Source organism: Echiichthys vipera, assembly GCF_963691815.1.
Source record: "Echiichthys vipera genome assembly, chromosome: 17".
Lineage (NCBI taxonomy): Eukaryota > Metazoa > Chordata > Actinopteri > Perciformes > Trachinidae > Echiichthys > Echiichthys vipera.
Genome location: NC_139842.1, coordinates 13513607 through 13642322, shown reverse-complemented (window position 1 = coordinate 13642322; position 128716 = coordinate 13513607). Strand labels below are relative to the sequence as shown.

At 40.5% G+C, this 128716-nt stretch overlaps 8 protein-coding genes across 14 annotated transcripts; 7 read left to right on the top strand and 1 right to left on the bottom strand.

The window, feature by feature from the left end:
- Nucleotides 1-25873: 25873 nt before the first annotated feature.
- On the top strand, nt 25874-32484 carry notum1a (notum, palmitoleoyl-protein carboxylesterase a). Its single transcript, XM_083932036.1, has 11 exons — nt 25874-26425; nt 29252-29304; nt 29426-29521; nt 29857-29917; nt 30010-30068; nt 30162-30264; nt 30358-30549; nt 30677-30774; nt 31335-31482; nt 31571-31618; nt 31945-32484. Exons 1-11 carry the CDS (start codon nt 26097-26099, stop codon nt 32246-32248), a joined length of 1491 nt encoding a protein of 496 aa, XP_083788162.1. The 5' UTR covers nt 25874-26096; the 3' UTR covers nt 32249-32484.
- A 4241-nt stretch (nt 32485-36725) lies between these two features.
- myadml2 (myeloid associated differentiation marker like 2) lies at nt 36726-39207 on the top strand. The gene has a single exon (XM_083930649.1). It carries the CDS (start codon nt 37528-37530, stop codon nt 38437-38439), a length of 912 nt encoding a protein of 303 aa, XP_083786775.1. The 5' UTR covers nt 36726-37527; the 3' UTR covers nt 38440-39207.
- Nucleotides 39208-40144: 937 nt separating this feature from the next.
- pycr1a (pyrroline-5-carboxylate reductase 1a) lies at nt 40145-43674 on the top strand. The gene is made up of 8 exons (XM_083931057.1): nt 40145-40260; nt 40487-40558; nt 40720-40790; nt 40965-41144; nt 41847-42068; nt 42187-42279; nt 42628-42791; nt 43096-43674. Exons 2-8 carry the CDS (start codon nt 40492-40494, stop codon nt 43262-43264), a joined length of 966 nt encoding a protein of 321 aa, XP_083787183.1. The 5' UTR covers nt 40145-40260; nt 40487-40491; the 3' UTR covers nt 43265-43674.
- Nucleotides 43675-43907: 233 nt separating this feature from the next.
- On the top strand, nt 43908-58344 carry LOC310959613 (transcription factor MafG). 2 transcript variants are annotated; one of them, XM_083931040.1, is made up of 3 exons: nt 43908-44056; nt 54378-54450; nt 54559-58344. In XM_083931040.1, exons 2-3 carry the CDS (start codon nt 54415-54417, stop codon nt 55009-55011), a joined length of 489 nt encoding a protein of 162 aa, XP_083787166.1. In that variant the 5' UTR covers nt 43908-44056; nt 54378-54414; the 3' UTR covers nt 55012-58344. The 2 variants fall into 2 exon arrangements, with proteins under 2 accessions (XP_083787166.1, XP_083787167.1); XM_083931041.1 differs by lacking the exon at nt 43908-44056 and adding an exon at nt 44410-44812.
- Nucleotides 58345-61510: 3166 nt separating this feature from the next.
- On the top strand, nt 61511-72666 carry LOC310960233 (ethanolamine-phosphate cytidylyltransferase-like; the record flags this gene model as incomplete). 2 transcript variants are annotated; one of them, XM_083931862.1, is made up of 13 exons in its annotated part: nt 61511-61641; nt 67643-67731; nt 67996-68157; nt 69457-69523; nt 69732-69816; nt 69893-69934; nt 70502-70634; nt 71329-71411; nt 71498-71575; nt 71700-71765; nt 71863-71928; nt 72026-72114; nt 72539-72666. In XM_083931862.1, 13 exons carry the CDS (start codon nt 61511-61513, stop codon nt 72651-72653), a joined length of 1206 nt encoding a protein of 401 aa, XP_083787988.1. In that variant the 3' UTR covers nt 72654-72666. The 2 variants fall into 2 exon arrangements, with proteins under 2 accessions (XP_083787988.1, XP_083787989.1); XM_083931863.1 differs by having other exon boundaries at nt 70487-70634.
- A 3008-nt stretch (nt 72667-75674) lies between these two features.
- Nucleotides 75675-85005, top strand: LOC310960367 (guanine nucleotide-binding protein G(o) subunit alpha-like; the record flags this gene model as incomplete). The annotated part of the gene is made up of 10 exons (XM_083932055.1): nt 75675-75713; nt 76301-76430; nt 76530-76621; nt 76722-76814; nt 77491-77651; nt 79706-79834; nt 82426-82555; nt 82664-82735; nt 84039-84126; nt 84815-85005. The coding sequence occupies 10 exons, from the start codon at nt 75675-75677 to the stop codon at nt 85003-85005; spliced, it is 1125 nt and encodes a 374-aa protein (XP_083788181.1).
- An 870-nt stretch (nt 85006-85875) lies between these two features.
- On the bottom strand, nt 85876-87591 carry LOC310959793 (neuropeptide B-like; the record flags this gene model as incomplete). The annotated part of the gene is given in 3 exon segments (XM_083931252.1): nt 85876-85908; nt 85911-86033; nt 87334-87591. Coding segments are annotated over 3 exon segments (414 nt in total).
- A 6659-nt stretch (nt 87592-94250) lies between these two features.
- LOC310959371 (E3 ubiquitin-protein ligase rnf213-alpha-like) lies at nt 94251-126637 on the top strand. Of its 5 annotated transcripts, none has more exons than XM_083930688.1 (67): nt 94251-94379; nt 96009-96127; nt 96881-97029; nt 97380-98057; nt 98204-98358; nt 98463-98630; nt 99790-99995; nt 100112-100401; nt 100486-100745; nt 101136-101351; nt 101460-101652; nt 101739-101794; nt 101935-102106; nt 102202-102363; nt 102462-102560; nt 102648-102770; nt 102947-103130; nt 103366-103539; nt 103714-103866; nt 103946-104565; nt 104722-104881; nt 104972-105189; nt 105394-105531; nt 105623-105784; nt 106211-107489; nt 107584-107765; nt 107881-108036; nt 108140-111751; nt 111846-111970; nt 112086-112202; nt 112283-112407; nt 112494-112616; nt 112707-112768; nt 112993-113146; nt 113230-113371; nt 113465-113656; nt 113774-113904; nt 113997-114154; nt 114257-114463; nt 114647-114834; nt 115316-115436; nt 115542-115642; nt 115725-115907; nt 116103-116269; nt 116384-116486; nt 116591-116705; nt 117025-117232; nt 117367-117563; nt 117664-117786; nt 117888-117998; nt 118198-118440; nt 118528-118603; nt 118696-118730; nt 118841-118941; nt 119046-119202; nt 119389-119563; nt 120362-120456; nt 120579-120830; nt 122882-123014; nt 123349-123432; nt 123520-123700; nt 123921-124122; nt 124227-124304; nt 124427-124624; nt 124862-124951; nt 125087-125265; nt 125827-126637. In XM_083930688.1, the coding sequence occupies exons 2-67, from the start codon at nt 96028-96030 to the stop codon at nt 125981-125983; spliced, it is 15654 nt and encodes a 5217-aa protein (XP_083786814.1). In that variant the 5' UTR covers nt 94251-94379; nt 96009-96027; the 3' UTR covers nt 125984-126637. The 5 variants fall into 5 exon arrangements, 4 of the variants coding, with proteins under 4 accessions (XP_083786814.1, XP_083786813.1, XP_083786815.1 ...); XM_083930687.1 differs by having other exon boundaries at nt 117364-117563; XR_014593567.1 differs by lacking the exons at nt 120579-120830; nt 122882-123014; nt 123349-123432; ... (5 more) ...; nt 125087-125265; nt 125827-126637 and having other exon boundaries at nt 117364-117563; nt 118841-118862.
- Nucleotides 126638-128716: the final 2079 nt, after the last annotated feature.

The window sequence follows — 128716 nt, the reverse complement described above, 5'->3', positions numbered from 1 at the left end:
ATTTTGGGACAGATCCACTGAAGAAGTGAAACTAAAACTGGTAAATTAACAAAACAAATGCTGAACTCTTCTTGACTTCAGGGCAGGACAGACAGAAGATGCCTGCTTTTGCTCATGTAATCAGGTTCATTCAAATCCACACAGGAGAGAAAAAGGAAATTCCATTGGCTCTCTCCCTCTCTGCCCCCCCCCCCCTCTCTCTCTCGCTCCCTCTCTCTCAAGAGGGCCATATTGAATTGTAATCAAAAGATTATCCCAAAATAATCAAACGGCCCCCCATGGGACCACCCACAGAGAGTAGAGAGAAACATGAGACTGGCCACATGCTCTGTTTTTCACCAAGACCTCAATGGCACGGCTAATACAGGAAGGAACAAGGAGAAGGACAGAAGGAACTCTTCTAAAAGTTGTGGCCCTTTCTTGTGAATGGCATCATTTTATATTGGCTGAATGATGGAAGCATCTCAAGAACAAATGTCAACACTTTTTAGTCTCATCAGCCTGAAATCATCATTTTAAAGCCCACTGAAGATATTTAATTCTATGTTATTCTTATGTCATGCTCCCTCAACATAACTAACCCTAACCCTATGTCATTGTTTGGGTTGTTGGCTTATCACATAATGGGAACAGCTTTACTCTCAAATGATCCTGATAATGACAGACCCGGTCTATATTTAGCTCTTGTCTGACTCCTTGATAGTTGTAACTGGAAGGAAGAGCCTCATAAACAAAGCTGGCGGAGCTTAGACAAGCATGTGATGACTACACTGTGTCGCCTGAGGTATGAACCATGGGGTCCAGAGACAGAGACGGGTGGAGGGATACGTGAATGCCTGCACCACTTGAAGTTTGCAGACACTACCACCACAGACTCCGGTTGAGGCTTGTGGTTCATCTCAGGGCTTCGACTGACAGAAAAGTCCTGCAAAGGATGAGGGAAGGCTCCGTCAGTAGCCTGAGGGATGCCGGTTACGATTGTTGCCAACTAACATTGCTTTCTGAATGAGAGGATGTTTTCCAAGAGGGACAAATCACTGTCACAGGATGACTTCAGCTTGTGCTTTGGGGTCAGATAAGAAGAAAATGTTTGTGAATCAAGAATAACTTTTCTTCTTAGACTAGGGTGTTGGGTGGAGGTGCCTGTGGTAGGTGGTGGGTATATGGTAGACAGACCCCACCCAATTTCTTCAATCCTGGCTAATTAAAGGACCACAAGTCGTCCATAGAGATTTGATGGGTTCAAAGAGACCTGGGTGTTCTCTGCTGTAATTTCAAATTACTGATTTCTGTTATTAATTATACATCTTAAGTGCCTTTGAAGAATACTATCCTTCATCAGGAAGACATAATGTCTGGCGCACAAAAAAAAGACTTCAGAAAGCAAAAAGGCTTCAATTTGTTGACTCCGATGAATCAGAGCTTCCAGGAAAATCAGCAGCATCTTTTGTATCATTATTATTATTCTTTCTGGTTTTTTGTTTTTTTTAGCAAAACACCCACGTCTGACGTCATTGGATCATTGTCATTGCGAGAGTTAGTCTTGGAAGTGGAGCAGGGGTTGTGATTGAACTCTGAGAGCTGCCCCGGAGCTGTACTTTGAGGAAGAAACCACGGAACCACAGATAATGCTTTACAGTCCACTAGTCTCAACTACCGTCATCAGATTTTCACTTTGTAAGACTCTTGAAAAAGATTGTCATTCCAGTTTACTCCAAAGCAAAGGGCATTGCACTGATGTCAAATTTGAGATGATCAATGAGCCATGGTGGAGAGGTGTGTAAAAAAGTCGCTGATGATTACTTTAGAGAATAAATCACAGAAACTGAAATGCATCAGGAAGGCCTTTGGAAGGTCCGTAAGTGTCCGACAAAATAAATCTCCCATCAAAGGGAGAGACTTGTGACACTGCCCTTACTTTTGGGATCATCTACAGTCATCTGGGCAGAGTTTATGGACAGAAAACAAAAACATCATAGTGTCAGGCACACAATAAAAACGAAACCACCTCTGTTGACTGGTTGAAGACGATGAAGGCATGAGACACAAGTTCAAACACTGGCAGAGTCTCTTCCTCGTCTACTTTCCACTGGTGTAAAGACTTTTCAGGAGACAGGGGAAGGAATCTCCCTTTCATCCTTCACCACAGACAAACATAGACATATAAAAACATCCATGTTGAAAAGTGGCAATAGTCCTTTTAATTCCAGACAAACCCAATGTGAAGAACTTAATTACAGAACGGGGGCAACCCAGCCCATTTGAAAATTACACTTACAGTAAGACCTTTGAAGCAAATACTTCCTTTATCCTATTTTTTTTCTTTTGTTCAATGTTTTGTCTCTTGTAAAGCATGCCATTGACTACTGCGGTTTCTAGTGGGTCTGTCTTTTCTCGTCTGTCTCCATCTCTGTCAGGCATTCACTCATCAAAGGCCTATCTTTTGGACACGCATTGGAGGGCAAAAATATCTAAAACGCCAGTTAGTGTGTTGATTTAAGGCACATTTTTACATAATCAATTACCAATCCCAGATTCAGATTCAAGAATATTACACAGAATAACCAAACAAACCCACAGCTGTTGCTTTTGTAGCATATTAAGTGTTAAAGCAACCCCCTATCAACAAATACTCTAATCCTAAATAGTAAAATCCAGCGACCTTTACATTGACTCAGCCATTGATGGTTATGTGTCAGACTTTGCTCAGAGGGGAAGTATTAGGAAACAGCATGTGTGAATGAAGATTTTATTACCTTTTGCTGACTTATATTACCAAGTTGTTACAATGCTATGCTGCACTCAAGCAGCTAAATTTGGCGCAGAGAATTAGCCAGGTGCTTTGTTACAAACCGCTCCAAGTTTCTAACTGCCAACACAAAAAAAACAAAACACTCCCAACTAATCAACACAAACATGTGGTTAATAATCCCACCGCACTCAGGTGAAGCAACTTCAAAAGTGGAGTGTAATCCCATGACATAATGCCCAGAAATGAAAAACAGACGTTTACAGTTTGTTTGACACAAATTCTGTTAATTCCATTCTGTTGAGTATGGCTGTCTGATACAAGTTAAAGATGTACTCTGCATTAGCTCATTAGTTCGATCCAGTAAAGGTAAAGCTTTGTGGTTAGACAGGACCTCTCACTCTCATCTTTCTTTCAGGCGGGCGTAGGTGATGCTCTGCCAGATCTCAGCTACGGTGTTGGGTTCTGCAGTAAATCAGCTTGCTCTGGGATGATCAAACGCTTGTCGTTATTTCCCGCGCTTTCATGTAATCTCATAAAAGGCCGACCGCTCTGATGGACTGAGCCTGCCTGCCAAGTCAGCCAGGCCTCCCATGATTGCATCTTAGTGTATGTGGCTCTACTGGTTTGTTCCTAAAAATCCGAGCTTGGAGGAAGATAAAATGAGGCGGAACAACAGATTGAAAAGCATCGCTATGAGGATGCATTGAAAGTGCCACATTGGGTGGATGTATGCAGATTCTTTTAAGGTAATGCTATTGATCCCTTAAATGAAATATTTCACAAAACATACATGAGCTGTGGACAAAGAAAAAAAGATACTTTACCCTTTCATCTGAGAGTTTTGCATTGAGCAAAATGTATAGGAAGTCACTGCCATTTTTGTTCCAGTAAAACCTAAAATTAGCGTGTGAAAAATAGGTGGCAGAAAGAAGAGATGAAGCGTCTTGGTGAGAGACTAATAAAATGTCTGAAACCACCGCGACTCAGAACGAAAGAGACAAACATCAAAGTCAATAGACTGGCTGTTTGATCTCCCCAAGTTTTTCCTCTCTTTTTAACATCACTCTGGCCCGTTTACACTCTGGTCTTCATTATCCTCCTCTGCCCTTAAAATCATTTGAAATCTATCAGGGTCTGACATGAGAGGGAATGTTTCAGCTATAGAATACGAGCGAGCTATGCAGGGACCACTCCGATACACAACATTTCCTGCCAATATCACTTCATCTACTACCAAAATACACATCTTATGTGGGATATCGCGTCACTTTAAACGAAACGGTTTGTAGTTGTAATGAATGTTCTGTTCTCAACTTCTAGGGAGGTTTATGGCTCACTTTCTGACAAATGAGCAAGAGGGAGATAAAACGCTAACACACACAGACACCCACTCCCCCTTAAATCAAATAAATCAATAACTATAAAAAGGCAACTATTAAAAGCGTTGCATAGCTACACATTAGGAATAAAACAAGAATCTGGCTGATGTGTAAAGGCTTTCAAAGACGGCGCAGGCTGCACACATCACTGATAAATTGGGTGCCGGTGTGGTTGGGATGTATCAAACATGTGCCAGAAAGCCAATAATGACCAAAACATTCTGGCAGCTGCAGGACAACTCATTCACAGCTTTCTGAAATTTAGCCAGCTTGGGCAGGATAGAGGGAACATCGATGTCTCCATTGAAACATTTTCCATGGCATTAAGAATTCATATATAATTATCAGCATATCTGTCTGTGGTTGTAACTGAATGTGCTTTATGTTTGTGTTTCAGTGTCATTTTGAGATTGTATGTTGTAGTTAGTATGTCGGCGTATGTGCGTGTGTACGAAGCCTCAAAGAGACAAGGCCACTTGTGCCCATGGCGTCTGGTAAAGCTCGTGACTGTGCCTGTTTAACTCCACTAACAGAGCACCGTTCCACAAAGACCATCACGCAACCCACAGATGTCCCACAGGACAGACAGGACTGCGCCACAACCAACAAGAAGCAGTAATAACCCCCAAGCCCACACACACTTGTGCGCACACACACACACACACACACTTGTGCACACACACACACACACACACACACACACACATAGGCAAACAAAACAAACACATATACTGACACACAAGATCGAGTAGACTCCACTGAATCTTCTTCAGAACATTAAATGTGGCTCCAAACTCCAAACTGAAGCTCCGTGCAGATATTATGGGTTTGTTAGCACAGGTTTCCAGATGACCGTACATTACATTAAAATATCCAACACATTTTTCTGTAGAGTCCCCATTAGATTACTATTTCATAGCCTTGAAAGGGATCCTTTTTTTGGTCGAAAGTTGTTCCTAACTTAAATTAAATATTAGGCTTAAATTAAGACTCTGTTGTGAAAGATGGAGAATTTCATTTATTGTCTTTTAACTAATGTTAAAAGATAGCCATTCAGTCTAGACTTCAGGCATAAAAAGACAGGCCAATACTTTTAACGAAAGTCTGCAAATAACAGCGCGATTATTCAATAATTATATTGTTACACAAAAACTATGGGGTACAATAATACGGTTACGTCCAACATAAGATGAAGCCTCAAAACAACAAGGTAAAAATGTATAAAAGACTTATAAATTAATCATGTTTTGACAACGGTGTACTTTTTTTTTTTTTTTTTAATTACAGGGTATTGTAATTGTAATTAATTATGGGGTACAGAAACATGACTGAGCTACAAAGCAAAGATTACACAAAAAATGTGGTTAGTAGCTTGATGGATTGGCTAATTTATACATTCAATGGTCTACCACCTCATGTTCTTTGGAATGAACACAAACCTTGTTCCTTGTACCGTAAGGGTAATAACATCAAAAAGGCATTCTTAACTCTAATCATAGCGATTGAAAGTCTCATTGTGAACAATTCTCTTTTTTCCTTGATATGGAAAATGTGTACATCGATGAACTCAAGTACCCCTTCATCAATCCCCAATGTATGTTCCAAATGTATAACACTATTCATTATATAAAAGTGGATATTGTTGATTTTTTGTCGATGTAATTAGACATAATTAGATCGATATCCTAATTGCAGTTGTTCATCCTAAATGACTAGAACATCCTAATCACTTATCACTAATTACAATTGTCAATTACATCGTCTTATTACATCGTCTAATTAACAGAAGTGAAGTGTCGATATTTAGGTTGGTTTGGTCAGCCATTACGCTACTACTACTATTACTATTCCTACCATTTAATCATTACTTTGAGGTACCTGTTTAACTTCTGTGCTTGATAACTAGTTTTCCCACACTCTTATGTAAGCACTACATATGGTGTTCAGGTGTTACAGTTGATATATTACTTTAATCAAATCGTAATTTATATCTTTTCAAATTAGTTGAACTGCTCCGTAATCTCTCCAAGCACCCCTGGCAACATCATAAGTACCCTCTTGGGGGACAATATCCCTGGTTGGGAGTCACTGATCTACATCATCATCAATGTGAAAAGTGCCTCTATGAAAACATTTTGCTGTTGATTTAGCCGTAAGGGCATTTGGAACAGTGGTGCTGACATTTGAATGACAATTGACAAATTCCTGGCTAGACTTTGATCACAAAAATGTAGGAAATTGTTTTAGCGAAATCTTCGAGGTCCTAAAAGGCAGGGGTGAAATCAAGCTTTGTGTGTGTGTGTGTGTGTGTGTCTTTACATTCACAGTTACTACTTTTCAGACTTGCCTGGGGCTGACATGCAACGTGGGCTCTAACTTCAAAGCCTCCAAAGAAAATATATAAATACAAAACCATTAGCCAGCTTGTTTTCTTTAGTTAACATTTCAAACACACTGCGGAGTGAATCGTGTTTTCAGTCCCCTCTCTGTTACGCAAATGTTGATGTTGTTTTTCTGATGGTCCTGAGGCAAACTGCAGTGCCACAGCTGGAAAGTCCTCAGCACCCCTTAAAAACACACCAGAGTCAAGCAGAACACAACCTCCTTTAGCCTGCGTGGACTTCCCTGCTAGCTGCACACTAGGATACAATTTGCATTTGGCCCTCAGCGCAGCAGAGCCACAAGCATAGGTTTCAATGTCAGCAATGGGTTGAACATATACAAATCCAGAGGTGGCGGCATCACAGGGGACAAAGAGCAGTCAACGCCGCTGGAGTACATCATTATATTGGACATACCATTCTCAAGCATTCGGGGGGAGGGTGGGGAGTAACTGCCATTTTTATTAGAGACACTAAGAAGTTTATAAACAGAGCCACTTGACACAGTGAACTTAAGATTCAAGGGTGATCCTCTGTGTAGACAGATTACCACTTCATTAAACAAACCAAGACCTCAAAGAGTAACAAGCCCTTGGACACGCATACCACAGAGAGAGAGAGAGAGAGAGAGAGCAACCAGGATCCTCTAGCCACATGAGACAGTAACAGACTGTCTGTCCCAGAGGTTATTACAATTCCAAACATTTATTGGAAGGAAATCAAAAAATGTGTGTCTTTTTTGTCTTTCCTTCTTACTTCTGCCCACAAAATTACATTCGAGCAATAAAAATGTTTATATGTTAGGTATATAAATGCTTTGGAATAGCACTTTGAGACTATTTCTAAACCCGCTCAGAGCTGAAATAACATCATAAAAAGACACATGAATCAGTAAAAATAATGCTCAGAATGAAAATAAAAACCGTCCTCTGTTTCAAGTAGCTATTATAAAGGGAACACACAGCTGTCAGGAGAACAATTCGATGTGTGTGACCGCAGCGCGAGTCTGTCCGGAATAGGCCGTAAAAGCATAATGAAGCACTGGCTTCAGCAGCATGAAGGCATGCATGACAAAATCTGTAAAAAGTGAGGAAAGATGCTACGATTATGGTCTGGTCAGCTAGCTTTGAAGAGGGGGCATTTTTGTCAGTAAACTAGGCATCAATCTTCTTAATTCTAATAATTTACTAAAGCCAGATTAAAGAAATAATTCAACATTTTGGGAAATACCCTTACATTGTATTTGCTTTCTTTCTGAGAGTTAGAAGAGAAGATTGATAACAATAATGTATTATTAATAAATATCTTGCCGCTGGTTAGCTTAGCTTAGCATAAAAACACCATTCGCTGATTCATAGGGGATCATGAATAAAACTACAACTATGTATTCGTTCAGAGCTGTTGTGCCGTATAGGACTAGTCACTAGATTTGTTCAGACACCTTCTCGACGTTATTTGTTGCTCTGTTAGAACCAGTTTCAGTTCAGTCTGAAACACTGGATATTGAAACAGGATTTGATCTGATCCAATCAGAGACAAGAAACAGATGAGCAGTGACATAGTGACACCACTGCAGAGGAAAAACAGACCTGTTCTCAGTTCAAAGAGTCAGGGGGATGCTTTCAAAAAAATCACACCGGCAATAAACTACAACGGAAGTTCATCACTATTCCACAACATGAAAGGGATTTTTGAAGTGACGTCTCCTCAAGTGGTTCCTTCTCTCACTCTACCCCTAAACAAAGTTCATATCAGTGGAGTGCTGGTGCGTGGCGCTGAGGCTGTTTACATGGGAGGTGTTGCCATGGGAGCAGTTAAATTATTTACATTTCAAAGAGAGAGGACAACATGCTGCTGTTTAATGTAAGGGAGCAAGAAAGAGAAGACCTTAAGTTTCACAACAAGTCTCAAGACTCACAATTCACTGTATAAAGATGATTTATATGAATGAAGGGCTCATTTTTTTTATGTCTTTTATCCTGTTACCCATAGGTTAAAATGACATGAATTTATAAGTTATACATATACCAAGGACACTTGTAACCAGTAGACTTTACCTTGGCATGAGAGCAAATAACAACTGACAGACTAACAGCTGAAACCCACCACCCTCGCATGACTAATTGAAGTAATCACAGAAGGGACAGGAAAGAGGTTTCCTGTCCTGTCACCTTAACAAGTGCATTACAAGAACTCTTCACTAAGTCCAAAGAGATAAATACAACTAATTCAATACCCACACATGTTTAGAATTACACACAATGTGAACAGAGCAAAGAAAGACAAAATTTGTTTGTGGAGGAAGTTATCTAGTAGGTAGGTCAAGTCTGACTCTCTTGTCATGAGAGGACACAGCGGACAGTTGACAGGAAGGGGTACTGACAGGACAAAAGTCTTCTGTTGTCATTTACTCTGACTCTGAAAGCTGTTGTTTGCATTACATTTCAGGAGTGCTCAAAGGGAATTAGGTAGTATGGACAAACAGGAGCGGGCTGAGAAGGTGACAGGTGACAGAGCCTGCAGTCGTAGCACAATCCTGAGCAGTTGCAGCTCCCTCCTGAGGTAGCTGTTTGAAACAGCATAAGCTGCTTGACACATCCCATATTTTCTATTTCATTTGAGATTCAGGATCAGGAAATTGCCAAGGAAACATCTCAGGTCATACCAGATTTGCATTTACCTGAAAACCAAGTATATGTTAATAATCATCAGCACACTTCTTTATGCACATTCGTGTTGTAGAAATATGCCACGCAGCACTGATGGCATGCAGACACATTTTTATAATGATATACATAATAATATATCTTTTAAATATCCCATATTATGCACCTTTTTTAGGTTTACACTTGTAATTTGGTTTTATGCTAGAACATGTTTACATGCCTTAATGTTCAAAACACACATTCATTTTTTCATACTATCTGTCTGAATGAATACCTGTATCCAGGTCCAGCTTTATTGCCTGTGTCTTAAAGCTCTGCTCCCGACAAAGCTCAGTCTGCTCTGATTGGTCAGTGTTTCCCGGTCTTCAGAATCTGCACTCTTACAGGGCGTTAACATGCACAGCAGTAATCCAAAAATGGTATTACCCCAGTTAAGGTAAAATTGGATTATTGCAGTTCTCTCGTATACATGAAATTAATGGGAAAATGACGTAGGTAACTCTACCTCCGGTAGGTGGCGCTCCACCAACATACAGCTGGTCGGAATGTGTCTTTTTCTTCCGCTTCACCTTTGGACACTTGGACAGCGGGGGAATGGAACGACAGAAATACGACAGAATTGGGTCTTATTGTTAGTGATGTTACTTGCCATGATGAGGTCCTCCCTCGGTTTAAAGGTAACGCTCATGTTGTTGCTCATGGCATTTGAGAAAGGGAGGGAACGGGTGGTGTATGTTTCTCTGTAATAAAAAAACCAAACATATAAATCTAACTTTTTACAGTATTGGACCTTTAAACCAGAGGCAAGGGAACCACCTGCTGTAGGGAACCACTGTGCTACATGGCACTTGGCGGCATTTCGAGACTCTACCCACCAGGTAGTAAATAGACCACATTCACTCTGTGTCCCAGATGTGGATCAGTGATAGACAATATGTTTTCATGGTTGTATTTTCAATGCCACAATGCAAACTTACTTTTTAACAATTTTGTGTTTTACATCTTCTATATCTTGTACATCATGGGTCAAATATATTATAAAAAGATGTGAACTTAAAAATCATTTGGGTGTTAAGTGAAGAGCAATGACACATATAGTAAGACCAGCAGTCCAAGCAACTGTCATTCATTCTTGTGTTCATTTTTACCCTGACGCATTCCACAGCTTCCTTTGATTCCCGCTCTTCATATGTGGCAGTCACTCTGTGCTGAAAGAGAAATTAGAGGTAAAGATGACAAAAGCCTTCTGCAAATTACAAGGCTTTGTGTTTACTATTCTGAGCTCAAACATGACATTCAGTCTAGCAGCATGCTAGTCTTTTGGCTTTTTCTTTGCTTCAGAAAAAAAACAAAACAAGAAAATACCACAGCCGACTAGAAGTATAGAGTGAAAAAAGAAAGGCCATAATTATAGCTAGAGGATGAAGAGAGAGAGAGTGAGTCCCCATCAGGAACTCTCATCTGCTCATCTTCATTTGTCCCTCACATGAGAGCGCGGTTGACTCTGGTTTTGTTTAGCGGAACATGTCAAAAGTCATTCCAGTAATGACTATATATGCAGATGTCAGAGTGTTTTTGTTCTCTGAAGACTTAAATCCACTCGCTCAGGCTGATGTAGACAGAACATGATCATAATAGCTTTGTAACACCATTCTCAAAGAGCTATGACAGTGGGTTTGGCTCATGAGCCAAATGCAGCTTTATTTTTTACATTTGTTTACATTTTTATGCATGTGCGAATGGATATTATCCGTGCGTGTTTGTGGATGAAATTTTTAAGTTTGCCATCTGGACACAAATGAAAATGGACTGTCACGTTGACAAAATACTTATTTTAAAGATAAAAGAACATCAGCTGGAAAAGATGGCATCTGCAGGAACAAAGAAATCCACTGGATAACAAAGCACACTCCCTGTGCTCTCCTATCACTGATGATTGTGTTGAATGATAAGTGTTAAAGGTCCCATAAGTTAAAAAATGAGATGTCTTTTTTTATTATAAAGCAGGTCTAGGTGCTATATAAATACTGTAGTATCAAAACACTCAATCCACAGGGGATGCACACAGCCTGTAGTCAGACACTGTGCCTTTAAAAAAGCCGTCAGGACATTCGTACGGTTGTGATGTCATAACTATTATGTTTAGGTAGAAAATTCCACTACAAAATAATGTTTTTTTTTAACATTAAAACATGGAACCTAAAAATTAGGTATATTCTTATTTGATTCATCCACGTTTTTTAACAGACCTCAATAAGTGGCTTTTAGTGAGAAGTAGTAATTTCAACAGATTCTTTGCCTCCATTTTTGTCTGAACTGTTTTATAGCCTTCACTCGGGAAAAACCTTTGGGTGAATGAAAGCAGATAACACTAATTTATCCAGATGCAAACAGAAACTGTTGATGTAAGGATTTGAAGGATACATTGTTAGACAGGGACATCTCAAATCTATACATATTACATATGTTATATGTATATCATATAGTTAAAAATATGTAAATATGAAGCTACAGCCAGCAGCCGTTTACCTTAGCTTAGCACAAAGGCTGAAAAAGGGGGGACAACTAGCCTGGAAATTCACCTATACAGCTGACTAATTAACACATTGTCTCCTGTTTGTGTAATCTGTAAAAAAAACGACATCTAAAAATGACAATTTGCTGTTATGTGCCAGACTATTTCTTGAGTCTGAGCAGTTGCTAGGTAACCAGCAGAGGCTCCAAGAAGTAACTGTCCCAGCCAACAAATAGTCTGTCAGTGTATAGTCATAACTCATGACACATATAGGCACTTTGTCATGACCCCTTGGCGTCACTTGTCAACTCACTGGACCCATTCTGGAGCACTTTCTATTGGCGTCCAATATTGCTGTGGAGTGGTTTACAGTTGCAGGTGTGTTTCATACAGACACCAAAGGCTGATTTGTACATGGGAATCAAACACTGAGGGCTATGACAAAACTACAGGCTATCTCAAGTCACCACAAATGCTGGACACCAGGAGGAGGATTTAAAATTAATTATTTGGCCGCCCTCCACAAATCTTCTCTGATTTGGGTTCTGTGAGGTTCAAATACAGTATCACTGTGCTACAGCTTTGATCAGGAAGTCATACCCATGTTTCCTTGACCTCTGCCATATGGTGCCTTGTCTGTCTATCTGCGTGTGAGCGTGTGCACACACATGCTAAGATGCCTGACCATCATTGTATTTCCCTTCAGGCTCAACCTCCCGCTCTCACACGGATATCAAAGGCCTGCATTTACAGTTATCTCTGCTTGGCTGCGCCACGGAAGTAATCACTGCAGGTTAAGGGTCAGCGCTCTGGCCCAAGACAGAAACACAACTGACTGACATCGACTTCAAAGGAAAGTGATCCTCTGACAGACTGTTGTTTTAGCCGGGAACTGTGGATATCATAATCAGAAGGGTGGAAAGGGACAGTAAGAAGAGAGAGCGGTGGACTATGTTGTATAGATGGGTGGCGGGGACTTGTGTTTCAGAAGAGGAGTAGAAAAGAGAAAGACTACCTTGAATAATTAGAGCCAAAGAGATCAAAGAAAAGGCTCAAGTTTGGTCTGCTTAACCTCTGTAACACAGAAACAGCGCAACAACAAAAAAAAGCATCATTTTATTCTGTCCTGTTGTTATTCCTCTGGTTGGTGAAACCCAAAACCATGTCCAACATAATGGAAAATATTTGAGGTCTTCTTTTATTAACCAAGAACAGCTTTGAAGTTTGACGTCTTTATTTGTTTTAGAAGAAGAAAGGGAAGGGGCAATATGGCATGCGAGCGATCTTCTTTTGGAGAGAACACACAAAAAAGGGGTAGGAATGAATGATATGAGAGCAAACCACGCTTGTTCATTCTACATAATCAATTAAACATCATTATCGGCCCTTTCAAGAGTGCCAAGATCAAAGACCAGTAGGAAATGATCAAAGTGACAACATTTTGTTTGAGCACTAACCCCTTCCTATTACTGTGTTCCACTCCCCAGTAAGTTCACTGCTTTACTAGAGAGCCGATGAAATTACAAAAGTCCAACAAGCTGCCTTGCTGCAGTGTGTATCTCAGTGTTTGTGCTGATGCTGCAAAGAAGCTAAACCAATACACTGATTCAAACTTCCTTTCATATTTGCATGTAATCTGTGTTTTGTTATTTCTTGGCATTGTAAAAACTGAAAAGCCTCGGGAATGTAGGGCATTGCAGATTGCAGAAATCTGGCAAACTGAGTGAAACGACTGTCTTCAATGTTAGCGGCTCTCAGGGGGAACATAAAACAGCTCTCTTATTGGAGAGTAGGACTTATCCACACCAGTTGTAACAAACTACTGATACACTGTGGAGCAGAGTAGGTGGCTGCTACTTTCATCACCTCAATCTGAGTCGCAATTAAGCAAAACTGTGTGAATTACAGCAGGTTAAGTGGAAACAAATTGGACAGATGCACAGCCATATAAAGCCACTCTTGTTCTACGTGTCTGTTGAGCTGGAAAATAAATTGGTTTAGGGTTTGGTACATTTTGACCCATAGCTGAGTAAGAAAGTCCAAAACAGCATTCCAGCTATCAAAGGCTCAAACCACAGACCATCTTGAGTGTATGTGTTCAGCAACTGGACACTTCAAATGCATAGCGACGGCATGAAAAGGAGCCTCTTCGGCTTGCTGGGTGTGAAAACAGGTGGAGGGGGGCGAGAGGGAGTCTTTCATGGACATCCTGTCAAGAGGGAAGGGTGCACGGGTGGAGCAGCATCACAGCGGGCGTAAGAAAAGTCAGCGTTTCAGGGTGGTCAGCTGGAGGGTGCAGGAGGTCAGAGAAACAGTGTGTGAACTATTTCACACCAGACTGCACCATCCAGGTCTTATCACTGCATCCTTGTTGGCCCTGAGTTTCCTTGTTGATGGGGGGCAAAATCGACGAGCTAAACTACTGGTGCTTAGCCTATCGTTAGTCTTAGCTCTTCTTCTTCAGAAAAAAGCTCTAATCCCAATATATATTTTTTCTTTAACTACAGACACTTTTGATTGAATGCATTCTCTGCTGGAAGATGTCAAGAGGAAAATTCATGGTATAACCATAGACATGTATAAACAATGGACAGAAGTCTCAATGACATCACCCATAGAAACAAAATTAAGCTCAGTGGGTGTCTCCCCAAGGCTCCGGCTGTCCCCATCTCAGCAGTGCCTGTTGCCACTTGCTCCAGCTAAATCCTAAAATAGGTAAAGAGGTGAGGTGGGCCAACTAATGCCTACAGTGACGGCACCCACCTGTCAGTAAAAGCGGAACAGTCTTAATTATGCATAACTTTAAGCCTTGATATAATTAAAATGGGTCAGTCCCCTGTACATTTTTCAAGAACAGGAAAATCATAGCCTGGAAACCAGATGAATCTGCCATACTCATGTTTCTTTTGCTCTGGCAGGTACAGTACGTCCTGTCCCTCTCCTATTCAGACATGACTGACAAAGGAGCATCATAGTTACTAACATAACTTGCATTCTCAGTCAAGCGCAGCTTACCAGGCTCACAAAACTCTGATCAAACTGTCAAATTAGTTTTGATCATATATGAAAAAAGATTCTGTTACTGTTTTGGAGTCACGTTTTATTGTATTGTTTAGCTGTAATTTGAGGAAGTTTGTGCGCCATTTATTTCTTGCTTCAAATGAACCAAGCACTGCTTCAACTTGCATGTCGCTCAGTGCTACTGTTTCATTGCTGTGATTGGTTGTAAGTCTATCCAATGACGAACAGAGCCTTTCTGTTCTGCATCGTTTATAATGCCCTTTCGAAAAATGAACTGAGAGGTTCCAGACTAAGACATGTTTGCAACTTAGCCTGACAATGCCAGGCTAGCAAAATTAGTAATAAAGAACAAAACCATTTTTGTAGCAGGCTATAACGTGTATTTCTGCTGTAAAGTTGATCATGGGGGTGTTTGAGAATTAAACTGCTTTTGGAGCCAGCTTCAAGTGGCCATTTGAAAACCCCCATTTTTTTTGCCACTTTCACATTTGTGACATTTTTCATACCCAGAAATTGCTGCTTGGGTATAACATATTTTTAAAGAGCTCTTAGTAAAAAATTGCAATGTGAGCCATTTGTAGCTCGACCATGCCCTATTTGCATTTACAGATGCTGAAGCCTTTGTTAACTAAAAATATGGCATTGCAAATAGCAAATTTGAAAATATGACCTTCAAATTAGAATCTTGGGAGCATTACACACAATGAATACCAGGACTTCTTTATGGGAGCTAATTCTATGACAAGAAAAAAGATCGTATGTATTTTGGTATGTTGAACATGAGCAGGAAGTCAGGTCAGATTATCTTCTGTGTAAACCTCTCAAAATAACATTGGTTGTACAAGATTCTAATGTTTCCTTAGTGTATAAGCTTTTACGCAGTGCATTATAGGAGCACAAGAGGGAAGACATTTGATCTAAAGCCCAAGTGGTGGTCTGTTTTGTCTGTAGCAATTCACACACATACACATTCATTCACACACATTGGGATACTGCTGAATCATGCCAAAAAGGCTATTTGATCAGCGTCAGACCTGGAAGAGGTGACGTCACATCCAACAGGATTCACACGCTCCAAACTCTCCAGCACAAAAGGGCAGAACAACAATATTATGGTGTCCACCGAGTGCCTACCCCCCAGTAAAAACATTTCTGTGAGAGTGGGCTTGACCTACCTCTTCTCTCGTATAAAAACACAAGCCGAGTGTATTCCGACAGCTGCTGCCCGGGTGCCCTGTGGAGAACAGAAGGAGAGCTTTGAAGATCTTGACCTTCTGGAACAATAAAACGCAATCATCAAACACTCTCCTGAGACAGACTGATGACCCACAGATCCAAGTGTCTGCTTGAGATAATTCATATTAAACTGTAGGGATCACTGTGCATATGAATGTATGCCTCTGCATGTGTGTTTGATGCTTGCAGGGCCACAGATCATGTAGAGCTGGAGCTTTCTGAAGCCCATGGATGACAACGCATGGAGTACAGTTTACTACTCTTATCTGAATCGGAGTCATACCACTTTACATACTCTCTACTACAATATGATTTCAGCGTCAAAGCATCCATTTGTCCAGGAAATGTGTCTTTCCTTAGTTTAGCATTACTCAGCCCTCATAAAAAAATGTTTCAGTTCTTTGTCACCCAGAATCAAAATCTCACAATGACCGATCATTGCACCAGCACCAATCATGATGTATTGTAAGGATAACATTCAACAACAAAAAGAGCCCATCATTTGTGCTTTATAACTTGGACTTTGTATGTTTGACAAAGGATACACTCATTTCAAAGAACAGTTTGGGAAATATCCTTTTAAAATTCTTGCTGAGAGTTGGATGAGGTGAATCATACCACTCTTTTGACTGTACGATAAATATGAAAATAAGTTCATTAACATAACTAGCTTAGCTTAGCCCAAAGACCGGAAATGCGGAAAGGTAACAAAATCTGCCAATCAGAACCTCTAAAGCTCAGTCATTAACATTGCATCTTGTTTCTTTAATAAGCCGAATTGTAAAAATTAAAACTTTTGTTTTTCAGGGAGCTTATGTAAACTATGTTTCGACCAGGATAAGTTGCTAGGCAACCAGTGGTGGCATCAGGAATTTACTGGTACTGGCCAAGAAACAGTCTGGAACATAACCGTCGGTAAAATGGTGTTTTTGTACTGATTATCCGCACAAGATAACATTTAGCTAAATGGCAGTAGATTCAGACTTCATACACAGATATATCAGCGGCATTCATTTTCTCATCTAACTCTGTGTATTTCCCAAAATGCCAAACTTTTCCTTAAAAGTTCTCCTAATAAAACTGAACTGATCACAGATGAAAATTACGGTGGTACAAGACTGATGACTCTAAACGACTTTCTACACATGATGCTGCACAGGCTCCCTGTAGTATCTGTACTGGGAGAGAGATCTGAGGGGTTGCGGGCTAAAGTGGCTCCAAGGTCAAGGCAAGACCTCCTTCCCTTTGATGGCAAAATAAGGAAGTGCTGCTATTTACCACCTCGAGAAATACACCAGGTGGCAGTTTTAGCACAAAGTGAAACAGGGGCACAAAACATTAAAGCAGAGCAACAAACCTACTGATGGTGTCGAACATTAAGAAACATCTTTCTGATGCCCAACTCCTGCGTTCTTACAGTATCCACAAACTATTATTGCAGTTTCATCAATACCTCAGTAAAAATATAAGGTAGATTAAAAAAAACATGCCTTTGATCTTATATAACCTATTAGCATAACTGACTTAAGGTGTTGCAGGGCAGGGATACCAGCTGGGTGCTCCTGCTCATCGTGCAGGGGTCCAAAAGCCCCCTCTCTGTCCACATGTTAATCTTTACAGGGCACTCAAGGAAGTGGCGTTGACAGCCTCGATTTGAGGTCAGGAGGGGGCCAGGGGTCAAGCACTTCCTGCTGACATGAAAGCACATCCAAGCACACCTTGCTCATGGTATCTGTCGTCCACCCCCCTGACCATCTGTACCTACATAATCTGGGGCTCATCGGGCCCAAACAAAAGCCATGTGTTAATTACCTTTGAAGGTGTAATGACTTCAGGGCCGCAGCCGATCTTCATCTGGTTTCAAAGCCAGGGCCGGAGAACAGGTTACACTTTAGACACGTTATAGCTATCCTCTCTTCTACCTGCCCGCAGTGCTTATATTTTTTGGAAAGATAACCATGCCTTTAAGGTTCCCTAAGACTGGAATCCTGCCCCGTATCAAATCCAGAGGTACACAAACCGTTTCACTCTTGCTATTGTGGACTCTTAAATAAGAAAATTAAGGAGAAAGTTCTGACACGTGAATTAGGCCCACACCTGTCCTCCAGATGTGAGGGCATTCACTTTGATGGAATTGAATTTTATTCTCCTGGCTTAATTGCTTTTGTAGTCCTCACTAATTAATGGCAGTAGTACCTAGTATTTAGTTCTTACATCCATCATTTACTCAGTTTAATGACCTACAGTGAAGAGAAAAATGTAAAATTACTCATATATTGACTCATAATCTATATCATGTTTATTGCCTTCCCCACTCTTTTTCAGCGAGTGTCCAAAAAGGAGCCCCCTTCCCCTGATTCTAGTGATGTGAATTATTAACAAATCAAAACCAGATAGACGTAGCGGAAGGTGCTGGGAGCAATCTGCTCATTACTCATCACAAAAACAAGATGATGCGTCCTTGTGACGGTTATTCTTGCACCCTTTGTGAGTAAAGGCTGAGTAACACTTTCTTCTTCCCACAAATGACCACCTTTTTCCTGCCGCAGGAGAAAGGGAAGTGAGTGCTGTATATTCCCAAACAGATACGTTACCTTGTTTTGAATAAATGTTTCCGCTGGACAACCACAGGTGACCTCATGAGCAAAGAGATCTTTGCGGGAAGACACCCATATTTCAACGGCTAAGGTGGTACTTAAGTAGTACTCTACCTCGGTTAAATTGACTTCAATGTGTCTCAGTCAGTGTTTCTAATTAGATCACACGATGATAATTATACCTAATGGTGTTTGTAAGAGGATATGTGCTGCATGCATCTGAATACATCAAAGAGCACCACAGCCACATGAATTATGTACCGTCATTCTCTACATCCTTTCTGCAAGAATAAACAAACACTCTAATCCTTTGAAATTGTTTTTCTTTTCTTTTGAAAATCCTAAACTCCAGCTTCCAGTTAGAGGACGGTCAGGGGCCCGCAGACATCTCTTGATCCTCAGGGCATCTACAGTACAGGAGAGTCTGTATGATGTGGGGAGGAGAGGCTGTCTGCTCCTGACCTACAGGTAAAGACAGAAAGCGGTCCTGTGAAGCTGACGCTGGGCAGAGAGGCAATGCTGCCAGCCAGAGAAGTTGGATATAAATATCCACCTCACATGCCAGTTTCCTCCAAAAGCAAACACTTCAGATTCTACCTTGTAATTTATCACTTCTCTCCCCCGTGGAGGGAAAGTCGAGGGAGGGGAAATGTTGAGTTGAAAGATTGCAGTGTGTACAGTTGTTTTTATTTTCCACATTTCATTTCGTCTCTTGATGTTGCCTATTAATATTTATTGAGATCCATCAGGTTCAACAAAGTACACTGTAATTAAACAAAAAAAACAAGAAAACGTGTCTTTGGAAATGCCTTTTGCAGAAAAAGGCCTGACAAAATCTTAGGGCAAATACTCCACATTACTAACAGTAAGTGTACTGTTAGTTTTGAATATAAATCCTAAACGATGCCACACAAACTTTTGTGTGTCTCAGATGTGTGTTTCTTTTATTTTGAGACTAAGGGTGTAAAGGCGTAGGATGATGATTTCAGATTCCTGGGAGAAAGTTCCCAGGCCTGGAAGAGCCTGTGGAAAGTAATCAAGTAGCTGAGTGATGTCATTCTGATGAAAGGCAGCCTGTCAGACAGTTGGCGACTATGGGTGCTCTTTGGCATGGGCCACAGCCCCGCAATACACCAAAATATGACATCAAAGCAGGTACCAGGCCAGGCCAAGAGGCTGGCACTGATCATTGTCTTCTTTGATTACAGTAGCCTCATCTTCTTGCTGAGAGGATAAAAGAAAACGACTGCTTGGTGTTAAGAGAGTGTCAAAAATAATGAGGCACATACCATGCGCTAAGGGTGTCCCAGTGGCTTGGTGGATGGAACCGCATACCTTGTGCTCACAACATTATGGGCGGAGTTCCCAGACAGAGATTAAATCTAGTCCAAGACTACAGTTCTTTTCAGTCAATATTTCCAGCAAATTTCGCCATCAGTCTAAAGCAGGGGTGGGGGTCAAAACCGAGTGGCTTGTCATTACATTGTGCGTGGCTGGTCCTACGGCCCACATTAACTTAACCACTAATAAAGGTATGTTTTAGAAAAACTATAAAACTGTAATGTAGTGGTGCTGAGCAAACTTCTGAGGATTGGCATGTCACTAAATTGCCTCAAAGGAATTTGCTTCTTAAACATATCATAATTTAAAAAATCATGATGCTTTAGCCTTGCGGGAGTCAATTAAGTGTCTTCAGGCTTATAATATATTGAAGGATTAGATTACACCACAGTCACATAGCCAGTTTGTCATTTGGTAATAACCAACTGACGATTTTCTCCTCTGCCCTGACCAACAGAAGTTTGAGAATCTTAATGTCTCTCCACATTTTTGTTGCCGCCTTTGTGTCACCCTTCTTCTTCTTTACCCTTGTATGAGTGTTTTCTTACGGTTTTGCAAGAGCCACATGATAGGAACACCAATCAACCACCCCCTTGCTCTCTGTGAATTCTCACACATGAGTTCAATCGGCCATTACGAGGATGTTGTACCAGGGAGCTGGCAGGGTAATGTTAATTCGATGTCCAATCCAACTGATTCTGACATTTGCGTTCTCACATACAGGCTAATGTCCAGATCGTTTCAGGTTTGCAGTGCTGGTGTGAAAGGGGTTTAAATAGTCTTAATCCCTGTCTGAAAAGCAGACACAAAGAGTTTTGACTGGACATCACAACGTTTTCTTCTTCCTATTTGTATTCTTCATAAAACAGAAATCTGTTTTAAAATAATGGTGCATCTCAACTCTTCCTACGTAAATTCTTACGGTCTACAGTGTCAAAACAGTTTCAAATACAGCTCTCACATAATTGACTAATGCCCATGTTTTACAGCAGGGTGTGGACTTCAAAAGAATTTCCCCATAGAGACTACCAGGTTAAAGGACAGAAAATGAATCATGTTGTGGTTCTACTGTCATGACCTGTAATAAGAGCTTTTCCATGTCCTTTGGCAAATCTGTGGCATAAATAAACATTTCCGAGACAAAAGGGCTTGATTCTCCTTCTGTCTCGGTGGAGATGAGAATAAGCGCAGAGGAAAGAGGGCTGCCGCCTCTCTGATGATAATAATAGCAGGCTTTGAATGGTAATTGGTCCCTGCTCTCTTCTCCATCGCTACCTGGCAAAGGGAATTGCAAAGGGTGATTCAGGCTCGAGGCATGAATGGAAAACTCCCCTGGAGGAAGGCCGCACACTCACGCGCCGATGCCTCCAAGAACACAGGGTCCACCTTCTTCATCCTCCTGTAGCGACAGCATATTCCTACACGCATGCAAGCATACAGGCATGTATCCCCGCCCTGACACAAACAAACATCCATCTTGTTTAGTATGAATGACGTGAAAGAACTGTTTACAGGCAACAGCAGCTATTTTGTGACCATCATTCAGATGAAAGATCAACAACAAACAGCTGACCTGTCAGCAGAACTATTTGATTACCCATTATTGCCAGAAAGACCCCTAATGCAAGCTGTCCTATCTTGAAAGAGTTCATTTTTATCAAACAGGGCATCATCTGTAACCAATAGACGGCCTCCTCTTACGAAATGAGAGCCTGCTCGACAGATGTCTCCTGCCTCTCTTACTCTCTCTTACTCCCTATTTACATCCACATCTTAGATGGCACCTCTTGACTTAAGTCAGGATCAAGGTTGTTTACCAATTCTCTGGGTAATATCAAGAACATGTGGTGGGGGCACATGAAAGGAACTCTACATTGGGGTAACACCCAAAACCTCTGTACATGTTTGTTTTTGGTTTTAAACAATAGTTTCAACATGAAATTAAGGGGACCTGCTTCCGGAGGTTTGCCTCAAGGTGACACAGAACAGAAGCTGAAATGTTTTCACAGGGGTGGCTAGCCTTAAACGTCAAAGCTCTCTAACATTACAGTCAGATCAACTTGTTGATAAGCTGTCATTAAAATAATTCAGGCATAATATCTACAATTTTGTTTGCAGTATAGTGATTCCACTCCTATGACAAGAAATACACAAAACGTCTAAATCTGATGTGTGTTTGTGTTTTTTTTTTTTTAAAAGCAGCATAGTAATGTTAGCCACAGGAGAAATTTCTACAAAATACACAAAACCTCGGAAGGTTTCAACAACTTTTCAACAAATGCTTAACACCTGTGTCGTATTCCATACATTTCCAGTCACAGCTTTTAGCAGATTTCCACACTTAAACACTTTTTGCCATAATACCACTAAGTCTCAGGCTTTGCCGTTGTGACCTTCATGGGATTTAGTGCTGCGTTTGAGTCCCGCAATCGCTAACCTCATATCATATGTTTTATGCTGGTGCTGACTAGTGCCTGTGCTTTCTATAGGAGAGGGTGGCAATATAAGGGTATTTAAAGAAAGTCTTCTATGAAATATAAAAGTTTTATAGATGGTGATCTCTCCTTTGTTCTTCCAATGAGGACCTCCACCTGTTTCTGATGATGTGAGCCAGAGCCTGTCCCTTTCAAGAGGCTGATCCCTCCTGATCTCTTTGATGTAACCTGACCTAACAGTTCCAACTAGCAGGATTTGATGATCACGGATGAACCCTCGACAACAGCATGTGCAAATCAAAACTAACAGGCATGAGGAGACAGGCGATGGGGATGTGTGAGCAGAACTGGCAGGCTGTACAGACAGAGAGAGCGGTCGCAGAGCTATGATGTGTCTAAACGCCAGGCAAGCAGGCAGGCAGGCAGGCAACGGTCACATGATCAATGCTGCCAGCCCAGACTTAAGCAGTAAAACCTGTGGATCTGTGAGGGCACATGCAACTGATCGGAGATGAAAGACAGGCTTTGACTTTCACAGGAGGCCTGGAGTCGGGGTGGGGGCTACGGGGGCACTTCTGAGGGACTGCCATCCGAACAGCTGGGTCATTTTCAAATGACCTAATTCTAGGATTAATCCATTTGGACTTGCATGGTTAAATTTGTGTCTACGCTAACACACAGACGATGGGAGGCAAAGAAGAAGGGAGAGAATTACCAGTGAAAGCCAAAAAGGCTTAGCACTTTGAGTTCAAACAAGGTGCACAGTAAAGAACACACCACTGTGCACCAACAGTAGCAAAGCTAACCAGTGTTTCTGTCTCCAGCCTCATACTGTCCGGTAAATTTAACACTGAAGCTACATGTTAAGATCGCTCGAAGTGCGAGCAGCTTGCACGGCTCACACTGCTCACTCAGTTGGGTCAGAGGACATTTCAACACTGCCGGGGCATCTCTTCATGGTAGCATGTGTGTCAGAGGCCAGCGTCCATCTGCGAGTGATTTAAGGGTTACATTTTTGGGGATGACGTGTGATAAAACAGGGAGGTATGGGTCAAAGTGACTAGGCTCAATCTGTGGCAGAACCTCTCCTCCTGGGCCCTTCCACATGTTTTAATCTATACAAGCATCTGTTTGAAGTTCCCAACGAATACCATCAGTCCTGCTGGTGACTTCATATCTATCCTACCTGGCTCAGAACAGACACCCTTTAGGCACACCAATTAACCACGGGGCAAGAGGTTCTGTTTTTTAGAGGATAGAAAGAGGTTTTTACAGTTATCATGTTATTGTGCTCAAGATGGACAATGTCAATTTTACAAATTTGTCCTTTCTGGCTCAGTTTCTATCAATATTTTTGAAACCTTTTACAGACACAACTTTGTTGAAGTCACAGTCACCGAAGAGTAACGTGTCAAACTGAAGTTGGACTACAATGAAGGTGTCATTCACAATTAACTACACATTAACTACAAGCACATGCTAATACTGCATCACTGATTAAGTTTACATGCACACTAATATTCCACTATTTTCTGAATATGACAATATTCCAAATTTGATAGGTCATGACAACAGCATATTCCGTTAGGCCTCATTTGGAATATAGCATTTTTCTATTAAGATGTGGGTTACGCCGAGATCCTTCAAGTTTTAGGAGCATTCTTTGGAAATGTATAGTGGGAGTTTTTGACACGACCTCTTGCCTGTTTACGGTCAGCTCTGCATGTTCTACACAAACCAATTAGCCAACAGTTTGCAAGGCTGGGGTAGATATGCATGCTCTTAATAAAAGCTCACATTTCTTGTTGTAAGAAGCAACACATAGTTTTAAACATTATAAAAGATTTGGATATTAACAGTATTATAGTGTTGGATATGCTCAAATATCACAACATCAATCTTTTCAAGAAAGTGGTGGAAAGATGAAAGAGGGAGCCTCCCTGTACAGTATAGTTGAACAAGTCTGCCAGCTTTGGAAAACTTTGAAAAAAATATATATTTTGAGGTAGTTTTTCCGTTTTATGTTTATCTGTGTATGCGCAGCTGCATGTAAAAGGGAATAATTAGGGTAATTAGGTACAAAGTAGGTAACAACATCTTAGGAAATAACTCTAAATCAAAATTCAGTCGGAATTAGTTTTCAATTTCAAATTAGCAGATGTAAGAGCTGGATCATCGATTCCCCCATTTTAAACCAATTATTTTATTGAGGTTTAGTGCCCCCCCCCCCCCCCTCCGAATAAAAATATGGGCGTTATATCAATTGATATGTAGCTTTTCTTTTTAAAACAGAGATCTGAAAAAGAATATGACCAATGATCTCGATAATGGCATAGCCGTTAGTGCTGTTGAGAAAAAGTTTTGGAGAACCTTGACACCCCTGGTAGGCATATTGTCTTTTTTAAAGGTACATTTATTTATTTATTTTTTATAATTTTTCCATCCAAGTTAGTATGTGTTTTGCAGCAATGTTACCGTACCTCATGCACTGCTAATGACCCGCCTTTAAATGATCTAGAGTCAGAAGCTTAGTATGTACAGGTAGATTACCAATGCCCGTTCCCTAAAAACTAAACTGAATTATGCTCATGCAAAAAATTCACCATCAAGTGTCACCTTGATGAATAATCACTGCTATTCTTGTGTAATCACTGCGGGCTACACTTTAACTTAAATGTGTCCTTAAAATGAGAGGTTGTTCGAGGGAAGACTACCTCAGCCGTAACGAGGCATTCCTGTGTTAAAAAGCTGGCTTCACATCAGGATGCTCTGCTCGACTTAAAATATACAGTAGACCAGGAAAGTTTGGTAGAGACTGAAGTGGGAGGGAGGAGGCGAGGCCAGGGGAGAAAGAGTGATGGTTGCTTTGATCTTTGGAGGCCCTGTCTGGATTTAAAAAAAAAAAAAACAAGTGTCCAAGTCCCTTTTTCTAAATCTTAAGAAAACAAGGGCAACTCAACTAGTCAGAACTGGAAGTTCTTAAAAGGAGGCATGTGTGTTTTTTTCTTTTGTGGGGTGGAGATTATCATACTTTTATTTGCCTTAAAAAGAAGTGAACTAATAATAATAATAACAATAATAGGTTTCCTCTATTTAACCAGGTGGAGACTTGATATCAAAGTGCATTTTCCTGGCCAAATATTGAGTTTTGATCACGTTTTGTTTTTTCCCCACTTGATTTTGAGGCAAGTGTGTAACAAGATGCGTATTCTCACTTCATAAATTTGCGGTGGAATGGGAAATGGCCATTTCAAGGCCAATAAAAGCCACCACATCAAATAAAACATCGCGGATCAAAAGAACCAACGCATGGACATTTTTCCCCCTCTATAAATTAAAAAGGGGGGTAGTCTGCCACGCTTGATCATGCCCCGGGTCCTGCCCCGCTCCTGTGATTGGCTGGACGGACACACAAGGGGGGAAAGTTTGAATAAAATACAAGAGCATGGCACGAGTGTTGTCGTTCAAGCTTGTGCGCTTGGTCCAACAATGCTTCAGTTGAACTAGATAGATGGGCAAACAGTTGTAGGCGCACTCTTTGAGAGTTTTCAAATATATCCAGATATTTCAGTGGATGACTGTGTCTGATCTAAAAGGACCTTTAATTTAGTTTAACATTAAACTTAAGAGTTTCTGGGAGCGGGTGACAAGAGCTGTGGCGTCTTTTAAACCGTGCGTAATTGTCGATTCTTTCGCAGCTTCATCGGGAAAAGTTTGTGTTTCCCTGACGAGACGTTGCATTTGGAGGAAGGAGATCTAACACCGGGATAAAGATGACAGCGATCAGAATGTTTTCATCACTGCTGGTGCTGGTGCTGATGCAGTCCGGAGCTCTTTGCGCACGGAGGTTCCGGGGTGGCCGCAACCCACAACCACGACGCTCACCACCTCCTCCCACATACCGGTCGGATCGGGGCGACACCACGGAGAGCTTCCCTCTGGATTTCACCGCCGTGGAAGAGAACATGGATAACTTCATGACACAAGTGAAGAACCTTGCGCAGTCCCTCTACCCGTGTTCGGCGCAGAAGCTCGACTACGACATGAAGCTGAACTTTTTGGAGAATACATCAGTCACCTGCAACGATGGGAGTTCTGCGGGGTATGTACCAACTTAGAATACACATGTACAGTGTGACTAAATCATGTGATTCATGATTCCCATGTGATTGGAATCACCGGCAGGTCAGAACAGGGACAGATGTGCAGTGCGCCCTAGAGCTATAAGAATTGCTATTTTGCTCCAGCAGGGCTAAGCCCGTCCTGCTGGTCTTCCTGCTATCCGCAGTAACCCACATGAATCTGGCCTGAGGACAACAATGCTCGTCTCAGTGGCGAGTGCGAGCATAAGACAAGTTCTCATTATTCGGACTGGTTTATTGGAAATGTTCAAAATTGGTTTTCGATTCATAAAACACGTAAATGCAGAACATGAAATACAAAATATGCAATTTCAAATATAAGTGGGGGGATTTTCAAAAGAGAGCAATGTCCTAGAACAGAATAGCGGGATGAGATAAACAGCTGCTTTGCGTCAGCGAAGCGTGAAATTTGCGGATAGCCACATGGCCTATGCTTCATTTCCTTTGCTTCAAATGAGAATGCAGAATTTGCTCTGCAGAAAGTTTAGATTGAAGTATGCAGACCCCCATCTCCATCTGCCTGTTCCTCTCTGATGATTGCACCCAGTGCGCACGCTTCTAAATTATGATTTGTCGAATATGTCTTTTCTACAGTTATGGCTCCAAGCAGGTTTTTGGTAACGTTTCTTTTTTTCGTCTATATTCCATGACGCAAAAAATACATCACTACATTTGTTTGCCATGATATCAACTGTTGGTATTGTTGTTAAGCAGAAATCCATTTGGCAGTAAGAAAGCCTGCATGATTTTTCTACTAAAGCAGGATAAGCCATGGCACTTAATGCATATTAATATCATACCCATCCACTGCCTCTTATATTGTATAATACACAAACAATGCTCAGCATCTAGACTCTCTTTTATGTTACATTTGCAGGGAGTCATATTGGTAAAACTAATTCTTGCACAAAGAATATTTCAAATTTTTCATATTCTACGTCTTTACACAATAATTGTCTTACAAAGCCACGGCCCAAGAACGGTGGGTTTCACTTGTGTCTCACACTGTCAATATTATTCTGAATCACAAGAATTAAGTTTTCAAACATACAAACCACGTGTACTACATGAAAGAACAGTATTTAAATTGCATGTCCTTAACTTACTTGTAAGTGATACAGCAAAAAATATTGAAAAGCACAGTTGAAGCATTATCATGTTGTGTAGCCATTTGCCAGTATTACATAAATGCTTTACTGTTAATGTTGTCTGTTCCACATCAGGAGGCTTTGATGACGGTCCATGCATAATAACTTATCTGGGACCAGTTCAGTGATGGGCAGACTTGACTGAAATGGGTTTTTCTATACATGTCTCTTCATGGATTTACTAACCCATCTAATTCCTGTAAAACCCCAAAGTGCCTGGTGAAGAGAGCAGTCTGTCGGCGCGGTAAAGCTCTTTAGAGATGCAGTGGACAGTTACTGGCAGATGGCCGTTTCATTCACTACTGTGGCTGTTGTCAGTTGAGATGCTAATCCATCAGCTATATTTTAAGAGCTACAGTTCCAGTTACAAATACACAAGGGTGCAAATAGTAAAACCATTAATTTGATTGGAAGGAGGATCTGTGTGATTCATCTTCTGGAGTTGCACTTGTTAGAGCGAGTGGGTTGATGCAGCGCCTTTTTCGGCTTGCCAAACCCGCCTTCACTTTGTTGTTTGGAAGTAGAGTGCACTGTCCTCCGCCTACATCATTGACTGTGGCTCGCAAAAATAGTACAAGACATTAACTGTTGCCAAAAGTGTGATTCAGAGTCTAAGCAAACAGCTCAGAGATTCAGCCAAGTCTGTTTTCTTTAGAGTCACTGAAGTGTTTTTGGCAATCCCTTGAGTTAAGTCATTGGTAAAGTCGGGTGGATACTGATTAAATAAAATAAAAAAACATCTGTCAGCATCACAGAAGTACATGTGGAGCATCTTGATTCTGTGGCTAAAGCTACTTTACACACCAGAAAGTTTTGATATTGGTATTAAATAGAAATCTTGTTAAAAAATAAAAATAAAGGTCAATGATGTGTCTGACATGAAAACATCCAGCTCCAGCAGCATGGGAGAATCATGATGGCATTGCCCTCTTCTGGGCTGATAACATACAGCACATGGCTTATATATATTGTGCATTTATTTCTTTTTAAACTCTTAGCCTAGCACAAAAAAATCACTTCATCCTACCCAGGAAGTATTTAATAGGTGTTATCTTATATGGGTACTATAAAAAAGCCAGACTGTGTACTGTATTTGGCCTTGATTTTTTTTCCATGTCGTGAGTTGGTGGATGATGAGCTCAGACTGATGAGTCTATGATGGTACATTACCTCTTGCTGCATTAAACATGAGGAACAACATGTACTGGTATCTGCAGTACAAACAGGATAGGGGACAGCTTGATTGCTATCTCCCTTTTGATCACTATATCAGTTTCCTGAGTCCAAACTGCACACACAAGCTCATTGTTCTCACCTGTGTTTTCGCTGAATTAATGTCGGTGGAATTTCATTTTCGCTGTTGCCTGTCACCTTTCAGAGATAGGAATCAACAAAGTGTCGGGACATCCTTGTTTGGATTAAAGTGATGATGTCGTATGTGTTTATGTTTTACGCTTGGATACCTTCACTGATGGTAGAAACGGTGTGCGTATTACTTTTTTAGAGTTTATCTTATGTTTCTGCAAAAAGAGTGTCACAATTGTGGAATGTAGTTGTATCCATCTGTTGTTTATTGTTATTAAGGCGGTGTAAAATAATTATTGACGTGTTTATTTGATATTCTCTGTTTTTTTGTAGGTACTACCTAAAAGAATCTCGAGGCAGCAGACGGTGGTTGATATTCTTAGAGGGTAAGTATTAATTCAGCCTTATTCATTAAGTTTCTCCTTTTCATGCCCAAATTTACAGGGATAACTAATTGTAGACAACGTGTGTGATAAATTATCCATGTTTTATTTTTTCAATGTCCAGGCGGCTGGTACTGCTTCAACAAAGAGAACTGTGACAGCCGATACGAGACCATGAGGAGATTGATGAGCTCATCAAAGTGGCCCCAAACTAAAACAGGTCAGCCTCAGCTAGTCTGTTTAGTTTACTACGCCCCTATAAGTACCTCTGCTTCTCCACCTGTGGCCTGTAGCAAATCCTGACCCCCTAGCGTGGTGAAAAAAGTAGCCGGTACTTGCACTGTAATGTCTCAGTAATTTAAAGGATCGGATGTATCTGTCACCCCGTCATAATGTAGCGGTGGTGTAGTGCTACCTGGCGCCCGCTGCTATAGGAACAAAGATGCCTTCCTCTTTCATTGCAGAGTAATAACTGTAATCCATGTGGTAATGATGATGAGGAAGAAGAGGAAGTGTCTGGGATGGCTAATGATACATGTTGATCTGTCTCTGCAGGAACGGGGATCCTGTCTCCGCTGCCTGAGGAAAACCCTCACTGGTGGAACGCCAACATGGTGTAAGTTTGACTCATGTTTGTTGTGTGTTTATGGAAGCTCAATTTTTAATCACAGTATAGCCGGCAACTTTAACTTTATGTTGGTTGTGCAGGTTCATCCCGTACTGCTCCAGCGATGTGTGGAGTGGCGCTACAGCCAAAACAGAGCAGAGTAAGACATTACGCAATCATCAAAATCAAGATAAAGTGTAACCTTCTTTAAGAAAAGTGTTTAACAGTGCTACTCTCTTTGTGCTGCGTGTAGGTGGATATGCCTTTATGGGCTCACTGATTATTCAGGAGGTTGTGAAGGACCTGCTGAACAAAGGTCTGGACAATGCCAAAGTTCTCCTATTAGCAGGAAGCAGGTATGTTCAATCTTTATGATTTCAAATTAAACATCTTCTACATTACATTCAGATTCCTGTATGAATAAGAATATGTCATATTTCTGTGTGCAGTGCGGGTGGTACTGGGGTTCTTCTGAATGTTGACCGTGTGGCGGAGCTGCTGGAGGGACTGGGGCACACTGGGATACAAGTGCGGGGCCTCTCTGATTCTGGCTGGTTCCTGGACAACAAGCAGTACCACTGCACGGATTGTGTAGATGCTGTCAACTGCGCCCCCACTGAGACCATCAAGAGAGGCATCAAGTAAGGGAGCCAGTGGATATTATCATAAAGAGACTTGATTTTGCAAGACTTGTTTTAGTACGATGACAAGATCATCAGGTTGGTAAAGATATCATTTCTTATCTGTCCTCTTCACATGCTCCATTAGATACTGGGGAGGAGTGGTACCAGAGAGGTGCAGGCAAACCCATGAAGGAGAGGAGTGGAACTGTTTCTTTGGGTATAGAGTCTTCCCATCAATAAAAAGTGAGTTTGGGGTTTCATTCAGTGCTATATTTAAAATACACCTACTCTACATGCAAGTCCCAAAAACCTGTGTGGCATATGTCTGATATTAGGGCTGTTGCAAGAGTTGTTCTGATACTGATATATGTACCCAAAATGCTTCAGATACTGCCTAAAATGCTCCGTATCAGTATCTGTGAGTATGTAAGTTTGTGCACTGATCCGATACCACTTAATTTAGCCCGTGCTTCGTGCTGCCTGTAACCATACCATACAAAATGTATTAAGATACAGAGGCTATGATACTATACTTATCAGAAAACATGTTGATTTTGAAAAATAACCATGTCCTTCACAGAATTTACTACAACTGCTGTTCTTCATTATTCTCTATGATAGTAATCGCACAATGTAGACACACGCTGTTACCTGTTGGCTATATTGTGCACTGCACCATAGGCGATGTTGTTTTTGTAAACTGCTGTCACAAGATTTGCCACTGTAGTGATACAGTAGCATCTCCACTGATGTATGACATGTATGCACTCTTGTGTTAATCTTCTTTCTTTCTCCTTGTGCAGGCCCGGTGTTTGTGGTCCAGTGGCTGTTTGATGAGGCCCAGTTGACAGTGGACAACATCCAGTTAACAGGCCAGCCTGTGCAGGAAGGCCAATGGCGCTACATCCAAAACCTGGGCATTGAGCTGAGGAACACGCTCAAAGATGTCCCGTAAGGCCATGTCTCTGAATTTAATGAAGATAATTTAAGTACACATGAATTCAGATTGGCTTATGTGTTTTTTTAATTCCATTTTCAGGGCTATGTTTGCTCCAGCGTGCCTCTCCCATGAAGTTATCACCAGGAAGTGAGTAATATTTAATTTTCAAAGCCCCCTTTCCAGTGTATCATTATCTGGAGACATTAACTCTTGCTGTACTGCAGCCCAAAGTATACAGTTGCATGTGATATGCATACTATTGGGACATGATACTTCTTCATAACATTGCACCTTGAACTTTGACCCTCTGGCTCATAGATGCTGTGCAATGGACATCCTTTTTTAGCATACTGAGTTAATTGGGGCATACTATCTAATACTAATAGTGTGGTAGTATGGGTATTGGAACATAGGGATTGTGTTTGAGACATTCTACCTGTAAGCTGAAAGCGCCCTCTTGTGTTGTGTTCCAGTTACTGGATTGACGTGCAGGTTAAAGGCACCTCTTTGCCACGAGCTCTGCACTGCTGGGATCGCAGTCTCAATGACAACAGGAACAACAAGGCTCCACCCAAAGGCTGCCCTGTACATCTGATTGACAGCTGCCCGTGGCCACACTGCAATCCCACATGCCCCACCATTCGAGACCAGTTCACAGGACAAGAGATGAACGTCATTCAGTTCCTCATGCACATGGGCTTTGATGTGCAGAAGATGGCCCAACAGCAGGGCATGGACCCCAGCAAGCTGCTGGGCATGCTCAGCAGCGGCAGTTAAAGGGACACATGTACACACAGTATCAACAAGCTAAGCCCAAGCAGGGCCGGCAGGTCTCTCTGGCCAGTCTCCCATGCCTGATACCTCCAACTCCACCTTCACAACCCATTCTACCTATAGTCAACTCCCTGTTTACTTTAGTCCGAACCTCAGTTAAACACAGGGGCTTAGATTTGTCTCACAACCCCTCACCTCACAACCTGTGACATACACAGGCACAACACGCCACCATGACAAGGCACAACTCTCTGCTACTCTCCATTTAAATTATCTTTTGCTTTGTAAAAGAAAAAAAATATCACAAATGTAATCCAGTTTTAAGGATGCTCATTGATGTTTTGTTCTTTTTCATATTATTTTCATCCTTTTATAGAGATAATATTTGGTCATTGTTAAAAAAAAAAGAAGAAAGAAAACACCACAATGACACAAGGATGTTTTCTTTGTGAAGTAGTCACCATAGAGTACAGTACAGTACAGTAAGGGTATAATTTTGTTCAAAATGTTTTATAGTTTCCCATCACACAAAAACCTATATCAAGACAGAAACAGGGATGTATAATAAGTTGAGAAAGGCACTGGATCAGAAAGGAAATTTCGTATTTATCTTTTAAAAAAAATGCTAAGAACGATATAAAGTCAACTGACACCAATACTCTGCTGATCCGCTTGTGGTATTAGACTAGGTTGGATTAACTATATAGGCGTTTTCTCGTAAGGACTTCAGACAATATCTGACAAAGTTGCCGTTTCACACATGTAAGACATATTTCCAAGGAGTCAGATGCGTTTTCACTTCCTGGAAATATTCCATTTGGTTAAGGCGAGGGGTGGCGCTGGGTAGAGCACGCAGGATGCAGCAGGCAGAAGGCAGATTACACCGCGGACACGTATCCGCTTTGTAATTTGGTCATAAACAACCAAGTCTCTGGCCGTTCCTTGAATTAGTCTGATGATTTCAGCATATGTCCAAATCTTATTGTCTCTCTACATTTTTCTTGGCTACTTAGTGTAAATCACCCTCCTTCTTCACCCTTGGATGTTTATTTTCTTTTGGTTTCATGCCAGCTGCATGATAGAAACATCATCAACACACCCTCATGCTCCCTGGGAAACCTCCGGACAATGACTATACTACTATTATAATACGCTATTCACATATGCGCTCAATCGGACATTAAGCAGACTTTGTACTTAAGCACTGGCAGAGTCAAGTCTGTTTAAAGCCTGATCTAACTGATTTGGACATTTGCCTTCTCACATACAGCTCCTCCAGGTAATTTCTTAAGAATTTGAGGTTATTCTTTGCTAAGGAAAGTGACCAAAAAGAAATAGTCTAAAAGAACAAAAAGACAGACAATGCTCCAGACTTTATATTATTCCTGTGATTATCATGGGTTAACATAAAAGATTATGGGAACTCAAACCTGACAGTGTTGAAATCTAAGTGGCATTATTTCAGTTTGGACAACTGTGAAGATGCCTCCGGGATGCCCTGTTTAGTCATTTGCTTAAGCTGATTGTGGTGCTAAAGTGGACCTAGAAACACTTTAACTGTCTATCAGTAGCTACACCACAGTGCCATTACATCTAGTCTATACCTCTTTCTAACAGTTCACATCTTCACAAGAGGACTGTTCAAAGGTTAGGTCAGTAGTTCAGCAATCCTCAGATCAATGCAATGAACATTTTAAGGGAGACAAATATCGTGTATTGTATATTTTTTTTGAGTATTTGTATAGGTTCTATCAAGTGTTCACTATTGTAACTCCCTTCTTATATTTCATAAAAGAGATCACTTTTTAATATAATGACAATGTTGTATGTAATGATGTCTTTATAAAGGATGTTTTTAAAGGACCTCTATTTCACATCCCACCAGAGAAGGAAAGGTATTACTAATTGTAATTTTATTCTGTAACATATTTTTAACAGAAAAAAAACTCAAGCTACATTGGTAATTTACATATTTATTTTGTTATGTAAATCATATTTATAAGTGCTATTTTCACAGAGAAGTGATTCTTTGTAAATTGTAAATACATTGCTGTTTTTCTCTTTGTGGTGATTGCATGTCTTTGTATCAGACCGAAAAGAAAAGACATATTACATAATCTACAAGGTAAATGCCGCTGTGTATTATTATTATTATTATTATTATTATTATTATTATTATTAATGGTAGTAGAATAGGTATCAGTAGTATTTGCACAATTCTCATTCCCATTTTACACTAACCACAAACACCTTTAGCAGGAGGTAAGGTCAACAACACCCTCAGGCTGCCAACACAGTTTGTCACCATTTTGACATATCTGATAATAGATATGAGGCTAAGTGGTGGTTTAGTGTACACAAACTTTCCCTCAACAAGGATTGTCAACACCCTATATTTTAGCAGCTTTTGTTAAATCTCAAGAAATGTGGTAATTCTCCAAATACAGGAAAAATATTTCAGAATAGGTACAGTGAAAGTGAGAAATATTTTTGTTTTTATTTTATTGAAAATGACCCATAACTAATAGGAAATTACTTGAATGAACTCACATTCTTAATCTTAAATAACCAGTGTATAATACATCTTCTAATACCTAAGGTGTTATATTCACTGGCATGTCCCTGTTTTGACACCCCTCACCTTATGCTGTTTTTATGATAAATGGACTGCAGTTATTTACACAATGGACTTTACAATTTGCCTATTAATAATCTATTAACACATACACTTACACCTCGATGCATAGCACTGGCCTTACCATTGCCGTAATTGGGATTCATTTTCTTGCTCAAGGACGGACATGTGGTCAGGAGGAGGAGCTAGGGATCGAGAAGTTAACCCTGCAATTAGTGCACGAGCCGCTCTACCGGCTGTGCCCCAGCCATCTCTACACACAGATCAACCTCTGATTCTGGTGCAGATCTAAGTATGTCACAGGCTTAGTTTAGGTGACTATAATGTGCAAAACACTTATACACAATTTCCAAGAGTAAAGAGTAAAAAGGCACCTAAAAAGGTTCTCAGACCTTTCAAGGACTTTCCAGACCCAATTCCCTGAAATTTAAGGACCTCACAAGGCATAGTTTAAGATACAGATGGAGGTTAATAACTGAGGATTTTTTTTAATGAGAATTAGTGAAACATAGCCTATTTACTAATGTTAACTAAAAAACATATCAAAATAACTACATTTTCTATTCATGCACAAATTATATAAATTCAAGCACTTTCGCAATGACCCATCTACTAATGTCTATTTTCAAATTATATTTCAAGGCCTTGATTCTTTTCCCCTCAAATTCATAAACTTTCAAAGATTTCAAGGACTTGTGGGAACCATGGGCAGCCTCTTACAGTACAAACAGATTAACGTTTCAGCCTACTGTGTTTTCATTAGAGTCAAAATGGACAAAGATATGTTTACAACACATCGTCAAGCCCTACTACTGGACTGGAACTAACAGTACCGCAGCTTCTGTCCAGTCTCAAGTATTGACCAATAGGAATATTGCGAATGAGTTGTTTTGGGTGATATTCTCAGCTTTTAGACATGTTCTTCTGCTTAATGGTTTGTGATAGATTTTTGTGTCAATAATACTGTTGTTTCCCTTTTAAAGTGTTAAGTCTAGGAAGCAAACAAGTGAAAGTGAAAGAGGGATAGTTAGTTAGTTAGATAGTTACATAAAATCAGTCAACTCTCCTACCTCTCCATATGACCATGATATCGTAAATGTATCTTTTCTGAAAAGCAATCTTGGAAAAGAAAATGTTTTGAAGTGAGGTATGGATGCATGTCTTTTCCCATAGACACACAGCAAGACAAGCACAGGATTAGGCAAATGCAGGGAGCTAATTAATGGAGTTTGTAGTTTGGGCAGGCCATACAAAAACAGGACATTGAGGACATTGGACACATAGGCTGTATTTATCTTTTTCTGTTATCCAGTCCCTTTAAAAGGCAGTCAATATATCCATTTTTTTCTCCCTCATCTAAACTGAATCCCAACATTCTCACATACAGCAAATAGGTAGAAAAGGATTTAGCCGAATTATGCAAAACTCAAAAAAATCACAGCATACCAATATCACAGGTTGTATATTTTAGGTAACTACTCATTTATATCCCCTTCCCTCTAACATGCATCACTCAAATGTGCCATCACTTGTGCATAATCATCCCTCTGGACCTCTATGTAATTTCTGCCTGCAATGGGAGTCTTAGCCTCCCTCCCTGTCATTACACTGCGTATAAATGCCAGTTTCTTACTAAGGGTGCTCCAACTCAGCCTCTCTGGGTGCTCCCTAGAAATACGACTCTCATACTGCCTGCCACATGTAGCCTCCCACCCCAATGTGGAATATAGACCCCCTATTTATAGTGCTGGCGAGGCCTGTAACCCTGGGCTCGGCACAAACTTTCCTTTAAACAACCACCCCTTGCAATCCACTGAGTGCACACGGGAGGGAGAGGGTGTGTATTTGTGTGAGTAAGAAAGAGTGGGAGACCAAGAAGTCCAAGAGGCAAAAGGAGACGGAAACTGCAAGAGAAAGAGCAAGAGACAGACTCAACCGTTGAGTGATTTTGATGGGCAGTGAGGAAATTACGAAGACCAAGCCAGTGAGTAATGATCTTGACTGACAGGGCAACAAACAAGTCCACCTGTTCGGCACCGGGGGCTTTTGTTTTTGGAAGAATGATCTGTGGATATGACTTTTAGAGGACCTTACTTCGCTTTTCACTTTTGATACACTGGACAACTTGGTGATTGAAGAGAACAAGCAAGGGCAAAAACAATATTTCTGAGGCCATACGCTACAGCTGCGAGTAAGACCAGGATCAAGTTCTCAATCTCTGAAACATTTTGAAAACACTATAAATGGACTACTTATGTTATATGATTTACAGAAAATATACTCTGTATGCTTAGTTTATATTCTTGTGCATTACTTTATGAACAAAAATATATCTTATTTCAAGGTCTGATAAATTATTCTTTACTATAACAAGCTACTGTAAAAACTTCTACACAACAAGTGTATAAATGTAACTTGATCTCAAGCACACCACTGTAATTACAAAGCAAGTTCAGGGGAGAATTACAGACATTTGTAATTAAGGACCATCTATAAAAAGGCAACCAAGGAAAGGGCCTCACCCTTTCCTTGGTGAGGTCTGTGAGGAAGAAAGAAAAAAAAAGACTAGGCCACAAGGACACCAGGACAGAGAAAAGGACTTCAAGAATCAAAGAAGAGCAGCTGCTTCTGGGAGACAACACACACCATGGATTCTCATGGAGGACACTACCTCAACAAAGAAGCTGTGTTATCACCTTTAGGTGCAGCCCGAATATGCCAGCTGCTACTTGGTTGCACCGTAATGGCCCTTGTGTCCCACAGCGCAGGCTACAGCGCCACCTACGGAACCTTCTGCATGTTTGTGTGGTGCTTCTGCTTTGCCGTCACACTGGTTGTGTTCACCTTGGACATCACGCGGCTCCACACATGCATGCCCATTTCCTGGGATAACTTCACTGTGGCCTTTGCCATGTTGGCAACGCTCATGTACATCACTGCCTCCGTGGTCTACCCTGTTTATTTCCTCCAAACAGAGTGCCCTGATGACGGCTGTGAAGTCCAGATCTACCGCATTATTGTTACCGTCTGCTCCAGTGTCTGCTCCTTCCCCTATGGTGCTGAAGTGTTCCTAACTCGAGCCAAGACGGGGGCTGTGGTGGGTTACATGGCCACTGTATCTGGTCTACTTAAGGTGGTGCAGGCTTTTGTGGCCTGCATTATTTTCGGGGCCCTGGCCAATGACAGTGAGTACACCATCCACATTGCCACCCAATACTGTGTGGTGGTGTACAGCCTGTGTTTCTCTGTCACCGTCATAGTCGTCATACTGACAGTTTCTGGTCGGACCTCTGCCCTGCGGTTCCCCTTTGACCGTTTTGTGGTTGTCTACACCTTCTTTGCTGTGATCCTGTACCTCAGTACTGCACTGATCTGGCCCATCTTCAGCTTTGACAAAAAGTATGGCACCACCACTCGTCCTGAGGACTGCCCACGTGGAGATTGTCCCTGGGACAGTAAACTAGTGGTGGCAGTGTTCACAAACGTCAACATGATCCTATATTTTGTAGACCTCATTTATTCCCAGAGGATTCGCTTTGTCTCCAGCTCTGCTGTCTAAAAAATGATGATTGTTTATACTCAAAAGACAAAGACATAAACTTTGCACATCACAGTCAGGTCTCTGTGAAGGACTCATTCCCTTGGATCCATAGATTCATGGTGTCTTATCTATGTGTGACATTTTTTTATTATCAGTATTCATTTAGCATTGAGCCTGTAGGCAGCAAAACTGACAGTATTACCCCATTGTACAAGGCCTTTCCCCAGTTCTGCAGTGACCTACCAGGGAAAGACTGCCAGGTGCACCGATGAGCTGATCTCAGCAACTTTGTCCAAAGGAAGAAAGTCAATCTCAACACTAAGTCCATCCCGCTCCTCCATATTCCTTTGGTGGTCACACACAGGACAGACCTATGCGAGTGTGGGATACAATTTAGAATATCAGTGTTATGTAAGTCAGAGTACATGGGGATAACAATTTATTTATGTATTAATATATGTATTCAAACGTATGTAAACATTCAAATGGACAGTCTCATAGAGATGGATAGCATGTGTTAAGTCTACAGTTTGCACTGAACATAGCTTTTGGTTTTGGCTTTCTCACATTTTTCCTCATATGCCAAACGTTGAAGTTCATAGGATTATTTTTTTCATCCACTGAATGTTAAATGTATCTGATACATGATTTTTTTGAAGGCAAAACTTTGACAACGGTATTAGGTTTTATTGCATTTGGGATAAGCACAATGATGTAGTGTAATATCTATTATTTTGCTATATTTCAGATATTTCTGATTCCATGTTTAATAAAATATAAATCAGTGTGTTGTGTTGGTCTTTTTCATTTCTGTACCCTTTATTTTATATCAAGTAGGCTAGGTCTTAATTGATATGTGAACCTTTACTCTCAACTTCCAGAGGACAGAAGACTCCTCTATTTATTGCACAGTGACACCGTAAATCTCAACTGAATATTGGCAAATGTTCAAAACAAAATGGAAATTGGTAGTTATGTTGATTGTTAAATTTGATTCATAGCCTTATCAAATCAACTTAACATACCCTATTTCAATATTTGATAGTGCACTAGATCACTTAGGCGATAAATCTGTTCAAATATGTGTTATCTATAGGTGTTTCATGAAAAGCATTTTTTCTTCAACAGCAAATAAAACTAAAACATTCTATGTCAAGTATGTTCCTTCTGCTCTATACCTTAAATGTTCTCTGTGTATGTGTTTTATGATGCTCCTGTTGAGGGCCACAAGCCGAAATGTGTCGGTCTTAAAATAAATGAGTGTGGCGGCCTGTCAACCAAGGTGCTGCAGGAGTTTCGCCTCTTCCGACATTTTGTCCCTTCTCTGTGCACCCTGAAAGTGGACTGAGTAAAATTGCGCAGTGAAATATGTTCTACAAGTGTACAAGTGTATAATGAAACCCCAGAATATAACTTACTCCAAGCGGTTGACTGGGCCACAGGTTAGCTTTCTGGGTCACGCTAACTCTGGCTCCAGAAATATATTCCCTGTCATGCCTTTCAAGCTTTCCACCACCAGATGTAGCCAATTGCTGGCATCTTCACAAACTGTTCTGCCCTGACTCCAATACTAACTACTCCCTTCGGCACAACCTGATGCAACAACGAGTTTTTCGGCTTGACAGAACCCGCCCTAGAGTTTTGCTAACGCCGCTGTGATTGGTCAAACGTGTTCTCGTGTGGCCTTAATATGCAATCTTATTGGCTTCCTCTCCGTTCGGTCAAATGTATCTCAACAGGTACAGTAAGTGCGAGACAGCTGGGCCACGTTAACAGTGTTGTAATTTTCAGGGGTTTCTGCTGCTGGATCGATCGGTCAGTCGGTCAGGAACTTTATTCGTAAGTATTTCCTCTGTTAATGTATTTACTGTTGGCTACAGCAATACGGCAGTCGTTCGCTTCGCTTCATAAGGAAGTACAAGTTTGTTTACTACTAAGACACAGCGTACCCAGAGCTGTAATGCGTACCAGTTGTTAGACGCCGTCATCCGTCTTCTTTGTTGAGCTAACATGGAATAATGCTGCTAAAGTTTCCAACTCTTCGCACACACTCTCACACACACAGGTAGAATGAGTGTGGGTTTCATAGGAGCAGGCCAGGTGGCCCACGCTCTGGCGAGAGGCTTCACAGCTGCAGGTGAGTTCTGTTGAAACCGCATAGACTGTATAATGAGTTCCTAAGACATGAACATTAGCATGTTTTTTTTTTCATTATTCAGATTTGACTTGTATTGTTGATATATGTTGATTGCAATCAGACACTGAAATGATTTCTGGGGCATTTGTGTCCCCTTCAAGGCGTGATTGCCACCCACAGAATCACAGCAAGTTCCCCAGGCACGGATCGACCCACAGTGCAGGGACTGCGGGTAGGTAGACAATTAGGGATCGGGTGATCAATTCTGTAGGGCCTACTCCATCAGTGCTTCCGTTTAAATCTGAATATGTTTGGGGGTTTTTCTAGGTGTGAAACACCCCCTTCCTTTCATGTCATGGATTCCTTCATCTGTCCTGCAAAGTACTAAAATATGTAATTTTTACAGAAATTAGGTGTCAATTTCACCACCAGCAACAAGGAGACGGTGAGCAAAAGTGATGTGCTCTTCCTGACTGTGAAGCCCCACATTATTCCTTTTGTACTGGATGAAATTGGACCAGACATCGAAGACCGTCACCTTATTGTGTCCTGTGCTGCAGGTGTCACCATCAGCTCTATAGAGAAGGCAAGTCATAGCCATCTTCCTTCCTGTGTTACTAACCGAACACAGATTGTTAATAGCAGAATTGGACCATGTCGGCAACATTTTTTTGCTCAAAACTCAATCCTTACATGATTTGTTGGATAATTAGCGTTAGTGTGTACAGTATTTAATCTAGATGCATATGAAGGTGATACAGACAAAAATCTCCAAAGCACTGTTTACTTAACTTTAACGCTGTTTTTAAGGCCGGGAAAATTCATTATTAAAACTATAATTTTATGAAAATGAAAATCCCAATTTATTTTTAAATGTTATGACATGGTTTTAATCATCAATCATCTTTTATGTACTTCTCAGCCCTACATGAGGTTTCTGAGAGTATGGCTTTATTGTGTATTACAACATGAGGCTCTCACTGCATTTTTGCACTCACACACTGCAGACCCTCAGGCAGAACGGTCACATGCTGTAACATGACATTGGTTAGCTGCTTGAACTTGAAACACCCATGCATTTCCATTTCATAAAGACTTAAGATGTTTTGTCTTTTTTTAAAAAGTACATAGCAGACTAAATCAGATAAAATATCACTATTGTATTAAGTAATGGATAAACTTTGATCCGTGTTCATTTAGTTAAAAGAAATAGTTAAAAACTATAAATGATCCTCTCAGCCCAACTTTTTTCCCAATTCCTTCAGTACATTGTTACATTTCCTTACAGAAGCTGAAGCAGTATTGCACTGATCCAAAGGTAATGCGGTGCATGACAAACACTCCAGTGGTGGTGCGCGAAGGGGCCACTGTGTATGCCACAGGCACCCATGCAGAAGTGGAGGATGGAAAGCTTCTGGAGCAGCTGATGGCCAGTGTAGGATACTGCACTGAGGTAGAAGAGGACCTGATTGATGCCGTCACCGGCCTCAGTGGCAGTGGTCCTGCTTACGTGAGTTATTTATATAATGTCAAGTGTGTTTTTATAATTGTGCCTTACCTGTAGTGAAAAAAATGTGGATTGTTTTCCCTCAATCAGTCACCCTAACACTTATGATTGTGGCCTGCAGGCGTTTACAGCTGTAGAGGCTCTTGCTGATGGTGGAGTGAAAATGGGCCTGCCCAGGAGACTGGCTATACGCCTCGGAGCCCAAGCCTTGCTGGTATTACCTTTTAATTTTGAAAAGCAATTTGTTACATGTATGTGCTTTCTTTGATGTTTTGTGGTTCCTGTTTTATTATGGGACTGCAGGTTTGGGTTGTTTTAATTAAGTTTTTCAAGCTTTGCTGTGATGTATGCACCCTCTCACTCACTCTGGTGCATTTGAATTCTGATGTAAACAATGTGCACTGTCCCTGTAAAATGTATAAATCCAGTTACAATTTTTCCAGGTGTCAGATGCAGTCCGTCTTGCTTGGTTCTAGAAAGAGTCTGTATACAGTATCATTCAATATACCACAATGTGTACCGTGTTAGTCTAATGTGGCTCTCCCTTTGTGTTTCTTTAAAGGGGGCTGCTAAAATGCTTTTAGACTCAGAGCAGCACCCCGGGCAGCTCAAGGACAATGTGTGTTCACCAGGGGGCGCCACCATCCACGCCCTGCATGTCATGGAGAGTGGTGGCTTCCGCAGCCTCCTCATCAATGCTGTAGAGGCCTCCTGTGTTAGGACTAGGTAAGTTGATAAGAAAAGTGTGAGACAAACAAACTAACAAATCATATTTCCTGTCATAGGGATACACAAGAAATGCTTTTAAGGTAATTGTCATATTCAAATGACCAAAGGGTGATATATTTCTTTTGAAGTTTATAACTCAGACAGTAGATGGAGCTATATGCAAATAATGTTACAATGAGAGTTTTGTCCTTCTCAGGTTACTAGTAGTTGCCTAGTGATAGGAATAGATTATTCTTAATATGTATGTTTCATACTACAGTATGTTGTAAATGTCTTGTGCTTGTGCATTTTTCTGAAAAAGGGAACTTCAGTTTTTGGCCGACCAAGATTCAATCTCTGCAGCTGCCATTAAGAAGACAACTCTGAACAAAGTGTTGCAGCAGCCAGGAGTGACTGCAGAGGCTGTTGGAGTCAGATCTCATGGGATCAGTATGTTCAACAGCAGTAAATCCAGGACCAAGAAGAAGTGATCATTTTAATGTCTGTCACATCAGTGGAGGTGCAGTATATAAATAAACCACTACTGGCAGATTATTAATGGAACATAAGCCAACATAGATTACTCTCAAGATATTCTTTTTTTGTAGTGAAATGCATTCTCAGGCTGGACTATAATACAAATTTAAATATATGTGGTTGATGCGGTTTTCGAAATCTTAGAGAGTACACTGTCGGTCAGTCCCTTCTGTAAACTTTACTAAATAGCAATGCAATTAAGTAGCATTGAAGCAAGCTCTGAGCCATGGTGGTACACTTAAACTTGTATTCATGCAATTTCACAATTACCTTGATACAATTTTCAGTTTGCAAAATTGTATATTTTATGATGCAATGAAACTGTGAGAATGTTTGCAGAGCATTTTATTATTAAATATGAATATATTTATATTTTTTGTTGAGATTTATTTGTGTGAATGTGCATTGGCAAGTGTTGGATTCAGTAAATGCCAGTAGAGTAGTTACACGACAGTCATTAGCAGCTACAATGTAAAAATAGCTGGTATATTTTTGGTTAAACATCATTTTCTTGTGAGGAAAGAAGATCCTTCATGAATGGAGGCACGTGACCAAACACGATGACGTCTGGCTTCGATACAAGAGAAAGGAATCAACAAGGAGAGCACGAGCTGGCAATTGGGAGCGCTGCCGCTTCTGTCAGTGAAACCGAAATTTTACTCTCTAATGTTTGCTCACCGTCGTGACGGTGTAAGGAGAAGACCCTGACGGCAGAAAAAAACTTCCGAGCGTCATTTTTCAGTCAGGTGGGTCTGTAAACCAAACAGAGTCGGTGTTGTTATGCTGAGTGTGCATGCCTTCGCCTCGCCGCTGACAAGCTGGCCGCGGCTATAGCTTCATGGGTTAGCATACCTAGCTTCTTACATGTATCCTCGTCAAGGTAGCGTGATTTACAACCACACTTGGTTTTCAAACTTAAGTGCTTCAAGTTACTCAAGCGGTTAATACTCGTGTTCGCATGGGTGTTGGGTTTATTTTGAAAGCTACTACCGGAAATGCTTATATAGGCATCGCGAACTGGCAATGGTCGGGCTCCTACTATACGGAGATGGCAGCTATGCTTTTGTACACACTCATCAGCAGCGAGTATAACATGCCATTCAGATTTTTGGGTTTCATTTAGGGCTAAGCCGTACCATGCCCTACACGGTGATTTTTTTTCTTCTCCCGGTTAAAGGAATCGCTCGTGGTGCTGATGTGCCCCAGTTATAGTAGGGAGGCTGGAGCACGGGGATTTCCTCGCCTGCTTGTTTTGTAGGCGGGGAGTTGTTTGCCACTTTCACAAGCAGGCGTTGCGAGGTTGGAGACAAGAGTCGTGGAATGTCCAAACTGAAACTAAGGTTGCTTTTGTGATAAATAGTTTGCCAAGTGTCCACTGTGTCACAGCGCTTCTTCGGGGGTTTGTCAACTCATGCGCTTCTCGCTGTTCAAACCTGCTGCTTCATCACCTCGTTGTGAAAAAGAGGCAAGAGCAAGCCGAGGCAGCGGTGTAGCGACATCAGGTTGGTTTCTCAATATTTCCCTCATGACATTTTTATCAAACATTAATGTCATTCTTAGATCTGAGCAATGTGTTGTGCTTTTGTGCAGCTTATACATTTCATGCATGGATTTCATATGTTCGGAACCATCGTTTCGGACTGCATTGGTTCACCTGAAGTGACAATTCATTTAACCATTGGTTAAATTGTAACAATGGCAGTGTCAACCCCGCCGTCCTTGGCTTTAATAGCACAGCCAGGCTGTTAACCACACTATTATTTTATTATCAGAGCCAGTAAACAAGCGGCGGTATTTTTTTTATCATGCTGAATCATCATAATGATCTATTTAGACGTTCTCAGAATCCACCCCGAAATATGGCACCACCGGACAAAGGTCTGCTCCGTGGATAAGGGTCGATGTTTATCACCAAGCCGCTGTTATTTCGGAGATGAATCGAAATGGTGCTGAACTGTCGTGCAAGTCAGTCATCAAGCCATGAGCATCAAGTGATGACCATCATGCATTTATCAATAGCCTCATCTACATTCAGCTGAGAATGTGCGTTTTATTGCAGTGCTGTCATGATGTACATCAACAAACCATGGTGTGAGTAGCCTACATTCAGACTAAGTGCTTAGATGTCAACTGCGATGTCAAATCCATTTAAAAAAATGCATGATAAGCAATATATTATGCCTGTGTTGTTATAATGGAGTCCTGCAATAAGTGACTGTTTAAATTTGGTCATGTGTAATTATGGGATGTATAGGAAGTTGAAAACAACCTCTTATGTAGTCATTACAGTATTTGAAATAAAATGCTGTTGTAGAAAATAAGTATATTGGTGTGTATGGTGGGCTTTAAATGCATTTTATTTGTGTTATTGATATAGCATGTGAAATACCATGGGACCATGCCAGCATTTTGTGATATTATTGTATGCGGTATAACACTTCAGTTATTTTATTTTGGGTTGGCAGAGGCTCTTGTTTCCCTGTGTGTGGCATGATGAAATCCGCTGCCCATTAGAGTGCAGGCTTATGGAGGGCAGGTAATGAATTATCCATGGAGAATCTCTGTGCAATTTAAAAAGTCACCTTGGAAACTGTTGAGCATATATAGGCAGGGTTAAACAGATAGAAGTTGCCCATTCTTGCTCAGATATCCAACTTGTTTCATCATCTCTGTTCATGCGAGCAGGGCATTGAAGTGTGTTTAGCAGACAGGCCAGCCCTACATCAGAAGCTCGGCTTTGCAATAAAGCGTAATGCCCATCTCTGCCTTTCTCCACAGGTAACAAGAACAGATGAGGGCCCATATAAGAGCCCGATGGGGCTGGCAATGGTGTGTGGATGGAGGCAGGGAGTGGTGGAGATCAGCCCTGAGATTTATCGCCTCTTGCATTGAGATGGCGAAGATAAAATAAGGCTGGATACCATAGAGGTGAACCGAGTGCACAACTCATAGCCAGTGGCGTTGCTCAGACTGGCCAGGCAGTGGAGGGTGGAAGAGGATATTTGAAGTTGATGAAACACGAAGCAATACTTTACAAAGTAAAGACAGTCTGGCCACCAACACCTCTGTATGGCCAACACAGCTGTGTCTTGGGAGTAGTTACGCCTATTCAGGACAATTAATAGCCTCCAGAAAGGAACACAAATGTGGGATTTGTCCACAAAAGTGCTGCTTAAGCTGCACGGGGAAATGGGAATGCCTGGAAGGAAAGGAGAAAAAGATCAATATAGTTTTTTTTCACCCTTTTTTGCAATAGGGAGGGAATGTTGGTGATGAAACCTCTTGCAAGTGTAGTGCGGATTATGATTGCTTAGCATTGCGATATGCTCGCTCCACTCAAAGTAATACTTTCATCCAGACAGAGTAGCAAGTGTGTTTGATGAATTTCTGTTTGGAACTTGAGTTAGACTTGGCATGTTCATTACTGCTCTATGTGTGTTCATAATTTAGATTAGCCAATATCGGACAGAACATGGAGAGCACAAGCATAGAGCCATGCACTGGCTGCTGTTTTTCATGTAACCTACTTTTTTCTGGGCTGCTTAATGTTAGAGACACATCAGTGGTGAACTGACTCAAAAAACAAGTGATTTAACCATATCCATATTTGTGTAAGAGGCTAAGTCAAAATAGACCAGGGAAGAAATTGTAAGTTTTCAGTATTGGGAGACTATGTTCTGATATGGTGTTGGCTGGATTTGTATAAACATTTCCAAGGAGGTTAAAGATAGCAAGACCTTGTTCTAAGATAAGCAGTGTATAACCCACATTGCAAAGGATCTCAGGCAGATCATTATACTACCATTAGTACTGTCTGTAAAATAATACATTCTTACTTATTACATAACTATGACTTTCCTGAATAAATGCCTAATGTGTGTACTCTACCTGATTAAATTATGCTATGCATGCAACAGGATCCAGCATTCATAGTTCTGATTACGTGTCTGATCTAGTCAATTTCTTTTTATCGGCACCAGTAGACAAATTGACAATTCTAATCTAAATGTATAAAAGTTGAGGTATTTATTGACAAAATGGGGGGGGGGCTACATGAAAGAAAACTGTGCTTGGGCATCTCCATTGCTGAATGCAACACTGAGCTATTATTTGACATTTATGATTATGATGATATCATTCAATTATATATTATTTAGCTAAAGCTCCTTTGAGGTTCAGTTTCTTGCTCAAGAAATGTAATATTTCAGCTCATGTGTGGACGGACAAACTGTGGGCTTTGGGGATATTGTGGATCTTTTTTTACCCATTCTACTTTCTGTGATATAAGTCATTCTTAAGCTTATGTTCAGACTAACATATGTGAGGAACTGAGAGGAAGTTGAAAGTATTGGTACTGAGTGCATTATTATTATTAATTCAGATCGCATTCTGGAGTGACGTAATTTTTTTATTTATTTATTTTTGGACATTGAGTGTGAGGCTCCATCAAATATCCTGTCGGCAGACATCATCAATCACTTGCCATAATTTGAACTGAGCGGTGGCAATGTTATTAATAGAAATTAGCATCCTTGTTACTTACAGCCCAGGTAATAACTCTGGCTAACTGACTATATTTGAATCAAAGCACTCCACAGGAAAAATGAGACGATTCATTTCTTTATTTTATTTAATTTTTTTATTCAGTGATGCTGCTGAGCTCTGTTTGTTTGATGGCCTTATCACAGACTTGTGTTTTAATTGAAGATAATCCACCTAAAATCATAGCTCTGCAGTGGTTACAGTCAAAGGTGGGAATTACTCCAGCATTATTTTACTTTAAAAAGCTTAAAATGTGTTGAACTGCTCTCGTTTAGCCTTCCGTGCTGTAAAGGCTACGTTGTTGCTGTTAGGTCAATGCAATATGCATTTGATATGTATGCAACCAGTGTGGTAAAGCTCCTGGATGTATTGCCAGTGTGTGGGTTGCCTGCAACCCTTACTTCCTCTGCCAGCGCAAGGCCGAAGTATCAAGAGCTATTCTCTTCCTGTTTAATCAAGTCCTCCAGGCAGATACAGTGGAAGGCCAATGAAGTCTCTTCTCTTGTCATACTGCTTGTACTAACAGAGCAGCTCCGAGAGTAAACAGCAGCAACTGAGCTTGGAAATAGATTCTGCATGTATCGAAACATTGGTTAATGCAAACCAGTCTAACCCTCTAAAGAGTCCCTCTAAATAAGCTTCACATTATCAGTGATACAAAATCCCTTGAGGGCGCTGTGATTCATGTTTTCACTTTAAAAACCACATGAACTGGATGCAAATTCCAGACATAAATGTACCACATGCATTGTATAGTATACAAACTTCCAAATGGGATTTATTTTTAGAGCCAGCATTTATCATAGCAGGCCTACATCACGTTATGGTATCCATTTTTACAGTGCGAAAAATAATCTACTGTGATCTAAAACTGTAGAGAGAAAAAAAAAAGATCTATTTGTTAGAATGTGCAATATTAAGCACCAGGAAACAAAATATAATTACAGAATATTGTTTTTCTCTTTCTTTGTGATTGATATCAAAGAGAGCAATATTGACAAACATCTGGAGGTTAACCAAAATTCTGACAAGCATAACAACATAATTACTATGTTTGACCAGATAATTAAGCCTAAAACCATTCTAATATTAGTTTAGAAAGAATTTAACTATTTTGCATCTTGGTAGCCTGGCATCCCCAGACTAATCCGTAAATGTATATTACCTCTCAGTCCATTTTCAATTTCCAAGGGGCGTTTTAAAATGGTGCAACTGGATGCAACAACCAATCCAAGCAAGAAACATGCCCTAGCAATTAAATGTGAAATACAACCAATCACAGCAAAGCGCTGAGCGACACATGCAAGTTGGGGCATTGCTTGGTCCATTTTGAAGCGGGAAAAAAATAGAAAATTAAACATTTTAGGTGAGAAATTGGAAACGCAATAACAGAAGCTTTTGATTTGTTTTTAGTGAGCCTGGTAAGTTGAGAACGGCAGTTACATTTAGTAACTATGACACTTCTCTGTTGTCTTAAACCCGCCCCACATGAGCTAAAAGGTTGTGATTGGCCCGTCAGATCTCAAGTTGCTGGACATCTGTCTGAATTGGAGGGACGAAAATGAAACATGACCTCAGCAGATTCATAAGGGTACCAGGCTAGTATTTTATGTTTATTATCTCTTTACATTGACTTCTCTTAATGAAGGTATCAAAATAATTATATTATAATACAAATATGCAAAAAAGTCCAGGGTGATGGTTGTTCAACCCTTCAATTATATTCACTGTAATTGTTCTAAGGGTCAGTCCTTCCAAAAGGCAGGCAAAGGATTTTGGTTAAACGCTATATTAGAGTTTCCCGAACCTCTACTGGTCTGAAGTATTTTCTTAGTATTTCCCCTCTACTACAAGCGTATCACATTTCCCTGTGAAAGCTGCTGAATGATTTCCCCTCTCCCTCTTTTTGTCACTCTTATTTCACGCTCTGAATACTTAGTAGTTAATAGCTTCCCTCCCCTCTTCCCATCCTACCTTTCTCTCACACAGACACACTCGCCCACTGTTTTCTCCGCACACAAGTTTACACCAGTCTTCCAGTAACTCTTCCAGAGCTATCAGAGGAGTCTGATTTTTAATTTGCGGTTAAATGGCGCCCAACATATGCAGCTTGCTTGATAATTGACTTCACTCAGCTGAAGGGAGGAATGATTAGATCTGAATATCAAGACAATCTCTTCGACTCTGAATTAGAAGGGAGTAAAAGTAGTGGCTCTGATCAGGCATGAAGTGTTGAGAATGGCTATTTATGGCATACAGGGTGTAAATGTTTGCTGTCTGCATTGCATCTCACTCCCAAAAGAGCAAGTGGACAAGAGGACAAATAAGCACACGGTGTATATTAATGAGCCGAAGCATAATGAGAACATGCTGACATGTCTTTTATTTTTCACACACTTATCTCCTCATTTGCTTCTCAGTATCTTTGTGGTTATCACCATTCTGTTTCCTGTGGAAAGTCTGTGATAATGGAGTGAGAGGCTACAAGTCTCATACATTATTGATCAGAGAAGCTGAATAGGTGATCATACCAATTTCACATCCAGCTCTCTCCTATTGTCTTGTGTTAATCGTCTGCGATGTGCAGGTTTAGCTCAGACACTGAGTGTAAAAAGGTGCTAAGTCACTCTCTCTTCTGTCTCTTTATTTACAATCACTCTCTTTACTCTCTTTTGGGCCATAGCTCATATGTCTCTTATTGTGGCTGTACAAACCTTCACAAATCTGGGCTGGTCATAACGAAGAAAATAAATATTATAAATTAGGCATATTAGCAACATGAGCCACATTCTGCGTCTGCTCTTTTGGAGTGAAATGCATTGTTTGGTGTGAGATGATATTCAGCTGTTAGTTTCACAGAACTGAGTTGCCATTGTTGGAGGCTGCCTGTGCCTTTCTGAAAAGTCTTTCATCAGCATGCACCTCCACTGTCTAGTTTTATTCACTTCATTAGCAAGCTGCCAGTGCCAAGAGCTTGGGCGCTTCTCTTCAAGAATTGATCATGACAAGTTAAATGTATATGTGCTTGTGTGGTTTATCGGTTATGGTAATGTGTCTGTGTGCTGTGGATACTTGTGCATGTGATTAGTCACGTGATATGCAATTCACTGTCATGTCTCAGTTAAGCCTGCACCCCGTTAGTTCTCCCCAGCCATGTTTAGTATTCAGAGAGCATGCACTGTCGTAATCTGGATTCTGAGGCAGGTTGCGGGGGTTTTTGTTTGCTCTTATGGCCCTGATAATCTTGTTACACCGCTGTCAAGTGGAGCTGGCTATCCCTGCAGCCCTGAACCACCATGCATGCCACCTCCAGTACCAGAAATCCACCCCTCCCCCCATGTCACCCCCCCACCAACCTACCGCCATTTTGAGACAGCCGTTGATGGAAGAGCCTTGGATATATCCTTGAAGAATCACCTCTTGAGCATCTTTATTCTGCCTCCCACCCCCGCCACTGTCTCCCACCCCCACCTTAGGCGGCGAACGACAGTGATAAATATTCATCAGGGGACACAGTGCGTTGATGCTGTAGCCTCGGTTCCCCCTCAACAAAGGTTCCCCTAGCTAATGGTGTCCATCCTTGGCAGCCCCCCTGGAGAGATTCTGTGGAAGGGATGAGATCATTAAAGCATGACACGGGCTCAAGGCCCGACCTATCATGTCACATCAGCATTTATCCCACCAGAGGTTTTTTTCCCCTCCTCTTGAGTCTAAACCTAAGCCAACCCCACCTTCGCAAACTGCCCTCTGTAGATTAAGATGAACACAGACAGCCTTTGAAGGTTGGCTGGGTTGCTCTCGTCGTGTTAGTTCAACTTCACAACTTCCTAATTGGCACCTTGGTTTTGGTCCTTGCTGAGATCAGTATTTTTTTTTCTTAACCTGTTCTTCTCAAGCTCCTCCAAATGTGCAACGCATGCATTTTTTTTTCACAAGGCTGTTAGCTCTCCCTCTTTTCTTCTCACCCTCTTTTTTCCCCTATCTTTATTTCTATGTCCGTCTCTCTCACCATCCCCTCCTTCGCTTTTTCTGGGTGACCACACTCAGCGATTTCTATTTCCTGTGGGTGTGATGTCTCTCCTCCACAAGCAATCAGCTCTGATTTGTCAGCGTTCTTCCAGGCGATTCATAAAAATTCAGCAAGCACCTACAAAAGACGTCTGTGTCCCTGTACTCGCTCCTACCTCTACTGCCCCTGTGCGCCAAACTGCAGCTTTCACCTCCTGCTCCTTTTGCTAGACACAAGACCTGAAGTCATTAATAGCAAGTATTTGTACAAGGAAGACATTGATGTCTATTGTCCTCGTTTGCTACTGTTAAGAGGGGGAACTTGTCAAATGCAAGGGCACTCTGTTCCTATCAAATCAGAAAATTTCCCTCCTTTTGTCTTTTTTTTTTTTGGCGGGGGGTGGGGGGGGGATAACAGGTCCTGTCTTTTAATCTCTGTGTGTTTGTGTGAGCATGCCTCTTTGTCTCTGTGAGGTATGACGTGTCTGGTAGTGGAAGGGAGCAGCTGTGCATTGGACCTTGTCTGTGTTGTGCTGCCATGCCCTGTCATTGGTAGCCGTCTGTTGGCAGCAGCCTGTGCTAGAGGGTTGGAGCCTGGGCTCAATCATTCAACAGTGTCATATGGTGCGCTTTCAGCCATGCCAAGCCATGCCATGCCTGCTGTGTTACCCTACACAGCTGTATGATAGAATACACCTCTACAACCTGGACAATGTGCCATTTCTGCATTTTCAAGATTCCAACTGGTTGTGTTGATTCTGGGCATCTGAGGGGGAAATGACAGGCTTATATGAAATTTGGAAAAAGCAGCCTTTTTTCTACTTTCATCCCAGTAGCTAGCTATTAGTGGAGTACTTTCCTGTCTATTTGTCCATTATCTGTGCATCATCAGGCAGACCATTATCCCATTATGTTTTGCATCTGTGGTCCAAATGCTTACTGGAAATGAGTCACCACAAAGGCCGGTGAAAGGTAGGTGTTACTATCAGTCAGCTATTCATAGCCAGCCCAACAGGGATGAAAGTATCACATTTAAAAAGTCCTCCACAGAATGTGAAAGGCTTTTTTTTCATTGGAATCTGCTGCATAGGAAAACATTGCTGTTTTATGAGGAGCCAGAGGACTATTTTTTGAAGTGAAAGCATCAAGAATGCGAGTCACAATCTGACCTCATGTTATGTCCCCAACCTGTGTGATAGTGTCGTATTCAGGTCATTTTTAACAAGCGTCTGTCTTTGCCTGTTTGGCTCAGGCGACTGGTCCACCTGTAGCACAGTTTTGTTGCCATGGAAATATCCTGGCCATCTTAGTGCACTTCAGAGCTACGCCCCCCCCCCCCCCCCCCCTCCTACAAACTGAGCATACATATACAGTACATGATGTCTATCGTAGCGGGGCATGTAGGCTATAAACACATGTACACACTTACAGTAATACTTTTTAGGATTCCTTTTTTTTTTGAGGGGGATTCTTTTGTTTCCAGTTTTGATGCTAAAAAAGTTGTAAATTCCCACATGCATTTGTTTATGTGCTTAGTACAAACACACACTGCTGGGCTGTGTAAATCAGCTTACAGAGGCAATGTGCTGGCTGGGTTCACTGTGGTGGGTGCCTGTGTCGCTGACACAGCATTTACTGTGTGTAGTGTAAAGCACCCAGGGCCACAATTGAGCTTGTTTATGTGTGTGTGTGTGTGTGTGTGTGTGTGTGCGCGTGCGTGCATGTGCATACTTATCCTGTGGCAGAGCTCACACAGTGGAAGGCACCCAGCGTTCTGCCTGTCTTAACAGCAGTAGGTTAGATTTCTCGTCTGCACGGCTTCTTTTGGTGTTCCCTCTGTACTGACATGACAGAATAAACTGCAGTGCAGTCCTGTTGTTCTGGATGGTAGCTGAGGCTCTGCAGTAGTTACAGCATATCCCTTTTTCATTGATTTATAGGATTATAGTCACACACCAGCCAAATCTAGACGAGTTTGACTGGATAGCTTGTACAGTAGATGAAAGCCTGTTCTGTGTCCCTCTGTGATATATTTTAGCTGAGGTTTAATGTACAGTAGAAAGGCGGAAGGTTTATTTTAGTCTATCTGCATCCTCTGCCGTTTCTGAGAGACTGCACTTAACAGAAGTGACTTGAGTTTTGTTTTCCAAGAAATTGTACTGAATTGCTGCCAGCCAGCTAAATGTCATCCTGCGTGTGACTCGCCACGGTGCTGTTTGAATGCAGTGCAGGATTCAAGTGCGAGACCAGCCGTGGAGGGGGAAATGCAAACCACCAACATATTTGTTCATAGTGACAGGTGCAGTGATAGCCCAAGTACCACTCACTGAACAGACTTGGCATGACTTTCAAGCAAGTCATAAGTCCTTGACCCACTTTGTGCCTTGTATTTGAAGGACTTTGTCATGCTGTAGCATCTTTGCAAGAAAATACTTTCTTGTGTATTTTAAAGAAATGTTCTTCCTCCAAACATAATCTGGGGTTCTATATACTGATGGTGACTTTTCTTACCCACAGACCAACCAGCAGTGCAGGTGGATACGGCTCTCGTGGCATGACTACCACAAACAAGGGAAACAAGGCCTTGAAGGTAATTAGCATGTATGGCACAGAATTTAATTTGTCAAATAATTAACAATTGTTAATCAATTGTTAAATGCACATATAGAGACCACCTTTAACTTCTCCCCATCTCCAGGTGAAGCGGGAGCCAGGTGAAAATGGCACCAGCCTGACAGACGACGAGCTGGTGACCATGTCAGTGCGGGAGCTGAACCAGCATCTACGGGGCCTGACAAAGGAGGAAATCCTTCAGCTGAAGCAGCGGCGGCGTACCCTGAAGAACCGAGGCTACGCTGCCAGCTGCCGGGTGAAGCGAGTCACCCAGAAAGAGGAGCTGGAGAAGCAAAAGGCTCAGCTGCAGCAGGAAGTGGACAAGCTAGCCACAGAGAATGCCAGCATGAAGATGGAGCTGGACGCACTGCGTTCAAAGTACGAGGCCCTCCAGAGCTTTGCTAGGACTGTGGCCCGCAACCCCGTCACCTCAGCCAGGGGACCCATGGCATCTGTCATAGGACCCCTCATCCCTGGTAAAGTAGCTGCCACCAGCGTCATCACTATCGTCAAATCTAAAACGGAGGCTAGGTCGTAGTAGCAGAAAGGTCGGTATGAAGAATTTCCGAAAACTAGGTCAATTACGAAACTAGTCAGTGCATTATAACACGCTGCAGGATTACCTGTGTAAGTTCATGGTTTTAACCCTTGACACTAACAATATGCTTCCCAAATTCACTCAGCAGTCTGTACCTGTCAACGGACATATTGTGCTTTAGGGTGATGCAATCAAATCATATGATTTAGGACATCACAGTTGGTTGCGATTGCGCCATATTGGAAATACTGCAACATTTCATTTGAAAAGCGGATTGTGGATACAAATAATCAAGACAATATTGGGTGGAAAGAGTACAAAGTGGAATCAAAATCAGAATGCCAATATCTTGTTGATTTTTCATAAGGTACTGTGTGTTTGGTGTTTCCGTTTCCTTAAGACTGAGCTCTTAAGATTTTTCCGTCCTAAGAATTGGCATTTGTAGAGTCTCACAACCTGTGAAAAATTCATTTTTAAACATTACTCACCCTGAACCCATTTGCTTGTTATTATGCACTGACTTTTGGATTAATAACAGTCACAAACTCTTCGTATGGATGCTACAGATGTCTTCAAAACAGCCTGACTAACCCAAAACTAGTAAATTAGTCCAACTTGTGATTTCGTTGGTCGTCTGTCAAGAATACAAGCATGAAATAATGCTCCCAAATCTAGCATTCATTTCTGTTTATCTGTGACAGGCTTTAATGAACTTGTCATTATCAATATGACTGGTAGATGCAATAATATATGTATGCACTGAAAATACAAAGAGGTCTTGCATATTTATGGTTACGTGGAAACGTGAAAAATGATCAGCAGTTCTTAATGATATTGTTCCAGAGCTGAGTGCCATTCCAATATGACAAGATTCTTCTACAATATTTGAATGTTATAACAGTAATATCCTCGTGTTTTGTGGGGACAGTGGGATCCACAAACATTTTGAAACATAATTTTTGCTCATAGAGAAAATATGTTCAAGTTGTTTTCTTTAAAAGATATATATATAGCATTTTTTTGTAATTACTTGTTGACAGGGCCGTCGTATATTTCCAAAAGAAAATCTTTACACAAGCTTTACTGTTTCAATTGTTAAGGTGTAGAAAACTTTGTCTAATGTTGAGTTCTTGGTTTTTATTACTACAGTAGGTAGAATACCTTCCATTGTTTATAGAAATACAGATAAAGAAAACATAAAAAAAAAATATCATGTGACATCTTTTTTGCAATTGTACCGAAAGTGGCTTACTATTGAAGTCTGATAGCTTTTTTCTAGTGACTAGGCGCGTACTGTGGGGTAGCGCGTGATGTGATAAGTGATGTGTAAGTGACAAGTTGGCAGTGTCGTTCACTGTATAGATGTCAATGCTGTGCTATTTAAAACAAATCTGTAGAGCTAAACTAGGTGGTGTAAACAAGGTCAATTGTCTTTGTGCGTATTGGCATCTGTGATATCCTCCGCTTCCTTGGTGTAAGTTACGAAATCATATTTGTCATTAAGAGTTCACCCCATTGAGCCATGTAAGACGGAATTGGGTGCCACTTAATTGGTTTGAATTAGATCCGTCAAATTTCACTTTTTGACAGACTAAAGGAAATGTGAAGTTAAAGGTTTTTTCCTCGTTTGTTGTTGAGACACCATAGCGATAACATTGCATCAATGAACTTAAAGGGAAACCGCCAAATGGTGCAGTATCACTTGTGTAAATTTACCCACTGGTCTTCAGATTGTCGGATTAAAAGCGGTCGTGTTTGGCTGAGGGTTTGTCTGCACTAAACCCCTGCTTGTTTTGCTCAGGACAAAACAGGTCACTCTAAAAAAATGAAAAAAACATTGTAGAGGGAAAGGCAGGGATGGCAGCTCTGTTCACGTTTTTTCTCCTTTTTATTATTATAATAAGCATGTCATAAAGGGCTTCAATCCACACTCAGAAAGAGACACAGCAAGACCACGTTAGAATTACAATCAACAACTGCAGCCAGCAGCGCTCCTTCTGTGCCAAGTGTCGCGTCACTGTCCTGCTCCTCTAAAAAGGAATTTAACAGTGGGGCAGTTTTACACCTCAAGGTGAAAGTAGTTGTGTAATGACATTAACAGAATGCACTTCATCCAGATTCACTCTCCTGCTGGTCAGAATGTCTTATAGTGTCAGTGAGATGTTAATCAACTGCTACTCTCAAAACTACGCCTCAGAGACCTGGGTGCTGGTTATACTGTCTGTGCGCACGTATCCTGTCCTCAACATGCTTAGCTATCTACATTGACTGGTTAACTGTGGGAAAAATATATATCTGACTCTTGACATAGCCCAGTATCGATGTTGGCGTCCTTATTGCTGTGGCAGTCTTGTGGAGTGAATCTTTTTCGTGTCAAGTGTCTTTTAAGGTGTTTGAGCGGCACCGTCGACCAATCTTTCAATCTCCGCTAGAGATGATGACTCTCTTTCTCACACATACAGGTGTACAGTATGTAGCTACAGTAGGTATTAATGACCATTGTGAAAAAGTGACCCTTAATATGCAACTCAGTGGAAAGGTGTGAAGGAGTAGATGTAAGAGTAATCAATATTGTCAAAGTGACTATGGTCTGTTATTTAATAATTCTTGCTGTTTTGTAGGTTTTTTGCAAAATGTGTTTTCTTTCATAATTTTTTGCCCTCAGATTTTCAATCCCTAAATGGAAGCGCAATTGGCCCTTGTTTATGGTAGCTAACATGTTTAAATTGTAATAGTGTTCAGTGTTTTAAAAGGAATCCTGGGACAGTTGCACTCAAGCCTTACTCGCTGATTACTCTGGTCTTAAATTAGCTGAATAACCGGATCCATGAATTGGACTTGGATATCTGACTGAAAGATATTACTTTTATATACATGTTTGTGCACTGAGTGAAATGGATGCTACAATAGATTCTGTCACAAGGGCCATTTGCAATATTGTGTGTGTGTGCGTGTGTGTGCGTGTGTGCGCGCGTGCGTGCGTGCGTTGTACGTTTGAGGTTCCTCTGCTGCTACACCAGTCATTAATGCTCGTTGTTTGCTGTAGCACCATCCACAGCATTTCTCTTCTCATTATATGTTGAGTGTGTATTTGAAATTGATCTTAACACTGTAATTTATTCTGCAGATTAAATTTTTAATTGGTTATGGCTTTTTTTTTTCTTGTTTTTTGTTTTGTTTTTACAAGCAACATGCTAGAGAGGATAAATAACAGCACTTGTGTGGAATTGAATAGCTCTCAAGCTTTGGATTTCAAAACGGGTGACTGTGCAGGTTTCCTGCTCTTTCTCCATGGAGAGGGTCTGTGTTTCAAAGGTATAACAATCTGACTAAAGCGAGTAAAACAAAGTTGATAACCTGTTTTTGTTATTTTTCTGTATGGGTTGTAATAAAATATTGCAGTACTTTGTATGAAAACAGACAATAGTTAATTATAACTATTTATAAATTAAATTATTGTACTTTTTGCAATCTGTAGATAAGTACTATGTATTCATATATACAGTAACAACTGTGGATTTAAACGTGATTCTCTGAGGTGTCTAAGTTATTGATGTATATATTGTATGTTTGTTGATACAGCTTACTTTATTTTCTATAAGACCAATAAAATGTTTTGAAAAAGGATTTTAAGCACAACTGCTTTGTCTTGGGAGACTTTAAACACTGTTGAAATGGAGTTTTGTCATATTCTGTGGCGTCATTGACCCAGTTTAATACTTGTAAAAATAAACTGGCGGGGAAGGCTTTTTGCCATCCAGGGTGGGTTTTAGAAGACAGCGATCATTTAGATGGCACGATTTCTTTTTCTGTGATCCAAAAAAAGCCGTTGGGCGACCCACTTTGGCTAACCTCAGTGGACATATTTTTGGCCCGACACGAGTAAAACATTAGAGTCATGAAGGATGTCTAGGTGTGCTTGTCCTAGATTAGGAAGAGTAGTGAGTTAGTCATCTGTGTTCCCTATGGGCCTCCTAAGCCCCCCGCCCCCCCCCAAACTGTCTCAGCGCACCTCATCAAACATCACCCTCCTCAGCAGCGTTTCAACCCCAGCACATTCTAAACACATCTCATGAGAGAACATGCGGAGACAAAGAGACAGATGGCTGAAGACGAACCACATCTTACCACTCCATCCTGCAGGGCAAGTCTAAACCCCAGAGCCTCTGCACCATTACAGCGTGGTATTGTTCTTCCCTTCTCTTAAATTGAAGAGGCTCCTACAGGTCTGTGTGACCTGTGCCTTAAAAACTGGCGCCTCTCCCTTCTCTGGATGCCTGCCCCAGACGACTGGATGGCCTCTGAAGAGTTGATTAATTTGGTGGGTTGGGTTAAGGTGAGCTGGTGGGCAATCTAGGACAACATTCTTCATCTTCACCCACTTCTGCAGCAGGTGCCTGCCCCAGTTCTCAGACCATAGCCCCGCTGTACAATTAATGTTGCCATCCCCATCAGCAAGGCTGTTTATTTAGCAGGTCTACCATGCCAACGCGTGGCATGGGGGCTCCACTCTGTAAATGTCACCATGGTAGAGGGCATGTCTGTTTATAAGAGATACTACGCTGGGCAAGAGGTGTGTTTCTCCTTGTTCACATCAGCAATAATTTGAATCACAGCTGTTGTGATGGTGCACATGAGAGATTCATTATCCTTGTATCAAACACCATGATTTTTTTTTCCAGAGAGTCAGTGCCATGTCAACAATAAGACAAAAGACCAATCTGGAGAGACACTATAACACCAGGATGTTAAATATTACTGCTTGTGAGGAGTAAACCGTGCCAGGTATATATGCAATATATGGGTGTGGGTTTCCCTCTGCTGGCACTTTTTTGTAAAGACGTGTGGTTTTCTACAAAATGATCCCACACACTCTTCAGCAGAAGGATTCCCCTACAGTGCACATCTTTACAGCATCCAACAGAAAAGTAATTCATCCCACTTGTTGAAGTCTAAACCTATAGAAATATTCCTCAAAATGACACATTAGTTCTATCATAGTCCAGAGTGGGTTATTGATAGTTTCTTTTACCTCATACGTGCTATAAGATTAGGAACACCTGTGCAATCGAATGCATTGGTGATGTTATATGGACACTGTTCACTTATACAACACTCCAAAAAATTATCTTTATGGCAACAAAAACTGAGCAGTAATCTTTACTAAGATTTTTTTATTATAAAAAGGGACTGTAGGGGTGTTGAATTGCATAATTAGTAACACTGAATTTGTTTGAAACCATGGTGAAATCTTTTAAATGCAGGCTGTTGGTGTGTAAATGTTTTGTGTGATCATTTTAATGTTTTCTTTGTGCTTTTATGTTGAAACTCAGTGTTCCTGCGGTTCTTGGCCATATCTCCTTTGTAAAAGAGATATTTGATGTCAATGGCACACAAAAAAACTGGTTATATAAAGGCTAAATAAAATAAAATAATTATTATTAGGCTACCTGAAAATAACTCAATGTAAATCAATTTTCTTCTTGGTTGTGATCCTGATTGTGGAATGATACATAGTTCATTCCACATTGCTTTTGTTATGCTTAAATTCACCTTAAATTGAATAGCATCTATAATCATATTATTGCATTCAATGAAAGTACTACTACTTTTGGTGCATTAAAAAACAATTTAAAAGAGGCACAAGAATACCAAAATACAAGAATATATAAATAAGCTATGGAAGGGAAGGGAACAAAGAGAGGTGGTTACATTTGTATGCATATGAAACAGTTATAAATAGTATTGCAACTGAGAACAATATTGCACCTTGCATAATGTAACATGTCATTATTATTGGCAGAGCTACTTTCCCCAGAAGCACAAAGGAAGAATATCTCTAACACTAATTATGTTGACTGTTCAGCTAAGCTTGTGTAAATGGATAAAAGGAACTATCTTAGATGTCGTATGGTTGTTGTTTCCCAGGGATAACTTGGAGCAAATTGAAGTGAACGTACAGACCACAGCCTGGCACGTCATCAAAGACAGCTTTGGCAGATAGCTTGCAAATTCTGTGGGAATCCAGTAATTGTCACATGACAGTGGAAAGCTGGAAAACGCCGCTATTATGTAACAACACGTCGGCTGCGTGCACCAGGCTTGCACCGGCATTTCATCGTACGATTCAACCAGTGTCAAAGTTGCTATAATGAACACACGTCTTCGTGTTCGGTCTTTTCAAAATAAAATCAGCGACTATCGGGGTGTGTTCAAAGGAGTTTTATAAAGAGTGCTTCCGTTCCTTCGTGGCCTATCTGTTTTCTGTGGCCGACTTGACGTAGCGCGTCGTGCGTCGTTGCGTCGCCGGTAAAGGAGGCGTTGGCGCAACGCTCTACTGCTGCTGATGGTGCCGCTGCTGCTGCTGCTGCTGACACAGAAACCGGCTGTCCTGCTCTGGAACAAGGCACACAACTGACACCGCTCACCATCTCAACCGGAGGGAGTCGTTCTGTAGCTACAATTGCACTTTAAAGTGATTACTCACCAGCTTCGAACAATGATCAAGAACGGACATCACCACCGTCAAGTGAACACAGCAGCCGGGAAAGACGCAGGGACAACCCCCGGCACTGCAGCCTGCAGTCCCGAGAAGAGGAGGCGAAGAATCCGCGTGTGGTGCGATGGCTGGTGAGTAACTTACCGGATGATTGACGTGGTGTGGTGAAGATGCCACAACGCTGTTCTTATCGTTTGGATCGCGCACGTTTGAATGAATGTGGGTGTCAGCCTGTCTGTCACCTCACCGACCACCGGGACAGGCCTGCTGCAGGTTACACAGCTCTCACAGGACTGCTGCTTCATTCTCCAGCGATATCAGTATACACAGACTTTTAATTGAATAGTCTCTTGTATATATTCTATCATGCGAGTTTCAATGTCCAGACACATAACCACTACAATTATTTTACTCTCCATGGGCATCCTAGTCTCATTTTTTCTCCTACACATGTTACATAATAACATCAGGACAGATATTTATTGATCTTTACTGCTGCATTTTATCATAACTCGCTGTCATGTAGAGGGAGCCTCCTATATGGCCAGCCCCAATTATAGTCTGTAATGTAAGACGTATACATTTTTGTATTATTGTACATACTAACACACCTATTAGAATTAAGATATCATTATCATGTGTAAAGTTGGCACAGATTCTGCCAGACATTTTTGGATGTGACCACTAAACAGGCCTGGATCCACCATGATGTAAATATGTGGGCCCCCTAAGTGCAAAAGGGCCCACAGGGAAAGAAATTAAAAGTTTATTTTATTTTATATAAGGCTCCACGGAAATATGACTCAAAGATTGACCCATGCACTAGTGGTGTGTGTGTGTGTGTGTGTGCGTGTGTGTGTGTGTGTGTGTGTGTGTGTGTGTGTGTGTGTGTGTGTGTGTGTGTGTGTGTAGGACGCATGGTCCTTGGAGTTTCAGTGTCCAGAGGCCACTAAATGTTGCACTAAATCATCCTCTAAACGTTGTCATTGACATGCGGTTTAGTGTTGTAATCTAATGAATGAAAATCATAATATACTGGTATGAAACTATAGCTTTTTGATGCTGCGTTATACTCCATAACAGTACACCTTGAGATGCAACCAAGAAGGTTATACTCTGATTTGATGATGACCATGGCACATCACATTATGTTGAGTTTTGGTGAGTGTGCGGATTGTTGAATAGACCAATCGTATACCAGAATTACAAAGTCCCATTAAGATTATTTTCAACAAAACAGAATAATCATTTACACACAGATTAAATACTTCTTTGTTTGATTTTGGTTCAGGTTCACACCCAGAACATTGCAATTAGATGCACATGCACCTCAGATCACCTGGTTTCCAGGCCACTCTGAACATACTTAGTTTGACTTTTCATGGGACTACTTTCATGATGCCACAATGGCACATAAACAAACAAGGTGTCTTCTCTCAGCACTGTGTAATGATATCAAGAACAATCATAATAGAGTTGAGCAAGGCGCTCATGTAACACCAGGCACGGTCTTTAATGCAATACAGATGATTAATGTGAACACACAGCTGTGGGAAGGGCAAGGCTAACCACGGACAATTAGCTTATGTGTTCACATCAGTTGGCAAAAAACAACAAACGTGCAACAAAGGCCAACAACAAAGATGAGCTTTGTTCACTCTGCTCCTCCAGCTAAATGTCTGTATCATACTTTTTGTGATTTATAAACCCAATAAATTTATATCGTCATGGTTTTACTTGGTTATTCAGGAAAATAATGTGTAATAACACTACTCCTGATACCCAGCAGCAGCAGCAGCAGCAGCAGTGTTCTTGTTAATAATATAAAAGCTAAACCTATTTGTTGGCCATTTTTCATGTGACGGACAGGCCTAATGATGCTAAACATGTTTCATGGACTGGACTAGATACAGTTATAGGTTTTAGTGTCATATCAGATATGGTGCTCAGTCAGTGCACTAATATGTCAGTCACTGACCTCACCTTGGCACTTTCAAGAGGACTCCCCTGTAGAGTATCCGACTGTCTGCTGAACAGAACAACATGGAAGACCAACGAAGTGGCCAATGTTTAAATCTCAGTTTGACATGATAAAATGTAATCTTACAATCACATAGTGATATTTAAAGGGTCATTTCCCCTAAACTAGAAAATGCATACAGTATTATTCCATCTAGACATACTGGACATATTGGTATATCTAACTCTGCTTTTTAGACTTTTGTCATCATCACCCAAAACAGTGGATGGGAGTAGAATTTTGTTTGTAAACTCAGCAACAACCTGTCATTCCAACACTGTTCATAGTGTGAACAGTTTTCATAAGGAAGTATTTCCCGCTGAAGGAAATAATAATGAACTATTATACAAATAATAACTGCTGACAGTGAGGTCTTTGGCCTATTAAAAGGAAATGGCACAAATATTTTCACCCCTATTGTATTGAGTGAGAGAATCTTCAGCTGTGTATATCTGAAAAAGTTGGGCAAACTATTTCATCGATTAATAGATTGACAGGAAATGTATTCCTAAGTATTTTGATAATTGATTTATGGTTTGAGACATTATTCACTGGTTCCAACTTCTAAAATGTGGGGTAATTTGGTGCTATTCGTTGCCATATGTCATTGCAAACTGACTTTCCAAACTGGTTGGGACTGATGTTTGAATAAAGCAAGCTATTTGAATAAGTCACCAGTAGCTGTTTGAAATTTCAACAAATATTTTTTTACAAATTCTTTTCATTTATAAAGAAAATAATTTATCGATAATGAAAACGATGCTTAGCTGCAGCCCTGGAACGCCTCTTTAAGATGTCTCCCTCTGAGAGAAACACCGAGCCTTGGTGACAGTGTCTGGTTCCATGGTGCAGTGGAAAAAATAAAAGGATTATGGTGGCTTTTTCTCATGGAATTTCTGCCATTTAGGTGTGGCTGCCTGTCCATGGTTTGATGGAATGTTGGAGAATATTTGGGATGCCAGAATATTAACCGGTGGGATGAGCACGCAAAGAGAGCCAATGTCAACACAGCTCATGTCATTAACCCCCTATAACCCCTCCAGCCCACACCTGCTACAGCCACTGTAGGTTGTGCAGCCGTGCCCGTCACTGAGCACATTGTCTCCTGAAGCCCTGCTGGACACCATTAAAACTCTTACTGACATCCAGCGTTGTCAGCGATATGAGGGGAAAATTCCAAGGAAAGGGTACAGTCACTTCATCTGTTCAGACATATTTGACCCTGCCCCTATTTCTCAGTACAAAGAGGCGCATTTGTCAGCCTGAAAAGAGGTGATGGCTGTTAAAGATCAGTTGTCAGTGAAGCGTCATCAAGGAGTGTAAAGTCCACTTCCACTGTGTTTCTGGCAAGGCAGTTAATCCATAAACGTATTTTTTTCTTATTTATTCCAGCCTACCTGAGAATATTGGTATCTCAAGACACAAAAAACACATCATAAGCACTCCTTTTATTTAATTTAACTATTTAACCCATCATTAACCAGGTAAGACCCATTTAGATCAATTATATTTTTAAGGGTGACCTGACCAAGGTAGTAGCACATAAAAAAGTTACATTCAACAATAATCACAAGAAAATAAGACATACATTAACTCATCGAAGAAAAATATCTACGCACAGTGACAATAACCAACCGATTCATTCACCATCGTACTTATAAGAGCTTTAAATCATTTAAGTTTACTTAGTTTTAGGGGGGAGCAGAGCACATAAAAGCTTTCTTTCTTTTTATGAAGTCTGTGGACTTGGAACGGACAAAAAGACCACTTGTGTAATCTTGTGATCCTAGACTGTAACCATAGTCAGAAAGAAATGAACAAGTACCAATGACTGAGCCTATGAAAGGTCAACGGGTGTACAATCATGAGTGAGAGCTATACAATTTACTATATATCCAGGTATTTTTCAATTGAAACCTCACCATTATGTCAAGATTATAACTTCTGTACTCCATTAACTGGAATTTCCTACATGTATCCCATTGTATTCAATCACTGTGTCCACAGATGCCCATCTGGTTTTGTTCCTGAGAAGCGTAGGTGCTGTTTGGGTGTCAGCTAACAGGCTAGGCTAATTAATATTTCATCACCCCAAGGTCATGATCCATCCCTGCTAAAAAATACAACAGGAATACGATAACACTTGTTGGGCATCTAGCTAGTATAGCACCCCCAAAAGCAGCCTCCGGATCTTATGTAACTCTTTCTGTGGGTCTTTTTTTTTTCTCTATTCATTCACCTCAAAAATGCTCCCCCACATTCTTCTGACCCTGCACATCGCCTCAGAGCCTGCACACGTGGATCCCGTTTCATTAGACTGACAGCTCAAGACACAAGCAGAAAAATAAACTTGCTTCCTCGTCAACAAGCCTCTTTATGTTGTACTCCCATTTTGTTGAAGGTAGTGGGTACATCTGAATCACACAGATGAGCCCTGCAGTCTGGTAATAGTTTATTACAATCCACTCAAGTGCAGTCCAGGCTGTTTTCAGTCAAGCTGTATATCGTGACTCTGCAGCAAGGCACAGATGCTGCCTTTCATTAGCATAGCCTGTGGCTGAAAACAACATGGGATTCTGTTACTGTTGTGGCTGTGCACAAACTGGAGTTCTGGCAGTGCTCATCTGTTTTCTTATTGATTTTTGAGGATGCTATTCATAGTGCTGTTTTACACCTGACTGCTGAGAGAGCCGACTTGTAATTTAAAGTACAAAAGAGGATTCATGCCAAATTTAATGTTTTTTTCACTTTAGCCATTATTATGTTGTTATTATTACGGTCCTCCAAGTTAATTGTTGTCATGGATTTGCTTATGGTTATACTGTCAATTACTCAGATCAGATCCTAATAAACTCAATGCAACTTTAGTGTCACCTGCAGTCATCAGTCAGAGTCTTCTCTTTTTTGTTCATATTTGACGTCAATGTCAACTTCAAAGTAGAGCAGAAAAAGAAATAATAAGGGATGGGAATCAAGAAAAAATTGGAATTGGAACCAGAATGGTACTCTATGCATCCAAGCTTATTAATTCCTTTTATTATTGTGTTTTTCTGACAGCTGCACATTGCAAAACCCTGACGTCAAACATGCTTCTGCTCTGTTAGAATATTGCAGCAAGAAGGCGTCATGTTGGATAGAGATAAGACGTTACAAAGCACGGCGTTCTAATAACATTAGTGCACTGCAGGCAGGTTCAGCAGACTTTTACTTTGAAAAACCTGAACAAAAAAAAAGAAGCTATACAAGTATTCTCTCATTTCATCTACACTGTGTTCTGACTCGGAAATAAAGAAAACAAACAGTTGTGTTGATGCTGAAATCCTGTGAAGCCCGATAATCAATATCTATACCGGCATTGGTATCAGTAAAATCTTATCAATTCCCATCCCTAATAATAATCAGACTCATGTCAGCTATAAGCAGTAGTAATAGTGATGGAAGGCTAATGCACATCTGTTCTCTATTACTGTGTTAGATTACCATGTTACAATCTCAGTCTCCAATCTGTGCTAATCTAATTATCTACAGATGGTATCATAGTCTGGGCGGAGTGATGTGGGAGGGAAGGACACACTATGCTGTTGACCTTTTTATGTTGAGACTTTGATCAGATATCTTGCATACCACGTGTGTGCGCATGGATTAGTTTGGTGGGACGATAAAATCAGAAACATCAGATATTTTTGCATGTTTTTTAAACTTCTATATATCTCCTGCATTGCAGTTAGTCATCGCTTTTCATTTATTTCACATTGTTTTTATCAACTTTCTTGTTTTTTGGTAAAAGTTAAAAACACCTCATTGGTGCGTTCAAGAACATTCCGACATCTGAGCTCTAAAGAAAGGCTTCCATTTCTAACTTGATAGAAGTGTGAGCTTCACACAGCACTAATCCAGTTAACCATTCCTTATTTAGACGTTTTTGACTATCTTGCTCTCATCAGGAGGAAAGCATGGTGTACTGGAGAAGAGTTGTGTGACGTGCTTTTTCATTTTGATGACAGAAAAGGCTGTCAAACCGTATTACTGTAATTCAAGCAATCTTTCTTTGTTTGATTTTCAAACTAAGAGTTTAAAAAAGTTTTTAACTTCTTATCTTCTTATCCTCCCAGCTATGACATGGTCCATTATGGCCACTCCAACCAGCTGCGACAGGCCAAGGCCATGGGAGATTACCTCATTGTTGGAGTACACACAGATGGTAAGGCTCATAACCATTGACTCAACCACCCCACTCCTACTGTATATCTTCAATAGAACCCACCCACAGATATGGCCAATCTTTCCTTCTGCTGAAGAGATGATAAAACATCTCAATGACGAAGCCGATGCTGTGCTTAGTCACTATAAAAACTGCTTATCAGAATGTCATGCAAATGGAGATTTCTGTCTCTCCGTTCTATTAATCTCAGTTTATTTGTGTGTGCCAACAGTATCGTTTGAGTGTGCATGTTTTGTTTTCAAGGTGAGATTGCGAAACACAAGGGTCCGCCAGTTTTCACTCAGGCAGAAAGATACAAGATGGTGCGGGCCATAAAATGGGTGGATGAGGTTGTGGAAGGAGCACCTTACGTCACCACCCTCCAGACCCTCGACAAGTACAACTGTGACTTCTGTGTGCACGGAGGTACAGTATATCACTACACCTTGTCTTTATTTAGAAACAAAAACAGATTCATAGCCATAAACAATGCTGGTCACTGCTGATTTTGAAAGGTCCAATGTTGTAATCAAAGCAAAGAAATTAGAAAAAAAAGTCTCAATCTAATTGTATTCCTTATTATAGCAGTAAAGAAACTACCTCCCAATTAATTTCAAGGTCCCAGTGAGATTTCCATGTCTTTTTTTTTTTTTTACTATAAAGCAAAAAGAGGTGCCATATAAATACTGTGGAAGTATAGAAATGCTCAAACCACAGAGAAATGCACACAGCATGTATTAAGAGCTGTCAGGACTTCAGTATGGTTGTGATGTCACAGCTATACCTTATATACTGTAGGTAGAAAGTGCCTCCACACTGCTGGTGTAGTCATTCCTCAACTGCAATGATGATGCAGAAATATCTGCCACATCAGTGCAGCGCTCCAGAATCTGGGAAACACGCACTGAGGAGAGAGAAGGAGAGAGACGAGTAAAGCCTTTACACACAGGAGGCAATTCTTTTGTTGTTTCTTTCGGATCAAGGTTGATTTTTTTGCAGCCCGAATAAAGACATCAACCAACCATCTTGTTTCTTTACTTGTGGGGTTATAAGACAGCAACACAGTCTGCAACTCTACCTCATCCATCTATGGATCAGATGGAAAACTATTTCTCTACTTCAACCTCGACAAAGCAGCGCAGATAGCTCCATGTTTTCCTTCTTACTTTTCACAATAAAAGCTCTAGACATACATTATGTAGTTAACTGTTTACCAGAGGGAACTCAAATTAATTCACAGCATTTCACTAAAAGGAAACACAACAAAATATCTTATAGTAGTTCAGTGAAGGCTTCTCCTGTAGTCAGAAATCACAGGAGGAGACCCTTTTATTTTGTCATCTGGCCGGAGTGTCCGGAGCTAACCTCTATCACTCCGCTCTGCAGATCTTTATTCGCCCTCAAACTGAAAACTGTAGCTACTGTACATTCACTTAATATCTTCACACATATTTTGCTAAACTTAATCTCTCCTCTGCTCTGAACACGTTTCCTTTCACTCACTCTCTTTCTTCAGCAGCGTCCCCAGAAGAGGGAAAGGTAGAGTTAACAAGCTCAAGTTAAGTTAGATAAATTTTACTGTTGTTGTTGGCCTTCCCCTGCCGCTGAAACAAATCCTAGAGGAAACACTGAACATGTTCTAGTAGAAACTCAAGTATGAACCTGAAAATTAGCATAATATGTCCCATTTAAGTTGATTGTATGTCATGTATGCTGTTCTTTCAGATGATATTACACTAACAGTGGATGGAAAAGACACGTATGAAGAGGTGAAGAAGTCAGGGCGGTACAGGTGAGTTTTTTCTGAAATATGCAGAAGAACAGTCAGGATGGTGTGTGTGTGTGTGTGTGTGTGTGTGTGTGTGTGTGTGTGTGTGTGTGTGTGTGTGTGTGTGTGTGTGTGTGTGTGTGTGTGTGTGTGTGTGTGTGTGTGTGTGTGTGTGTGTGTGTGTGTGTGTGTGTGTGTGTGTGTTGTTACATTATGTACTGTGTTGTTCCAGGGAGTGTAAGAGAACCCAGGGAGTTTCAACCACAGATCTGGTTGGCAGGATGTTACTGATGACCAAAGCACATCACAGCAACATTGTGAGTACAAGCCTCATTCTCTATATATGCCGTCAGTACATAGCACATGCCTAATTCAATCCTCTCTTCTCTTTAGGATAGTTCAGATTATCAGCAGCACACAGACAACTTTGGAAAGGTAGGTACCAAATAAATTTACAGCTTATTTTAGGTCACCACCTAGTCAATGTCAAATCCTGAGATTGCTACCAATTTGCAGATAAAACCCAACTTCGCAGCTCTTTGGCTTCCTCTTCCTCAACTGTTTTGTCATTCATGTAGCAAAAGTTGCTATGTTGGCCAGATGTCAACCATTATTAAACAAAGGCCTTGACTGTGGACTTTATAATCAAGTCACACACCTTGCCAGTAAACAATGAATGCCGCTTCTGTTCCTGGATGGGGAAAGTAACTCACAGTCAACAGGGGATTTAAATAGTGTTAAAGCAGTAGAGTGTTTCTTCACATTTAAACATTTAAGACCGTCAGAATAATGCTGTGAATTTGGCAATGGTTGAATAAATGTGCTGGGACGGCTTTAAGTAAGCTATAGAGCAAAGGTGACATTGCTACTCTCACCACTAGGTGGTGATGATGCAGCATTCTGATACTCCAGCAATGGTCTGTTTGAAGTGTATGTGTATTATTACTATGCTGTTTGTACTCACTGTGCCTGTTTTCTGGATTACGGGGGTCCCATGGTCAGAAGGGCCACAGTCCCTGGACGGGGGTGTCTCAGTTTCTGCAGACTTCACAGAAGATCATCCAGTTTGCTTCAGGCCAGGAGCCTCAACCCGGAGACACTATCATCTATGTGGCAGGAGCCTTTGACCTCTTCCGTATCCTTTATGAACCTCACTGAAAAAGATTGCTGGACATTACATTATTTTAATCAACAAGGATATACAGTTTAGATAACTGAGATGTTTTCGTAACTACCATTTGTAAAAGCAGTGATGCTGGGGCTGGGCAATATGGCCAAAATCTTCTGTCCCAATTTAAGTAATTTCATATCTTGATAACAATATACATCACGATATAGCATGTTTTCTGGTAATTCAATAGATAAATTGTCTAACTGAAATAACCATATGGTAAAGCCTATATTTGTATACTCCTGTATGAATGAAATACTTGACAAATAAAAAGTGCTGAATATTTTCTCATTTTATTAACTACTTGAGTTCAAAATAGAATTTAGCGTTCAAGAATCAGAACGAAGTGTGTCCTAATGACATAAACGCTGTTTTTTGAGCATTGCGATATATACTAATAGACAATTTTTATATAAATTTGTTTGATATATATATATATATATGGTTGACATGAAGATTTTGATATAAAAGCAAAACTGAAATTTTCAAATGATGTTTCCTCAGGTATAATATCTCGATATACGATTTCATCACTATACGGTTCCATTGAAAGACGATACATGATAATCATATTGAACTATCCCCCAGTCCTGATTGATGCTATAAAAAAGTAAACTTTTCTGAGATGCAGAGCCACCCTTGACTAGTCTCCTGTCAGACATTGGCCATGTGGACTTCCTGGAAGCAGTTCATAAGCTAGCAGAAAAGCCATACATTATAGTGGGGTTGCACTTTGATCAGGTGAGTCACCTTGTGCTCTTCTTCCCCTGTGTGAGACATTTACTGCCTCCCTGAGTCGAGTCTTGACATTTTACATTTTTTTTCAGGAGGTGAACCGCTACAAAGGGAAAAACTACCCCATCATGAATGTACATGAGAGAACCCTCAGCGTCCTCGCTTGTCGAGTAGGTTCTTCTTTTTCATCAGCAACTCAGTGCATTGCAATAATATCTTATTTCTCTACAATTCATTTGGTGTGTGATTGATTTCTGATTTTGACATGTTGCCTCCCTTTTTTTTTTTTTACAGTATGTGTCAGAAGTGGTGATTGGTGCACCCTTTGCAGTCACAAAAGATTTACTGGATCATTTCAAGGTACGTACAGTCCAGCAATAGAATAATCTCTCACAACTAGTTATTAATATTCTCTGCAAATAAAGATTAATAAAATAGCACATCTTTTTATCCACAGGTGGATCTTGTCTGCCATGGAAAGACAGAAATATATCCTGACAAGGATGGCTCTGACCCTTATGCTGTAAGACTCTTGACACTGTCACAAACACCTCCATGAAATACGGTTATCAGCATATGTGATGAATCACATTTATTTAGCATGTTTTCTTCTTATCCAGGAGCCAAGAAGGAAAGGAATCCTGCGTACAGTTGACAGTGATAACAGCCTCACTACGGACGCCATTGTGCAGAGGATAATCAAAAACAGGTAAAATAAAAAAAAGTGGCCTATCCACAAAGGACTGGGGGCAGAAATAGACAGTTCTAAATGATATCCACTGGGAAAATGCTCCATTTTAGTAAATGTTTCTTTAAAAATCTGAGTCTGCTCTGATTGGTCAGCGTTTCTGATCTTCCATATCTGCACTCTCCATCAATGCAGCTGAGGAATGGCTGTAACATCACTGTAGCAGCACTTTCTACCTCTCTATAGTAAAGCTGTGACATCACATTGTATGGAAGTCCGGAAAACCTGTTTAAAGACTTTTCTGAATGCAGGCTGTGTGCATTTTCTCTGTGTGATAAGAGTATTTTCAATATGGGACCTTTAAAATAAACGGGAAGTTGTTTCTTTACTGCTCTTTAAGGAACATTATTAAACTGACTCTTCTAATTTCCTTTCTTTGATGCAGGTTGCTATTTGAAGCAAGGAACCAGAAGAAAGAGGCCAAAGAAATTGCTGTGATCCAGGCCATGAAGCGACAAGAGGAGGACAAGACTAAAGAAAGAGCCCAGGCTGTGTTGTAGGAAGACCCCAAACAAGCATCGACTACATGTCAACATAACACTGACAAGCCCAATTAACTTAAACTCATGTACAGTAAAATCAACCCTTTTATATGTGTTATGACACCCTCCACACACAATACTGGCTATGACAGCAGTCCTTACAGCAGCCCGTTTATAGCCAGGGCGGCATAGTCCGCTGTGGGATCATCAGGTATACAGTGTGTGTGTGTGTGTGTGTGTGTGTGTGTGTGTGTGTGTGTGTGTGTGTGTGTGCGCGCGTGTGTGTGTGTGTCTGGATCTTCTGTGTATTAATATATATTCGGCATATGCAAATACATGTTCATGTAAGTCAACAGTCACACATACGTCATACGTCAGGCATTAAAACTGTAACCGGGAAATGAATGGTCAGTCATTTCCATGGGGTTGTTGCTGCTTAATGCTCAGCAATGGGAGTAGCCCCACAACTGATCCATCTACATATACGCTTTATGTACTGTATCTATGTATTTTAAGGTGATTGCAGGCTTTCTGGAGGATGCTAAAATCACTAGAGAATCTGAGGATAACATGTCCCTTCTTCTCTGCATCTAACTTGGATTGTTTGGATGCGAAAAGGTGTTGAAAGTCTTTCGGGACCTCATGTACATATCAGACCCTGCTCCAGAACTGTTCTGTTTTACTGGTAGGGCAGGTTTTTAACTCAAAAACGCACACTGTCGAGACTTGCACGCCTGGCCTTTTGAGTGCAATTGTTTGTTTTTTTTGTTTGTTTTTTAAACCAACTCTCTTTAGGCCTTATCCTAATATAGAGAACAATGCAGAGTTTTAACATACCACTTTTAAGCTTTTTTTTTCTTAGTATAACTACAGCTGCTTAGTGTTATTGACTTGATCATGAAATAGACCTCTTACTGTCATTGAGCCCTGAACAATTTAACCTCTCTCTCTACATCAAATGGGATTAAATAATATATTTTTTGTAGATGTATATTTTACTCACCTCCTCTTCATTAACTACTGTATAGATGGTTTCAAAATGTTTTAAAAAGCATAATGATATGTCTATTTGTCACGTTGGAATGTATTCAGTGTAGGCTATATGTATGTAATTGACAACCCCCAGTTGAGAAATACTGTAGAAACTGATTGAACTACAGTGTACTGAAAATTATAACATTTTAATCTGAAAGGCTATTTGTCATCTTCTTTTCTCTGATATAAAAAATGTCTGGCTGAAGGAGGATTGTAATAACACATTTAGTTCTTCACTAATTGAGGTAAATGAGCAGGTGGTGTATTAGTCACATTATGAAAGGTTAAGGTCATATTTTGATCTAAAAAAGGTTTTGCAACATATGAATGAGTCACACAGAGCGTTCGTTAAATGTCAGGCCATTAAGAGTAAATCATTTTAGCAGCAGACTGGTACCCAGCAAAGATCTGTAAGCTTTTAAAAAATAATAATAAAGAGGAATGAGGAGGATCATGTTGGCCAGGGCAGTTGATTAAACAAAACATGAGTAATTCATTAAGCAATTCACCAATTTGAGGTTGCATGATGTGCTTGAAGGGACATTTAGAGACCAAGATTAGAGATTAGAGAAGTCCTTCAGTCATTATGATTTTTTGGCCACTCGCATGCACTGTACCAAACAGGCAGTGATGGAAGAGATTTGGTTTTATTTTCACTTGAGAAAAAGAAGCAATACTATAATTGAATAATACTCCATTTAAAGTAAAAGTCCTGCATTTACCAAAAGTATAGATGCAAAATGTTCTTAAAGTATCAGAAATAAAAGTACTGGAAGATAGACAGCATCAGTGTTGCCTTTATCATATAAAATATGTTATTGAAATATCATCATCGAGTCATAAATGTGTACAAGCAGCATTGTAGCGTTATTAGAGTAGACTAAAGTTAATATAGTTGGGGAGTCAAATCTTTAACAATGCATATTAAGATGAGCTAAACCTTTATTTGGGGAAAAATGTTACAGCAGCTCAGACACAGGAATAAGAAGAAGAAGAAGAAGAAGAAGAAGAAGAAGAAGAAGAAGAAGAAGAAGAAGAAGAAGAAGAAGAAGAAGAAGAAGAAGAAGAAGAATTCCTTTATTTGTCCCACAATGGGGAAATTCAATTTTCACTCTTTTTTTTTCTTTCATTTTTACACACACACAGGCCCGAAATACACACATGCACAGAAAGGACCTATATACATGCAACTAATGGAGAGATGTTAGAGCAAGGGGGCTTCCAGTGACAGGCGCCCCAAGCAGTTTGGGGTTCGGTGCCTTGCTCAACAGCACCTTGGCAGCGCCCAGGAGATGAACTGGCACCTCTCCAGCCACCAATCCACGCTCCATTCATGGTCCACACAGGGCTTCGAACTACAAATAGATAATAAATGGTATATAAAAATCAAAATGAGCATATGGGGACAGAATTTGCAACGTAAAGTGACAGTATAATAGCAGCAGAGTCAGTGAGTTGATTTTAACAGTGTACACCAGACTGATGATTGTAGTACTTTTTCTATATTATTATGGAGCTGTTATATAAATAGATTTATAAACGGTGCAAGTAGCCTATAAAATTGTTTTGAAAAGTCAGATAATTGTAGTGGGTAAAGATGTGCTGTATAGATGCCTAATGAAATGAAGATAAAAAAAACTTAGGTGAAGTAAATACGTCAACATTTTATAGAAGCCTACTAGTTTCCCTTCATCAATGGAAAAAGGTAAGCATGACAGGTACTCTCGTTCAAAATGTCCATAATTGGCAAAGCTCAATTGTGTGATTATTGATTTTCATCATTTAACTACATGAGCTGAGTACATTTTTGTTCAGTGAATGTGTGCTCTTATTTTGAAGGAAGGCGCGTTCTCGCAGTTCCTTTTGTCCCTGGAACGAGCGAGACAGGCCGTGCACACGTGCCACTAATTAAGTCAATTAGCTCTTCCGTTGGTCGCAGACACAGTTTGTCAGCAGTGCACACTGGGAATCAAGCGACACGACGCGCAAAGCGAGAGCAGAGGGATGTTTTGCTGTGTTAATATACTGCCAGGCCCACTGCAGGTACAGCATTCGCCTGAACTGTTCAACTCATTTCAAGAGGCGAATGTTCCTTTTAAGACTTTACCTGTGAGAGGCGCGTCCTCAGAAGTTTGGGTCGACCAAGCTTCGTTTCAGAACATGAAAGTTTTTGTCGTCTTTCAGGCTAAATTCAAATATATAATAAGCTTTCAGGCCGGCCTACTTTTCACTGAAACTAATACGGTTTTTCGCAAATGAAGTTTGCTAAAGTTGGGCTATACTTGTCCATTTACGTGAATACCTTTGTGCCTGTTGAGTTATTTTACGTCACATAGAAGAATTAAGCTAACTCACCCACCATAATAAAAGAAAAATGGACCATTGGCCTTCTTTTTAAGCTATCAGATAGTAAGAAAAGATAAAATGATAGAAGATGACATGGGAAGTCATCTACCAATGTTTTTTTTTTGGCAGTTTGCTATTGTGAAACATTTTAATAAAACTAATCCTAAATCATTTATGAAATGTTATCAGTATATCAATTTTCTTTTTTTCTTCTCTTTTCTTTTGCGATCAGTTTTTGACTTTAAGCCAAAGCGTCCATGTGAAAACTGTGAATTCGTCCTCAGATCTGCATGGGAATGTGCCAGGATATCACAGAAGAGGGCAAAAAGGCCAAACTCCAGAGCTCTCAAATAGAGCAAGACCTTTGTGAACATGCTCGGACTGAGATGAATGTGACGAAACTCCTCATGCTTGGTAAGTTAAATGCATTCATATAACTGTAGTTTATCAGGTTTCCTAGACCTGTTGACAGTTTTCAAGTAAAAGCATTCCTGTGTTTTTTGTGTGTGTCAGGAGCTATGGAGAGTGGAAAGAGCACCCTGATTAAACAGATTAAGATCATCCACAGTCACGGCTTCTCCAAACAAGAGCTCATAAGTTTCAAGGTAATGGACTGCTGTAAAGGAATGGAGGGTTTATTTTAATACCCTGAAATATTAAAGCTATATTAGTCAAAAAAATAACTTGATATCATTGCCTTTGCAGCCTGCAGTACTAGACAACCTGTTGACCTCTATGAAGTTTGTTCTTCAAGGGATGGGGATGCTGAGGATTAACCTCGCTAACAAGAAGAACAAGGTGAGGAGAGATGTAGAGTTTCAGATCTGCTTTTGTGCTAGCCCAATTTTCATTGCACCCCCCCTTTGTCACACTAGATGTCAGACTTTGTCTGATATATCATTTTAACTTCTGATGTTGCAAGGCATGACACGTGGGTCTATTTGTACCGTGGGCCAGCAATTTACTTCGCATTTACTTAAAGGTGTAGTCTCTAAGATTTTCATCTAATTGTCTGTTAAGTTACCTTCTAACAAAGAGTGCGTTAAAACAACGTAGATTGAACACATGTCCCATTAATGAAAGCTCTTGTATCTGCTGAGTGTCTGTGGTGACATTCCCCCGTTAAATGTGGCGCATAGTTGGTGGTGCTTTTTTACATCGTTCCCCTTCTCTCTTGGGACCTCCTATCGGCGTGGAGCATGTGAAGGCATCATGCTGCATCGCACAGGTGAGAGCTGCCAATCTACTGACGTCAGAGTCGACATTCTTTTGGTTTCGAAAGGAACTACGGGAGATGAGGACCCAGAGGCGCAATTGTATCTTACTGCCAAAGTGGCCACTAGAAAAAACATATCTCAATTTTTACTGATTACAACTTTAAACTAACTATAAATTGTCATTATTAATCATACTAATATGTAAAATAATAATCATAGTGTCCTGTTCTCATGATATTATGTTCCATTTACTGCAGATGCACGCCCGCTCCATCCTGTCCTGCAGTCAGTGTTTAGGGGACGACCAGGAGCTGCTACCTTTTGTGGCTCACGCCGTTTGTGCGCTTTGGGCCGATCAAGGGGTGCGAGCAGCTGCAGCCAGAGGATACGAGTTTGAGCTGAATGACTCTGCACTCTAGTGAGTAGAATGACCTTAAGTGATCCATGTTGGCCAAACGCCACCCAATTATGGCTGACAGTGAAAATGTCAAGGGGAATTGCCCAGTAAGAAGGCTGTTGTCACATCTTATAAATACAAAGTAACAGTAAAGCAAGTGCTGAGGGAAAACTCATCTCCACGAAATGAATCCTGTGACATTTGTGGATTGGGAGGCTTAATTGGGACCAAATTAAAAATCACTGTTTGCAGATGTCCAGGAAGATGAGGGTGGATCACATGAAACAGACTTACTTAGAATCAATTACTAAGAAGTCAAACCGCATCATATATGAGAAGTTGAACATGAAAGGGGATTACTTTTAGATGTTTTGTTGAATCGATAGTATTAACTTTTCTACAAATTATGTCCAATAATTTAACATTTAAGAGCGTCACACTAATTCCATTTTTTCTTTTCAAAAATAAATAAAACCGCTTTATTTTTAGAATAATTAAGTAAATTCATATCAATGTATTTGTTACATTGTGCTTTACAAAATTGGGAAAGCAATGTTTAAGTGAAGCCTGATGTTGCTTTACACATGAAAGAATGATCCCAGTCACCTCGACACAGCCCGACATACAGCTTGTTAATCAAACACTGGTATCGAAACAGTATCCCAAAGCCCAGGAATAAGTATCGGGACTGAAAAAGTCAGATCAGTCCATCACTAATTATGAATCAGAAGTTATTGGAATACAGCCTGTGGGTTTTTGGCAACAGCTTTATATTTATGTGAGGAGAACTGTTTTATCCAAATTTGTCCTTCAGCAATTGTGCCCTTTCAGTTGTTCATAATTAAAAAAACAAAAAAACAACCTACCTAGCACAGTGTCATAAAATCCTAACACACTACTCTGCCTAGATCATGTTGAGTGTGTGTTGCATCATGAGCTGAAGTGTGGATCATTAACTGAAGTGTGGAATACATTTTGCTAAATGGCACTATTATTGTTTTGTACTCTTAGTTCAATGCCAACCATTGCCAACCATTGCTTAAAAATGATTTACACCGTAACCCTTTTTAAATATCTTTAAAAAAACAACAACCATTATGTGCTTTTATGTATAAAGACAAGGGAAGCCTTGGCAGTATTGTTAGCATTTGCACAAGTTTGTTTATTACCATCAACAAAAGTGCAATACAAGGTGTTACTCCAAGTTTTTCTCAAACATTAAATTGCTTTTCTCTAGAGGCATTTTGGGGAATGCATCATTACAAGCAACACGATTCTGAGGCACCCTGGTAGCTCAACTGGTACAACATTTGCTGCATCTTGTCTCCTCTTTTTCTCTCCCCCTGTTCCTGTCAATCTTGAGCTCCCCTGTAAAAAAAAAAAAAACGCAAAATAATCTTTAAAATCCCCCACGACAACACAACATTCTGTATCGTGACCAGAACTGGCAGTTGTTTCAGTCATTTTAAATTTAAATCAACTTTGAATAAATGGAGTGGATGTTCTTATCTCTGAGGCAACAGGTAAGAGGTCTGTCAAGTAAAAGGTACTCCAGCTAGCCAGACGCAGAGAGATGATGTGACAGCTTCATTATCGAAACTAGATAAGTTACAGGGCTGGAGGATGGTCAACTGACTGTCTTGCAGTGTTCTCACTCTGCTGGACCCCACATTGATTTCTCCCTCCAGAAATATTGGATTTGACTGTGTCGTGACACATTTGACTTACCTAGGGCCTGAAGGCAACTCGGTGTGTGAAATGACTCCCTGGACATTTGGCATGGATTGAGCTCTTAATGTTGCTAGAAAGACATTTGAAGTTAACAGGAATTTAACTATTGATGTAACCTGATTTTAGAAAGCTACTCTATTCAACCCCAACTTATTGCATGAAGTCACTGCTGTTGAGACGTGGAAATCGACTTGTAGAATAACATTGAAATGCTTTGTCATGCAGCCAGTTTGCTTTAAAATTAATGTTACAGTATATAGCAAAAGTATTCATATCAGCTTTTGTCTAACAAGAACAAACTCTGCCCACAATTGACTATTCAATACATTTTATTCCCTCTCCAGTTTCTTTGAGAACATGAGTCGAATCATCGCTCCCAAATACGTTCCCACCGAGACAGATGTGCTGAGAGTGAGAGTGAGGACCTGTGGAATCATTGAGACGCAGTTTCAACTTAATGAAATGGTCTTTCGGTAAGACTTAATAAACTGATGGCACACTTGATGATGGCAGTGGTTGCAACATGATCTAGCGCCGTGCACCAACATATGCTGTATACTGAGTCTGTAAAGGTAAAGATCTTAACGGTTCCCACTGGGCTCGCTGAAAGCATCAAATTATACACTTAGAGGGGCAATTCCATTCCTGAATATGCACAGTTAATATTAACACAATATCTTATTTTTAAAGGACAATTGAACTCTTTGGCTGTTGGTTCTATTCCCTTGAAACATTTTACAAATTGTAATGAAGAAATCTTGATATTAAATCTAAAAGCAATACTTAAGGTGACCAGGGGGATATGGACACCTCTGCATACACACTCTCTGCAATATCTACAAATAGAGCAGACACTAAAACCACAGTTGCAAAGGAAATTTAGCACCAAACACTGAATATTTATTAAGATTGCCTATGAGTGCATATCATTATTCTAATACACTACTTGCATTAGAATAATGTCCTGTCGGTTTGCTGTAGTGTCTGCTAAATGCTCTACCAGAATGTGCACAACGATGCTCAAGCATGATGGTGACATTTGGATGTGTTGGCCATTTAGCTTGCTTGTTAACAAGGCACAGTGTGTAAATAAGATGGCTTTAGAGTTGTTGAAAGGTGTAGTTTCTAAGCTTTTTTTTAAGGGTATTTTGTTGGAAATTTGATATCAGGAAACAATGTGAGAGGGTAGGCCCATATGTAGCATTCCCCAGCCTAATTTAACTTATTTCAAGATTAAATTATTTATTATAATACAATATTCAATATTGTAACATAAAAAACATTTGACAAATGTTGGCGTGAAAGATGCCATACAAGCACTTGGGTGGATTCAACGGTAAGTCACTGAAACTGGTGGCAACTCAGAGGGTATGGAATTAAACAACAATGAATACATTTGCAAAATGGGTGACAGTGATATCCAGAATACTCGATTTCCAATCAATGAGTTAAACAAAACCAGATCAATGGTCTATTTAAGACTTATGGATTTAGATTTGTTTTCATGGAGTTGTTATACACTCAACATGCTGCTGTGCCAGAAAGCAGCTTGTTAAACCTCTGGAGACTCCGCCTCACCACTGATTCTTGAAGGGTCCCTGATGAAACCTGAACTCTTCTGAGTTGAGGGAGGCAGCTGCCTGGGCATGACTCAGACATGAAATATTGATAGTCTCTGCCCATTGATTCCAGGAATAATAACACAAATATAACGGAAGTGTCCAATAAAATAATGTCTTAAATAATTCCCCCTGTGCTATGATGGCATTCAGTGTGTGGGTCATGAAGACCTATAATCCATACAGGTCGGGACTTCATTAATATTACATAACTGTTGCTTCTTCAGGGTTAGAACTGCATCAAAATGCTTCAAAAGCAACCAAAACCTTTTTTCTGTTTTTTTAGTCAACAAAAATATATATTTCTTTCAAAGGCGATGTAAGTTTTTTTTTAAAAAAACCTCAGTTTTCATCAACTTATATTCTAGATGCTCAAAGGCAGTTCAAAAGTGATTTGTTGTATACTGTAAGAATGTTTGATCACTTTGGCTAATTTTAAAGATGAAACTGCACAGAATTATTTGCATCATAATCTACCAAGGTATCGAATTATTGTTTTGTGCTACTGTAGTGGTCCTCTGTCCTAATGCAATCTGTTTTAATGTTACTGCAGTAGTTAACTCTGCTTATATGTAATGTATATCTGTTTATTCAGATTATTTGGCCTTGCTTTCCATCTTTAATATTAAATTATTAGCATAATACTTTAATATTTTTAAACTTGCATAATGCAATTCTTTTAAACACCTTTACAGTAACTCTGTCATATGTCTTGGGCTGATTTTACTTAAATTCAAATAACGTTTTTTCCTCTGGTCTTGCGAGCTGAGTCATTTTACAGGTCTGATCTTGGTTTTCCTCCTAAATCTGAAAAATATAAAAGCCACCTTGCGGTCACAAGTTATTTTCTTTTCTGCAGCACAGATACTACTGCTGTCATTTTCCACAGATGATGCTTATTGTCCCCCAGCTGGTTAAAACTGACTCTTGACCCAGGGGATAAATGCTTCATTGTCTTTGACATGAGTACTGCAATCATGCACCAGAAGACTGTCTGGCTCAGATGGGAACTCATTACCTGTGTCACCAAGACCCTTGACTTCTTAGTGTCACATTATATTTTGAAATGGATTGTCCCACTACTTGAGACGTTTGAATTGATATCATTATTTAATATTGAGGATTTGGAAGAACATCATGTCTTTTATAAATTGATTAGTCATTTAAGCTATATAACATGGAGAAGACCATGCACAGGGATGAATCACTTGTCTCTCCTCTTGCCCATGTGTTTAGTTGTAAGCGAAGTCTGAAGAGCCGTAGGCTCCAAACATCACTACAGCATTAAAATGCTAGTGGCACCTATTTGGTATGTGCATCGAGCTGTTCTTCTCAAGGTTATTTATTTGATTCAGCACCCATCTCATTTGGCACTAGTGGTGTTCTCGTCGGTTGTGAGTAACTCATTGGATGACTAAAACATGAAGGGATTTACTTATTGACAGGTTGTATGATGTCGGGGGCCAGCGGAGTGAGAGGAGGAAGTGGCTCAGCTGCTTTGACTGCATTCAAGCTGTCTTGTTTGTTGTTGCCCTCAGCAGCTATGATATGACACAGGCGGAGGACTCTTCAGGGGTATGTTATGAAAAAGACGTAATTGTAAACCCATAAATCAAATGTTTTATTTTTGTTACTTTGCAGAATTCATCACATTTTGTCCCTTTTCTATATTTCCTATATTAGAATCGGCTGCAGGAAAGTCTTGAACTTTTTACATCCATCTGCATCAATGCAGTCTTTAGGAGCACCTCACTGGTAGGTTGAATTGCACTTATTTTAGATGAATGGATATGCATAGAATACAATAAGGTCTCACTTTAGAGGGTTGTTTTCATGGCCTCTGCTTATGTTTAACGCACATAAGTGCGTTTAAATGTGTGGAGGTGAAAATAGCACGGGTGTTTTTGGGGGAATAATTCATGCCAAGCAGACGTTACACAAACTGGCTTTGATTGCGTCTGACTTGGCATACAAAGTTTAATTGAGATGTAGGGCAGGTGATTTCTCTTCTGGCTTCGAGCACTGGTAAACACTCTGTGAACAGTAATTAGTTTGTTTGATTTCTTGCATATTCTGAGGTTGTGGGGCTGTATCAACATGAAGGTCTCACTTGTTGGTCAGTAGCATTTATGTTTGCACTCTATTAACTCAAGGCATTGAGGGGCGAGGGCTAATATGATCATTTGCTCTTGCATAATTTTAAAAATTGTAATTGTTTTAAATGCCGGGCAGCCAATTGTTTTCCGATTAGCAGTATGATGAAATTGGTGGTAGAAGTGCATATTAACTGGAGATGCAAACTGCACGACTATAGTGATGGATGTCTAAGAGAAGCCATGAACTATCAACAACAAAAACGGAAAGGTCAGCTGGCTTTTTTTTTGTTACCTGAATCAGTGCTAGGTGACAGACTGCACCCTAATACATTTTTAGAGCATTTTAATTTTTACAGGGTGATTTATTTTTCTGTAAAACCTCACCAAATGGTTTCATGAGGGTATTAACAGACTTAAAAAAAATGTGTTTTGTTTACTACACTAATGCTGAATTGCTGCACTGTAGTAATGTGTTTTGGCTCTGGAGATATCCAGCTTTAGCCAATGGCTTACTCAGCACCGTCACCAGGGGAATGACTGTAATGGCACTGTAGCAACACTTTCTACTTATAAATAATGTAGCTGGGACATCACAACTGCATGATAGTCCTGACGGCACGTTTAAGGGAACACTTAAATTTGATAATTTAACAGTTTTTATATTGAACCTCAACCCAGCTTTCTTATCAAACTGTAGAGCATACTCCTGTATGTATGGTGTCCCTTGTGAGAGGAGAGATCCACACTGTCCTCATTACAGAGGATGTGATGCTTTGTTAATATACAGTACAACAGTATGGAGATATTTTATTTATGAGGCTTATTCACATTTACAATACATTTGAGGCAAGGCAAATGTTAATAAAACACACCCAACAGTATTGGCCTTCGAGTAGATGGAGCACTTATACTGAAATGTTGTTTTTAAATTCAAAAAGTTTGTGCCCTTCCTCTCCCTTCAGATTCTGTTTATGAACAAAACGGACCTGTTCCGGGACAAGATCCTACACTCTGGAAGACACTTAAGGTTGTACCTTTCTAGTTACAGAGGTATGTTGGAAACAATTTATTTTCATACATCCGTATGACGCAAGGTAACTTAAACAGATATATTTCATATCCACAATTTGAGAAAAAAAATGTATACATTATAAGTCTACTGCTTCTTGGAGTCTCCCTTTACATTGCAACTGACCTATTGTTGGGTTCTGACCTCAAACTTGAGAAACTTACAAAGTATATACTGCTGCTGTGGTATACTCCAGTTCTTGCTCAATGCTGTATAAAAAGTTACAGGTTGGATAGTCTGTAACTTGGGGGTATTTTCTACAATCTTGAATTCCTCAAGGAATGTGTTGTGTATATGTCTCTTTATTGTTTTGCTGGATGAGTCACTGCAACCTTCCTGTCCCTTGGGTAATGAGAATTCCTTCTGGCCAGAGATTTCACATACAGTCCTGTTTGTGTAGATCACTCATTCGAGCCAGATCATGGTCATACATATTTCAGACTCATTCACAAACATTGAGGAGTGAACTGTGTCATGTATGTGTATTTTGAGTTTGAGGAGGAAAATGTATGTACATATTCTCAGCAGAAGCTAGTTTCTTATTTTATTAATATTTAATGAATTGGGCTGACTCTGTGTGGTTTAGACCATAGTGAAAACAATTCCTAACTTTACTGAACTCAGTCCGATTCAGTCTTGACTTGTTTTTCTTTCTTCGTACTCATCCAGGAGCAGATGGTGATGTGGACGCTGCAGCCCACCACATCACTGCCATGTTCTCCTCATGTAACAGCAGTCCTGACAAACCTGTGTACCACCACTACACCACTGCCACAGACACCACTAACGTACAGGTGGTCTTCCACATGGTCATAGATCAGGTTTTGAAGGAGAATCTAGCAGCTGTGCAGTTGCTGTAAAAGTCTCCAGGAGGCTTTTTAGATCGTGAAGATTGTGTGTTTAGTCATTCAGCACTGGAATTTTGTTTCAGATTTATTTAAGCAGCTAATGAGGCTGTGCTTTCACCAGTTTATTTTAAAACCTTTTAAATAAAAATATTTATAGATATGCCTGGTTCTTTTTTATTTTTGAAATGTTTATTTATATACCTTCCCTGTTATACTGTTTTTCCGGTTAGAATAAAAGCTCACCATGTTCCACATACATATTTATCCTTGTGCTGTATTAGTGAGTTGTAATGTTAACTATGACTTAGAAAAACACACCAAGTTTAAAGTTATAATTTCCCTGGTTTGAATGTTTAACATTTAATGCTTCTTAATCACCCTGAATGAAATACCAAGATGATTGTGCAGTCCAGGTCAAGAAGTAGCAGATTTTAGTGTATTAGAAATGTAATTTAAGCATACAAATTTACACGTACTGTGTACTTAAACTTGAAAGAAAACCATCAAAATAGATGACATTCAGTTAAACTTGAATGTACTTGAGGGGTTTATGGCACCCACGTCGGCAGAAATGCAATGATTTAGATACCGTCAGTGTCAATGGGAAAATCGTTACACTAAAATATTTTGCATTCAGTGATTTTGAGGAGGCTGCAGTATGATTCATTTATTAATGAAATCTCAGATCAAATATGTACATTAATACATCTTTTACAGCTTAGAATTTTAAGACAGGTTTATCATAAAATCAATAACTTGATGAAATGGTAAAGGAAAAGTATCATAGCTTCCATCTGGTGCACCATTCGTATTAAACTTGAAGTTAGAGAAATGTACACTTTAATTTATTTTAAATATCAAGCCTTCAAGGAATAGGCTTCATCATCCATCGCAGGTGTCGGCTTTACTGCTCAGTCTCCTGCACAGTCTGCAGAGTCCAGAGTGAGGAAGATGTCTGCTTTGCACTTAAATGAGCCCTTGATTTCCTGGAAGAGTTCACAGCTCTGCAGGTTTGGTGTAATGTCTTTGATGCAAACGGGCTGTTTGGAGAGAAACGGACAAGATATGCTGTGAGAAACATTTAAACCGGTAAATAAAATGGGATGCATTAATACAGATTAAACTGCCCTAAAGGGTATATTACAGTTAAAATTCGCTTGACTTTACTTTAATACTTGTAGTAGCTATTTGTTTGTAATTGAAGAATCTGACAAAGATTCTAAATAATCAGCACTTGCTGCTGCAACACGGTTTCAAAAAGGTGGAACGCTGTGTAAAATTGCACAGAGGCAACATTTCAAACAGATTGAATTTTTTTGGAAAATTGTCCATTTAGAATTCTATTTTACATTTCATAATGCATACAAATCGGGACTGAAGGCAGGCAAGTTTAGCACCTGGACTCTTATTAGAGTGGTTGTGTTGTCATACCTGCAGAATGTGGTTTGGAATTGTCTTGCTGAAATAAGGAAGACTTTCTTCCTTACAAAGCCTGTATATCATTAAGAATTAATGGTGCCTTGAAATTTGCAGGATACAAGCTATGTGCACTAATGCACCCCTATAGCACACGGATGCTGGCTCTAACTGTCCACTGATAACAAGTGGGATGCTCTCCTTACTTATTCTAGAAAGACTCAGACGCTTTTTTTTACACAGACTAACCTGTTGCCAGTTAAGTTTCCTTGCTTTTCACAACTTTTCTGGTCTTTTGATGTCGCTGTCACAACTCTTCTGAAAGGTGTTGCTGACATCAAATTCAAAATGGGCATATCATTGAAATAATAATGAAATTTCTCAATTTCAACATTTGATATTTTGTATTTGTGCTATTTTCAATTAAATATAGGGTTTCAAAACAATCACAATCTGATCCTATTTACTACATTTTACAGTGGCCCAACTTCTTTGGGAAAGGGGGTTGTAATTTTGCATTTAAGACGTACTTGTTACTAAGAAGCTTTATATTGTTGCGGCTACTTAAGTACATTTCCTGAATACTTCATTATTTTCTTATAAAGCCGGCTCTTTATAATTTCAGTGCAGTTGCAGTGGTGCTGCCTGGACAGCTCCTCCCTGACTGAAGTGACCATGTGTCCAGGGAAAGGTTCTCTGGTTTAAAAAAAACTGAATTTATTGATTAAACAAATATATAGCGTATATGTTGTTCATGCATATCTGCTCTACATTCTAAACTTACTTATTGAGCACAATATTAGCCACAGTTAAACATATTTTAAATACGCATAATACACCTTTTTGCGTTGAGTTATCAGTCGCCGTGCGTAATGGCAATCCCATCCAACCCATAATGCGTAAATAAAAAAGATCGCCACTGACCATGGTCTTCAGGATGAATTTGTGCGGAGTGAATTCAGGAAACACGTTGTTGGTCGCCAACTCTTCGCTGTCTGACGGGTCTGGCTCGGCTCTCCTGGTGTACTGTGACCTCCGGATACCGGACAGCAAGCCGGACGCCCTGCCCACCGAGTAGTAGCTTGGACCGGCCACCTGCTTGTACCATGCCTCCGTTGGATTGCAAGCGATCAGCACGGAGATCACCACGATGGGGAACACGAGTTTGACTGGCATCTCCATGTCGAGCACTGGCTTGGTCCTGCGCGCCTCTGACTGACTGGCTCGCGGTCCTTGTCACCGCTCACTACCTCAGTTTTTATAGGGACCTCGTGAGCATCCTTGCAATTTCGTCAACGTAAACTGTCCCGAGAGACTCACACACACACACACACACACACACACACACACACACACACACACACACACACACACACACACACACACACACACACACACACACACACACACCCACTCTACATTTTAAATTCGAAATAAATAAATAATAACATTTGAAAAGCAAAACATACAGAACACTTATTCAACAATGACAGCAACAATTGGTTGGTGCATTGTTTCAGAGTGATATGGATTCTCCCCAAAACACCAAGGACACATAACACTATACACACTGTTACAAAACATACAAATATGAGGTATTTAATGTGCAGATGGGCAGGTAGCGGCAAATCTATTTATAAAAGAGACTACATCTTTTAAAATAACAAGGGCTCCCTGATGCCGTTCATTCTTTGTTCTACTACAGTATATTGCAGTGTTATTTCTGTCCAATCACTTTCCCCTCTATGTTGATAATCTTGGAGAGCTTGTATTTGCTCTCTAGTACCATGCTGTTATGTTAAATGATAAAAATGCTTTCAATCGGGTTTCTGTATAACGAAAGCTCATCAGCTTTCTAAAAACAATAGCAGACGAGTCCTCTTCAAAAGGCTCTCTGAATCCTCATGCAAACTGAGGGTGTCATCAATGATTCTACTGTAAATGTTCCACTTGTTCTAGGCTGTTTGACTGTATGGCTGTTGCTTTGACCACAACAAAGAAACACAAGACTGCTAGGCTTATGCACATGACATGTTTTCTCACATCGGGGGCTGGTTTCATACTTTCAAACGGAACAAGCTGAAGCAGTGCACTGTGATGCATGTGACCTATTTCGTTGCCTGAAAACCTTGTTAAGCCAACCCAAGATCTGTATTTTTACCTTCCAGGAAGCTGGGTTTTCAACATGTAGATTAAAAAGCAGAAGAAAAGAACATACTCCCTCGCTGTGTATACTGAGTGGAAGGCCATCAGCAATCCCCGCACAGCATTTTACATTTTAGAATAGATTACAACCACTGATTTAGATTGTAAGCGGAAACATGCACATTGAACATAGAAACTTGATGTGGACACTGATGCCACTGCTTCTGACTGGTAAGTAGGCTGACGGCACTTTAATCTCATTTTTTTATGTTTTATTAAAGTGATACATAGTTTTAATAAACTGATAAAAAATGAAATATTTCAGGTGTCCTCTGCAATATATGGAGAGTGGAATATCAACAGCGACATATCTGTGCAGTGAAAGGCTCGCCTGTTGTCATTGCTTGTTTAATTTACTATCCTGACAACCTGAGAGTGAAGAGATTCGTGTGGCGTCACGTAAAGTCCTATCAATTTAGGACTCACTTCTGGAATCTAAAAAAAATCAGCACAAGATCTCAATATATTGGTGATGAACTTCACAATTGTTCTTTAAAGATACATAAAGTGGATCATAATGATACAGGAAAATATCTATTCATATTTACAACTGACTCCAATAAGGGCAAATTGACCGATAGTGTCGGTTCAACATTAAAGGTTGTTGGTAAGTAAATAACTATGGCTGTGAATCTTCACTTCTATCTGTTAAGTTTGAACCTGACACAGTGCTGTGCTCTTCTAGATTTGAACATTTTGTTGACAAACGGAAACAGAACAGCGAAGGAAGGCGACTCTTTGAACCTGACCTGCATAAATGGCTGTGATGGCGATAACCTTTCATCTGCTTTCACCTGGTTTAAGAACGGAAAAGCCATAAATGAAGGAACTGTACTTTATCTAAGCAACATGTCCTCCACAAACTCTGGAAACTACACTTGTTCTCTAAAAACACACACACAAACTACTTCAGGAGTCATAAATATTGATGTTGAATGTGAGTATTATAGACACAAGGTCAACCCTTGTATATATAACATTATGATTTAGCTACTGGAAATTAGATCTAACAACATGAGACATGATGAAAAATGTTTCTTTCAGATGGCCCTAAGAACACATCTGTGTCCGTCAGACCATTGAAGGAGGTAGACGCCGGCAGCAACCTCACCCTGATCTGCAGCAGCCATGCAAACCCCCCAGTGAAGAATTATACTTGGTTTAAAATACATGATGATGAAATTATGGAAGTCGAACACCAGCCTGTGTTCTTCCCCGGTGATGGTGGCCAGTATTTTTGCAGGGCTACCAACGAATATGGAAGCCAAAACTCCTCTGTTGTGACTCACTCTGTTGTGAAACGTAAGTAGGTTCATTTTCGTCTATTACCAGTTGTTAAGTGATGAACTGTTTGAAAAAAAGTTATGAAAATGTCACCCTTTTGTGAACATTGACTTAACTTCATCATCGCTTGAGGTCTTGCTGACAGTGCTGCGTTATGTGCAAAAACTAATAACAAAACTGCTATAACAACCATTGTTTTCATGCAAATAAATACATACCGGCACTTACATACATATATTTTATATCCAAGTTCCTTTGTGACAAACTGGACTTTAGATCATTGTGGTATAATATCGGGAAGTCAATAAAGCAGTGCAATTACACCAAATATTGAAACCTCTAATGTTTCATGTGTTATATAAGCTATGCATTTAATTCACATACCCATAAATATACTTTAGTGATGTTACTTGTGTTTGAGGTGAACTACTCCAGAAAGGTCTAACTGAGCACCGGGAGTTAGACCCCCAAACAGAAGAATAGGGTTAATTGAACTAATCACTTTTGTTTGGGTGTCACATATTTAAAGATTAATTAGAAAAACAACAATGAGGCATTAAAACAGCTCTAACACACAGCCTTTGTTTCACAGCATATTGGGCAACATTTACAAGAGACTTACTTATCATTGCTGCTGTTGCTGTGCTTCTCATTATGATCACTGTTATCGCTGTCAGAAGGTAAGGAATATTTAAATGCCCCTTTAAGATATGCACCCCTCCAGTGGCAGAAATATTTGAATGCTTTACTTAAACTATGCCCATCTTCAAAATTGATACTCTTATGGTCATGGCCATGTATATTTCATGGTAATTTCTTAAAGCAATGTCATCACTATCTGTTTCAGACTCCACAACAAGACACACTCTGAGGAAGACATACAGGTGACCCCTTCATGTCATACATTCATGAATGGTACACTCATGTCTATATTGCAATTTGAGCTGCCAGTTGCACAGAGATCTTCTGCAATTTATTAAAACAGGTGAAGTGGCAAACCCACATCGTAAGTCTCTGCTAAATGTCAGATGGTATGATAAGATAAGAAAACAAAGAGGTGGTTTTTGTCGTGTTGGGTCAAACAGAAGCCCATAATAGACATTTACAGTAAAGGTAGAATTTGATGTACAAGAGAAGGACATTGTGCCAGTTCAACTAATCTTGTATAATTTCTTTATCATTGTATGCAGAGCACAGGCTATGTCAACTGGCTCCCCTGTGATAACAACCAATCACAAGAGGGGAATCAGTGTGAGGGAGGAGAAACAGAAGTCATCTATACAGCTGTACAGTTCAACAGAAAAAGAAAGTCAAACATGTGAGATGTTTTTACACTTGAAGGACCCATATTGTGAAAAGTGAGATTACCCTGTCTTTTTAAAAGCAAGTTGAGGTGCCATATGAATACTGTGAAAGTACCAAAATGCTCAATCCACAGAGAAATACACACAGTTCGTATACAGAAACTGCTCTAAACAAGCCGCCAGGGTTTCCATAAAGTTGTGATGTCACAACTATACTATATAGGTCAAAAAAGGAGGCTACAGTGTTGTTATAGTCTATCCACGGCTGAAATAACGGGGTAGAAACATCAAGAGTGAGGATGCAGAAGACCTCGAAATGGTGACTTATCAGAGCAGGGTGGGCTTTTTCTGGAGGGGAGCTTTAAAGACAAAAATAATGTGTTTTCTGAACATTAAAGCATGAAAACATGTTGTAGTAGAAACCCAAAATACAAGTATGAACCTGGAAATGAGCATAATTCCCCTTTAATGTCATCAATTTTTCATATGCTTGTGTTGCTTTGGAGGCACATGTATACTGATTGGCTGTCTCACCTGCAGGGAGCAGCAGCAGATGGACTCCACTGGTGAAGGTGTGATTTACATCACAGTAGTAGGTAAGGCTCAGGAAACACTTTAAACATTGAATGGATGATTATATGCATAAAACAGCTTCAGTGCAAACCTTCTTTTCTTTTTCAGGAACGAACTGTTGAACCCTTCATGACTCCTGTTTCGTGCTTTTGGCAATCTGAAAGTCTCTGGAGTTGTCTAAAATCATGTTCCCAACTGTAAACATGCTCCACTGACAAGTGCAAAAGGTTCAACAGGCTGAAAAAACTGTAAATAAGGTAAATAAATAATTCAGTAAGACTGCCTCAAGGGAAGATGAGGAGCTGGCTGCGGAGCTCTGTCGAGTTTCACTTTTCTTTAACGCCACACACTTCTCTCTAGAACCGCGGAAGACTTTATACAACTATGTAAAGGTTCAGTAATAAATCACATTATGCACTTACACTTACCAAACATAAAGATGAAAAATTAATTATACATAGACTAAAATGCTGAAACTATTGAATACAGTCTTTGCTCCTGGGCCTGGTCTCATATGCATGCATGTTCAGATTAAAGCCGTGCATTGAGTCTGTGGTGTGAGTGACCTGATTTCAGGGGCTGTGAACTTTTTGAAGATGTTCAAAGCTTTTACATTAACACATTTCCTTCAGTCCACACTAAGTCTTGTTGATCAAACTGCATAGAGGCCACTATCACAAGTCTATCATTATCATTAAACATGCTGGTCAGGGAATATAACACTTGCTTTTATATGCATCATTTCTACAGTTGCAATGGTGCTAAAAGCTGCACCATGATAAATCACAAAACATATTCAGTGTCTTCGTTTTCTCCTCGTGCCTGAACCAGTACAAAGGAACACCTGAGTCTGAGACCATACTGACACATTTTCACATGACAGCCTTAATGTAACACATTCCTGACCTGAGAATGCAGTCCAAGTTACCAGGGTAACATGCTCACACGAAATGAACCTCAAGGTAGGTGTTTTAGCAAGATAACTTAGGTGACTCATTTTTTTTGTAGCATAGAGTTCATTCTGATCTCCATCAATTCCGGCACTTTCTCACTCCAACTTGTAGACTATTCTGCTCTCTGCTGACAGTTTAAGAGCATAGCATCCTAAAACAAATCAGTGGCGAGCTTCCATTCCAGACAGTTTCTCTGAGGGCCTGAATCCTTTATGACCTAAGTGCAAAGTCTAAATTAACTTACTATTTCATTTCAATAGCATTAAAACGAATAGCCAACATGATTTTACGTGTGGCAATGTTACTCTTCATTAAAGCTACAGGAGTGCACATACAGACCCGGAAACAAAATGAATGGTTTAAGACAACTGTAGGAGCCTGTAGAAAAACAGAGACATGTTATTTCTTTAAAAAAAATACAAATGGAAAATCCTACAATCCATAAAGCTTGTGTAAGTCTAATTTACTCCCCACCTACCAGACAATCATGTCCTAATAATAATCAGAAAGTCAAGTCAATATTTTCAAATTCTTCAATATGTGCCAGGCATACAGAGTAATTGAAAATGGGAGCGTACCTATGTACCCTGGGTCCCATGTTCCTCCTTTTGTATGTGACCGGGGAACAACTCTTTTTAAAGAAAGGGTTCTATGTTCTCTGGTCTGTTATTTTTTTCCACCAGTGCCGAATTCCACGGCACATAGGCCTATGTAGACCCTAACCCTACCCCCTAACCCCTAAGCCTAACAAAATGCTGAATTAAATCAGCGAAGGCATAGGCTTTTGCAACCGTGGAACATAGGACCCGGGCAGGGGTGTAGTGATAGTTGATGAGTTGGGTGTACTGCTAGGTAGATGAGTATGTAACCATGAAGGGAGTGGGTAAACCTACATTTTTTTTTTTTTATTGTGGCATGCAAAGATAATATGTCCAACACAACTATTGACAATTATGTTGGTAAAAAAAGATACTATACTATATATTCCAGTGTCTTTTTGGCAGATGGGTAAACTGTAAGCGGCCAGAATAGGAGGTAGGTATACTCCCTATACCTGCTATACCCTCCACGACACCCCGGGGAATATAGGGATGACCCCATCGAAAATGTGTTTATTTCCGACCCACGGGGCAATAAGTAAAAAAAAAAGGATAAAAGATAAGTAATATATACAATAAACTAATTCTGAATAGAGACACAATTATGAACAATATGTGTTATATACAGGAAACTAAATAAATTGAAACCATACAGTATAAAAGGACAACGTGCATAATAATATAAGAAATGTTGATGTAAAAGGCACTGATGAAAGAGTGAACCTGCAAATCAATAATAACTAAAGAAGGAAGATGCTACTTAGTTACAGTAAGGAGAGTCCCAGGTGGTTGGGTACTTTCCACACCTGGCCGTGGCAGATGGCTCCGTCACGCTGCTCAGTTATTAATGACATGAGTGATTAAGAAAGTTAACTTTATTAGCCGACGCCCATTTTTGAGAAAACGAAACTTTACAACACGCGGAAATGAAATGACAGCAAGGTCTCGGGTGTTACGCTCTGTCGGTCCGCCAGTAACGTGAAGTCCAAAAGAGGGATGACTTCTGGGCTTTTCATTCTGCAAAAACAAAGCCCGCGGTGCAGTCAGTTCAGGTAGGACATGTCGGTTACTTCTTTGTAGAAAGCTGGAGGTGATAATAACGTCAGACTTTATGACAAATTAGAAACCTATTACCATAATCCACGTAGCTGTAGCGGCTATCAGACCTCTGTCACGAGACACTGAGTATGTCTCACTCAGACGGGGGGTACATGTGCGATGTAATGTGGTTGACAACTGTCCTTGACACCTGCACACGTTTATTATTTTTCTGCAAAGTGAGTCAAGAGAGTGAAGCGAACAGACCCAGCTAATGTGAGCTAACGTTACTGTTACGCAGCTGGCTGTTATAGAGCGAGTTGGTAAGCTGTGTTGGCTATCTCGCTGCCACAGTGTAGCGAGGACACGTGTTTAGTGTGACACAGACTTGTTACTGCATTTTTAATACGTGTCGTGATACTGTCTGCGATAATAATTTCAGCTACATTGCGCTTGTGTTAGCATTCTCAGTTTCGATGGAGCCGAAAGCAAAGGGGTCAGTCTCATAACAGGAAGTGACGCAACCCATTTTACGAAAACAAACATGTGATTGGCTGAAATGTGGAGCCAAAGATCTTTTCGGGGAGAGGAGGAATCACTCGATGCTTCAACAACGCTGTCCCACTCTCTAGTCTGTGCATACTGTGTACAGTGTATTGGCTACACTCTTTCCATCTGCATTACACCCCCCCCCAATTTCCCCTGCACACTTATAATAATAGTCATAATAATAAAAATACATTTATATTGTTTCTTATTTGTTTCTTGTATAATAAAGTACACTTTCATGTATTTTATCTGCATTTTCCAGTATATCAGCAGTGTTATATTAAAAATGTAGACCTTGTAGTAAAATAAAAAATGTTTTCCTGAATGAAATCTAATTTGATACCATGCTATGCAAGTTCTTGTATTTGAATAAGTACCAGGAAGGGAAAAAATGGTATTGGATCAACCTCACATTTAACAACACATTACGGCTCGCGCATACCGTGGGTTAACAAGGCACATGCCAGGTACAAGAGGAGCAAACCCTTGGAGAACTTAATTTCTGACAAACAGTTAAACAGTTATGTCGTGTTTTTATCACATAACATAACATAACCATCGATCACTCTTCTTCCATAATATTATTAAATACACCGTGCAACCATACTGCCCTTGGCACCCTTCAAAAGGTAATTCGCTGCATCAGCATGTGTTAAATCTTTTATAAATAAGCATGTTTCTTTTTTTCTACAGAAGAGAACTTCGATTTTTCTCCTTTTGAAGTAGTTTCGATCACTGTTATCTATCTTTATAAATCACCAGGGTAGTGTGATATTTTTTATAGTGCGCAGTGAGACCTCTCCGGTTTTTGACCTCTTTGGCTAAAGTGAGTTTATTTCGCGGGGCAGATGGTGGGCGTGCAGTGGCTCACTGCGGCATAGTTATTTCCATTTCAAACACAGGTCAGTTTGTTTGGTAAGACAGCTCAAAGTCCATTTCAATGAAAGAGACAACTTCCCAGGTAGTTGTTATTTTGAGAGCTGATCACTGTCTCATGAGGCCTCACGTGGCTAAATTGAAAGTGAAAGGATTCTGCTACAGGGTGGGGCCTCAAGCACATTGCAGTTATACTTGTTTTTAATTTCCCTTTGCAGATATCACTGAAGTCTGAAGATGAAGTGCCCATTTTGTGGCCATAACATTTCAGAGAAGACAGCCAAGTTCTGCAGTGAGTGTGGCCAGAAGCTCTCTGTCCAACCTGCAAACATACAGGGTATGTAGACTCATTTAAAATGTGTTTTCACATTATTTACGTATAGAATATTATACATGAGCTCCACAATGTATAAAATAACAACGTGTATGTAAAGTAAAGAAGAATGATGAAAAGTCACGAACGGTTCAAAACCTTTATTCTGTATGTTGTCATGACAAGAGACTACATTTCATCCCCTAAACAGCAGCTCAGATTACATTTGAGGTCAAAGTCCTTATTGTGACCTACATTATAAAGAGCCCATGGGAAAGATGCAAACTTGAGCTATATGACATAATGTAGTAAATGTAGACATGTAGACACAATAAGTAAACAAATAAAAAAACATTGTGATTACATTTATAAAATACTTTATATACTTTATATAATACTTTGCAAGCTTTTCATGCATCCCCCAAATCTCTATGTGAGCTATGTGATGTGATTTGGATTTGGCTGAAATGCCATCAGGCAATACTGCCCTATAATGCCTAGTGCTTTACTACGACATCACTAATAACATGATTTCTGCACAATTTGGGGCATGGAAGAATGGTGGTTAGGATCGATTTGGATAAAAAAATAAAATAAAAGGCAAACTAGTAAACCATAATCCATTATCAATCTGCCAAATATTAATTTGTTGGGACAATAAAACTTTGAAGACATTTTTTTACCTTAATTTTTTTCGTAGTTACTGCACTTAGGCGTTGTAGGGCAGAATACACATCTGGATGTAGTCTTATTAACATACCACATATCGTTATACAGATACAGGAGATCATCCCAAACCATTGGTAACAGACTCTGAGGGTACAGCTGAGAGATCTGTGTCAAACACCCTACCTGTGGACAGCAAAGACTCCAACAGATCCCCCAAACGACCGAATGATGAGACCACCAGCAATCCCAAGAAAAAGGTGAGTTTAAAGTTCACATGACTTTTGATCTACACTGACTTTATAATTCTCAAGTACATGTTCTGTAAAGAACAGACCGTAAAATCAAGTGGACTATGATTTCAGATGAAAGTCGGAACGTGTTCATTGTTAAAAAAAAGTAAAAAGACATGCCTCAATTTAACAATTTTAATAATGGTATGCTAATTATTATGTTCTCACATCATTTGGAATTGCTTTTAGATGTAGTTCAAAGGTTGTTTTGTCAATACTATTAAGAATATATATTGACTTTATTTAGACTGTGGCATGATTTCACAAAACACTGGAGCCGTTTGTAAAACTGATCTTCTACCTTCTGGTCTTTATAGAAAAAAAAGAGGAAGAGGAATAAAAAAAAGAAAGACGCCAACTCATCATCAGAACAAGAAGTGTCCCATGTCTCCCTGGCAGACAACCTGGGAAAGGGTATGCAGGGCGTAAAGGACTCTTCTGACAGTGAAAGCTCAGATAATGCAATGGATGAAACACCAGACTCACTCCAAGATGGCCCCTCCTCACTAGAGAGTCAGCCTAGTTCCCTAGCAGCTAACATTCCTGCTGCACCAGCTGAAGACACTAAAGTCATTCCTTGTCAAAAGGCTACTGATACAGAAGAGGCAAGAACTGCGGGGCAGTCTGAGGAAGCTCCAGATAACTCTGATCAGGGGGAGACCAATACAACAAAATCCACTCAGGATGAGACACTCAAGACAGCAGCAACTGACACTCAAACTCCTATCTTAGAGGACAGCAAGAGCAAGACTTTTCAGGCAGGTTCAGGCAAAGGGACAAAGGCCACTAACCCTAAAGATCCAAAGACTGAAAAGAAAATCTCAGATAACAAGAAAAAAATATCCAAAGCACCTGTACTTGATCAGAATGCCAATATGGAGCCAAATGTGAGACAGACAGGTCAAAGCAACCCGAAGGGAAAGGGCCAGCAGGAACAGAAGCAGCCTGTGGCAGCTCAGCAAAATATGGTTTTTGGCCCTCAAAAACCATCAAAGGTAATGCTGCATAAAATGTTTGAAAAATAAGTTTTTATTATTGACAGGAGCCTGCATTTTATTATTTTGGTAGAGAAGGTATATGAGGTTATTTTCATGAGTTTAAGGTGTATATTTAACATGCATGTTTAATGCTACTTGTACAGACTGACAGTGCAGGCTCCAGTGTGGACCCGGACAAGACAGAAGAGCCCATGGAGGACTCGTCCACAGCACAAACCTCAGATGCTGAGAAGGAAAGTAAAGACAGCAGTAAGGATAACACAGAGTCCAAAACCGCAGCTGGCCAGCCACCCAAAAGGTAATACAGTTCTCTCAGATGGTTGTACACTTCCTTTAGATCACTGCTTTTGTGTGTGTGTATTATATTCGCTGTATCTGTATTCATTTGCTTTTACTTTTCAGGTTGACCAGGAGCAACACCATTGCTGCACGAGACAGACTCACAATCTACTTCCATGCAGTTCTCTCAAAGGATTTCAAATTTGATCCAGAAGAAGATCGTATCTTTATCAGGGCTGGGTCCTGCATTGGGAAATGGGAAGAAGATGCAGTTGAGCTGTTTGTGAGCAGGTGCTTATTTTTCAATTAATTGTCAATTAAGCTCAGATAGTGGCCTAATATAATGGCAAATCAAACAGCGATACATCCAAAATATATTCCCCCAAAATCTAGTTTTGATTTAGAAAAAAAAAGTTTATATCAGAATCAGCCTTTATTGTCTCTGTACAAGTACAGCGAAGTTACAGCAATCACCCCGTCCGTACATATACAGCATACAGTACATACAATAAGACAGACATAACAGGATGACTGGGCAGTAAGAGGGGGGAGGAAAAGGGGAGAACAAGAAAAAGCAGCTCTCAGACTATGCTCCTGTGAGGGAGCACAGTGGGACCGGGAAAAGACATCTTGGCAACATAAGCACATATGACCACACTTTACAACATAAGAACTCAAAAAAAACTTGCACCGGGTGAGGGGGAAAGGAGGAAGGAGGTGTTCCAACGCACTGTGGGGTGAAAGGAGCAAAGGCGTGGAATGGGGGGTAGGGGGATGTGTTCCATAAGTGCATGTGTGTAAGTATCCATTGATGCGTGTGTACGTAAGCCTGGAGAGTTGCTTCGTCTAGCCTCAGAATCAGTGCCTCAGTTCGCAGGGTGTCATCGTGATAACACACTAAGTTGCCATGGAGACCATGATCGTGTCCCAGACAGGGTCAACAGTCAACGGGTGTCGGTGAAGGAAGGGAGAGAGAAATAGGAATGCAGAGCGTCTCACTGCAGCGATCTCCTGGAGGATTTGTTCTAGCAGGGGCCGCAATGTAGATTAAATTATGATATACCTAGTTTAGTTCTATTATAGGCTTGTTTAAACGCACAGTTTCTGAATACAGGCTGTGTGCATTTCTCTGGATTTAGTGTTTTGACACTTTCACAGTATTTATATAGCACCTCGACCTGCTTTATATATAAAAAAATGTATCTCACATTTGTTTTCTTTCTAAAACATTTACTTTTATCATTGTCCTTTATGATACTTGCATGTTCACAAACTTGCTTTAACTACATCTACAATCGTCAACTCTGGTTTAGGCTGCTCCTCGTAGTGGCAGTGGGAGGAATGACTGTTACTTTTTTGGTCAAACTATGAAGAAACTAGGCTGCTCTTAATCTCCTGTCTCACTGACCTTACACCACTTAAATTTGACTTTCTTTTCATTTTCACGCAGGGATCTTGGAGAACATGGTTTTCTGGTCGAGGGCAGTCTGCCGACAATCAAAACTGAAGCTGAATCTGTGTCGATACCGTACAAATATGTTGTCTATAAAAAGAAAAAGGACAAATATGAGTTTGAGTACATATACAAACTCGATTCTACACACGAAACCACCAACAGATGTCTGTTTGTGAAATCCGCCCTCGTCAATGATGACGGTAGATACTCTCTCCATTTGGTCCATCTGTATTTATATTTGCCTGTGTGCAAATTGCATCTGATTGTTATATTTGCTTTACACACATTACATTTCTGCTGTATTTTGTTTGTAAAGGGGACTGGCATCAATATGATGACATCATCTGTGCCGAGCCATCGAAGAACATGCTCAAACGCCTTAAAGACAAGATCTGGCCTGAACATCGGAAGGATCTGATTCAAGGCAGAGTGATTGCAGGCAATGTGATGCTGGACACCATATTTGGTCTTCTCACGAGCTGGACTAATACAAATTTGAGAAGTTTTCTGAACCAGCTGAATCAGTTCTGTCAGATTTATGGAGAGCCTTTTGTGTATGAAGAAAAACAAAAGAAATGGTACTCCTTAAATTATGGGAAAGATGAGGTAAGTTCATAATCTTTGTGTACATAGTCTAGATGCACCCAGGTATGGCCAACCCAATTTACTCTCTCTGTGTGTCTGCTATAGGTGAATATGATGCTCAAGGAATTCATGCTGACAAAGGTGATTCCTCAGTTGCTGAAGGAAGGAGATGGGAAGATGCTCTACGTTCAGGACCCCATGAGAGCAGCGGTGATCATGCTCTGTGTATGGAGACGGCATTCATTCAGACTGGATAATGGTGAACTCCACCGGCTCTGCAGTGCGCTCTGTTTACCCAAACAAGACAAAGACCAGTTCCTCCAGTACTGGACAGAGTTTTCTCAGGATGTGGCTATTCTTAAAAAGTAGGTATATATGTATATTTATATATCACTACACTGCGTGGGTTTTCTCCGGGTCCTCCGGTTTCCTCCCACAATCCAAAGACATGCACGTGTTAGGTTAATTGATGACTCTAAAATTGCCCGTAGGTGTGAATGGTTGTCTGTCTCTGTCATGTCCATGTGCCCTGTGATAGACTGGCGTCCTGTCTAGGGTGTACCCCGCCTCACTCCCGATGTCAGCTGGGATCGGCTCCAGCCCCCCGCGACCCCGAAAGGGACAAGCGGTTGAAGATGAATGAATGAATGAATGAATGAATGAATGAATAATTTGAAATAACAGTCACAATCTGACTACAGAGTCACCAAAGACGCGTTTCTATTCAGATGCTCATAAAATGTTCTTTGTTGTAGTCTGCCAGAAATGTTGGTGACTCTGATAAAAGATGTGAAAACAGCGGAAATGCCCCGATGGATTCTGGTACTACCACTCCTCCACCTCCTCAAAGGCAACACAAAGCCCTTCGAAGAACCAACTTCTGGAAACTCGAAGTATGGTTTATCCTGGGCAGGTTTGCAAGGCCTTGACATTGGTACCTCAGTAGCATACATGAACAGTCAAGACAGGAGGTAAGTATCCCCCTAACGTTGCTCAAGTGCAGTTTACACAAACACCTTCCAGTGCAGTTATTTGGACAAAGATATTTTTTTACACATGTTTACTTTTTTTTTTTTCAGGGCACTGGTGAATTTGATTAAAAGCCACAGTCACTTGATGGAAGTGGATGCACTTTTAGTGCGATCATTTACCTACTTGATGCCATTTGATGACCTGATGGAGTTTATCAGCAATGTTAACACTGAGCTTATGGACATGCTTCTTGTTTTCACTAATAAGGTTCCTCAGGATATTACTAGCGGCAACGTCCAGGTGAAGTGGAAACACTTGTTGAAAATAATACATTTCAGGATTGTAGTATGTTTCCTTCAACTAATGTTTGGAATTGTGCTTTACAGACAGTATCTCACATCCTCTCTCATATCCATGGAAACCTCATTGAAGAACACTACAGGTAAATAACTCTTCTAAATTTAACAGATTTTCGATTGAATCAGAAAAGGCATTGAGTCGCAGTCAATTTGTTGTTTGAATAGTTATTGTACACTTGTTCACATTTTAAGACTGCCATTTTACTTTTTTGTTTTGTTGTAGTTATTTTACTGAGGCTTATAGGAGTGAGTGCCTAGCAACAGCAGTGAAACTGTTGGAGAAGCTCTGCAAAGGAGTCAAACCGGGATCCTATACCCAGAACTTCCCTGATATTCCTGTAGCTTGTATGAATCTGGTTGCATCAGTGTCAGACTTTGTTCAATGCAACAAACAGGTATGTGAAGTGACTCTTAAAAGGCAAGCTTTTAGCATTTCAGAGAGAATGAAGTATTGTTTTTCTCAAACACTGTACTAATAATTGTTATTTAGGAGACTCAAGAAGGGGAAAGAGAGCAGCGATCTGCAAAAAGCTTGGTGATCTCCAATGTGATGGCCATTATGAGAGACTGGATCAGTCGGTCCTTCAGACAGAGTTTGCTCTACAAGGGTTTGACATCCATGTACCGATTCGAGACCACACAAGAGACTGAGGTGAGTAGTTTTGTTATATTTTGTTAATAAAACACATGGATCCTCACAACCCATTACTGGTGGAGAAAGGTGGTTAATTTCTTGGTTGTGTTTTACAGATTTGGAACAACATAATCTCCATCCAATTCAAAGATGAAGAGTTGACAAAGGAATGGAGACAGACATTCACAACAGATTTTGAGGGCAAGTACAAACAGGTATGTGATACATCTTTTGCAGGTCCCTGTTGATTTTTAGTTTACCTATGAAATATGTTGTATTTTAAAGAGCCTGTCTGGTTTCAGGCATCTGCTGTGGATCAAATTGAATTCTACTGCTCAAAGATAGAGGAACTCAGTAAATCCCTCCCACATGTTGCTGCTAGTATTGAGAGGTGTGCTCTTGAGGCTGTTACGTCTCTGTGCCAGGTATGAAGATTTCTCATTCACTTCTAGAATGGACATGTATTAATGGCATAGTTTATAACAACCCTCACCACATTTCAGGTGAATTAAACACAAATTAAATCTTCTGAAAACACACTCAGAAATATGATATGTATAGAAAAAAATGGATTTATATGGTTGTTTTACCTCAAATGCAGTCCAAGTCTGAGGGAAAGCTGTTTGAGAGGTTCAAGATAAACTGGAAGTTCGGGAATCTCATCTCAGCCATCATCCAGAAATCCTGGCCGAAGGACAATCAAGGAAATTATCAGGAAGATGAAGAATTGGTCCTGCAGCATCTTCTCTCCTGGACTGCAGCTAAAGACATTTTTCAGCTCCACGGTATAACCTTAGAAATAAATAAACAATCAAATCATGGACACACCAAATAGAATTATTTTTTAGGAAGATAAAATATAAAAGTAAAAAAAAAACAACAGTGGCGTGATAATTTATAAGATCAAACGCTCTTTAACGGGAGGAACCATGCCTCATTTCATGACATCATGGTAGATGTTAAGCATTGTAATCATTGTAGTGATTTTAGACAAAAACACTGTCATTTCTGTCGTTGCAGGCGCAGACGAAAAGCTAATTGAGAAGCTCTCTCAAGATGCCAGGGACAGAATTGCCATAGCCATATCATCATTCACAGCCATCAATGATCAACTGGTCGGTGGACACATTAAGGCCAGCCTGCTCAAAATCATTTTGGAAAAGAGAGACACCTTCTTAGATCTGCTGAAGATCGGTAATAACAGTCTGCTTGTCATCAAAGATTTCCCAAGAAATGTGTTTACATTTAATAATAAATTACACCAGAACATTTTTAGATTTTTAGTATTTCATATGATAGTGTCCGCTGGCCTAATTAAAAAAATGAATGTTTGTGCGTGTGTGTGTCTGTGGGATTTGATATTAACAGATTGCCTCTCTGAGAATGAGCAATACAAGAATAATGCCAAAATGGGGAGGCTGCTACAGTGCAGACAAGATGAACTGAACGCTGTGTACCACGAGAAGGAGCTTGTGAATGTCTTCTTAACTATGAGCCACACACTTGAGGAATATATGACAGGTATGATGGTGAATCGGACAGTTCTGTTTTATCATACATTAGCAGCCAATTTAACATTCTTATTTGATTTGCATGACAGTTGATGTTGCCGACATGGAAGAGAGACAGCAGGTTAACATCGAGGTCATGCCCCTGAACCATTTCATGGAGGTCCATCCATTTGACCAAATGCCCTCTCCCATGGCTGGTGTTGTCACCTACTTCAATCTTGGTGAAGATATCAGAAACATGGCAGAGGTCCTGTTCAGCTTCAGCGAAAGTTATATATTTAAAGTGTGTTGGGAAAAACAAGCCAAACTCATAGCCGCTGAAGAAATGGAAGATGACAATGCTGATGAACCTGATGTAGCGGACATAGAGGCAACACCAGAAATGATACATGATGACATTTTCCAGCCTTGCTTTGCTGATTACCAAGAGATCTACACTTGTCTGAAGAATGGCAGCATAACGCTTGAGGAGGTAAACCAGCTCTTCAGAGCTTACAAGGGTAAGTACGAAGAGCTTGCAAAGGACCTGGACATCATGTGCAGAGTGGATAAATCCAAAGACAAACAGTGGATCCACAGCAGGGTTCAACAGATTGAACAGTATCACGACCTTCATCTAGCTGTGGCTTCAGCTCAAATTATCATGATGGTCAAAGAGACGCTTAGACTTCAAGGAGACTTCAGGGTTCTGGAGACACTCACAGAAGTTGTAAGTAGGCATTGTAGGGTGTTCAACTTATACTTTGAATATGTGAAAATTAATTATTCCACAAGTCTCTCTTCAAACCACATGTGCATTAAGCTGTCTTTCATTTAAAAAACAAAACAAAAGGGTTATTTTATCTCTTGACTTTTGTCCCTTCAGAATGATGCAGACTTTCAGAAAGAGCAGCTCAATCGAATTGACAATGACTTGATGCAAGCAAAGATGGTGCTGGTGGACATTACTGAGCAACGTAGACTGTGTCTTCATGAGCTTGGACTCAGAGGACACTTTGTAAGATGGGTAAAAGATGCACTTGAAGGTAAGAAGAGTTATTTGCTGTAGTCATAGTGGTAATTTATTTTAATGCTCATTCAGGAAAATTACTTCAACAAATGTTATGTATTTCCAGATATCAATGAGTTGAAGGTGTTCGTTGACCTGGCTTCCATCTCTGCGGGAGAGAATGACATGGACGTGGATCGTGTTGCTTGCTTCCATGATGCTGTCCTTGGCTACTCTTCTATACTATATGAGCTCAAACCAGACTCTGGTTTTAATGTCTTTAAAGAGGTGCTCAAGAAGCTCTGGAGAGCTTTGGATAATGACAACAACCTGCCAAAAAAACTGGTAAGAGGATGCCAAGTAGTAATACTACTGCTAAAAAACTAAACTTACACTTAAACTTCTAACAATCATATAGTTAGGGTAATAACTTTATGAAATGGAAAATTAATATTTAACAGCACGGTTGATATCATTCGTATTATTATTTCGTTGATCATTCGTTCAACAAAATAAATTATTCATCTCCTAATTTACAATCTTTTTTAGCGGGACAGTGCACGCCATTTGGAATGGCTGAAGACTGTGAAGGACAGTCATGGGTCAGTGGAGCTGTCATCTCTCTCTTTAGCATCAGCCATCAACAACAAGGGTATCTACCTGATCAGTGCACAGAATGTTAAAAAGGTAAATAAGAACATCGAAGATGTTGGCATCCTTAATGCCCATGCAGAACAAAGTTCCTTCAATGAAAGTTCATTTCTGTTTTTCAATCGAGTTGAGTCTTGACACCGCGCTGAAGCTGCAGATTCCAGAGGAACATGATGATGGTCGGCAGATGCGCTGCTATTCCCTAGAGGACCTGCGAGAGCTGCAGAACAAACTAATGCTCATGTCTGGGAAAGGGGATCAAGGGAATGAAGTTGATCACTTTGCAGAGGTATATTAATAGTAACCCTTTGGTTTAATTTTCATAGGTCACTTTGTTTAGCATAGATGCTGAAATGCTACTGTTAATACTGACAATGCTTCTATTACTACTTGTATATGTACTACCGATAATAATTATTAGACTCAATCAAGAAATTTTCTGTTTGTTGTTTTAAAGATGCATCAAATTGTTTTAAACAACCACAGTAACAACACTTATTAAAATAACAAATACAAAGAATAATAAATGATGGCAAGAAAAAGACAAAGCTAATGATATCTATTGTCATCAACAGGACTTAACAATGCATGAAATGCAATGAATATGGAATCGTCATTAGCTCAATATTTGACAGCCACACTGTACACAGTGAATACACTGTACATAGAAAGAATCATTCACAGTTGCATCTGTAAGTTTGTATTTATGTTTCAGGTGTTTGCCAGTGTTCAAAGACTGACTGAGGCATTCATTGCCCTCTACACTGCTGGAAATCCTCTGTTCAGACACTGGGAGGCACAAATCAACTGCAGTTTAAGTAGTGGGGAACCCAGCATTGTCATGGACTTCAACCTAGGCAGTGTTCTCAGTGTTGTCATTGTGGAGGGCAGCATAGAGGAGCAGCTTCCTGAATTTTGCAGGAAAATGGAGAAGTGCCTGGCCTATTGGATGGATTTTGTGGACAAACAAAGATCCCAGCATTACTATCTGAACTACTATACAGCAGAACAGATTGTCTACCTCTGCAGCAAGCTGACTCAGCAAAATGTGACAAATATGGAGGACCAAGTTCTCATGATGCTATCCTTTGTCAAGCCAAGTTGTACAGCCTCAGATTTGAGGCAGGTCTGGCATGCACTCCAGTATGAGATCCTCACCAAACCACAAGAGCAAAATGAAGACATTGAGTTCCAGACTTTTGTTATGGTGCCAAGAAGTGCGCTTGAAGACCCAGCCCTAACCAGTGAGTTGGATCCTCTTGTGGAACAAGCAAATGGTCCCCAGAAATTTGATCTGATATGGAATGCATATATGAAAGACATGAAGAATTATCTTCCGCACATTCTTGATGTAAAAAGTCTTGGAAGACTGTTGGAAATACTTGCCAACAAAGAAGATGAGAGTGAAGATGATGAGAGTGAAGAAGACATTTCTGATGATGCCTTTGGGGATTTCATACAGAGGCAGCTACCTAAAGGCATGGCCACTGGAAATCCAAACCTTATTGTTTGCCCGCATGATGAGGTCTTGACATCTTGCATCTCCGTTTACATGAGTAGCGAAGACGAGAAACTTCCCACCTATGACGAAGTCCTTCTGTGCAGCTCCTCAACACCATACGAACAGGTTGAGCTATTCCTCAGACGATGTCTCAGCACAGGGTACAGGGGACAGAAGATATACTCTCTACTTTATGCAGATCTGCTCACTTATGATGTGAGCTCTAAGGTTGAGAAATGTTTTCAGCACCTGAAAATGCAGAGCAGGAAAGACTACAAATTTGTCATCATCTGCAGTTCAGAAAGAGAACATGCCTATCTTCCCTCAGCCTTCAGCCAGTACAGATTGCACATGGTTCCCCAGCAGCCCTTGGCGAAGATCCAGGCATACCTCCACAAACACTACGTTGTCCCAACAGTTCAATGCAGTGCTGCAGCTGCATTCAAAAATCGACTGTGTGTTGGTGTTGTCTCATCGAAAAGGGCTGGTGTTGGTTAGTATATAAAGTACTTAGATATTTCAAATTGATAATAATAAAAATGTTATTAATTATTGATACCTTCAATAATTATCCTTTTTTTATGCAGGTAAATCTCTCTATGTCAAGAGGCTGTATGAAAAACTGAAGCACTCGACCGAAAAGCCGTCAATGATGAAATGCATCCGCTTGATTGAACCGAATGTTAATGAAAATGTCATTCTTCAGTCTCTATTGAACACACCCAAGAGGGAAGATCTCATGATGTTCCATTTTGACATCACATCATCGGTAATAATGAGGCTCAAGTTAATGCGTAGCCTCGTTTAATATAGCCTTATTAATAGTACATGTCAACACAATCTGCATATGGTGTTAATAGACTGTGTTCTATGTGATTAAAAAGGTGCAGAATGGTCTCCACGAGTTTCTTTTCAAGTTGCTGATTCTGCGCTATTTGATGGACTCTGAGGGAAAGACATGGAAATGCAGTGACAAGCAGCTGTATGTCATAGAGATTTTAGAGCCGACTGTCACGTCAACGAGAAATGCTTCACGGCAGGTAAGAGTTGGACAATTTTGGCACTTGCCCTAATCATTTTCCATCTAGCATAATTTTAAGCTGTTGCTCACTGTTGTGTTTTCGTCTCTCTTTTCCTGCATAGGCTCAAACTCTGAACAGCACATTCACAGACGTGTTTCCAAATATTTTCTGCCGACCACCCAAAGAGGTGCTAATGCTAGAGATGCAGAAGCAAGAGGCCCCATTGTGTACCATTGTGAGCACTGATGACCCACTAATGGATGATAAGGAATTCAGGAGTGCAGCCTTTCAGCGGCCATACCAGTATCTCACACGGTTTCATAACCACAGTGATCTTGATGTGTTCACATACCAGGGTGTTGAAGGGTCACACGTGGAATGTCTTCAGATGCTTCTCATGTACTGTGGAATCAGGGACCCATCCTGGGCAGAACTGAGAAATTTTGTGTGGTTCCTTAACCTACAGCTGAAAGACTGTGAGACATCTGTTTTTTGTGATGCCACATTAACTGGAGACACACTGACTGGATTCAAAACTTTCGTGGTGGACTTCATGATTCTGATGGCAAAGGACTTTGCCACTCCATCACTCAGCATCTCTGACCAGAGTCCTGGCAGACTGCAGATGGACCTAACTGGTGTCCAAGATGAAGACCTGGCTCCTTTTCTGATCAGAAAGAGATGGGAAACAGAGCCACATCCATACATCTTCTTTAACGATGACCATGTGTCGATGACCTTCATTGGTTTCCATCTTCAGCTCAATGGACAGGACTCTGTTGATGCCATTGAACCCACCTCTGGAAGGGTGATAAAAAGAAATGTTATGACAAGGGCATTGTATGAAGGCCTTACCCTCCAGAGAGTCCCTTTCAACATCGACTTTGACGGCCTTCCTAGAGGGGAGAAAATAGAGCGAATCTGCAGTGTTCTTGGTATCCAGTGGCCTCTTGACCCTGATGAAACATATGAGCTTACGACTGACAACATACTGAAGATGTTGGCAATCCATATGCGATTCAGGTGTGGCATCCCTGTCATTATCATGGGTGAGACAGGGTGTGGTAAGACGAGACTCATCAAATTCCTCTGCGAGTTGCGGAGGAGTGGAGTGGCCTCTGAGAACATGAAACTGGTCAAGGTTCATGGAGGGACAACTTCAGAGATGATTTACACCAAAGTCAGAGAAGCAGAAGACCTTGCTTCTATTAACAAGCAAGACTATGGATTTGACTCTGTTCTCTTCTTTGATGAGGCCAACACTACTGATGCCATTAGCAGCATCAAAGAGGTTCTCTGTGACAAGACTGTCAAGGGGGAAAGTTTGACACCCAACTGTGGGTTGCAGATTATTGCAGCATGCAACCCTTATCGAAAGCACACAGATGAGATGATTCAGAGGTTAGAATCGGCCGGCCTTGGGTACAGAGTTCGAGCTGAAGAGACTGATGAAAAGCTTGGCTCTATCCCTCTCCGCCAGTTAGTCTATAGAGTCCAAGCATTACCACCAAGCATGATCCCTCTGGTTTGGGACTTTGGACAGTTAAACGATCACACTGAGAAAATATACATCCAGCAGATTGTGCAAAGAGTGGTTGAAAACAAAGAAATCGAACAAAGTTACACCAAGTGGATCACTGATGTCCTTTCAGCTTCACAGAAGTATATGCGGACAAGAAATGATGAATGCAGCTTTGTCAGCCTCAGAGATGTTGAACGCTGCATGCAGTCTTTTGTGTGGTTCTATGATAATTACACCATGTTGCTTAGAGAGCTTGAGGAATTTGAGAATAAGCGAAAGGCTGAGAATGAAAGGCCTCAAAGACAGCCTGAGGCCAGAGACCCTGTGTTCTGGTCTCTAGTCATGGCCATTGGAGTGTGCTACCATGCCTGTTTAGAAAATAAGGATAAATACAGACAGCGAATCAGCAAAAGCCTGCCACCAGCATACAGCCCAGTAAAGCTAATGCAGGAAATCACACTCATGCAGGATTTACTTCTTAGTGGTGTGCCAATGGGGGATACTATTGCAAGAAACAGTGCCCTAAAAGAGAATGTCTTCATGATGGTTCTCTGCATTGAGCTAAGAATCCCTCTCTTCTTAGTTGGAAAACCTGGAAGTTCCAAATCTCTGTCTAAAACTCTGGTGGCAGATGCAATGCAGGGTCAAGCTGCACATTCAGACCTCTACAAAATGCTTAAGCAAATACATTTGGTGTCCTTCCAGTGTAGCCCTCACTCAACACCGGAAGGCATAATTAATACATTTAAGCAATGTGGACGCTTCCAGGAAGGAAAGAATCTGGACGAGTACATTTCAGTTGTCGTTCTTGATGAAATTGGGCTGGCTGAAGACTCTCCAAAGATGCCATTGAAAACCCTTCATCCACTGCTAGAAGAGGGATGCATTGATGATGAGCCATTACCACACAAGAAGGTTGGATTCATTGGCATCTCCAACTGGGCTTTAGACCCTGCAAAGATGAACAGAGGCATTTTTGTCTCCCGTGGTGACCCTGATGAGAGGGAACTCATTGAGAGCGCTAAAGGCATTTGCAAATCTGATGCAATGGTTTTGGAGAAGGTCAGGGATTTCTTCCAGCCTTTTGCAAGAGCCTACTTGAACATCTGCCGCAAACAAGGCAAAGGCTTTTTTGGCCTGCGAGACTATTACAGCCTGATTAAGATGATTTTTGCAGTGGCAAAGATTTCTGAACGAAAGCCCACCGCAGAGGAAACCTTGAAGGCGGTGTTGAGAAATTTCAGTGGCAAAGATGATGTGGATGCAGTAACCGTCTTTACCAAAAGACTGCAGATTGCACCCAACCTTGAGAACATCAGTGCCATTGAGTTTGTAAGAGAAAACATTCAGGCAGTAGGACAAGAGGAAGAATGTCGGTACCTACTCCTTCTAACAAAAAACTATGCGGCCCTACAGATCCTGCAGCAAGCTTTCTTTTCAGAGAATGGTCAGCCAGAAATAATCTTTGGATCCAGTTTTCCGAAAGATCAAGAGTATACCCAAATCTGCCGCAACATCAACAGAGTAAAGATATGCATGGAGACAGGTAAAACAGTTGTGCTCCTAAACTTGCAGAACCTCTATGAAAGTCTCTACGATGCCCTCAACCAATACTATGTGTGCTTGGGAGGGCAGAAATATGTGGATCTTGGACTGGGAACACACCGTGTGAAATGCAGGGTGCACAAAGATTTCCGGCTAATTGTCATTGAGGAAAGAGAGGTGGTCTACAAACAGTTCCCAATACCTCTCATCAACAGGCTGGAGAAACACTACTTGGACATCCACACTGTGCTCAAAACTGAGCAGAAGAGGCTGGTGAAAGAGTTGGAGAGATGGTTGAGACTTTTTGTGTGTCTCAGCAGTCAACATGTAGCTGTAGCTCAGACTTACAAGTACCAACCTGCAGACGTCTTCATCGGCTATCACTCAGACACGTGTGCCTCTGTGGTTCTTCAAGTAATAGAGAAGCAGAAGGACAGTTTGGAGATCTCAGATCCAGAGAGGAGAATACTGGATGAGGCTAAACTCATACTGCTCAAATGCGCCACACCAGACTCAGTTGTGCGTTTGGACTGCACAGGACTTCCGAAAGTGGAGAGTGAAAATCTGGCCAGGGTCTACTTTGAAGAGCAGAATAACAACTGTTTAGCTGACTTCATTCTTGCTCACACAAGACAGGAAGTCCATTGCTGCTCCTCCTTTACAGAGGTAACCTTAAAAATTTCATACAATAGTAGTTTCAACTATATTGTAAAGTTGGAAATACTTATTAACTCTTAATAACTGTAATTTTAAACCACAGGTGACAACATTCTCCAGACTTCTGACAGCATCTGACCTGGAACCACTCAAGCAAGTGTTGCATAGTGTTGAACTTCTGTCACTCCAGCAGTTTGACACAGAGCACTCCTTCCTGAAGAAGATCAGGTTTGTTGATATAATGAAGAATGCATCATTTTACACTTGACAACCTAATTAACCTGAAACTTGTTATTCTCACACAGTAAACTCAGTCTAAACATCAATGTCATGTTTTATGTAGGAACTTCCTCACAGCTGAAAAAGGAAGCAGTAACACAGGACCCTGCAGCAAGGTCCTCCTCATTCAGTGTGATTTTGATGATGCCGCTCAAAGTGCAAATCTCATTGCATCTGCAAAGTAGGTCCCACATTTACTCTCTGTTGGGTATGCACCACTGTGTGGTTTTGCAATATTAAGTTTTGCTTTTGCATTTTTAGGTATTCATCCATAAATGAAATCAACAAGATAACTCAGGAGAGAATGGAAAGCAGGGTGTTCGTCTACTTTATCACCAGACTGCCAAGAATGGAAGGGGGGACTTCCTATGTCGGCTTTCATGGAGGTTATATTGCTACATCTGCTTGTGAAATTATATTTTTTAAATCACACTGTATGAATGAATAATCAGTAATATTTTAATATTTGCAGGCCCTTGGAAATCGGTTCACATTGACGACCTCAGACAGTCAAAAGACATTGTTTCAGACATCAAAGCCTTGCAAAACATGACGTTCAGTCAAATGTTTGAAACAAAGATGAGTCGGCCTGAAGGTAACTGATTGATTTATTGTACTATTGTAAATTATACTTTCCTTTGCGTAAAAGTTCTGTGGCAATAAATTAAGGATTTATTTTCTACAGCCATGGAGGTGGATGACATGTACACTGAGAATGAGCGCGAGGAAGTAGGGTCGGAGGAAAATGTGAGTACAGACAACATACATTTCAAACATTTCTTGCTCTGGGAAACCCACAATTTTACAAAAATTGTTTTTGTCTGCCTTGAAATTGAAAATGTTCATGTATAACATTGAACGTATGTACATCAGTTTGAAAAAAAACTGTTCCCTTCACACGCTGTTGTCTGACCAATGACATGCCATTTTATTCTGGCTTGCTTTTGACACTCGTTTTTTACTTGCTGCAGGGCTGGGATAAGGTTGTGGACACTACGGCGCTGGTGCGGAGCTGCGTGCAGAGTGCAGTAGGCATGCTGAGGGACCAGGTGGAAAGTGGCCCCCGCAGCACCCGGAGAGTTGAGATCCTGCTGACACTCCTCAGTGACAATGATGTAGTAAAAGGTATTAACAACAACATTTTTCTGCACTTATTTGTTTTTGTTACAAAAGTGGCAGTGCTCATAATGTTATGTAACTGTTGTCAGGTGAATTCCTTCAAACTGTGAAGAGGCATCTTCACTCATTGCTGGCAGCTAATGATGGCCACAACTTCTCATCCATCAAAAGCAACTGGGTCATTAAGGAGGCTTCAAACATTGATGCCTTGCAAGAAGGGGGCACCTTCAGGTGGATGCTTCAGCTGCATAATACAAAATCTCTGTTTGCTTAAATATATTCCAATGTTTTAACAGCACTGTTTACATTTTGGGGTCATGACAGGCACACCTTATGGAAGCGTGTTCAGGCTGTGATCATCCCCCTTTTGGCGCAGCTTCTTTCAGTCATTGACCGTGACCAAAACTTGGACATCCTTCTGGATATGAATTGTGGTGAATTTGTCAAGAGGCTGTGGTTGGATATCTTTGCCAATGATAAGCTGCTGGAAATCCCACACCTGGCAGTGGACCACAAGTAAGTGGTGGTAATATTGCACTTTTTCATAAAGGATACAACATTTCTATAACAGATAAGATTTAACATAGTGTTTACATATTTTAATTTTTTTTTTATCATATTCTCTTTTCACAGCTCTGAAACTAGAACAATCCTTGTACAGAACTACATTTCCCAAGACAAGAAAATGAGCTGCAGCATGCCCTTCAGCTGGAGGATCAGGGACTACCTGGAGGAACTCTGGGTTCATGCGCTTCACCATGAAGGTACCTGTAATGGCCTGTTAACAGGTACTCTCTATATTTGACATGTGGCTACCACAATGTTGTTGTGTAAATTAAATGTTTGTCTGCTATAGGCCAATCTCAACAAGAGTTTGATGAGTTCTTTTGGAAGACGCCACTGGGACGATACATTGCGAAAGCAGACCGAGAGATGCAGACAGAGTTTTTCCAACGCTACCTTCAGGACTTCATCTCCATGACAATGAACGTGACTTCTCAGGAGGATCTGCAGGTTGTACTTGTGTAATATTTGAAGCCTTTAAATTGTAAGGCTACGTAGACTTTGTGATGGTGTGTGCATGTATGTACTGATGCACATTATTCACTCTCCTAGCTCCTGTGTGGTGCCCTGAACTGTTGCGCCAATGAGCTGCGATTGCAGCTCAATGCCATGGATACAGCAACCTCTCTTCCTTGGGTCCATGCTGCTTATCACGAGTTCAAGAACCGACTGCAGAACCTCTCCAGAATGATCTGCATTGAGCCCAAGGTGACCCAGCACCTCTTGAATAACCATCATACCAGAGATGGGGTTGAACTGGTGAGCTTCTAAAGACTATTCAAGTATTTTCAGTAATACTTTCCTCAGTCCACTTTGTTCTTTGAATTTGACATGCATGATATTGACTTTAAGACTAAATAATGTTTGGTAATATTTAATATTATTTACTTTGCCCTTTTAGTGGCCTCTTATTTGTAGTGATCATATTTCCCTGTCTCCAAGGTACTTGATGTGTATGCTGCTTTTGCATGTGTGGAATACCTGGAGCCTACACACCTGGACACAGACGCCCAAAGACAAGCCTGGCTCAGACAGGTCAAAAAACTCCAGGTTCCAATCGAGTTGATCTGCTCAGAAGACAGTGTGAGACGCTATGGAGAGAGGAGCAAGACACTTGTCTGTAGAGTCCAGTAAGTCAAGCTTAAAGCTATTGTTGGTAACTCGCTGTAAATATATGTATTTTATCACATTTGCTGAAACTGTCACTATATCCCCACAGCACACTCAGCCAGACGATCTGTGAAAAAGAAATGTCGCTCGGAGTGTGTCTCCATCTGCTCCTGAACAAGATTTTGTTACAGAATTGCATATTTCTTGCATATTTTCAAAACATATTTTAGTGAACTGTTGAGCTGTTCAATCAGAAAGTTTGCCTGATCCTGCCGGCTCAACTTGGTCACAAACTTTATCATTTTAAAGCTAAAAGCTAGAATAAACATGCTTCTGAAAACGCTTTGGGCAACAGATAGGTAATACTGTAACATAATCTTGATTCATATTTGACCAACTTCAGCTTTGACCCATTGTATTCAAAGTGGGACGATTGGCAGTAGATACTGCTTTAGCTGCCTTGAGTTAGATGGTTATTTGTTTGTGTTTCCTTGTTCTTAGAGCTGGATGGAATCGGATATTTTCTCTGTCTCTATTTGTGGAACACATGTTGTTGGGCATTGAGAAGGTGGAGAAGAAGCTGACACCTTTAGTTTTGGAGCATACAAAAGGGCTTTGCCAGGTTGGTGTGGGTTCTTTTACCAATGAATTACCATAAAACTGCATTGAAAATAACCACAATGATTCCTCCATCCACCATCCATGTATTACTTCTGCTCTCTCATAGATACTGGAAAAAAATTCAGACCTCAAAACTCAGCAATCATTTGAGGCAGTAATCGTTTTGCTCAAAGCTTGCAAAGATGGAGCTGCCGAACGCATCTTCAGGTAGTAATTTAGTTTTCTATTGTTTGCATTCATCAGAATCTCCAATGCTGTACTTTGCCTCCACCCTATGTTTTTTTTCCAGGTTCGGTCTCAAACTGTGCCCTGTGTGTATGGGAGACCCCCAGGACCCGCTGTGCCTGCCATGTGAACACATCTACTGTGTAGCCTGTATCAAACAGTGGTTGCTCCCCGGTCAGATGTACTGTCCTCTCTGCATGCAACCAGTTGACGACGACTTCCCAACGGTCCCTTCAGATGCCATAAGGTTGGTAACTGCATGGGGATTAGAAGAATGAGAACTGATTCTAATTTGTGTTCCTCATAAAAGGCTCCGATATGATGTACTTCTTTCCACAAACACACATGAAAAATCCTTTGAAGTTCTTTCATAGTATTGAGGTAACTTCATGCTGTGTGAATTTGGCATGTAATGATTTCTTGTGTCTCTTGTTTTGTGTAGGATTCTAGTCCACCAACATGCTCAGTTCAGGAAGCAGTGCAATGCTTTCTTCATTGATCTGGTGTCCACTGTGTGCTTCAAGGACAACTCTCCCCCGTCTCGAGCTGTCATTCTCCATTTGCTGTCCTTTCTCATGGTTGAAGCCAACACTGTTCCCATACTCAGTGGTAGGATGCTGCTCTAAACCTGGTCACCTATGTGTGTGCACCACCATGTCTTTGCTTATACATGTTTTGTCAGCTCTGATGATCCTTTTTTTTTTGGTCTGTTTTTTTCCCCAGCTAATCGACAAGTGTTAACAAAGGTGCTTTCTCCGTTTGATGACTCTGTGGATAAAAATCCAGTGGTTCGGTCTGTAGTGCTGAAACTGCTGCTGAAGTATAGGTGAGGTGCTATGCTTTACATCATTGCACAAAACCTACTTATGTACATTTCAAACGTCTTAAGAGGTGTTTCTCATTTTTGTATTAATTGTACCGTTTCTGAAGCTTCAATGAAGTTAAAGGTTACCTGCAGCAGCATCTGGTGGCAGTTGAGCAGAGCAACATCTTGGAGGAGAAGGACAAAACTGAACTCTACTCATTGTACATTAACTGTCTGGAGGTAATGTGGGAAAAGAACATTTTGGATTTAGTAATCAATGTTTTGGTGAAGTCTGTGATTCTCTCACTGTGTGTGAACAACAAAGAGCCTTAAAACGGAGGAAGGGAGGGATTAGCAACTGTTCTATTGGCTTTAGAGATGAGCAAGGTTTTTTTAAATTCTATTATATATTTAAAATAAAGCATATCCTTTGTTCAGTAACACTTGTTTTGATAAATTAAATGCAAATATGCTAATCACGTACTGTATGTTGATTGTAGTATCTTACATCTTGATACAGCTTGTTTTCATAGAATATATTGTCTTTTAATTTTTCTAGGATTCCATGTTTGAAAGGTTGCAGTTCAGGTCGATTGCAGACCAACGGGTGTGTCTGCAGGATGAAAGTGTTTTCCTGACAGACTACCTGCAATCACATGGTCAGTCTGCTGAAACAGCCACTGTGGAGTATCTGCAGCAGGTGGCCAGAGTGCGTATGGACCTGGATATGGCTGCAAGCCTCATCGTGGAAAATCTCAGAGCCACAGGTGTGTAATTGGTGGCAAAAATACATTATTATTATTTTACATATATATTGTGTACTTACAAGTGATTGGATTGTGTTTTAGAATCTGTTCATTTTACCAAGATGTAATTCTTACTCTCTTTTTAATCATAGCAGGGACTCAGGAGACTGGTCAAACTGGAGCCACAGCCTTCCTAACCAGTGCAGTGAACTTGTGCAGGCGCAGTGGAAACGACTGGTATCGTGTCTACTTGATCCGTAAGATCTGCAGCCAACATGGAGTTGAATTTGTCCTGAAGCTCCTCAAAATGGATAATATGCGCTGGCTGTTCCCCGAAGAAGTGCTGCAAAAGGTTCATTGTGATTTTCAGTGTTAGTTCCCAAATTAAGACAATGTTGTATTCTAAATGTAGCAGTTATTCAATAGTGTGGTTCAATTTTAATAACACCCAGAATGAAGAAGCCACCCCAATAGACCAATATCTTGTGTGCGGGGAGCACTACAAGACCATTAGAAATGCTATCGCAAAAGTATTTATGGAGGGCAAAGTGGATGGACTGGATGAGGATTGTGAGGTAATGTTACACCATTTTTTGCTGGTGACTGAGCATCTGGTCAGGACTCTGCTTTTGTACGTGTTTTTACGCAGGTGCCTTGTTGCTCTTTTTCTTGATAGGGGTGCAGATGCTCACCACAGTGTACAGCAGTTTATCTTCTGTTGGCGCTGTACAGAGAAGTCACCATTCTCTACAGAGAAGCCAATGCTAGCTTCCATCCCAAGCCTAAGGTAGAGCTTAACATGAAGACCTAATGAGCTGCTCTGATATAATCTGTTATATTGTTGACACCCACAAACAAACTGCTCTGAAACTTGTTTTGAGTAAATAAAGGGGTTTTCATTTCAATTGGGGAATTGGAACCAAAGCTGTTTTCTGTCTTTTTCTTAAACTTCATATCTATATATTATATTTTCTTTGTACCTACAGCAATTGGAAGCCCTGATGACCATCATCAACAACTCCAAATTCCTTGCCAGCCCACAGTCGAAAGCCTTTGCCGGGGCTCTGGTGACCAACCAACTCGGGCCGTTGGTTGTTCGACCCAGAGCCTCTGGTGCTCAGGCTGTGATTGTGGACTTAACTATTCACCTGGCTGCTGTCTTGCTCTGCGGGAACCAGGGGATCTTAGCTCCCCTGCAGCAGCTGTCAATGGCGCCTGCCAACATGCAGGTATTTGTATTGTCAGATGCTTTCAGTATTGGCAACTGGGCATCCTCTTCTTTGAAGTGAATTGAATGTTTTTATCTGTTGGTGCAGGTGGCCTTCTTGCCTACCATGCCAGAGGACATGTTAGTAGTGGCTCAACAAGCTATGGGACCGCTGAAGTGGTACCGTAAGTAACTAGACAGAAAATAATGGTCCTCTCAAATTTGGAATATCATTGAAAATTGTATAAAAATAATTCTTGATTCACTCTTATCATAGATTGTCCAAATGGCCATCCCTGCACCATTGGAGAGGTATGTTGTTTTCAGTATGACTCATAGGTTTGTAATGAGTATCTCTTTTTTGTAGTGTTCTTATACTCTGAAGAATTCATTTTCTCTGTGCCCTGTTTCTTTTTCTCTAGTGCGGTCAGCCCATGCAAACAGGTAATTGTTTGGACTGTGGTGTTGAAATTGGAGGAGTTAACCACATGCCTGTGAGAGGATTTCAACCTGCTCAGTTGCAGTAGGTGGTCTTTGAGTTTTTTTTTTTTTTTTGGGGGGGGGGGGGGTACAGATTAAAGTTAATTAGTGTATATTTTATTTTAATCATTAATTGTCTTCTCACAGGGGTGACCGCACTCAGACAGGCCACATCCTCGGCGACCCCATTCGCAGGGACAATCCCGACATGCTGGACACAAAGAGCATTTCCCCTGTTCCCTTCACCATGGTCCGCATGCTCACTCACATGGCCATGCTGTTGGGAGCTTGCAGCCACCCACAGGTAGCTTAAATAATGAGTACAGTTCTAAAAGCGATCCTTTCTCCCCTTGAATATTACGAGATGCAGCGAAAAAGATTGACAGAGATGCAGCTGCGTCAATCTAGTGTTCTTGCACAGTTGATATCCTGCTCTTTACATTTAAGACGTTTGAGTCTGGTCAGTCATCCAATTTATTTGTGTTTCTAGTCTATCTCTGCCATCATCAAGCCTCCAGTACCTGACCCAGGGGCATTTCTACTTGCTCATTTAAGAAAGGACATGCAACATCTTATCAAATCCTTGGGTAAAGGGACAGACGACACTGTCAACACGGTTCACCTGCTCATCAGCAGCCTTCTGGAACCAAAACAGCAACAAACATGTAAGAAACAACAAGCCTACTCCAATATAATTATGTGCTGTGGCAATATCTGGAATGTCTTAATAATTCCAAAAATAAAGTTATCCGAGTCTGAATACTGACCCGTGTCCATCACTGTAGTGCAGCTGTGTTACTGTTTCCACCTCTATACTAAAGGTAGTAAAAGCATGTTTTGTTGCCCCTCAACCACTTTCTTCTTTGGTACTGAACTATGTGGGCTACAGGACAGTGACAGCAAATAGGAGAGAGAGGAAAGGGGTTCCCTCTAGTGGTCAGAAAGTGTGCTGTGTTCATACGCAGTGTGTGTACACAGAATGGATGTTATATACAGAAGTGTATTATATAATGTATCATCTTGTTTTCAAGGGGTCCCAAACAAACACTCACAAAACAAATGAAAAACAGAACAGTAAAAGACACAATGCTTTATACCATGCCAATGACTAAATACCTAGAGAAAGAGAAAAAAGAAAGTACAACCTTAGACTGAACAATCTCTTAAATGAACAGGGATGGCATTACTAAAAAGATCTGTTTTAAGATGAGAAAAGAAAACACTCATATTTGAAATAAAGACAGAGAACAGATATTTAAAGGCAACTTATTTGAATCAGAGTTATACACCCTTGCAATGTTACTCCTTCTAGCTTTCCATATGATCCAGGATGATATGATGATGTAGCTACATTCTTTTTTTTTACCTGCCCACCACGGTTACATTTTGGCTGTCAGAAAATGAAATGTTAGATCCATCATTTTACCTTCTACTTTTAACAAACAGCTGGTTTGTCCTCTCAGGGCCCGTTCCTTATAACAACGTGCTCTCCACCAAAGAGGCTAGAAATGGATGGGAGATGGAAGTGAGCAACGCCATCATCACACCTCAGCTGAAGGTAGGTCATTTTCTCTTAAAGGGAACAAATAAAACACATAATCTAATTTCAGCAAATAACTCTGCCTGTTTGTTAAAGATCTGCATATAACACATATTCTTCTGCCATTTTCTCCTTCACAGCACTTGGATAGACAGTTAAAGGAAGTGAACACATTCATCCGGGCTGATTCTCGCATCTCTGCCAATCCAATCATGAAGCTCATGTTTGGCGATCCTTGTCTTTTCTTGGCTTCACTTCCCCAGAATTCTCTGATCCATCGTTCTGCCGTGTGGAGCTGCAGGGAGAAAGTGTCTCTGCTGAGCCTCACCCACATTGTAGAGCAGAACGATGGCAAAGACACCCTGCCAGTGCTGTGGAGATTTCTGCATAGGGTAAGAAAACAGTGACCTGTGTCCTACTTATTGTAGGTTTTTGAAAAGCTACTCCTAAAACACTGCATCATTATGTAGGCATTTTATGGCCAATGTATACAGCGGACTAATTACAAAGAATGTATTGTGGCCGTTCAGGCACATTGAATTGCGCATCACTTGCAACCACTATCTGCCCCATCTCATGGTCCGATTCACAAAGGATATTGCGCTAGGGATATTATGGTTCAAACACACCCATACAGTTCCGCATGTGATTGCAATTATCCATGTGGCAAAGTTTAAATATATCCTTTGTGCCAAGAATACAGCAGGCTGAACAATAGCAGAGAAAAATAGAAAAATAAAATTTTCAGACCAAGAGCTACAGGTCCTGACCGACAAGGTGCAGAGATTTTCTTCAGAACTTCAGGCCAGGAATTTAAACGTAACAGAGAGAAACCATATATGGGATTCAATAGTCAGTCTGTCAGTAATGTTGGTGTTTTTAAACACCAACCTCACACCTTTTAGACTGGAAAGAAGACGCTGTGATTTGAAGTGGAGGGCACTCCTTATAAATGTGTTTCATTACAACCAACTCTCTGAAGACGTTAATTTCACTCTAACTGCGTGTGACTGTTAGTGCTGATCTTTGTGAACTGGACTATTTTGCGATGCATTTGCATAAAACCTTTTTAGATTTAGACTTAGACTTCTCTTTATTGATCCCTTTGGGATGACTCCAGCAAGCAAATTGAGTTTCCAGCAGCTTACCAAAACACAAGGGAGTTATAAAAAAAATACAGTATAAGATAACCAATAAACTCTTAGCTAAACAGATACAGAAAGTATACAGTATATACAGTAAACAATAAACTCTTAGTCAAATATATAAGAGGTAGATGTAAGAATACAGGTAAAATATAATTCACTTAAAATTATATCAGATAAGTTAACTGTAGAGGAAATGTATAAGATAAAATATTTGACTGTATATGACAGAGATGAGCAGTAAGATTAAATTATTGCACTAAAGTGGTGGATAAAGTTAAGAAGATAAGTGTCCAGGTATGTATGAGTAGATTATTAATTGCACAGTGAGTGGCTCCCACTCCTTCCCTCCTGTTCTCTTTATTTCCTCCTCCCCCCGAGTGAGGAGTGGTAGAGGATGATGGCCTGAGGGACAAAGGAGTTCTTGAGCCTGTTGGTCCTATACTTGGGCAGGAGCAGCCTTCCACTGAACAGGCTCTCTTGGTTGCTGATGACAGTGTGCAGGGGGTGGCTGGCGTAGTCCATAATGTCCAGCAGTTTGTCCAGTGTCCTCTCTGCCACCGTCACCAGCGAGTCCAGTTTCATGCCGACCACAGAGCCGGCCCTCCTTTTTTCTGTAAATGTATGCTGATTACCTCATTTAAATATGTGCAAATGACACAGGAGCACCCAGATTTAATTGGCCTGACAGTGCATTTAGGGGCGTTTTTAACGCTTTGCTGTTGCTTTTGAGAATTAGTTTCTTTTTGTCTTATTTGTGCAGGTCTAGTGGCAGCAAAAGCAGCTCAATCATTTTGTGAATATACGTGCGAGTGCCTTGTCCCTTTTTAGTCTATTCTGAAAATATTGCCTTGACCTTTATTTTAAAGAAATCTAATAACATACGCTTTTTGTAGTCGTCCTCAAACACAAGATACTGGTCACACTATTTTATTACGGCTAGCATTGCATTCTAGAATACAACCTTGGCTTAATTCGGGCACTAACACTGAACATCAAGATGTAGATAATTAATAACAGTTTATTATTTGCTAAATTTATATATATTTTTTTAGTTAGGAAAATAACATTCATATACTATTTTCTTTCAATGAAGTAGCTCTGACTTCATTTTTTATGTCGGAAATCGCATACAATTTTTTTGTTTGCCAGAAAAAACGATAAAGCAACGCCGGCTCACTAACATAACACATTTTAATAAATTGTGGCTTCTTTAATTTTCACATGCTTTACCACTTTATGACAAGCATTTAGCAAGAGATTTTCTAAACACCACTTTTGTTGTTTTGTTTCTTTAGGAAGCGGAGCTCAGGCTGGTGAAGCACCTTCCTGATATCCTCACGCTCCAGAGGGATCTGGTCAAGAAGTTTCAAAACATCACCGAGCTGACTTGTGGCACCATTGCTGAATTCCTCCGCAGTCAGAAAGCAGGTACTGAAACTGTCTACGCCAGTGCTTCTCAACTTTTTCAATTGTATGACTCACTTACACAAGAGATACAAAGTTCCATGCAGTTCCTAATTACTCCTTTCACGGAAATCTCATAGTAAAATAACTGGGGACATCCAGTTTAAAAACCTGCCTGCCAAGGAATGAGTTTTAACTTGGAAGCAGACAATGATTGAGTCTTCTTAAACAGGCAAAATGTCTTTCACACATGACTTGTCTTAAAATGTTATAGCCAGTGTATCCAGTGTACTGCAAGTCGTGTCTCTAGTTGATGTGTGTGCACTTGATGAAAATTTTGTTTCCTCCATGTGTGCAGTTTCTCTGAAAGCCTGGTATGATAAACACATCAAAATCTTCCTATCAACCTGGAATCAGCTCAGAGTGTCTTTGGCCACTAACGGTAAATACAAACACACTTTTGTTTCACAGCTACAATGTCACCAGTCCGACATTTTGAACCGACTTGAATTGAAATGTTGTCGCTTAGGTGAGATCAAGATCCCAGCTGAGTTCTGCAAGGATGACCTGAACCTCAACAGTGACTTCAAGGTGCTGTTACCACGGCGACAAGGCCCAGGCCTGTGCTCTACAGCCCTCGTCAGCTACCTCATCTCCCTGCACAATGACCTGGTTTACTGTGTGGATAAGCACACTGGAGAGGAGACCAGGTGGGGGCGCTCATGCACCATTTTTCTTGATTGTAACATGTTTGGATGTAAGAACATAGTGTGGAAACCTCTGCGCCAGATATATACTACTTTAAGTATTTACCTTCTTTTTAATTAGCAAGTCAGAGCCAGAAAAGGGTGAAAATACAGGAAAAAATGTTTTTGAAGATATATTTCCATAATACCTAGACACTGGCTAATTGCTTTATCCCTCCCCCAGCTACAAAGTGAGCCCTGCAGATCTGACTGACCTGCATGTGATTCGGTATGAGCTGGAGAGGGACCTGATGCCCCTGATTCTGTCCAACACACAGTACAGCATCGAGAGAGGACAGGAGACTCTTCATGAGTACGACTTGCCCAAGATCCAGCAGCAGATCGTCTCCCGCTTCTTACTGGGCAAACCTTTCATCACCCTAAATGTAAGAAAAAGGAATAGCTAAAGCACAAGCACAGAAATGACTCATATTTGTTGGAAACATTGTTAACATACCATATACATTGTACCGCTGTCCATTTTCCACAGGGCATCCCAACACTAGTAAACAGACACGACCGTAACTATGAGATTATCCTGAAGGATGTACAAGCAAAAGTTGGGCAAGTAAGTTGTTATAAACAGTACAGTACTGGAACTACCAATCATACCATCACGTAGTGTGTTAAACATGTTGTGGCAGATAATCCCCTTACGAGATCATACGACCTGTGTCTGTGTGCCAACAGGAGCCTCTTCAGACTCTCACTCTGTCTGCCATGGCTGGGGAGCTGCACTCCTACAGTGAGGTGTGCGAGGCCTTGTCCACACTGGAAGTGGCCCTTGGTTTTCTCGCCATGACCGGGGGAGAGCCTCACATGCAGCTGTCCTGCTACCTGGAGGAGGTGCTGCAGATGGGAAACCAGATGGCACCGCATATCCTCAAGGTCAGTCTATCTGAGACACTGGTTATTTTAACCTGTTACATGTTATCTCGCTTTAACAGTAAATGTTACTTTGTATACAAACAATTTGCAAAATCTGCCCCAAAGAGCAACTTGTCTGCCTCTTTTGTGCAATGCTTGTTCCTCTTGGGCCTTGGATTAAAATGAACTTGGTTATAATTGGTGTTATTGAATGCATCTGCTGGTTATGAGATAATGCTCCCCCTGTTTTGCTCACAGACCCTGAGCATGTGCTGTCTAAGGCATTGTGTGGCTCTGTGGCAGCTGCTGGCCTCACTCAAATCAGAAAATGTGCTGCGTCTCAAGAGGGTAAGGCATCAGCATACCGATACAGAGGTGGAAATGGTATTATTATTATTATTTGTAGTTGTCACTTCTGTATAAAAGTGCATTATTTTTATTATTATTAATTTTCTGATTTCATACATTTTCTGTGTTCTTCAGGATCCATTTGTGGAAGTCTCAGAGAATTACAAACAGGCCCTGAGCGAGGACGAACAGAGGCTGCTAACTGGCTTCTTTTCTAAGAGCAGCGCTGACACTTTCTTGCTGGAGATGCACGAGTTCCTGGTGCTAGTCCTTAAAAAGCCCAATGCACATGAAACCTACAGGCCTGACTGGAGGTAAAACTAAATATTTGTATTTGAATTGTTTGTGATTTGCTAACCCCTCAACGTGTCTATAAATTCTTAAAAGTGTCTAAAATAAAGGTTCAATGTTTCAAATTGAAAAACCCATTGCATGCCGTGGTTCTGCTTCAGTTGAAACAAAGTAGATATTGTTCCATTCCTACTTCGAGCCACTTTGGCGGGATTTGGTGTGCTGCACAAAAATAAACCTGAAGTTAACTTTGGTCAGAATTGGCTCTCTACATATTATAGTTGGTTCTCCTGGAAATGCCAGAGACAAATGGTTATTTTGTACATTTTGTACAAATTCCTTTTATTTGATTGGGCTCAGGGACAAGCCATGAAGTTGAAACACTATGCCTAAGTAAATAATGTGCTAAGTAACAAGGCAATTAACTTAAGCATTTTTTTTGTATCAATCATTGTCCCCTGCCTCAGTGAAGTGAGCTGGGTATTAGCTACATATTTTTATTTTATTCACACTGGAATATGCAATGTTAATATTTGTGTAATTGCAGATCACATGGATGAAGTGTATGTTTTGTCTCTTAATAGCCTGAAGGTCACACTGGTGTCTTACATGGAGCGCAAAGACCTGGACACCCCCCCTGATGTGGAGGAGCTCTTCCCAATAGAGATCTGCCTGTCTCAGTATGTTGAAGCCTGGAAGCTCATCGTGGCCTTCAAACAGGAGCGCAGCCAGAGACAATGAAGACTAGGTGAAATGGTTGTTAGTTTGTTTTTGTCTCCTTTTTTATCCTCCTGATATTATCAAATTCCTCAGAACTTAACAATCATGATGAATCTGCAGTATTGCATTAATATGGATGTTTCATATGTTCTGTACTGTGTCTTACACATATTTATGCAGAGATGTGCCTTTTTTAAAAGCACTAATGTTAAAATGTATAGTGCCACAAAATAAGTGTGCAGTTCACATTCCCAACTCACCGGTCTGAAGAAGTGAACTTTTTGCTTCATGTGTTCTTGTTTTGTGTTATTTTCTATTTCCCTGAGCACCAATATGTACAGAGTTCCCGTACAGTTGAGTCTTATACTTGCACTCTACTTGTAATGTGAATTTGTCTGTCCCTAAGAGGCAGAAAAACAATCTGAATTCTACTCAGGCACTTTGCGATTTGTAAATCACACTGACCTAAGTCACTTTATGTTTTCACTTCTGTCATTTCCAGCCTTTTTTGTAATCAGCTGTTAATAATAACTGTTTATTTGTGTTATGTTGATGTGTCGCTTTTGAATCCATTGTCTAAAAAAGATTCACCTTAAAGTGGATTTCCTTTCTTTTACATTCCAGTTTTGACATTTATTTAATGGATGGCAATAAGCAATCTGCTTACAATAAAACATTCTCTCTCTCTCTCTCTGTGTGTGTGTGTGTGTGTGTGTGTGTGTGTGTGTGTGTGTGTGTGTGTGTGTGTGTGTGTGTGTGTGTGTGTGTGTGTGTGTGTGTGTGTGTGTGTGTGTGTGTGTGTGTGTGTGTGTGTGTGTGTGTGTGTGTGTGTGTGTGTGTGTGTGTGTGTGTGTGTGTGTGTGTGTGTGTGTGTGTGTGTGTGTGTGTGTGTGTGTGTGTGTGTGTGTGTGTGTGTGGTCTGAATACCTTACAGCAAAATAAATATATTTTGGAGTATTGTAAAAGTTTCCATCTGCTATTGTACACAAAGCGCCGTAGTCTTAAATCCTGTAGTCATGGTGGAGAGTGACAGTACAATATTTAGCTCAGCAGGGATTTGGCAACAGAATTGAAATGTGAATGTCGTGCTTAGATTCACCTCCTGTGAGACTTAACATCATTTATGGGCCTGAGCAGATTCCATTGTGTGTTTTGTCATTTTTGTTCCTTGTGATGTTGCCGTCAGCTGTGCAGAGTACAGCCCAAATTACAAAAAAACCCAAAACAAAACATATTTTCCTACTTATCTTAATGGTATCCGCCCGTAGAGATGACTTTGGTTTTACTGTCAGATATTGAGGAAGTCATATCTGACATTTCTGTTGCTTGTCCCTCATAATTCCCTTCATGTGTCTACAGTTGCAAAGTGAGTGTTTTACACTTGATTCCCCAACAACATTACTACTGTACTACAAGTAAATTGCTCCTTATTTATTTACATGTTGCATCACTGCCAAAAGCCAACAGAGGCTATCCATGATGGAGTGCTCAGGAAATGGCTGCCTTCCTAAGGTTACGTGACTTTCTGACCCTGTGTTGGTGGGAGCCCAATGTGTTTCTGATCAGGCTGATGGAAGTGATAAGGACAGGACTGCTGCTGGATGGCTCCTTAATTCAATTTCCTCTATACCAAAGCAGTGTTTAGCATAACAATGACAAATGGAAGCATGCGCCTGTGAAAGTAAACCATGCCAGCGACCACCCTCTGGGAGTCTGCAGTCCGTATATATGATATCCATAAGAGGAGTCACAGACTGTCGGCTTTCCAGATTTCACCAAAATGCCGTTCCTTTTTTCTTTTCTTTTTTTACTTTATCTCAACGGCATAGTTTTGCATCTATTAAAGGAGACAATTATGTTCATTTCAAGGTTCATACTTGGGTTTTGACCAGATCATGTTTACCTGTATTAATGTTTTTAAAAAAATCATTATTTTTCACATACTGTGTGTCTGAATATACCTGTAATTGCCCTCTGTCTGAAACGCTCCATTTAAGCATCCATCTCCTTAAACGACCCTCTCGAAAATGCCCACTTGGCTCTGATTCGTTTCCGGGTTTTCCTCATCTGCGCTCTCTGCGTCAGACTAAAAGCTCACATTCCACCAGGCTAAGGCGATGCCAACATGTGCTACCTAGCCATGTCCCTGCCTCTCATTAGCAAACACAAAATGTGAAAGTACTGTACAAGGGGTTAATAAACACACCCACAAATGGGTCATGAGGCATGATTTGCGCAACCCAGCCCTGTAAAACAAGCCTCACTGAGCAAGTTCAATCACTTTCTTTTCCACTTCTGTAGGCTTCAAAGCCACCATGCCATCAGTACAAAGAGAGGATACAAAGAGACCAAATTCTTTGCCCTGCTCTCCGTTTCTTTTGTTTTTCTCTTTGTCTCTTGATGAGGAGGAAAAAGGGGCAAAATTACTGTGCATCGTGGCTCAAATTTAATGATATTCATGGTTGATGGAAAGAGGGGATCAGGTCACAAGCATGAGGGTTTTATGATTAACAAAGATGGATAATGATTTGCAGAAATGGCCTCTTTTGATTTCCAGCTGAAGTGTGTTGGATTATGTGACTACCGTGGCTGAATTGTTGGCATTTTGTCTCCAAATGAGTGGCTCAGCTTGGTCATTAATGCACCGGTAATCAGGACTTCAGAAAGAGCTGTCCATTTTTTTTAAAACTTTGGGCAAATGATCAATGAGACTAACCTGAAACCAGTGACTTAACCTGACCTCTCTATTTAAAA

What these genes read in the sequence shown, in the direction of transcription:
- notum1a (XM_083932036.1), top strand. Translation starts at nt 26,097, where the DNA reads ATGACAGCGATCAGAATGTTTTCATCACTGCTGGTGCTGGTGCTGATG. An exon ending in TACAGCCAAAACAGAGCAGA is followed by an intron (nt 30,069 to 30,161) that starts GTAAGACATTAC and finishes TGCTGCGTGTAG; the next exon opens with GTGGATATGCCTTTATGGGC. An exon ending in CATGAAGTTATCACCAGGAA is followed by an intron (nt 31,619 to 31,944) that starts GTGAGTAATATT and finishes GTTGTGTTCCAG; the next exon opens with TTACTGGATTGACGTGCAGG.
- myadml2 (XM_083930649.1), top strand. Translation starts at nt 37,528, where the DNA reads ATGGATTCTCATGGAGGACACTACCTCAACAAAGAAGCTGTGTTATCA.
- pycr1a (XM_083931057.1), top strand. Translation starts at nt 40,492, where the DNA reads ATGAGTGTGGGTTTCATAGGAGCAGGCCAGGTGGCCCACGCTCTGGCG. An exon ending in CCACAGTGCAGGGACTGCGG is followed by an intron (nt 40,791 to 40,964) that starts GTAGGTAGACAA and finishes TAATTTTTACAG; the next exon opens with AAATTAGGTGTCAATTTCAC. An exon ending in GCCTCCTGTGTTAGGACTAG is followed by an intron (nt 42,792 to 43,095) that starts GTAAGTTGATAA and finishes TTTCTGAAAAAG; the next exon opens with GGAACTTCAGTTTTTGGCCG.
- LOC310959613 (XM_083931040.1), top strand. Translation starts at nt 54,415, where the DNA reads ATGACTACCACAAACAAGGGAAACAAGGCCTTGAAG. An exon ending in AGGGAAACAAGGCCTTGAAG is followed by an intron (nt 54,451 to 54,558) that starts GTAATTAGCATG and finishes CCCCATCTCCAG; the next exon opens with GTGAAGCGGGAGCCAGGTGA.
- LOC310959371 (XM_083930687.1), top strand. Translation starts at nt 96,028, where the DNA reads ATGAAGTGCCCATTTTGTGGCCATAACATTTCAGAGAAGACAGCCAAG. An exon ending in TGGAGACACTCACAGAAGTT is followed by an intron (nt 104,566 to 104,721) that starts GTAAGTAGGCAT and finishes TTGTCCCTTCAG; the next exon opens with AATGATGCAGACTTTCAGAA. An exon ending in GGAAAATCTCAGAGCCACAG is followed by an intron (nt 117,233 to 117,363) that starts GTGTGTAATTGG and finishes TTTTAATCATAG; the next exon opens with CAGGGACTCAGGAGACTGGT.